The 138,273-nt window shown below is 43.0% G+C and overlaps 1 protein-coding gene and 1 non-coding gene across 2 annotated transcripts; one reads left to right on the plus strand and one right to left on the minus strand.

Moving 5' to 3' along the window:
- Positions 1-34,639: 34,639 nt before the first annotated feature.
- PLEKHF2 (pleckstrin homology and FYVE domain containing 2) lies at positions 34,640-70,934 on the minus strand. Its single transcript, XM_075549468.1, has 2 exons — positions 70,701-70,934; positions 34,640-37,242 (listed from the first exon to the last, which is right to left on the minus strand). The coding sequence occupies exon 2, from the start codon at positions 37,226-37,228 to the stop codon at positions 36,479-36,481; it is 750 nt and encodes a 249-aa protein (XP_075405583.1). The 5' UTR covers positions 37,229-37,242; positions 70,701-70,934; the 3' UTR covers positions 34,640-36,478.
- A 12,944-nt stretch (positions 70,935-83,878) lies between these two features.
- Positions 83,879-84,026, plus strand: LOC142449600 (small nucleolar RNA SNORA57). Its single transcript, XR_012784737.1, has one exon. It is a non-coding gene; the product is annotated as a small nucleolar RNA SNORA57 (small nucleolar RNA).
- Positions 84,027-138,273: the final 54,247 nt, after the last annotated feature.

Raw genomic sequence — 138,273 nt, forward strand, 5'->3', positions numbered from 1 at the left:
GGCCGTCTCATTGAATTCCAGCTCTCACGGGTTTCCTTGTATTGACCCTCTTCAAGCCATTAACTGCAGAGAATGATAGGGAAAGGCTGAGAACGCTGGTAAAGAAAATGGAAGGTGCTAGAAAATTGTCCAGAGTTGTGATCATACAGCACCCATCTTGAACAAGGAGCCTGCACTGGGAGCTTCTTTTGGGAAAACTCTCAGACCATCCCTTTCAGTCAAACGAGTCTATTGTGCATAGTGTGAAATGAAGTTCATGAAAAGTTTCACTGAATGTAAGGGATGAACAAATATTCATTCTCGTAGCCCTGGAAAAGCTAAACAGCTCACATTTAAATCAGCTTTTCCGTCCAACCCTCCATGTTCATGATTGGCTGACCCAGATGATTAGGCACCATACCTAAGCCAAGAGCCATTAGGATTTTTTTTAATATATAGTTCTTTAAGTTGCATGCTCATTTGCTTAAATGAAAGAAAGTTGAGGCATCTTCCACCAAGTTGCTTTTTTTTTTCCTGCCAAACACCAAACAATAACACTGAAAAGGCACAGCTGTCTTTTACAATATCACTGGAAACCATTCAATTTATTCTCCAAGAGAATTGCTTACTAATTTCTGGTTGTTTTTTAAAATGAGGCTATTGAGAGGAAGAGATGAGCCAGTCAGATTGCAGGGTAGCAACAATGAAACATACAACTCTCCTCCAGTTCCTAAATGCTTCCTCCACCACTATCACGATCCCAATTTTACCTTACAAATCTGGCAAGACCAGAGGATGTACACTGGTACCGAGAAGAACTAGAAACACAGGGAATACAGGACAAATTAATCTTTCAGGACCAGTGGTGAGAGTGGCAAAACCAGGAGGGTGGAGGGAAGGTGGGGTAGAAAGGGGGAACCGATTACAGGGATCTGCATATAACCTCCTCCCTTGGTGATGGACAACAGAAAAGTGGGTGAAGGGAGTGGGAAAGATATTACAAAATAATAATAATTTATAAATTATCAAGGTTCATGAGGGAGGGGGATGGCAGGGATGGAGGGGAAAATGAGGAGCTGATACCAAGGGCTCAAGTAGAAAGCAAATGTTTTGAGAACTATGAGGGCAATACATATACAAATGTGCTAGATACAATGGATGTATGGATTGTGATAAGAGTTGTACGAGCCCCCAATAAAATGATTTTTTTAATGAGGCTGTTGTGCATATTCTGACAAGTTTCCTACTTAGCCATTACATTAAAATGGAGAAATTGGAAACAACGGATTCTTATTTTTCTCCTTTTAGTAAATCAATACACAAAACTTATCATAAGATTCTTTGGGAGGCTTGCTCTTGGGGCATTTTTACATCCTAGGTTCAAATTCCACTTCTATTAATTTTTAAAATTCTGGTTGTTTTGGGAGAAGGAACTAAATTATGGTTTCTGCAACTTATATAACTAAACGTGTAGTTAGTTCTCAAGTAAGGCATCAGTATTAGCAACAGTTGAATATGTTACAAGTCCATGTAAACTATTCACCTTACCTCCCTCTTTAATTTGGTTAGAGCTTAATTTAAGAGTTGAATTAGTCAAACTGAGAGTGAGTTTCATGAATTCCTCATGCCTGGTTCTCAAGCTGGCTCCTGCAGGCTCTGTTGATTGGGTGCTCTCAAGCAGAAGGAGCAGGCTGTTGGGGAACTCCAGTTATTCATTCATTACCCTTACTTGGAACTTGTCTGAATGAACTCTGGCTTTATGATTGGGCCGTGTATTCTGCCCACGTCCCTGCCGTGGACACAGCTGCATCTTGGAGGCTGGCTTTGTCTCCCACCCCATTGTTGGGTCCAGGCTTTGTTTCTACCTTGCGAGGCTCTGCGAGAACTTCCTGAAGTAGGATAGATAAGAAAGGGACCAAACGGACACAGTGGCTGTCCTATTACCAGTCCTTCCAATTCCAGTAAGTTCCTGCATTCTAAATGAACAACAAAAGTTTAATAAAAACTGTGCCATACTGACTGGTTACCTTATCCTACTATCCATGGTAAAGAGTCCTTATGATGGATCTGAAATCAAGGAATAAAGGGAAGACTACTTAAAGGGACACATTACACTTGCAGGTATTATGAGTTAAAAAAAAAGTTATAAGGAGCTTTTCCTACTCAAGAAAATTTTCAGTGCACAGACACTATTATTTGCATATACTGGGGGAATGAGATGAAAGTAAAATTAATGGTAAAAATATTCTTTATTCTTTTTTATCATTTTATTAGGGGCTCATACAACTCTTATCACAATCCATACATACATCAATTGTGGAAAGCACATTTGTACATTCATTGCCCTCATCATTCTCAAAACATTTGATCTCCACTTAAGCATCAGCTCCTCATTTTTCCCCCTCCCTCCCCACTCCCACCTCCCTCATGAACCCTTGATAATTTATAAATTTTTATTTTGTTATATCTTGCTCTGTCTGACGTCTCCCTTCACCCACTTTTCTGTTGTCTGTCCCCCAGGGAGGAGGCCACATTTAGATCCTTGTAATTGGTTCCCCCTTTCCAGCCCACCCTCACTCTACTCTCCCAGTATCACCACTCACACCATTGGTCCTGAGGGGATCATCCGCCCTGGCTTCCCTGTGTTTCCAGTTCCCATCTGTACCAGTGTACATACTCTGGTCTAGCCAGACTTGCAAGGTAGGATTCAGATCATGACAGTGGGTGGGTTGGGGTGGGGGAGGAAACATTTAGGAACCAGAGAAAAGTTGTATTTTTCATCATTGCTACATTGCACCCTGACTGGCTCTTCTCCTTCCCAATACCCTTATGTAAGGGGATGTCCAGTGGCCTACAAATGGGCTTTGGGTCTCCACTCCACACTCACCCCTTCTTTCACTATGGTTAGATTTTTTGTTCTAATGATGCCTAATACCTGATCCCTTCGACACCTCATGATCGCACAGGCTGGTGTGCACTTCTTCCATGTGGGCTTTGTTGCTTCTGAGCTAGATGTCCGGTTGTTTACCTTCAAGCCTTTAAGACCCCAGACGCTACATCTTTTGATAGCCAGGCACCATCAGCTTTCTTCGCCACATTTACTTATGCACCCATTTGTCTTCAGAGGTCTTATCAGGGAGGTGAACACACAATGATATGATTTTTTGTTCTTCGATGGCTGATAACTGATCCCTTCGGCACCTCCTGATCACACAAGCTGGTGTACTTCTTCCATATGGGCTTTGTTGCTCTGAGCCAGATGGCCGCTTGTTTACCTTCAAGCCTTTAAGACCCAAGGTGCTTTATCTTTTGATAGCCGGGCACCATCAGTTTTCTTCACCATTTGATTGTTCAACCTCTTTGTCTTCAGCAGTTGTGTTGGGAAGGTGAGCATCATAGAATGCCAGTTTAATAGAAGAAAGTATTCTTGCATTGAGGGAGTACTTGAGTGGAGGCCCAATGTCCTTCTGCTACCTTAATGCTAAACCTATAAATATATGCACATAGATCTATTTCCCCATCCTCATATATAAATATATTTGCATAAGTACATGTCTTTATCTAGACCTCTATAAATGCCCTTTGCCTCCCAGCTCTTTCCTCTATTTACCTTGACTTTCCTCCTGTCCCACTATCATGCTCAGTACCCTCCAGGGTTTCAGCCATTCCTCTTGGTTACATTACCCTTGATCATGCCCAACCAGGCCTCCCACACCCTCCTCACCACCAATTTGGATCACTTGTTGTTCCCTTGTCCCTGGATTTATTAACATCACTACCTTTCCTCCGAGCTCCCCTTCTCCCATGACCCCATGGAACTGTCGGTCCCGTTGTTTTCTCCTCCAATTGTTCATCCAGCCTATCTTTTCTAGACAGACCTGCGGAGATAATAACATACACAAAAATAAGACAGCAAAGCCAAGCAACAATATACAACAAAACAACAACAACAAATCAGTGACAAAAACCAAAACACAACAAGAAAGAAAAGCTTGAAGTTAGTTCAAGGATTGTTTGTTGGCTTTTAGGAATGTTTTCCAGTCCAGTCTGTTGGGGCACCACACCCTGCCCGCAAAGTCCACCTTCAGCATTCCCTGAGAACCTCACTGCTCCATTCCCTGGCTGTTCTATTGCACCCCTTTAGTGTTTTGCCTTGGTGTGGCGGGATCAGATCGGGTGCAATTCCCACATTGTGTCTCTGGTGTTGTCTCCTATAGAGAGTGTCATGACATGAGGGGTGTCATGTCTCATAGTGGGGCTGGCCATGTGGTCCTCTCTGTCGACTGGCTGATCTAATTGGGAACATCATCCTCATGGTCTGGTGGGCCAGGATGTGCTCCACTCTCTCCTCCTCCCCCTTCATCTGCTCCTGTGTGCTCCAATCAGATATGCCCCTCTTCCGGAGCTGCAGATTCAATGCCATCCTTTGAAATAAATTATTCTGAGGGAAGGGGCAGGTGTCCACTTACTAGTTGGGGCTGGGGCTGGCCCCCCAGACCTCTCCACTGGTTCCCTACTCCATACCGGCATGTTGCATTCACATCTTGGAACACTGGGTTGAAGTCTGGTCCCTCTTTCCCTGTGGAGATATAAACAATACCCTCCCCTTGGATGGGTTAGTGCTCTGTGCCCCCGCTACCCATTTCTTTTTTATTATTATTTTTTCCTTTCCTCACCTCCTTTTTAGCTTTCAACCATGTGTATCTCTGTATTTGGTCTGGTCTCTGCCATATTACCTGGTTCTCACCCCAGGAATATTTGTATACCATAGCTTTTTCCCTATGCCCCTTTTGCATTTTTTTTTTTTAAGTTTACCTCAGCAGACTTTGAATTCTTTCCATCTTTAAGCCAATGCCATCTCTTGAGGTCTGTTTTCTCTTTTTTGCCCTCTGGGTGAGGTTGTTCTATGTAGCGGTCTATGCTTGATGAGTGTTGTTCTTCTGCCCATACTGGGTCGGCAAGGATCTTTTGTAGGGCTGGGTTTCTTCTAACGTATTCTTTGAGTTTTTCCTTGTCTGGGAAGACTCTTACTTCTCCATATATCTTGATCGATAATTTGGCTGGGTAGAGTATTCTTGGGTTTGCATTGTTTTCCTTCAGTTTTTGGAATATGTTACTCTACTCTCTCCTCTTCTTCATAGTTTCTGCTGATAGGTCTGAGCATATTCTTATTTTGGAATCTTTATATGTGATTGTTTTTCCCTAGCTGCTCTCTTGATTTTCTCCTTTTCCTCAGAGTTGGATAATTTAACTTTTATGTGCCTTGGTGACGTCTTATTGGGATCTACTCTAGCTGGTATTCTTTCAGCCTCCTGAATGGTTGCCTGATTTTCATTCATTACGCTGGGGAAGCTTTCCTCCAAACATTCTCTCGCTATTGTTGCAGATGACTTCTTTGTTGTGTCTTCCTCCGGTAAGCCACTAATTCTAATGTTGTTCCACTTCATAGCATCAGACATAGCTCTTAAATTTTCTTCAGCTTCTCTGATTATCTTATTAGATTTTTGTTCACGTTTGTTAAAGTCTGCTTGGCTCTCCTCCAAGTCATTGATGCAGTTCTCTGCTTCCTCCAGTCGATTCTTGAGATCTGTGTTTCTGCTACTGGTTTTTTGTTATCTCCTCCCTAAGCTCCTGTATTTCCATTTGGTTTATGGCTTTTACTCCTCTATCCTTTTTTTCTGTATTGTTTCCCTCATATCCTGTATGATTCTAAGTAGCATTCTGAAAATTTCTTTCTGTGGCAGCTCAATGTCTGCTTCTTCTATGCATGTCGTTATGTTCAGGACATCTTCTTCCATTGCCTTTGTTTCTCCCGTTTTTGTTGTTGTTGTTGTTGTTGTTGTTGTTGTTGTTGTTGAGGTCATTGAGGCTGATGGCTGTTTGCGTAGCGTTGTTTTAAAGGAGCCAGGTGCCATTTTCCAGGGAGTCAAAGAGCACTGGCTCTCTCTGGGAGATTTGTAGGAATGCTTCTTTGAACTGCCTATAGCTTATTCTGCTATGGAATTAACCTACCACTTTATCCTATTGTGGCTTCCCTCTGAGGGGAGTGATCCAGAAGGCTGGTGGGTTGCCTGCTTTGGTGTTGTGGAGGTTGGACGGAGGTTCCTGCAGCAGCTTGGAACCTTGAGGAGTGTTGGCCGAGCTACCTTAGGACCCCAGGCACACAGGCAAGAATTCCCCTGTAAGAAGTTGAGCAGAGTATCCCCTTGTGGAGGTCAGCAGGGCTTTCTCTATCCTAGGGCTAGCTACACAGGGTGGAATTCACCTAGCTGGGTGTGGCACAAGTGTAAATGCCCTAGGCTAAGGGGAGTGGTCTGGAGGTTAGCAGTAGAGTGTGAGAGACCAAGAAAGAGACAGAGAGGAGAAAAAAAAATTAAAGCAAGCCCGCTGGCCCTGTGGGGGTACGGGAGTGGGTGGGATATAGTGAAGAGATGGAAACAAACACAACAATGTAGCTGAGTCCCGATCACCACCAGTGGAGCTGCAAGGGTTTAGTCCCTGCCCTGAGGCAGCAGCGGCAAGCTGTGGCTATGTTGAGAAAAAAACCCTGTGCAGCCCTCCAAACCAAGAGGGGGACAGAGAGAAGTGATAGAAACAAGAGCAACAATATAGCTGAACCCTGAACCTTGCCCGTGGAGCTACAAGGGTCCAGTCCCTGCTCCGAGGCAGGTGGTGGCAAACTGTGGTATTGTTGAGACCAAGCCACCCTACAGGCTCCAACTGGTCCCTGCTCCGGCAGAGACAGTGTTGGGGCAAAGGTCAAGCCCCAGCCGGCCTCCACTGAGTTAAGCCAAAAGTCCCCAGCCTGCGGGTGTTCCTACTTATCTTTATGATGCTCCTCCTGCAGTCCAGTAGTGTTGAATTTCCCTCTAAGCAACTCTCCTGGGCTGAATTCTGCCGAGTTCCTCTGGTATGTGTCACTCCATCGCCATCTTCCCAGAAGTCCCCATATATTCTTTATTCTTAAGCACCAACAATTTGCATGTAATCTAATATACAAGCATTCTATTTAAAACCTGAAAATACTGAGAGTTACCATTTAGTAAGCATCTGATATACACTACTCTAGGTGTTCTGGTGGCACAGTGGGTTAAGCATGGAGCCACTAACTGAATGGCCAGCAGTTTGAGCCCACCAGCCACTCCACAGCAGAAAGATGAGGTTTTTCTACTCAGAAAGAGTTACACACTTGGAAAATCACAGAGGCAGATCTACTCTGTCCTATAGGGTTTCTATAAGTTAAAAAGTAACTCTAAATGTCTAATTCTGACCCATATTCTACTCCTGATTAACAAGTTCACACTCGAGTGTGGATACATACAAGAACACCTCTACAGTCTTGACCACATACACCATGCTCAGGCCAGGGAATATGCATTATACAAATATGAAAAACAGTAGGGGCTGGGCTCCTATTTAACTGTAGCCTCAGTTCAAGAACACTTAGTTCTGATAACACGGCCCTGCTCAATACTCACCTTCATGAAATGATCACTGAAGATAAGGGTGCTACAGCAAAGTGAGGTGAAGAAACCAGACAGTGCCCGGCTAACAATCAGAAGTGTCTGAGGTCTTCAAACAAGGAGTCATCTACACAAGGAGTCAACTAAGTCCACACAGAGGCAGCACATCAGTCTGTGTAACTCAAAGAAGACAATTCCAAAATTCAAATATAGGGAAGAGAAAAGTATCAGAGCTAAAATTATGAACACCCAATCTGTGGAAAGTTATGGACAGGGGAAGCCCAAAACCTATCTGCAGAGCATCTGGTCAGACTGAGCCACTGGCAGATCTGCTCAAGCCACAGACAAGTGCCTCCAACAGCCTGGTTGTCAGGCAGAGACCAGTGTAACCTTGAATACGCTGGATCCAACTCAATGCTTGGTTATATAAACTTCCTATAGACCCAGCCTGAGTTGGTTCTGTGTGCAAGTATCTTTTACTTTGTTCCAGGACAGAAATTTCTTCCCTGGCTTTTAAAATGGTGAAGAGGGTCTTTTCTTTCTTACTCATTATTTGTTTGTTGGTCTTTATATTATTATTATTAATTATTATTATATCCTTCCCACCTTATTTCGAATTCAGGGTTTATTTTCTCTTGGGTTTCCCAGTTTGTGACCCACAGGAGGAGTGGATGCATAGTGATAAGAATGGATCCAGGGGATGATAGGGGGTGCAGAAGTGGGAGGTGGGAGTGGGTGGCAGGGAGGGAAAGGGGATTTTGGGAGTGGGAAACGAAGACAGGTGTGGGGAGGGAGCCCTAGAACTGATTGTGACTGCACCATTCATTTTAAAGGCGATTTAACCTTGGTGGGGGGTGGGATGTTCTAAAATTGATATGGTAGGGACTGTACAATTTCCCCTGATATGATTGAATGATTGAACTATTGAAGTATATGCTGTGTAAATTATGTGCCAATAATACTGTTAAAAAATTTGTTTAAAAAGAAATTACAAATAAAGTCCTGAGAAAACTACAAATAATAATAAAAAAAGAAACAAGCAGGCAGAGGGTCTCCTGCTGAGCTGGACTCAGAAGGTGGGCGTACATCTTCTGTTAGAGCAGCGGTTCTCCACCTTCCTCAAGCCACAGCCCTTTCATACAGTTCCTCATGGGGTGGGGACCCCAGCCATCAAATTATTGTGTTGCTGCTTCATCACTGTCATTTTGCTACTGTTATGAATCGTCAAGTAAATATCTGATATGTAGGATCTATTTTCATGGCTACAAATTGACATAATTAAAGCATAGTGATTCATCACAAAAACAATATGTAATTATGTATTGTGAAACATTTATTTCTAATGACAAATCAATGAAATTTTGTCTTGAAGCAAGGTGCAGCCTGGGTCACAGTCTTCACTCCTGGTACTCGTCTATGGGCGTATCTGCATGTAGGTGGACCCGCCTGGAGATGGACTGAGGAGCAGTGTCTCAATTCCTAAGACCATCGGAAATGTGTTTTCCTACGGTCTTAGGTGACCCCTGTGGTCCCCGCCCCCCCCAAAAAAAAACTAAACTAAAAATAGAACTATCCTCAAAAAACAAAACAAAATTCATAAAATCTTTGCAACTCGAGGCTTGATTTTTTTTTTCTTGAATTCTTTCCGTTTAGGATATGCTGAGCTTGATCTTCCTTTAGGGTTTTCTAACTCTAGGTCTTTGTGCATTTCATTGTAACACCTGACTTTATCTTCTTAAGCTGCCCATTGCAATTTTCTATTCAGCTCTTCAACTTCATCATTTCTTCCTTTGCTTTAGCTACTCTATAATTAAGTTTCAGAGTCTCTTCTGACATTCACATTATTCTTTTCTTTCTTTCCTGTATTTTTAACGACCTTTTATTTTCTTCATGACTAATGTTCTTGATGTCTTCCCACAGCTCACTAGGTTTCTGCCATTGGTTTTCAGTACAGCAAATCTATTTTTGAGATGTTCTTGAAATTCAGATGGGATGGAGTCAAGGTCCAGTCTTGACTCTGGTGGACTTGTTTTCATTTTCTTGAGCTTCAGCCTGAATTTGTGTATGAGCAATTGATGGTCAGTTCCAAAGTCAGCCCCTGCCTGCTTTTAGCTGCTGATCTGGAACTTCTACATCATCCGTTCCCACGCAGCAAACCCAAGTCACTGGAGGTCATGCTGACTCATAGTGACTTTATAGGACAGCATAGAACTGCCTCTGAGATTTTACAGGAGTAGAAATCCTCATCTTTCTTCCAAGGTGAGCCGCATGGTTTCAAACAGCTAACCTTGTGGTTAGCAGGCCAAAATATAACCCACTATGGCACCAGGGCACCTCTCTTCCCACCGATGTAGTCCATTTTGTTTCTGTGAATTCCATCTGGAGAAGTCCACATGTATAGTCATCTTTCATTCTGTTGAAAAAAGATATTTATGATGAAATAGTTGAGCTTGCCAAATTCTATCATGCAATCTCCCGCTTTTTCTATCACCAAGGTCATATTTCCAACCACTATTTCTTCCTCTGGTTCCAATTTTTGCTTTCCAATCACCAATAATTAGAAATGCATCTTGATTGCAGATTTGATTAATTTCAGATTGAAGATGTCGGAAGAATCCAATTTTTTCATCACTAGCTTTTGAGCTCTGGTTGCATAGTGGTTACCAGTTAGGCTGCAATCCACAAGATCTGCAGTTCAAAACCACCAGGCTCTCCTTGAGAGTAAAATGGTGCTTTCTACTCTTGTAAAGGTCTACAGTCTTGGGAACCCAGTTCTATCCGGCACTGTAGGGCTGCCATGAGTCAGAATTAACTCATTGGCAGCAGTGAGTTTGTTTTGTTTTGGTTTTGTAGCATTGTGGTTGGTTCATAATGCATTAATTAGAATCATGGTTGTGCTGATTGGATTTTGTTAAATTTGGATAGATGTAATCCTATCACAGACAGCTTGTTCTCCAAGATAGATATTGAAATGTTGGCAACACCATTCCTCTTGATTGCTGCATTCCCAACATAGTAAACCATAGGATTTTCTCATTCAAAATGGCTAATACCAGTCCATTTCCACTCACGAAGGCCTATAATATCCATTTTTATACATTCCATTTCATGTTTTACAATTTCTAATTTTTTCTAGCTCATACTTTGTACATTCTAAGTTTCGATTTTTAATTGCTGTTTGCTGCCATTTCACCTCATTTTAAGTTGTGCCCCATCAGCAGATGAAGAGACCAACAGCTTTCCTTCCCCAGGCTTTCCTCCCTCCCTGTCTTTATGATCCACTCTCTTTTGAGAAGCCAGCTGTTCCTCATTCATATGTGCAGTGCCCTCTGAACCTGAGGGGACATGTAATGCAATGGATAAGTAAAATGTGATACATACGAGAGGGCTTCAAAAAGTTTAGGAAAATTGAATGAAAAGATAATGAAAATTTTCATGAACTTTTTGAAGTCTCCTTGTACATACGACATAATACCATGGAACCATAAAGAACATATTCACAAAACATATTATAACATGTATGAATCTAGAAGACATAATGTTAAGTGAAATAAGTTAAGTAGTATAAGAATGACAATTGTATGGTCCCTCTTATGTAAGAAAACAAGAATTGCCAGGGGAAGAAGCATGGTCTAGATTGTTACTCTTGGTGATGGGTCCAGTAGCACCCTGTGTGTAGTGAGTACGGCATCACCAAAATAAATGATACCACTGAGAAGCAACCGTGAGAAAAAAATGTCTGTCCAAAGAATTTGACATGGGAACAGGTATCAAAAAGTTCATGAAAAAAGTGGAATTAAAAAATAATAACATTTGTTCACTAACTTTTCAAAGTCCCCTCATATGTAAGAGGGCAACAACTCCAACAAAGAACAAAAAGTGAGTCTAGCATCACACAAGGATGCACACAGGCATGTATGTAGACTGGCAGGTACAGATGTATACATATGTGAGAACAGATGTACAAGGAAATACATGTGCAAGATATGTGCAAGCAGGCATCTATAGTCATTGAAGACACAGCTACAGCTACTCCTCAGACATAACCAAGTACCTTCTGAGACTGGTTTTCTGAACTTGAAGGCTTAGGACTCATGAGTCTACTCAGTCAATGAGTGTCAAGAATACAGTTCACAAAGCTCAAGGTCTGCAGCCTAGTCAAGTATTACCTAGGGCATAGGTTCCTGGACTTATCTGGCCTTCCACCTCTCTGGAAATTAAAAACTTTTTTACGGCAGCCCGTAGTCCAGGAAAAAGTATAGATGTCTCTTTGTGCAGCCCCAGTGGATAGTGCCAGCGATTCCCAAGGAGTGGCATTGCCCACTTTGGGAAACACTGATCTAAGGTCTTAAAAGTTTGTGAGTGGCCAATTAAGAAACAACTATAAGTGTCTACTTGACTAGGACAAATGAGTAAAAAGGTTACCAAAATCACAGAGAAACAAGTCTAGGAGGCTGATATTCTACACAGGCCGTCAACTCAACTATCCTAAGTCCAGAAGAACTGGATGGTGCCTGGTGACCCTGGCCGAACAAACTCACCAGGGGTCCAATAGATGATACTGGTTAGAAAGCAAGAGAGAACTCTAACTCATAAACTCATGGCCTGACGCAGTGAACCACCTGAGACCAGAGGTCTCCTTGAGACTCTCACTCTGGTGTTCTCCCAACTGGACCAATAAACAATGTCGTGAGATTTACTTTTAGCAGAAAGGATACTGCCCATAAGATCAGTGTCTGCTAAATATAACATCTGCATGATTCCAAAAGTCAACATGTAATCCAAAGCAAAGATGAGAGACAGAGGGGCAGGAAAAGTGGAGTAATGAACTAGAACAACCAGAACACAATTAATGAAGATGTTGACATATTGTGGAAAATGTAACTCATGTCACAGACCAATTCGTATGAAAATTATCAAACAGGGACCTAATAGACTGTGTAGACTTTCACCACAAACACATTTTTTAATGTTTTCTATTGAGAATTAATAAAAAGTTTCCAGAGCAAAGCATCAATTGTACATCCAGCAATGTATACACATTTTGTTTTAACTCATCCATTGCAAAACACAACAAAATGATATATATATATTTTTTTTAAGTTAGGTTTTTCAAATGTCCACAAAAGAGCAAATGTCCAATTGGGCAGTCACTAGACTAGTAGGCAATTATGAAAGCTCTGGTCAAAGGAAGCTGTCCTACTCCAACTTGATCGTGAAAATGACATAGGACTGGACATTTCATTGTGCTCTACCCAGGTCACCATGAGCCAGCCAATGCAATGGCACCTTCACGACAACCACTGCGCCTTAGGGATGGCGCTCTTAACACCACTTTAGACCAAAGTAATGCTAAAGGCGAGCAAAGCTGTGCTTTAGCAGTACATATAATAAGACTGAACTTCCGACCTACAGAGCATCCTGCTGTTACTGTTATTACGAAAGAATGAAAGGTTTAAGATGTGGAGTTAATAGTAAATCGTTGTGCAGCCACAGAGAAATCTAGAATATATTCAGGATATTTCGACAACCACATGGTCAACAATGCAGAGACTATCTCGTCTAATTAATGGATATCCCTGTGGCCCGTCAGAACTCCAGATTCGAGTTGGTGTTTCTACTGAGAATTTAATTCCGGTACTTTTATTCCTCTCGTCTTCCCTTCTATAGTTGGATTATTTTATTCCTGGGATTTTTAATTAAAGAAGTCAGTGGCTGCGTAAATTTATAATTCAAGAACAATAATGTTGTGTTGAAGCATTGTTCAGTGACGTGACTGCTGCAGCACCAAGAATGTGCATGCATTTGGGTTTTAGGTCATTTCCGGTCTCAGATTAAATTACAAAAGGTCCATTTACAGCTGATACCACCAATTATTAAAATAAAGTAAATCAAGCAGCTGCTGAAACCAAGGACACCAGGTGCTGTGCTGTTAACCCAAATTCACGGCGGCCTCCGTGCGTGCGGCGCAGAATTGAGCCCCATAGGATTGGCTTGCAACACCCAAGGACTCAAAATATTTATTCACATAGGATCCTAAAAAACAACACGTGCCTAAGGAAGAGTGTTCCCCCGGAGCGGTGAAAAATAATCCACGCTCAAAGGAAGTGAGACAAATGGTTTATTCTGAGCAGTTCTTCTATTTGCATATAGGGAGACCGGTCTGAGTAAACAAACAAAACAACCCCAAATGGCTGAAAATGGGCTGTTACAATGAAGCTTATAAAGAGCGGCGGGAAGCCTAGAGCAACCGTTGATGGCTCTTAACAGGATTGCTTGAGCTCTGCCCTTTCTCTTTCTTCTGAGAGCAACTGGCTGACAGTCGCAGGTGCTCTCTGGCCCTCCACCCACCTGCAGCTCCTAACTTGAAATTTCCGTGAAATAGACCTAATTTGGAACAAAAACAACAATCCTCCCAACTGGACCAACCAACAATATCATGATAAATAGAGAAAGAATGAAGTCAATGCTTTCATTTGACCACAATCAACATCTATGGAAGCAGCAATCGATAAACCTAATAGCCTGTTGCATTGAGCAAAGCCGCTGCACAAGCCTTCGTGGGTTCAAGGGCGAAAGCGTCCCTGCTGAGGAGGAAGGTGCCCCTGCTCGCTAGTCACGGTATCTTCCATTGCTTTGTGTGCGGCGAAAGCCGGACAGTGAAGCAGGAAGGCTGGAGAAGAACTGGCGCATTTGAATGATGGGGTCTGCCGGAATTGGTGGACAGAATAATACGCTGTCTTGGAAGTACAGCTAGAAGGCTCCTTCAAAGCAAGGATGGGGAAACTTGGTCTCTCTCACCTACTCTGGACAGGTTATCAAGAGGGAGTGGAGCCAGGAGAAGGACATCGTGCTTGTTAAAGTAGGGGGTTGCTGAAGAACAGGACGACTAATGAGACGGATCGACACAGTGGCTGCAACAACGGACGCAAACATGAGAAGAGTGGGAGGTGGGAGAGGACCGGGCAGTGTTTCACTCTGCTGTACAGGGGGGTCACTATGAGTCAGAACCAACTTGACGGCACCTAACAACAGTTTAGAACAAGAAAGAAAAAAAATAGTTTAAAACACTGGGTAAAAAAAAGTTACTATTTGGTTTCTGGGGTAAGAAAAATCTTGAAATCAAAGTAAGATGTCTATTACTAATTTTTCACTTCACCCATGCCTTAGTACCTATGTCATTATTTAGATGCACTGAGTAGTGAGTGGTCTGTGTCTAAGTCTAGATACCATTGTAATGATTTCGAATCTCCTTTCTTTCCCTCCTCTCCCTCTCTCCCCTATTTCCTTTTTCTCCTCCTCTGTCTCTCTCTCTCTCCTTCTCTGAATGTTACCCTCATTACCTCCCATTACTTCATGTTCTCCTCACCACGCCCCTGCCAGTTCCATAAATGTTCCTGTCCTCTCTGTGGTCTGCATTCAACCCCCCCTCCCCACTAGCTTCCCCTAAGTCTGGCTACGTCACAGCGGTGCTTTGAGTCGAAACTCGTTAGCAGGTGCTGCCAGGTGCCTCATAATGTAGCACCGCCTGACACTTTTTCCACACTCAGTCATGCTAACCTACTTAGTCATTGGTCCTTGGAAGTTAGAAACACCCTCATCCTGTGCCTCTGTCCTTGCCTTCCCTCTGTTAGGAAACCACCTCGCCCTCCCAGAAAATCTCTGCATTCCTCTTCTGCAGCCAGTAAAGGATTTCCGGGATTCATTCTTTTGGAAAACCCTAAGCCAACTGAACTTTGGCCACTGACCCAAATTTGAGCTTTCTCTCATCTTTTTGTCTTTAATTCCCAAAGAGCTCAGAGCGTCCTTGCTAATGCCAAACCTCCAATTGCTCCCTTCTCACTATAACATTTATCGGAATCCCCTAGAATGTCATTCCTCAGGAATATTTCTCTTACCCATGATCCTGTGGCCAATGCTTTCTGCCTCTCCCCTCCCCAGGTTAAATGAACCCTGGATCATCTTGGCAAGGACAGCATCTTCCCCCAGAGATGTCTTTCTCCCTCACCCCACAGACTGAACTTAGGAGATGGGAAGCAATCCTCAAGTACAGATGACAGCTCTTCTACTCATTCACTATTTCCATCTCAAATGCCAACCTCAAGTCATTACTCCTCAATTAATCAACCTTTGGCACCTGGCTCAATCTTTTTTTCCACCTCAAGTCCTATCCCCTCAGTTCTTTATTTCAAAGGACCGTCCTCTCAATCCAGCTTAAGTCATGTCACCTTCCCTTGGCTGGTCCCTGGAATTTATGATGCCCAGAATTGCTCTACCTATGAAATCTTAAACCCAGCAGCCACTCAGATTACAAGTTAACTGCTCTTATTCCAATCACCATGAAAACACAGATTCTTCTAATTCTGAAAGACCTGTAACATCTTCACTCCTCTACTTTTGCCTTTCCTGACACCTCCTTAAACTTTTACTCCCTTCCTTGTGGCCTAGTGGTTATGAGTTGGGCTGGTATCTGCAAGGTGAGCAGTTCGAAACTACTAGCCACTCCATGTGAGAAAGATGGTGCTTTCCACTCCCGTAAAGAGTTACAACCTCAGAAACTCATTGGTGCAGGGTCCCTGTGAGTTAGTATTGACTCGATGGTAGTGATTTGGTTTGGAGTTTCCTTATCAAATGCAATTTCATGATATGTCATATTAATCATTGTTTTCCAAATATCTTCCACTCCGTTGGCATATTCATTGTTCTTCCATTGTATTCATCCAGCAAAATCCTACATTGACTAACCCAACCACCTCCCCTTCTGTGCCCAGATTTCAAAGGGAACTTGAAGAAATGTCCCTTGGGCTCATGACTGGGCTATCGGCTCATGGTCTCCAACTTCAGCCTCAGGGCAGTCTGGCATTCTTTCTAGATTTCCTGGTCATCTTTCTCGGCCAGCTTTCCCGGTAGCCAATTCCAATCTCTCTTCCTCAAAACATCTTCTCTGCTACCTCCTCCACACTCCACCCTTCGGAAGAAAACCTCACTTCCGACTTCCCAAGAAAATATTAGTCATCAGAGGAGAGTTCCAACTTCCTCCACAAATCTGTCTGCCTCTACACTATGTCTTGGCTCCTCCCTTCAAGCTCATTGTCAATTTACTCCTTCCCCAGTGCCCATGCCCACATTTCTGCTGCCTTACCAATGTTAATCCTGAGTTTTCTGCTTTCCATGCACCTCCCCCCTACATTGGTTCCTTCCACCAGCATTTAAACAAGTACAATTGGCTTCCACCTTATTAAAACACAAGCAAACACACTCACCTTCCAGGCTTTCTCTGGCCAGGACCCTCCCTCCCTATCCAAACCCAGTGCAAGGATTGCGCAGAATTGCATTCTCCATACCCCTCAATCACACTTCAGACCCAAGGACGCATCACGCCCCTGAACATCTGACCTTCATGCTGCTCACACGCTCATTTTTCAATGCTCTCTTCCCTTGGGAACACAGCTCTTCCTCCCTGACTGTTCCATGAGGGCTTCTGCTTGGCCCTTCCCCAGCAGGGTGCTTGCAGGCTCTCTTCTGGGCCTCTGAGCCTTCCTTCTCTCCCATAGCCATCTCATTGACTTCTAATTGGATGTCTCTGGCTTTTCACTTCTTTTTCTACACAATAGTCCAAGTCATTTACTCTGCAATTTATTCTCACAAGGAAACTCTATTTTCTTACCTGAAAAGAGGTATAATAATATTGACAAAAGAACGAAGTGAAATTTGCTTTTGATAAATACATATAGCCCATTTACCATGAAATATTTCCAAATCATGAAAACATTTTGAATAGCCATTAAGGGTTAAGCAAGGGGGTGAGAGACTTGTGGACAGTCACAGAATCTACAAGGTACAGACGTTATGAACTCCAACTCTCAGGTGAAGAAATAGAAATTCAGAGAGGTACTATCATCTAGCCAAGTCCATGCTTTCAGTAGGAGGGTTAGAACAGAATGTAATCCTGGTTCTGATCAAAACAAGCCTGTCTCCTTTCCACACTTACTGCCTCTCCAATAGTGGAATATCTAAACCAGTCTAGTTCGATGATTAAATTTTGGCATTGTCAACACAGAATATTAGTTATTTATGAAAAGTAAAAAGTATGTTGAGTCCGTGGGCAGTACAGTTAACACGTTTGGCTACTGACCAAACGCGTGGAGATTCGAGTCTGCCCTGAGCACAGTCAACTTCTAGAACTCAGTCATGGAAAGCCCTGTGCAGCTCCCTTCTACTTCTTTTTAAAATCATTTTATTGGGGGCTCGTACAACTCTTATCACAATCCCTACATCCATCCATTGTGTCAAGCACATTTGTCCATTTGCTGCCCTCATCATTCTCAAAACATTTGCTTTCTGCTTGAGCCCTTGGTATCAGCTCCTCATTTCCCCATCCCTCCCCGCTCCCCCCCTATGAACCCTTGATAATTTACAAATTATTATTTTGTCATATCTTTCCCACTCCCTTCACTCACTTTTCTGTTGTCCATCCCCCAGGGAGGAGGTTATATGTAGATCCCTGTAATCGGTTCCCCCTTTCTACCCTACCTTCCCTCCACCCTCCTGGTATTGCCACTCTTGGCACTGGTCCTGAAGGGATCATCTGTCCTGGATTCCCTGTGTTTCCAGTTCCTATCTGTACCACTGTACATCCTCTGGCCTAGCCAGATTTGTAAGGTCGATTTGGGATCATGATAGTGGGGGGAGGAAGCTAGAGGAACATTGTATGTTCCATCATTGCTACAGCTCCATTCTACTTTGATGCAGTTCACTTGTGAGGTTGCCATGAGTAGCAGTTGACTCCACTGGCAACTCAGGTGATTTTAAAGAATATGCAACTTTTTCAACTGTTAAAGACCTGGAGATTTCCGCCCCCTATAATTGAAATTATGGCTGCCCATTCTTAAAGAGATTAGCCCACACCTGAGTTGTCCTGTTTTTTGAGGTTATCCTTTGAGCACAGTCTTTACCTATGCTGACCTACATCAACCAGTCAGAAATGCCACGCATCCGCTAAAAGCAAATACACGGTCAAAGGCTAGCAGAGAAAACTGAGTAGACGTGCTCTTCTTGAGAAGCAGTGGAAATTAAGTAGACGTTGGCTTGATGCTGAGTAATCTTATTTTTCAACCTGCTTGAGCAAGGATTTGAGTAATCCCAGTAAGACAATAAGGAAACGAATAAGAGATGTTCTTCATGTTTGCTACACCAGATGTTCTCCGTAGACAAACCATGCTACACCTTGCTTGTTCATCCCTAGTTTCCCCCTTCAGATGTGCAATGCTCACGAAAAAGCCTCCCAAGCAAGTCGTCAGGCCAGCTTCTTTAAGGCAGCACAGGGCAGTGGCCTAGGTGCCTTTCCACAGAGAAATCCTTGCCGTGGGCTTGTCCTTTGGGCACTTGGATCACAAGGCAAGGCAAGACCCCCGCCCTGCCCACACCTGCAGAGCAGGCCTGCAAGCAGGAACAGGCGGCCGAGATGTCATGGCGCTCCTGGGCACACTCTCACTTGATGAATTAAACCATCAACAAGCAGCAGGGCTTCATTGAAGCTTCCAGAACTGCTGAAAGGAAGGACATATCTGCAGACTCAGAAGACACCCATCCTTCACCTACAAGAGCATGTTCAGTGGCTGCTTCTCTCAAGTCCAGTTAAACAAACAGGTCATACATTGGGTTGCTAACCCCAAGGTCAGCAGTTTGAACCTACCAGCTGCTCTAAGGGAAAAGATGTGACCTGTTCCCATAAAGATGTAAAGGCCCAGAACCTCAAAGGGGCAGTTCTACTCTGTCCTAGGGGGTCACGCTCAGTTAAAATAGACTCACTCAATGGCAATGCGTTTGAGTTTCTGGACCATATCTCAGGCCTCTGTCCTCACTGGGTCCACAAACTCACCTACCACAGAGACACATACAAAGCTTCTCTGATACAACAGAAATGCTAGACCAGTGGTATGCATGCAGTTCTGCTTGGGACTGGGGTGCTTGGAAAGCAGGGGTCAAAGACAGGACAAGTGCGGCAAAGGCGAGTCAGAAGTGGTCACAGATGAGCTGGGTTTCCTCCAGACTCCTGGCGCCCGGAAGCAACTCTCAATCTTTCCTTTCAAAGTTCACTGTTCTCAGAACTCACAGCGACTTGGAAAGAGCCACATTCTTTAGACACATAAAGTCCCAATTAGTGGCTGTCCTCAGAAGCCAAAGCAGCCAAGTGACATGCTTCAAAGCAACTCCTCTGATGACAGACTAGGACACGGAATGATTTTAAATTAGACTAATCCCTGGCTCAGCTACATTGTGGCTCGCGCCCCAATTATCACCATTGCTAGCGTGTTGGATCTATTCATTCACAAAAGTCTGTCTCTCTTTGTCATTTCACAGCAAGATTAATCTTTCTTCAGTAGTGCCCAAAGGAAAATATTAACAAATCCATTAATTAGAAGATGTGTGTAAATTCAACCCTTGAAACCATAATTGTTTGGAATTCACTAACTGAGTAAGTTCTTGAATCCAATTAAAAATTTCCATGCAGAGTTTAACTTCATCTCTAGGACTAAAAGTTGACTTTAAGTACATTCACCAAGTTGTATATCCTTCATGGTTATCTAGATTCAAAGTTTTTCAATATCCCAAACAAAAATTCTGCACCTCTTAAGTAGTGACTCTCTTTTCCCAGTGTCCTGACACTAATAACTATGGATAAACTTTTGTCTCTTTGCTTTGCTTACTTTAGGTATTTCACATAAAGAGCATCAAGCAATATTTCTTCTTCTGTGTCTTATTTCACTTACCATGTTTCCAAGAATCATCCATGTGAAAGCATGCATCAAAACTTCATTCTCTTTTTGATGGAATAATAGTTGTACATCTATACATGTATATACAACAGATTAAAACACTGCCCAGGCCTGTACCATCCTGACAATGGTGATGTTTGAGCCCATTGTTACATCCACTGTGTCAATCCATTTCACTGAGGAGCTGTCTCTTTTTCACTGCCCTTCAAGATTACTGTCCTTTTCCATAGACTGCTCCTTGATAACATATCTAAAGTGCTTGAGACCATGCCTTCCCAGCCTCATCTTTTTTCAGTAGTTGTATTGACATATAATTCACATATCATACAATTCAATAGTTCAATCACATCAAGAAGCGTTGTACAATCATCACTACAATCAGATTTAAAATAGACGTGATATCTTTTGATAGCTGGACACCATCAGCTTTCTTCACATTTGCTTATTCACCCGCTTTGTCTTCAGCGATTGTGTTGGGAAGGTGAGCATCATAGAATGCCAATTTAATAGAAGAAAGTATTCTTGCATTGAGGGAGTACTTGAGTGGACCCAGCATCACTTCTAAGGAGCTTTCTGGATAAACTTTCTCCATGACATATTTGTTTGTTCTTCTGGAAGTTCATGGTATTTTCAATATTCTTCACCAACACCATAATTCAAATGCATCAATCCTTCTGCAGTCTTCCTTATTCATGGGCCAACTTTCACAAGCTTATGAGGTCATTGAAATACCTTGGCTTGGGTCAAGCGCACCTTAGGTCTCAAAGTGAGGTTTTTCCTTAATGTATTTTAAAGGTGTAACAGATTTACCTAATGTAATATGTCATCTAATTTCTTGGTTTTTCCATGCATGCTGACTGTGGATCCACATAATATAAAATCCTTAAATGTTTAACTATTTCTTCTTTTATCTTGATGTTGTCTTTCGGTCCAGTCGTGAGGATTTTCTTTTTCTGTATGTTGAGTTGTAATCCATACTGAAGGTTGTATTCTTTGATCTTCATCAGTTAAGTGGTTCAAACCTTCATCACTTCCAGCAAGCAAAATTGTGTTATCTTCAATTGCAGGTTGTTAAGTAACCTTCCTCTAACCCTGATGTCAAGCTTTTTCTTCATATACTCCAGCTTCTCAGTTGTTTGCTCAGCACAGACACTGAATAAGCACGCTAAAAGTATACCCTCTTTGATGCACACTTTTCCTGCTTTAAACCACGCAGCATTCTTTTGTTCTGCTCAAACAACTGCCTCTTGATCCATGCACAGGGTCTGCATAAGCACAACAAAGTGTTCTGGAATTCCCATTCTTCACAATGTTATCTCTGTGGCTTATTATCCATACAGGTGATGGCCTTGACATAGTCAATAAAACACAATTAAACACCTTTCTGGTGTTGTCTGCTTCCAGCCCAAATCCATCTGGCGTCAACAACAACCTCAAGACCATGGTTTCCAATCACTGATCTTCCTCTCGGTATTCAACTTTTACATTTCAATCACAGTAATGATCAATGTATCTTGATTTCACATTTGATCAATTTCAGACTAAAGATGTTAGTAGAATCCTTCAATTCCTAGCAGACACATCATTTCAATTTATACAGAATGTTGATGAGAGATGATTTGCTGAGAATAGTAATGAAAATTATTACAGGGTGCAGCTAAATTCCAGCCACTAACAATATGGAATCATTTTCTTCAGGAAGTCACACTTTTGCATGGTGGACAGACATGTATATGAATAGACACAGTCCAATAAACATGCAAGAAATGCATAAATAATGTTCAACAGTAGCTCCATAGAGGCCTGGGGTGGTAGTTACCACATTTGGTGGCTGAAAGGTTAGAGGTTCCAGTCCACCCAGCAGCATCTCAACATAAAAGTTTGGCAATCTACTTAGAGAAAATCAGTCTTTTAAACTCTATGGAATACAGTTCTACTCTGACATGCATGAGGTTACCATGAGTTAGAATCAACTCAACAGTCTCAAGATCTCAACTAACATCGACCCCATCCAGAGGACCACTGAACTAGGACTTACTGTGACAGTAAGAAATGGCCAGTGTTCCCATTTGCTCAAAAGTCCTCAGTGCCCTGAAGTACACATAGGGACTTTCACCATGTTTATAATCTTAGGATCAGAACCATGAACTCCAGAGACAGACTCCCAGACTTCCTGGTTCACATGTTGGTCCTGTGACTTACAAGATGTGAGACTTACCTCAATAGCCCCAAGAAATGGAGTGTTTAATTCTAGTGACATCCAGATTTTTACGTTCCATAGAAGTTGAGGTGACCTACCCTAGCTATTGCTCTAGGATATGTGAACCTTAAGAAAACCAGTTTCCTAAAAGTCATCTTTATGTTAAGCAATGGTCTAGCTTTATCAATAAAAAATGTTTCCCCTTGGGCATTGTGTAGTTCTTCCATAGAATTACCTATGTGGTGGGGGTAGAGAGGGGAAACCAATTATAGGGATCTACATATAACCTCCTTCCTGGGGGGTGGACAACAGAAAAGTGGGTGAAGCAAGACGTCGGACACTTTAAGATATGACTAAATAAAAAAAAATTCTTTTAAAATAAAAAAAAATTTTAAAAAGATATGACAAAATAATAATTTATAAATTATCAAGGGTTCATAAGGGAGGGGAGAGGGGGAAGGGGGGGGGAAAATGAGGAGCTGATACCAGGGGCTTAGGTAGAGAGCAAATGTTTTGAGACTGATGAGGGCAATGAATATACAAATGTGCTTTATACAACTGGATTGTGAAAAGTTGTATGAGCCCACAATGGATTGTGACAAGGGTTGTATGAGCCCCCAATAAAATGATTTTTAAAAAATAATTATCTATGTGTAATGTGGACAACAGAAACTCCAAAGGTCACACTAGAGCTATGTTCTAGGGGAAATCAGTAATCACAATTATCCCCAAAACAATTTCTTGTTCTTCAAAAAAATATTGCATGTCCACAAGTTCATACACAAGCAACAATCTGACCTTGTTTCTATGGCAACGTGAGAAATTGGAGTATATGAATGTAAAAGAGTGGGAGGAGGTAGAGGGAAGTTCATAGCAAGGAGTTCAAGAAGAGAAGGTCTTGAAACTGTGGTAGCAATTGTACAATACTGCTTGATGTGACTGAACTATGGAATTATGATAGTTGTATTAGCTCTCAATAAAATGGTTTTGAGAAAAATTGTAAAAGATTTTTCTTCTTTGGACCATGAGCTTTTAGTTGAAAGTGTTGCCCTAGTTTGCAAATCATGTATTAAATAAACTTTAATATTGCCTTCACATAATTTTTATTTTAACATCAGGTATATTACCTCAGAATTAATGTGAGAATTAATTGATATAATACATGTATTTAGAACAAGCCAGACATACAAAGTACATTCATTGTTAACTATCGTTGTTATAGATGGAATAGCTTTCCTGAGAATAATTTTTTCTTTTTTTTAACAAGTAATATTAAAAAGAAAGTCCTAACTTCTAACTTAAGCAGTGAGATAAATTGAGTCTCCATATGAGAGAGATGGCTAACTTTAATAATCCAAGTAGTCTTGCCCCAAAAACACACAGCACAGCTTTTGAGGTAAGACAAATGCAAATGCAGTCATGGAGTCAATGCCAACTCGTAGTGACCCTTCAGGACAGGGCAGAACTGCCCCTGTGAATTTCTGAGACTGTAACTCTTGATGAGAATAAAAATCCTGTCTTTCTCCCACGGATCTACTGGTGGTTTAGAACTGCTGACCTTGCAGTTAGCAGCCAAAGTGTAACATGTAACCACTACACCACCAGGGCTCCTTTGATGTCAAAGGAAAAGTAAATAGGACCAATCAGACCAGAGACTTGTTAGACTCATAGCTTAGCTCCACAAAAGCAAAGGAACTAGCAGCTAGACACTTTCCTTGGGGGAGGACTCTGTGTTGTTGATAGTTGCCTTCTAGTGTGTCCTGACTCAAGGCAGCCCCAGTATGCTTAGTGCTGCCCCCATCAGATTATTAAGGCTGTGACCTTTTAGTTTCAGGCCTGTCTGACTCAGCCTACAAGCTCCTAAATTGGAAGGGTGTCCTTTTTTTGTTTCAAGATGCGTACTGCCACTATTGTGTTCCTATATATAATTAAGCAGCAATCTGAAATGTTCACTGTATGACAAATACCATGAATTCTTTACCTCTAAAAGGGGGGAGGAGTATCATTCAAAAAATCCTACTAAAACAAATGTTTAGTCATTTATTCAAATTTTTATGGGCAAGCTTCTTTTCTTTTCTTGAAATGTAGAAGGCTCTTTATTTGGTTATAACCAGACTGCAAGAATCTAAAGACAATTCATTTTAAAAAAATCATTTTATTGGGGATTCATATAACTCTTATCACAATCCACACATACAGCAATTGTGTAAAGCACATTTATACATTCGTTGCCCTCATCATTCTCAAAACATTTGGTCTCCCATTACTTTTCTTATATTTTAATACCCTGTACTAAAGGGTTTTTTATAGACTAGCAGCAAGAACAACTAGGTATAAATATAGCATGATTATAAAGTAAGACAAAGACAGTGTCTTAGGTGTGTGGGAGAATTAGTATGGAGGGATTTGATCTCAGCTCTGAAGGAGGGGCAAAAGGCAGGGAGAGAAGGAAGCAAATCCAGGAGCGCAGGACTCACAGACTCCTCTGCCAGAACAGACAGGTGGGACACAGGAATGGAGGTGAGAGAGAAGTTTTCTGGCATATTCAGGGCACAACAGAAACTACTCTGAAACCTAGAGGTAAAGTGAAGTACCGTGAGAAATCAGATTCAGATAAAACTTCACAGATTTTTAAATGCAGTCCAAAAAATAACTTGCAAACATTTAACCTCATCCACACTTTCCAAATACAAACTACCTCTAAATACCTCAATTGGTTTTTTTCTTTCTTAGGTTCTATGTCTTTGAGTTAAGATAATTTGGAAGTCAGACATATTGCCAATTTGCCAAGAGAAAGCTAAATTTAACATTTTTTTTCATTTACATTTTTGTTTGTAAAACCTTAAAAGCTAATTACTAAAATATTGTGAATCATAGAAGCTATTTCTAAACCATCAGATGTAGTGTCAAGTAATCACTGTAAGTTCAATGATATTATCATTGACATTGGAATATGAAGGGGATACCCTCCCCCCCCCCCAAAAAAAAAAAAGGGAAAGAAGGTCCGCTGGGCAGAGCTTTTATAGGACACATTTTTCCCACTAGGCAAGCAGAGCATCCAGCAACACACTCTGAGTTAGTGCACACAGTGGCATCACCTGGGAAGGTGCTCTCTGGTCACAGTGAATTTTTTTTTAAAGCAGCTTTGCTTGAACCTCGATTTTGTGATGGCCAGTTTAAGAGAACATGTTTGTTTTCTTGGTTTGCTTCACAGAATGCACCTGTGAAATTGTTTCCGGCTTGGGGAAAATGCTGCATAAAACTAGTGATGTTGAACACAGCTTACAAGGACAGCACTATGGGAAAAACACAAGTGTATGAGTGGTTTTCTCGTTTCAAAAAAGGTGAAATGTAGATTGATAATAAACCTCATTCTGGATGTCCATCAACTTCCCGAATGGATCAAAATGTCAACAAAATTCATGCACTGTGCTCAAAGACCAACAATAGACCACTGACGAGATGGGGAAGTTGTCTGTACTATCTTAGAGTGAATTTTCATGGAAGTTTGGGAATGAAAAGGGTGGCTGGGGAATTTGTGCCTTGGGTTCTGACCAAACAGGACAGTGTTGAGTGAAAACATGCCATGCTTTGAAAGAACAGCTCCAAAGTGACCCAGACTTTTTTCCAAGGTCATTACTTGTAACAGGACATAGAGCTATTCTTATGACCAAGAAAGCAAACATCAATCAAGCCAGTGGAAGACGCCATTGTCACCTCACACAAAAAAAGCTCATCAAGTAAAATCAAAGATCATGACAATGCTCATTTGTTTTTTTGAATGTGAGGGGAATTGTGCATTTGGAGTTTTTCCACCAGGTCAGACTGTTAATCAAGCTTTCTATTTAGAGGTTCTGAAAAGATTGCTTTACAGTGTGTGGTAAAAAAGGCCTGACTTGTGGCAGACAGGGGTCTCATTTTGCCACCAAGACAATGCACCTGCTTATGCAGCCATCTCAGTGCACCAGTTTTTGGTTTAAAAAAAAACATGCCTCTTCGGATAGGGCAAGATATGACAAAATAACGATGTATAAATTACCAAAAAAAAGAGGACCTGATGCAAAGGGCTTAAGTGGAGAGCAAATGCTTTGAGAATGATTGGGGCAGGGAATGTATGGATGTGCTTTATACAATTGATGTATGTATATGTATGGACTGTGATAAGTTATATGAGCCCCTAATAAAATGTTAAAAAAAAACATGCCTCTCTAGCCCCACATACCTTACTTACCTGACCTCGCTCTGTGCAAGTCTTTTTGGTTCAGCAAGTGCAGTTTCATTGTCATTTAATTCACTTATCATTACCATCCAGTAGTTCAATCACATCAAGAGTTGTACAATTATACCACAATGAGTTTTAGTACACTTTCTTCATTCTTGTACTAGTTATTAGCTCCCCGTCGCCCCTCAATTTCCCCTGCTATACCCTAAGGAATCATTAATCTAGTTACTGTCTTCCAGATTTTCCTAGTTTGCACTTCATATACAGAAAAACATTTAAAAACAAACAATAACAAAATAAAACAAAAATCTCAATGGAAAAGAACATAAAATATTCAAAACTAGAACACACTTAAATGAGTCATGAGGGAGATCAAATGATAAGATGCTAAATTTTGTCCAAACTGCATCTGCAACAATCCACTTTCTAAGAGTGTGGTACTCAGATGACTTTATGTCACTTAGATACTCCTGGCTAAGGGTGAAGTCAAACTTATCAACCAGGTCACAGCCTGATGCTGTGTCCTTGGGGGTGTGGACTTTTTATAAGCAGAGATCCTGTCTCTTCCCGCTCCCTCCTTGCTGGGCACCCTGAGATGCCAGAGCCCTCCCACGTTTACACCGATGTTGGATCCACATGACTCTGCACCCACCAGCCTGTGATCTTTCTGCATTCTGCATCGTTGGATGTGGCTGTGTGAGAGCAATGCATGAGGGTCTCGATTTCTCTACATTCCCACCCCCCCCACACACAGTTACTGTATTCTTTGTATCTTCATAGGCTTATAAAAATTGAATAAAGAAGACTAGTGTCAGACTTATGGACGAGTTGGACAGGCTGGAAGGCTTTATTTAATTACTTCTCGATCTAAAGCTCTTTCTTATACATATGTGTCACTGGATTTGTTTCTCTAGTCAATCCAGCCTAAGATAAAGGGGTTTCCTTTGTTTCATTGACGCTCTACTTCACCAAGCATGATGGCCTTCTCGAGACTTCTCCTTTCTGATAACAAGTCCTTGCTTTAAGGAGCATTCTTGCTGTACTTCTTTCAAGAGAGATTTATACATTCTTCTGATAGATTATGGTGTATTCAATACTCATCAGCACTGTAATTCAGATGAACCATTTCTCATCTTCTTTATTCATTATTCAATATTTATAAGCCTATGAGGATACTAATAAAAATACATAAAATAACAGTGGGGAGGATGTAGAGAAATCGAGACCCTCGTACATTGCTGAGAAGCAAAAGGGTGTAACCATTTTGGAAAAGTTTGGCAATTTTTCTAAAGTTTGACCAAACAGTTAACATGTAACCCAGCAATTTCATTCCTACTATAAACACTATAAATTTAAAACACATCTACATAAACACTTTTATTGCACATGAACGCTCATAAGAGCCTTATTCATAATAGCCCCAAAGTAGAAAACAATCCAAATGTCAACTGATGAAATATTAATTCACAATAAAAAGGAATGGAATGGAGTATGATTTAAATAGCAAATATTTTGTTACAAATATGAATAAATATGGCCTGGCAGGAGCTCTGGTGGCAGTAGTGGGTTACACGTTGGGTTGTTAACCACCAGGTTAGCAGTTCAAAACCACTAGATGCTCTGCAAGAGAAAAATGAGGCTTTCTACTCCTGTAGTTATTTACAGTCTCAGAAACCCACCGGGGCAATTCTGCCCTGTCCTCTAAGGTTACTATGAGTTAGAAACAACTCGATAGCAGGGAGGCTTGTTTTAGATGGCATGGCAGAGGTGCCTCACCTCCTAGAACTCCACAAAGGAAAGAATCGCCCCTTCAACATCAGCGCAAGGCTGAGTGATATGAAGCAGAGGGAAGACATACCTCCTTTCTCCAATCTTGCTACCAGTTCTGACACCAACAGCCCCTCACAGCACTACTGGTTTTGATCATTTGTTGCATTGGCTTAGAGTAAGGTGACCAGATTTTAACATTGGTAAAGCAGGACACCATTGACCGGGGGAGGGGGGAGCTCTTGATTAAAAATTTGGTCTATATGGAGCAACAAAAATTTTCATAGAAAGCAAAAATAGCATTATATTAAAATTTCAACATAAGTATAATTTACAAATATAATACATTTAAAAAATTATGTCTAGTATTTTATTTTTTGGCATATTTCTCATTTGAGTGAATTTTTAGATTACTGTAGTTGTTTAAAAGGTCATGAAATTTTTCACAAGAATTTTCTAAATTATATTTCACACATAAAATGGCTTTCAGAGTCTCAACACGTAATTGTGATTTTTCTGATGTCCACACTTTACCATAGAAAAAAACGCATTCAGTTGCAGCATTAGTTCCTGGTAAGGACAGCGTGTATTCCACAATTTTTAGTGTATTGTATGGAACATGGTTTATTTCAAAATGATGAAATATTTCTAACCATTTGTTCTCTATTATGATTTTTGTTGATGTCCAAGATTTAACCTTTTCCTTATCAATATATATTTTTAATAATGATACCTCATTAAAAAGATCATTTTTGGAATTATTACTATATGGGAAATTTTGAGTAATATGATCAAATGATTTTTGCACATCATTTCAATTTTATTGTTTTAATGTAACCCAATGAAAATCTTCAATATCATTATAATGTGCCATCCACTCTTCTAAATGATCTATGCAGTTACTATGGAATTTTTTAACATGAGTCATGATAGCTGCACGATTTATGGCACCGTGTTCTTCTAGCCGGCTTATACTATTATGGATAGTAAACGGAAGAAAATTATTTTCTAACCGCTCTTGACACTGAAATGTTAATTAACTTCATTTGCTACTTCGATTACCGAAATTTTGTCACCTTCAGTAAGTTTTATAGCATTTTGAAAAAGAGCTACTTGATTGTATACAAACTCTAGCCAAATTTTTGAAGATTCTTTTTAAAAAAAACTCTTCTAAAATTCTAGGACATTTATCCTGTGATAAAAAGTAGGATTTCAAAGGATAGTATATTTTCAAAATTCTTTCGACAGCTGGCAAAAGAGCTAACCAGCACGTTTTACTGTATCCCAAGTATTTTCTGGTATTTGGCTTCCAGTTTCACAAAATTCTTTAAGTATTTCAACACACAAAGTATATAGAAATAAGAACTTATTTTAATAACAATATTTTCCACATCTACGCGCAACAAATCAGCAGCTGCTTGAATGGCATTATGTATTATGTGCGCTGCACAACCAACACTAATGTTTTGATTAAAGTTTTTATTAAAAATATTTGTACTTCTCACTTTTCCTCCAAAATTTGCGTTCGTGTTGTCTGCACAATATGTAATCACTTTATGTTTTAAATTATTTCTTTCCAAAATATTAATGGAACTGAAAATTATTTCAGAAGTTTCACTGAACACAGCAACCAAATCTAAAATTCTAATTTTTATTCGTTCCGAATCAAAAAATCTAATGATTGGAAATAACTTTATATCTTTATGATTAGATGCGTCAGAATATATGGATATAAAATTAATTTTTGTTTAATTCTGAATATGCATATGGGGAAAGCACATTACACACAATTGCCTCGGATTTTGTTCTAGCACAGGCAAAATTTTTTATTAACTTTTTGACAACTTGTGATGTACAGTCCATAGAGCTGAAGGAATGATTGTGATTAATGGCATTAAAAGACAAGTCCTGGTATAAGGCATCATGATATATATATATATATATATATATATATATATATATATATATATATATATATATATATATATATATATATATATATATTACTATAGTGAATGAAGGGGGAAGTGCAGAGTGGAGACCCAAAGCCCATTTGTCAGCCACTGGAGGTCCCCTCACAGAGGGGTTTAGGAGAGGAGATGGGTCAGTCAGGGTGTGATATAGTACCGATGAAGAACACAGCTTTCCCCCAGATCCTGGATGCTTCCTCCCCCCAACTACCATGATCCGAATTCTACCTTGCAGGACTGGATAGGGCAGAGGTTGTACACTGGTACATATGAGGACTGGAGGCACAGGGAATCCAGGGTGGATGATACCTTCAGGACCAGGGCTGTGAGGGGCAATGCTGGGAGAGTGTAGGATGAGTGGGTTGGAAGGGGTAACTGATTACAAGGACCCACATGTGACCTCCTCCCTGGGAGAGGGACGGCAGAGAAGGGAGGGGGAGGGAGACTTCGGATAGGGCAAGATATGACAAAATAACAATGTATAAATTACCAAGGGCTCATGAGGGAGGGGGGAGCGGGGAGGGAGTGGAAAAAAAAAGAGGCCTGATGCAAAGGGCTTAAGTGGAGAGCAAATGCTTTGAGAATGATCAGGACAAGGAATGTACAGATGTGCTTTATACAATTGATGTATGTATATGTATGGATTGTGATGAGTTGTATGAGCCCCTAATAAAACGTAAAAAACAAAAAAAGACAAGTCCTTCTGCTAATGCTAATTTCTTCTCTTTGTCTCCATAAGTTGTTTTCCGAAAAAATTCCTGTAGTTTGGAGGAAGACGCAGCAGTATTTAAATATCTTTTGTTTCTGTGTCTCCAAGTGCTTTGAAATATTCTTCCTGCTGTGAAAAATAGAAAATTCACCGTTACATTTCTCACATTTTACCATGTAATCGCTTTTGGTTTTTTTTTTTTTAATAAAAGGAAATTCACTTCTTAGATCATTGTTCAATTTGCATCCTTTTTTCTTACTCATGTTAAAAATCTAAAAAAATAATTTAAAATTATATTACAATTATATACATATTGCTTAAAACACAGCAAGTACATAATTACATGAACATATTTTATTGTTAGTTTATACATTAATTTGATATAAAGTAACTATTTTAAAAATTACTTTACTTTTAATCCTATATTTCTTTCTAAATAATAATACTAACTTGTATTATTTTTTTCTCTGAATTTGCCGTAACGTAAGTCGTGTCACTTTCAAGGCCGGCGCTAGACTCTCTGCCGCCACTATAAAATATAAATAATACGAGTACTGTCTGATAAATTCAAGAAAATTTATGTATTTATGAAATAAATAACTTACCTAAATTATCTGAATAGCTGATTTGTTGACATCACTTGTTTAACCAGCACTAGCACGCAGTACGATGTGTATTGTCTGAGAGACAGTTACAAAATGTTTTCATCATTGCGAATGCCAAAAAATGCCAATGTTCATTAAGTCCAAACAATGGTGGTCAATTCTGATGAACAATGCAAACTTTGATAAGCAGTTCTTGATAATAAGTTCTCAACAAGTATTTATTATTAAAGTTTAACATTATAAAACTAACAAAAATATAAAACTCATATCCTGGTGAAATAGCCACATGGCCGCCCCAAATTGTATATTCCCTTCTGGTTCTCCTGCCGTTCCCTAGCTTGTCGTGCATTCTTTCCAAAAACCGGGACTTTTTTTTACAACGCTGCGGGAGGGGGCAAATTGTTCGAAATCGGGACTGCCCCGCCAAAAGCGGGACGTCAGGTCACCTTAGCTTAGAGAGGCCCTATAGGGTTTATGAAGCTCTAGATTTCGTGGGAGCAGATAGCCTCTTTCTACCTTGGAATGACTTGTGGGTTTGAACTGCTAACCTCGTCATTAGTAAACACTTACCTGCGAGCAGGTTACATTTTAAGAGACTCAGAAAAGGCTCAGAATACAGTTCTTTGGTTAGGAGAGCCCTTAACCCATGCCCAAAGACAAGCCTCTCCCAGGCCCTGGGCCTCTTGATGCTCATCCCCTTGGGCATCTTGGGCTAGCCCAGCCTAGTGTCATAAACTCTGCCAGTTATGTGTCCAGGGCACTCCACTCAACCAGTAAGCCTCGGACTGAAGACACCCAACTCTTTCACACTGTGGGCCAGCAAGCCTAGCTCCACCGGCAATCCTCTGGGGTACCCCACTCTGCCAGGAAGCCTCTTACCAGAAGATTCTCAGCCTCCTCTCTTCATGGATCGGCAATATCTCGCATCTACCTTGCTCCAGGGGCTGGAAAGCCCACTTTGTTGTCTTGTACCAATCTCCCCTCTGCCACCACCATTTCTCTGCTGCTTTTTTATCTTGTACAGTCTCTAATGTTACAGCTGTCACCTGGGTCTTGGTCCTCAGAACAGAGACCTATCGTTTCTTTGTCATAGTGAACTCCTCAATCCTTGTTCACCTCTGGGATGGCTCAATTTAAGCCCAGCAGGCAGGTAAAATTTGCCAGTCTTCATTAAAATTGCAATATACACCTTATTTGCATGGTCCTATACCCACAAGTGTGTCATGCACCTTATTTGCATTAAAAATAAACTACCAATCCCACTGCTGAACCACAACCACCTCATTTGTCCAAATCCACCCAGTTACTTGGTGGGAATAAGAAAGGTCATATAAAACCAAAACCAATCCTTTGCATCTCAGTATTTGACCACACCAAGATTAAAACAGATTAATGTAAAAAAAAAATAACCACTCATATGTGGTATACCATAGATAAACCTTGAAAATATACTAGGTCAAAGAAGTCAGTCACCAAAGCCCATAGTTTATATGGCTCCATTTCATCCAACGTCTACAACAGGCAAATCTATAGACAGAAGTTGCTCGGTGGTTGTCTAAGGCTTGGTGTGGGAGAAAAGCTAAAGCGATTACCAATGGGTCCAAGGATTCATTTTAGGGTGATAAAAATGTTCTAGAACCAGATGGTGGTGCTTTTACTGCTAAATCACTTACCTGCACGCTGTAAATGGGTGGGTTATAAGGCATGTGTGTTTCATGACAAGACAGCTGTTTAAAATTTGTTATCAAGTGGAACCACAAGCACCCCAGGAATGCTACGCTACTAGGGAAAGGCCTGGGCAGAGGATGATAGACAGGTAAGGGAGGTATCTGTGAACCCTGTACTTTCTGTACATTTGTTGATGAATCTTATACTAAAAAATAAAATCCATTAAGAAAATGTGTAAGACTGCAAGAACCAAGAAAAAGGATTGCTGAGAGAGACATGTGGTGTATGTACACCTGGGGTCCTCAAACTACGGCCCACGGGCTACATCTGGCCCGCTTCATGTCTTTGCCCCGTTTGTTTTTTTCACTTCAAAATAAGATATGTGTGGTGCGCATAGGAATTTGTTCATAGTTTTTTTAAACTACAGTCCGGTCTGAGGGACGGCGAACTGGTCCCCATTTAAAAAGTTTGAGGATCCCTGATGTACAAGCCACTGGATTACACATTTTAAGTTAATGGGTTATGTGAATTTCACCTCAGTGAAAAAAACTGAAACTACATGAACTCCAAAATATCCAGAGGGACGCCGAAACTTGGTATATGAGTTATGTATTTAAAACATGTTCAGTTACTGCCTATATCAAGTACAGTCAGTTTTAGAAAACTTGCTTTGATGTGATAGCCAAGCAAATGTCATTGCTAACCCTTATAGAAATATACATTTAAAAAGCTTGAAACACCCAACACCTGACATAATACTTAATATTGACTGAGTCTGTAATGTAGCTGAAGAACATTAAAATTATAACAATAAACAAGCACAACCTCATGCATTTTCATTCTAGACTTCACTATTTTTACCTCATACTTTATGACCATCTTAAACATTTGATTCTAAGGCATTACTTTTCCTCTGCATCTACAAAATCTTGCTTCCCTTACATTGACAATTACCAATTTGGTTAATGTACTAAGGGTCCAGTACAGTCCAAGGAAATTCAAATTATGACCACCACCAGGAGAACTCAGCATCAAAACCATTTCAGGGTTATATATAAAGATCTTTGGGAGCTTTCAAACACAGACAAAAATGCTGGCAGAGACCCTTTCTTGGATTCCATTTGCATGAAAACTCCATGACAGAAGTGAACTGGTGTTCCCAGCTCTACTACCTTCAAGAGACCAGAGATGTCTGGCAACAGCAGGTGTTGGGTTATGGTGCCACCTTTGCTCATTAAGAGGGATGAGGGGGAAGGATCTGCGAGGAACACCAGGAAGAGACCAAGAGTAAGTTGTAATTTTTTTTTTTTATTGTAAAAACAGAGCCAAGAAAGGTTGACAATGCAAATGTTATCTTGGAACATCTCCCCTTGATTCCTGAATTTGCTAAATTCCTATGTACGCAATTCTGATGTATTCCTATGTATGCACGTCTCCAGGAGCTCATCTCGGATTTCCTGGTCCTCTCCAGATATGTGGATTATTATATGTATGTATTGCTTAGAAATTAAAGGCCATTTGATATTTTAAAAACAAATCCAAAATCTAGTCCTGTGTCTTTCTTTTACATTTCCTATTGGAAAATCTGTCTATCTCAGAAACTTTCAAAATTTCACAGGAAACTAAAATTAGTCCCTTTAACCAAATAGCAAGATATCAAATCCTCCATCACATTATTGACTTAAATCTCTCTTGGCATTTGCAATCTATTCAGATTTGAAGATTAAAAAAAAACCTCTCCAGTTTATAACCAACTGTAGGCTGCTGATTTTTCATATTTGAAAGACTAGTTATTTGCAGCATACAAATGGAGGTTTGATACGATGAATGGACTTTCTACCTAAATGGCTTCCTCAAAAGCAAAGTGTAAAAATGACCACTTCTCAAAGCAATCTAGTCTGACCCAACAAAGCTCCCAATTGAGAAATGGCTACTCTATCTCCATAGCCTGCCAAACAGATTTTAAAAAGATTAAACATGAAATTGCTTTACAAAAATAGACATGTTGTTTGGGACTCTTTTATAAAACTTTACAAAATATAACTTTATATCTGTTAAATTCGAGTTTCACACTGAAATAAACAATACTTCCAGATATAAAATCCAGTCAAATTTAACCCTATAAAAACATTTTCAGCTTTATTTTTACATGTTTCTTCCAAATCTTTCAGCCTATCTTGTGCCCTATTGTAGCATTATTGTGTTCTTAAGATAGTTTATTTTCAAGGGCTTTACAAAAAGATTTCTCATTTTAGAAATAATGTTCAAGTAGATGTGCTTATACCTAAAACTGTTTTACTAAAAGTAGAAACTAAAGAAATAGGACAATTCAGTAATATTTGATCATTTAAAACCAAATTTTAAAAATTACAACCTATTATTAATTTAAAATATAGCTGACAATTATAATTTGGTACCTATAAAATGTAAAAATATAAATCACAACTATTTTGTGGAAAAAATATTTATTTGTACAGAATGAAGGTGCCTCTAAATTTAGTTATTTGTAGCTGTCCAGAAGAAGAGATTCCTAATTACACCCATCCACACTCACTGTATCACTTCAAAGAGCACCAGTATATTTTTAAAACAAACTAAAAAGTGAGACGGTAGTAGGGGGCTTATTTCATGTAACAGTGCTATTATTATAAGGCACCACGGGATATTATGAAAAAGCCAAATAGAAATATTGCGAAGTCATATATTCTTATTACTGGTGTCTTAACTAGAAAGTATGGTTAGGAAAGACCTAGTAATATTATTGTTAATTAGTCATATTATATTCCTTTTTAAAAATCATTCTTTGCTTTTAGTTTTTCCACTTAACAAAAATAAAAATGTAGCACATGATCTGTTAAATAATAAGGATAGCCCAGCCTTCTAAGAAAATAAAAATGAACAAGAAGAAATTTGATGTATTTGCAATAGTCTCTATCCTTGTAGGCCAGCAGGAAGCAGGGAACCTACTTCTAAAGGATATATTGAGGCACCTAGGTCAAAACTTTCTCAGGCAAATTCATGGCTGCAGCAAAACTGGGAGAATGCTCACAATTTTCGTTTCCCCAAAGTTGATTTTTCAGATAGTCACACTCAATTAAATATCTCACAATGTGTCCTTAGTCACTGCTATCATCATCGTCGTCATCATCGGATACATCATTTAAAGGAGACTTCAGTGAGTGACCGTAAGAGTCCGATCTGCTTGGCTGGCACGTAGCCATGTCCCCAGTAGAAAGCAGGTCATAGCAGAAGTCACAAATTCGCACAGGCTTGGAGGACTGGCTGGGAAGAAGAAATCTCTTTTCAGAACAGGGCCCACAGACAACGAAACCACATTTGCGGCAATGGTGACGCCGGTTAACAGGTGTGAACTTCGCTTTCTGACAACGCATGCATACAGTTGCCTCAGAGTCAGGTACCCAGACAGCAGCATGTTCGTTACTGGGTGTCTTCCCACTCTTGGAGAGTAAGTCAGTCACACACTTATTGATATGATTCATCCATTCTGACTTCTCTGTGGCGGTGGCAGCATACACTGCAAAGGATTTGGTTGGTGTCTTGATAAGCCATCCATTCCTTAAGTCTCCTTCATCTTTGATAGAATCAATTGTGACATTTTCCAAGGGAATAATATGCTGTTTGTTATACTTTTTCTTCTGGATGACAATATTGCCATATACAAGGATATCATTAAATAAGAAAAACTGCCTTGCTTTGGGCTTTTTTCTGCACAACTTAGTCAATACACCTTCCCCAATAAGAACCCGTCCAGGTATAGTTAAGGGTTGACCAGCAGCTCCAAAACAGTTTTCCACTATACTTATGCGTCTAGTATTTGCTTCACTGTTTGCCAAGCGATCCACCATCTTTTGTTAATAGCCTTTAGAGAAAAAAAAGAAAAAGGAATTAGCACACAGAAATGGTAAATCCACACAAGAATTGGAAATAGCCCAATTTAATCTCATAAGTCATTAGTTTCACAAAAGCATAAAGTGCCCCCAAGTCTTTCCCACCAAGGTAACATATTAAGAGAGTTGATACCGCCCGTGTTTTATAATCAAAAACACTAGATTCTCTCCATGTAGCCTCACACTACTTTAGATACTTAGAAAAGTATAAGAATTCTTATAAATATAATTTGTCTCTCTAAAATCATACAGTTACATGAAATGCAATTTTCAATATGATTCTGAACAGCAAGGAGTCAAATAATTACACAAGAAACTAAGGGAAATAACTACCATTTTCCAAAAAATATTACTGCCTTGAGCTTCAATCCCATCCCCAGGATTACAGGAAATGTTTCCCCAACATGTCTCTTTGCTTTCAATCTTGCCCCCTAAAAATCATTCTTCGGGTAGTAATCTTTAAAATGCAAATTTCATCCCAGGTATATTCAAAGTGCCCACAACACACCCCTATAGCCACACCCCAAATTAGCACAATACAGGATCTCTAACATAGGAAGCCCATGATTACCTGGTTCTTGCTTATCCCCCAAGCTTCATCACCAATCATTACTAATTTCCATCTTCATGTACCCTACCACTTGTAGTCCCATTCATCTATCCATGTCTTCTCTCATCTGTTGATTTTCATTTTCTATGCCTACCTCTTAACTCATTCATCAAGGCCAGTCCATATCTTCCCCATATTTTCCTTAACTTCCATACTAGGCTAAGCTCTTTCTCTGTGCTCATCATACTCCATGTGTAAGGATTGAAATCTCGCTCCTCAGGTGATATTCATCTCTAAAACAGCAACATTGTTTGGCATAGCGAAAGTGCCCCCAAATGTTGACAATGACAATGACCACAGATTTAATCTGAGTTGGATATCCTGTCTCCATCCTAATAACCCAGTTCTAAGGAGCCCTAGTGGTGGCCACGGTTAAGCATTCGGCTGCTAATCTAAAGGCTGAACTCACTCAGCAGCAGCTCCACAGGAGCTGGTCATCATTCCCACCAAATTACAGCCTAGAAAACCCTTTGGGCCATTGTACCTGGTCACAGGAGGCAGCAAACCAACGCAGCAGCACCTGACAACCACTACCTAACACTATCCGACTCAACCAGGTCAAAGAACAACGTTTGAGAACAGGGGTTGAAACACCAACAGCAAAATCAGAGTTTAAATATTCAGTTCGCAAAGTGAGGTTGCAACCCTGCTTGGTCTCCATTATGCAGCACACTCCAATTCTAGTTCCCCCTGCCCCCTGGGTGCATATCAGGGACTTCCCACAAAGGTGGGCCGGCTTCAGCAGGCCTGAAAGTGGTTCCCAAGCAGGGCGCTTAACTACGATGCTTTCTCTTTCTGATTTGGGCTAATCTGCAAGCCAATTAAGTCTACTGTTCTATATACATGACAAGAAAGGGAAAGAAAAACCATGAATACCAATTATAAGTAGTTTAACGTCATAATTAAAGAAATGTTTCACAGTAAAAAAAAAGAAACGCTTCATTAAAACATTAGGATTTATAGATATCAGATTAACAAAAAAATTAATTTCCTAAAATGCAGTGTTAGGGATGGCATAGGAAAATAAACACTCTCATACACTGCAGGAAATTCGTGTACACACTGGTCCTGGTATTTATAAAAAAAAAAAAGTCACACAAATGAATAAGTATATGTACAAGGATAGTCAATATAGCTGTTTTTAATAGTGGTAAAAACCCACATGTCCACCAAGAGGGAGTGATTAAATAGATTATGAGATGTCTGCAATATTACACTGGATATCAGTTAAGAATGAAAGATCTACATATAGTAATATAGGGAAATGCTCAAAATATTTAAATGGGGAAAAGCATTATATATCACGGATACCACTTTTGTTTCAGTAGATACACCCTACGTAATCAAATCGATGATGCTACGAATTTTGTAACACCTTTATTTTAAGTGCTAAACAGAAAGAAAAAACTGCTGTCTATTAAACCATGGCATACTTTTGATTATAAGACCTCCCAATTTCAGAGCTTTAAAATAGAAAGGGAAAACTGTCCACCTTTAGAATTAATGGAGTATGTGACAAAAGCATCGACACGTGTAAAAATTTTGAAAGCACACAGGAGAAAACCAACTTAGAAAATGACATAACATTCTATCAACAATGGTTCTCTCTGAGAAGTGAGATTAAGGATGATTTTTCACACTTCATAATCAAACTTTCACAAGTATTTATTCTGCCAGGTACATGTAAGGAAAATATAAACAATATAGGCAAAATCCTTGTTTTCAAACCTTACATGCCAGTTGAGGAGGAAGGAGAAAGAAACAAAAAGAAAATCACAAACTAGGTAGAAATGCAAAACTAGGTTTAAAATATGTATGTTAAAATACATATATTCAAAACAGATCAACAGTTATGCAGACTAGGTCAGGGAAACTCAAAACATTGCCATCAAGTCAATTCTGACTCACAGTTGCCTAGAGGAGAGTCTAGTAGACCTGTCTGTGTGGGTTTCCAGACTGCAACTCTTTACAGGGGCAGAAAGCCTCATCTTTCTCCCAGGGAGCAGCTGGTGGTTTCGAAATACTGATCTTGCAGTTAGCAATCCAATTCAGCCCACTACGTCACCAGGGCTCCTGATGGTCAGGGAAGGCTTTTAAAGTGGTGTGTTACTTCAAATCAGAGACGCTATGTGAGAGGTGAGGGGTGAAGGACAGCGAATATTCTAAACAAAAGGAATCACTGCAAAGCCAAGTGGACCTGGTCCTTTTAGATAACAAAGTATTGATCACCACATGAATAAACTGATTTCTATCCATTTGGATATATAGCTATTAATCAGTTCACATACAATGCAAATAGGCTGCCATCTATTGCTATCACTACAATTAATACTACCATAAATATGTAAAGTGTTTTTCACATTTATCTTCTGGTTTTCTGTGACTCACCCTCCTGTGAATTAAGTACTAGAGAAGTTCACTATTACCCAAAGATAAATCTAGTAAGTATACTTGAAAGCTAAAATATGAGCTGAAAGAGAAACTAAGGCACAGAAAGTGAGACATAACTTGTAATTAACTCTATTAACTGGCTGAGTACTTTGTATGCATTATATTATTTCCTATTCACAGCTTTGTAATATGTTCACTTTAACTATTAGCTCCATTAATGAATGGGTAAACAGACACAGAGAGGTAAGCCACTTGCCCAAGCCTGTCTCAAAAACAGAACTGAGGCAAAAATCTGTGATTTCTGAATGCTACAATATGGAGGAACCCTATAACATGGTTGTTCTAATATGGTACCAAAACACTGAGTATATCCCACCTGAAGTTAGAAACCATCTCAAGAAAATGTTTGATGCACTGAACATTAATGACCCCAAACCAGAAGTTATAGGAAGATATCAAGAGCATCATAAATGAAGAAAACAAAGGTCATTAAAAAGACAATAAAGAATTTGGAAAGTCCAAAATAGATGTCAGAAGATTTGAGCCTAGAGTAGATAAAATGTTGGATGGAAAGAATATGCAGATTCACTGTACCAAAAAGAGCTGGTCAATATTCAACTATTAGAAGACTGTATCTATCACATGATCAAGAATGATGCTATTGTTAGATCTCTTGGGGGACAGATATACCTCGGTCCTTGGCTCCGCATGAGAAAGAATTCACACAGAAGTCTCGTTTGTGATCCAAGTGAGTTTATAGAGAACAGTAGCAGCTCCAGGTACTACAGTAAATGGAATACAAGCCAGAGTCTGTCGCACAGTTGTGGGACTGTGGCCTGGCCGCTCCAGACCACAGCCAACTGTGCTGCATTGCATAGCAGCTGCTGGGAGAGAGAGAGCCAGAGCAAAACCTCCGACCTTTTCAGGGGCCCAGTTGGGAGGTGTGGTCGACAATACTGGTTGACCCCATTGGCTGAATCAAATTTACCTGAACTAGGTGGGTCAATCCAGGTGTAACACCCAAGCTTGAATCTGAGCATGTGTAATGGACACCCTAGTGCCTGTGCTAGCTGCCAAGTATCAAAGGAAGAAGTCCAAGCTGCACTACAGGTACTGGCAAATACTCAGCTCCAGAACTTGATAGAATAGCAACTGAAATGTTTCAACAAACTGATGAAGCATGGAAGCACTCACCTGGTCTATGCTAAGAGGTCTGGAAGACTGTTATCTAGCCAACCAATTGAAAGAGATCCTTATCTGTGCCCATTCCAGAGAAAGATGTTCCATCTACATGAGTAAACTAACAATATTAATATAACATGCAAGTACAATTTGCTAAAGGTAATTTTAAAAGTTAACAGTAGTATGTCGACAGAAAGCTACCAGAAATCCAAGTCAGATTCAGACAAAGATGTAGAGAAAAGGTCATCAACGCTAACATCAACAGATCTTGGGTGAACCCAGAAAATACCAGAGATGTTTTATTGATTCGTCAAAAACATTCTACTCTGGGAATCCAGGACAGACAATCCCTTCAGGACCAGTGCTGAGAGTGGCAATACTGGTAGGGTGGGGAGAGGGTGGGTTGGAAAGGGGAAACTGATTACAAGAATCTACATATAAACTCCTCCCTGGGGGATGAACAACAGAAAAGTGGGTGATAGGAGACATTGGACAGTGTAAGACATGACAAAATAATTTCTAAATTATCAAGGATTCATGAGGGCGGGGGGTGCATGAGAGAGGGGGAAAATGAGGAGCTGATGCCAAGGGCTCAAGTAGAAAGCAAATATTTTGAGGATGATGTGGCAACAAATGTACAAATGTGCTTGACACAATGGATGTATGTATGAATTGTGATACAATAAAATGATTTTTAAAATTCTACTCTTTGGATCCTAACAAACTATGGATATCATTGCAAACATTGAGGAATTCCAGAACACTCAATTGTGTTGTACAAGTACAAATGGCAGTTATTCAAACATAACAATGGGACACTGAATGGTCTAAAATCAGGAAAGGTGTGTGCCAGGGTTATGCCATCTGCATATGCAGGTTGTTAATGAGACTTCCGCTGATTTTAATGCTGCATTCTTCTTTATATAGTCCAGCTTCTGGGATTATTTGATCAGTACACAGCTTGAGTAAGTGTGATGAAAGGATACAACCCTGGCACACCCTATCTTGGTAGTATCATAAATTTGTTCTTTTTTTCCCCCTTTTTTTTCCTTCTTTTTTTTCTTTTTCTTTTCTTTTTCTTCTTTTTTTTCTCTTTTTTTTCTTTTTCTTCTTTTTTTCTTCTTTTCTTTTTCTTTTTTTCTTTTTCTTTTTTTTCTTTCCTTTTTTTCTTCTTTTTTTTCTTTTCTTTTTTTTTTCTCTTCTTTTTTTTCTCTTTCTCTTTTTCTTTTTTTTTCTTTCCTTTCTTTTTTTTCTAAAAAAAAAGAGAGAAAAAAAGAAAAAAAGAAAGAGAAAAAAAGAAGAAAAAAAAAGAAAAAGAAGAAAAAAAAGAAGAAAAAAAGAAAAAGAAGAAAAAGAAAAAAAGAAGGAAAAAAAATTTGTTCTTATAAGAATGAGGAGGTCCTTTCCGGCGCTGACGACCGCTCGGCGATCATGCCTCTTGCAAAGGATCTCCTTCACCCCTCTCCCGAAGAGGAGAAGAGAAAACACAAGAAGAAGCGCCTGGTGCAGAGCCCCAATTCCTACTTCATGGAGGATGTCAAATGCCCAGGTTGCTATAAAATAACCACGGTCTTCAGCCATGCACAAACAGTTTTGTGTGTTGGCTGCTCTACTGTCCTCTGTCAGCCTACAGGAGGAAAAGCAAGGCTCACAGAAGGATGCTCCTTCAGACAGAAGCAGCACTAAAAGGCCCTGAGTTGAGATAAGTGGGAAGCCATTCTAATAAACCCATTTTGGATTAAAAAAAAAGAGAATGAGGAGGAGTAAGCGGGGGGGGGGGGGGGGGGAACAACTATGGGGGCACAGAAAGACCTTAAGACAAGAAAAAACAGTACTTTTAATTTAATGTTTTATTTATAGGCTACCTCATGAGGGTATTTTCTAAAGTGTTTACTACCCACATGTACATCTGATTGAAAATGCTAAGACTCAGTATTGTGTATGAGTGTTTTATATAAGTCCTATTAATGCATTCATTTCTTTTGCTTTCCATAGTCTATCAATCTATAACATGACACATTTGATATAAGGGCAGTTAAAGTAAATATAAACTTATAGGTCTTTTCCTTTATGACTGTGTTCCACTAAGTTGTCCTATCTAGTTATCATATGTACCTTTTTATAATCTATGTTTCACAATGTAAATTCCACATTTAATTATTTTTATCTACCTCAAACTTACTGTAGTGTATCCCTCAAAAAGGAGTCCTGGGGAATTATGGGTTGTGCAGTTCAAAACCACCTCTGGAGCAAAAGGAGGCTTGCAGTCTCCATAAGGATTTAGTCCAGAAGCCCCTGGGCAGGGCTTCCCTGTTCTATAGGCTTGTTACAAATTGAAAGCAACTACCAGTTGCAGAGTTTTGACCCCTCAAAAAACGTCCCTTTTTCTTTACAAATATTTGCATTCTAAAAGAGCTTAATTACTCTTTAATAACAAATTGCAGTGTGACCTCAGGGAAGCAATTTTAACATCTCCAAACTTCAGTTTCCTCACATGTAAATGGGAATAATAAGAGCAGCTACACAGTGTAAGGTAGCAAAAGTTCTGCAAGTAGTGGGTGATGGGAAACAGAGAACAGTGTAAAATATGAAAATAAAAATATTTCTAAATTATCAAGGGTTCATGAGGGTAAGGGGGGGGAGGGAGGGGAGAAAAGGGGGAGCTGACACCAAGGACTCAAGTAGAAAGAAAATGTTTTGGAAATAATGATGGCAACCTATGTACAAATGTGCTGGACACAATGGATGTATGTATGTATGAATTGTGATGAGTTGTAGGAGCACCCAAGAAAACAATTTAAAGAGACAGAGCTGTAAGAGTGCCCAATAAAATGAAAATAAAAATGATACAATTTTTTTAAAGCTCTGCAAGTAGTCAATAAGTGGTAGCTCTTCTTAACAGCAAGAATCATCTAATCAACTGATTTATGACACTTATAAAACGTTATATATTCTAAGATCTAATTCTGGATTATTCCACCCAATCCATTAACCTGTTCCATAACTCTGGGTCAGCACCAATGCAATTAGTGGGAATAATCTATTCTGCATTACTTAATTCTCTCAAAAACATTTTATTCCTTACTTATTTGTACAGATGAGCTCCACTTAGAACAGTAATTCTCAACCTTCCACCTTCACATTGGAACTATCCGGGTGTTTTAACATTTAGGATACCAGAAGGATAGATTTAAAAAAATGTTTAAGCATCCCAATTTACTCTCTAGATCCAATTTTATTTTATTCCCGGTGTACTAGAGCTTAAATTCTGAGCATCTCTTTGTGTTAGGTAACAGGACAGATCCATGCCTGAAGGCCCATAGAAGAGAGAGAAGGTGGAAGAAAATCGGGCAAGTCTTAGCCAACCATAAAGACTACTGGGCATTGGGCCCATTCAAGACTGAGCCAGGTGGTCAGTACACCTGGGTGGCCCAAAGTAGGCCCAGGTGGGCTTAATTCAGCCAATGAGGTCAACCAATACCTTCGATCCTGTGTCCCATCCAGAGGCCTCAAATACTTACACCGTGGGGCAGCTGGCCCCGTTTTTTCTTCACCCATCTGGCCTGCGCCTGCTCGCTTGGCTGTGCTGTGGTCTCTCTGGTCACAGGCTACCACGTGTGGGTGTACAGTCCCATGAGGTTGCCTGTGTTCAGGGGTGAGCCCCAGAGCAGTTTACACACGGTTTGGCACACTTCCCTAAAATAGCGTGTACTCTTTTGAGACTGTACAACCTGAAACAACTTCTGTCCTTTATAAAAACGCACCTGCATCACAAACCAGGCTTTGCGGGAATTCTTTCTCATGTGAAGCCAAGAAATGAGGTATTTCCCACCCGAGAAATCTTAATATTTGCAAAAGGCTATGAATGACAATGAAAACTCAAAGTTTATTTGCAGAGTCCTTACATGAGCCTCAACTGAATTCCTTCTGACCAAGGACTAGGGATATGAAGTCTGGTCCACTGGCAGAATGCTTTGGAAAGTGGGTTACTTCCACTTCCCCAGCCAGCTCAGGGAGGGGCAGTCTCCCTTAGGGGCTTGCCCGGGTGTGTCCTTGATGGAGATCACTGCGGCGGTCATGAGTCATGCCCTGCTGATTCCCTTAATCAGAAGACCCAGAACTAATATTATAAGCTCCTCTAACAAAGCAGGTGTCCCAATCATGGTTCATTTCCTGCTTCTACAGTCTCACCTGTGACTGTGATGTATTGATCTGCCACCAATCATGCTTTCGTGACAGTTTAAGGGTATATCTCAGCAAACCCTTGAACGACATTATGGCCTCATATTAAGTCTCCCTCATGTTTTTCTGGTCTTTGTCCTTATACCTTAAAACACCAGTCCCAAAGAGCCATAGCCCTTTCTCCAGGAAAGGGCTTCAAAATAATTTGTGGAAATTTTTCATTATTTTTCTTTTTTTAAATCATTTTATTGGGGCTTATACAACTCTTATCACAATCCACACATACATCAATTGTGTAAAGCACACTTATACATTCATTGCCCTCATCATTCTCAAAACACTCACTTTCTGCTTGCCATTATTTTTCAATTCCACTTTTTACAAACTTTCTGAACTCTTCTGACATTTTAGCCATTTTATAACTTGTTGAAATGGCAGATGTTATGCTACATGAACAGGCTTCAAAAAAGTTCACGGGAAATTCCATTATCTTTCAATTCCATTTTTTCCCACAAACTTTTTGGAGCTCCCTCATATTTGAGAATAAACACATAGTTTTTTTTTAAGTTTTAATAGAGTAAATTTATGTTTCTCTGATATTGAATGCATATATATATATACACACACACAAAATAGGCAGCATCCTTGAAAACAATGAACTGTTCATCATCTGTCATGCACGATTCTATATCTCCATTTTTGTCTTTCAGAACACAGCTCACCAATTCGAGTTTGAATAAAATGAGATGCTGTTTTTTAATCTACCACAACCTGAGAGGTCTTTTGCAAAATCAAATTCCCATCATTGGTAGTGTAATGTTACTGTTTATTTGCACCCATCTTGTGATTCTTCTACTAGTTCTGAAATACGTTCCTCTTTGTCATTAAAGAAATAAAATGAAAAAAATCTTAATTGTGTTAAATGAAAATTTGAAACAAACAAAAAGAATCTTTAAACTGCTATATCTTCTTGGAAGACGATGCAATACTTTGGGCATTGCAATTAGAAAACAGAAAGACGATGCAACAGAAACGGTGCATTCCACCACGCTTCAGCTTTCTAGAGCAGCTGTTCTCAACCTGGGGGGCACGACCCCATTGGGGGGGATCAAGCAACCCTTTCACAGGGGTCACCGATTCATAATAGCAGCAAGATTAGTCATGAAGTAGCAATAAAAATAATTTTATGGTTGAGGGGGTCACCACAACATGGGGAATTGTATTGAAAGGTGGCAACATTAGGAAGGTTAGAAGCACTGTTCTAGACGATTCCATCTTTCTTCAATTTTTGCCATAACTGGGGACATTTATGAGCAGTGATTAAACAATTCCTAAGATAATGAAATAGCAAAGTATATTGAAAACTATTTTTCAAGATATATGAAGAGCAACATCCTATAATGAATCTTGTATCTATAAATGTCCAGTGAACAACAATTTAAAAATGTCCAATGAACATAAATAAATGATCGTTACAGGTAAGAGTGTTCTTTTATTTTTAAAGTAAGTAAAATTTCTGTGCATAAAGGTCACGAAATATCACAATTAAAATTTACTCGCCTCTTTTATACACCAATGAAAACATTATGTAATCAAAGATTTCATTTTATGTTCTCTCCTCTACAGACACAGGCAAGAACTGAATTAGAATTTCCAACCTCCACTCTTGTCTTTGGGTAGCATCTTGTTTTGAAAACAACATGCTCTTTAGTGGGGTGTCTACCACCTGTTAAAAATGTAATACTAGAAGAGGCAAAACAAAAGAAAAGAAAACAAAACACTTCTTTTAAGAATGACACAGTATACAATTTACAATTGAAAAGAGAGTCCAACTCTCATAGAATAATAACTATGGCCCACTTCTGCCGACAGAAAATCAATACTTCTGATCTCTCCCTTGTAGGTGAGTTTAAAGTGAAAAGTCACCTGTTGCTTCTTACACATACACACGATATCTAATATCAATGAGCTTCAGTACTCAACTGTGTAGCACGTGGACAAAGCAGCTATGGGACAGAGATCTGTACACTAATCTCCACTCAGGCACTAAATAAAACTAAAGAAATTATAGTGCTACCTTGGTTGTCAAGCAGTTCCAAGAGCAAACTTTCCACCACTTTAACAGGAAAGTTTGAAGAAGAAAAAATCTGCTTGATGTTCACAAATTTGCTCAACAGTTGAACCGAAAATCCAACTCGAAAAAATCTGTATGAACTGAGAGTAATGCAGTGCACACAAGGGTAATGCTTCAGTCTATGTTCCGCCCTTGCTCAGACAACATATAATGCATTACAACATTCCTCACTGTGTGTGGGTTTGGGTTTTTTTGCTTTATTTGTGTAAAATATCATATCCAAAGAAAATTATTGCTATATCAGCAGTAAAACTAAGAGAAAAATCATGAGAACCACAATAGAGTTAACAAAAGAAATCCTTGCAAACTTTTAATCAGGTCACCACTTGTCTGATTTGGGGGCTGAATACAGCATGGCTAAAGTGACATTTCCAAAATTTTTGGAAGGGAAACAAGATTAAAGCAGCTAATGAAGCGAAAGGTTTGAAACTGCTAACCAGGAAGCAAAGAACCCAGACCATCAAAGAGGTTGGCAAGTGACTGTTCATTTGGATAAATCAAACAACCTGATGGTGATAACATGTCTGAGTGTGATATGTGAGAAGGCTAAAAGTCTAGTAATTTAAAGTTCTGGTTAAATGAACTTACAAGTATAATTTTGGGGCCTCACAACCAATTATGTGGTTTTCCATGATTTCTTATGGGGAAAATGTGTTTAGTTCTCAAACGTTTCAGGGTTCTAACACGAATTTGGAATGAGTTATTGCTCTAAAAAGTTGAACGCTTGAACAAAATAAATTGTAAAGTCCTTTCCTTTAAAATGAGTCTTCACAACCTCCCTCACTGACCCATAGCCCTATGGGGACAACACTGAGACATAGTGTAGAAACTGCGCCCGATCTGACCCCACCACACCGAGGCAAAACACTACAGGCGTAAAACAGAATACCAAGGGGAGCAGAGCAAGGAAGTCCTGAAGGAGTACCAAAAATAGACTTTGGGGCCAGGGCGTGGCACCCCTCAAACTTGACTGGAAAACACTCCTAAAGGTCAACAAACAGACCCTTGAACTATTTACAGGCTTTTTTGGGGGGTCACTTTTTTTGTTGTTGTGCTTTCTTTTGTGGCTTTGTTTTGTTCTGTCTTGTTTTTGTACATATTACTATCTCTGTAGGTCTATCTAGATAAGATAGGTGGGACAAACAATCTGGAGGAGAAAACAATGGGACTGACAGTTCAGAGGGACACAGGAGAAGGGGAGGAGGCAGGAGAAAGGAAGTGGTTGTTAAACCCAGGGACAGGGGACAAGTGATCTAAAATTGATGGCAAGGAGGGTGGAGGGTGTAGGAGGGCTGGTAGAGCAGTGGTTCTCAACCTTCCGAATGCCACAACCCTTTAATACAGTTCCTTCATGTTGTCTTTACCCCCAACCATACAATTATTTTCACTGCTACTTCATAACTGTCATTTTGCTACTGCTTTGAATCAGACTACCCCTGTGAAAGGGTCATTCCACCCCCAAAGGGGTTGAGACCCACAGGTCAAGAACTGCTGTGGTAGGGATTGATCCAGGGCAATGTAACCGAGAGGAATTACTGAAACCCAAATGAAGGCTGAGCATGATAGTGAGACAAGATGAAAGTAAAAGAAAATAGAGGAAAGAACTAGGAGGCAAAAGGGCAATAAGAGATCTAAATACAGGCATGTAAATATATTTATATATGATGATGGGGAAATAGATCTACGTGCATATATTTATAGATTTAGTATTAAGGTAGCAGAAGGACATTGAGCTTCTACTCAAGTACTCCCTCAATGCAAGAACACTTTGTTCCATTAAACTGGCATTCCATAATGCTCACCTTCCCTACACGATTGCTGAAGGCAAGTGGGTGCATAAGCAAATGTACTCAAGAAAGCGGAAAGGTGCCCAGCTATAAAAAGCTATAGCACCTGGGGTCTTAAAGGCTTGAACATAAACAAGCGGCCACCTAGCTGAGCAGCCCACATGGAAGCACACCAGCCTGTGTGATCTTGAGGTGTCGATGGGATCAGGTATTAGGCATCAAAGACCCAGAACAAAAAAATCATATCATTGTGAATGAGGGGGAGTGCGGAGTGGAGACCCAAAGCCCATCTGTAGGCAATTGGACATCCTCTTACAGAAGGGTTGCAGGGAGGAGACGAGCCAGTCAGGGTACAGTATAGCACCGATGAAACATACAACTTTCCTCTAGTTCTTTAATGATTCCTCCACCCCACCTCCCCACTAAATCCAGCTAGACAAGAGCATGTACATGGGTACAGATAAGAGCTGGAAACACAGGGAATCCAGGACAGATAAACCCTTTGGGGCCAATATTGAGAGTAGCAATACCAGGAGGGGAAGGGGAAGATGGGGTGATAAAGGGGGAACCAATCACCATGATCTACATATAATCCTCTCTCAGGGGGACAGACAACAGAAAAATGGGTAAAGGGAGACATCGGTCAGTGTAAAGTATGAAAAAAATAATAATTTATAAAATTATCAAGGGTTCATGAGGGAGGGGAGGGGAAAAAGTGAGAAGCTGACACCAAGGGCTCAAGTACAAAGCAAATGTTTTGTGAAAGATGATAGCAACAAATGTACAAATGTGCTTGACACAATGGATGGATGGATTGTGAAGAGTTGTATGAGCCCCCAATAAAATGATTAGGAATAAATATTTACTAAATTTAAAAAAAGATTGAGAGCTATTACAGAAATAGGGCATCCAGAAAATGACAAAGGCAAAGGCAGAAAGGAAGTATCCATGCTATGTATGTAAAAGTTGAAGATTTTAGAAAATTGAAACAGAAGAACTGCCACACTGGAAGCAACAAATAATCAGAAAGCAGGGCAAAAGAGAAGCTCATGGACTTGAAGCTCTAAGTCAATTCCTCTAGACTTTTAAGTTACTCCACACAAGGCAAGATTAACATTCTTGAACAAGAGCTGTGATCAAGTAGCCCCCCACCTAGTCACAAATCCCAGCTAATTGCAATAATTTCAAAATCTTTAACCTGATACTCAAAACCTTTTACAATCAAGCCCCAACATGTCCCAGTCTATCTTTCCAGTTTTGCTTCTTTCTATGTTTCCTTCTCTAAAAGTCAAACCTGACTACTAGAATATGCTCTGGGTATCCTTCCCCACCTCTGAACTTAACATGTCCCTCTCTTGCTTACTTTTTTTTTTTTTAACTTTTATTGGGGGCTCTCACATCCCTTATCACAATCCATACATTCCTCCACTATGTCAACCACATTTGCACATATGCCGCCACCATCATTTTCAAAGCATTCTCTTCCCACTTGAGCCCCTGATATCAGCTAAATCATGTCAGCCCTTCAAGATGCAGTTCAACAGCCTTGTCAGCTTCTCCTTCAAATTCCCATACCTTTATTTGTACCACCCTTAAACATTTACATTCTATTATCTTTCAAAAGTATGTGCGTGCCTACTTATTCCCAACAGATCTGGAAGTTCCAGACAAGATGTTCTTAAGAGATCCCCCCAAAAAGCTTCAAATACAAACATCAAAATGCACTGAATTGAATATGATAAACAGAAGTGGCAGCAGCTTCTTGACCTGGCATCTGATGAAAACCAAGACTTCATTTTCTGACAGCTATTAATTTTCACAGAAAACCAGTACCACACCCTACACAAAAAACTGATCGCTTCATAGGCCCACGGATTTCAAATTTGCAAGCAAATGTACTGAATCATTTACTATAGTATCTAATTATAAATTTTAAGTGTGGAGCATGGCACATCCTGTTTTTGAGGGGAAATACATATATGCATAAAAGAACTATTTCTTCTCTTGCCAGAATGCACAGCTGTTTGGTTAACAAGTGAAAATGATGATGTATGCATATTTTCACCATCAACAAAATACAGATAAAAAGCTGCATCGATTCAAAAAGTATTTGTGGAGGGCAGCTGTACCATGAAAAGAGCAGTGAAGAAAGCACTGTGTAACATTCAAAAAATAAAGTTAGTAAAGTTCAATGAAAACACAACTGTGGAATGGATCATACCACCATATCTGTAACAAATTTTCATTCAAAATAATTACAATATGCCCACTGTATTAAGGATTTCTGCTTGATGTTACAGGTTAAAAATAAATAACGGAACAAAGGTGTAAATTAAGATTATGTACCACAAAGGAGACCTAGTGGAGTAGTGGGTTATACCATGGAATGCTAAATACAAGGTCAGCAATTTGGATCCACTAGCTGCAAGAAAATGATAAACAGCTTCAAAAAACCACAAGGATTTTATTCCACTCTGCCCTACAGGGTGTTATGAATCAGAATTGACTTGACAGCAGTGTGTTTGGGACCCCAACATTCTAATACAAAAACATGTGCCATTAAAACTATTAACAAAGTGGGAAGGAAGGGTAAAGGAGTGAGGGCATGACACTGGGAATATACCATTAAAACACTTGAGACAGCATCTGAATAAGAACTTCAAAAGGGAAAAAGGTAGGCCAAGGACAATGTTATGCGGAACCTGTACACAGATCAAGAGGTAGTTGGGCAAACAAGGGAATACTGTACGTTTTAATCAGGAAAGGTGTGTGTCAGGGTTGCATCCTCTCACTATACTTATTCAGTCTGTGTGCAGAGCAAATCACCAGAGAAGCTGGATTCTATGAAGAAGGATGTGGCAACAGGATTGGAGGAAGGCTTAACAACCTGCGGTGTGCAGATGACACAATCTTCCTTGCTGACAGTGAGTACTTGTAGCACTTGCTGATGACCAAGGACTGCAGTCTGCAGTATGGTTTACAACCCAATGTAAAGAAGACCAAAATCCTCACAAGTGGACCAGTAGATAAATCAGGACAAATAGAGAAAAAGTTGAAGTTGTCGAGGATTTTGTCTTGCTTGAGTCCACAATCCATGCTCATGGAAGCAGCAGTCAAGAGATCAAGAGATGCACAGCATTAAGTAAATCTGCTACACAAGAGAGATTTCGTTAGAGTACTGAAAAGCAAGGATTTTACTCTGAGGACCAAGGCATAGTAACTTGCAACTGCCTCCTTTGCATATGAAAGTTGGTCACTGAATAAGGAAGACTGATGGATTTGAACTGTGGTGCAGGAGAAGAATATTGAAAGTACAAATTTGTCTTGGAAGAAGTATGGCCAGAGTGCTCCTTATAGACAAGGATGGCAAGACTTCGTCTTACATACTTTGGACATGTTGCTAGGAAAAAAACAGTCCCTGGAGAAGCACATCAAGTTTGGTGGAGGGGCACTGAAAAAGGGAAAGCCCTCAGGGAGATGGACAGACACAGTGGCGGCAACAATGGGCTCAAGCACAGGAACGGTTGTGAGGCTGGCACGAGACTGGGCAGTGCTTTGTTCTGTTGTACACAAGGGTCGCTGTGGGTCAGAACTGACTGTGCTACAGTGAGTGTGTGTACGAAGAGTCAAATCATGCAGTTGCAGCACAGGCGTGCAGAGTTAGAAGAGGAAAAACAAAAACTCACTGCCATCGAGTCAATTCCAACTCTTAGCCACCTCATAGGACAGGAGGTCCAGAGTTGCCCCTGCGGGTCTCTGAGACTGCAATTCTTTACAGGAGTAGAAAGCTCCACCTTTCTCTCTCTCGAGGAGGAGCAGCTAGCGCAGTGGTTTTCAACCTGTGGGTCTCGACCTCTTTGGGGCTCAAACGACCGTTTCACAGGGGTCGCCTGATTCATAACAGTAGCAAAATTAATTATGAAGTAGCAAAGAAAATAATTTTATGGTTGGAGGGTCACCACAACATGAGGAACTCTATTAAAAAGTCATAACATTCAGAAAGTTGAGAACCACTTAGAAAAGAGGGGAAAATAACACAGATCTGACGGGTTCCTGAGACTTCCTTCTGGTGTTTTTGTAAACACTGGCCTGGTTTAACCTGATTTTTTTTTCCTCTAAGATAACTGTGGAAATAGAGTAAAGATAAACTGGAGAAGGGAGAGACTGAAAATAGGCCACCAGTTGAGAAGTGATTCCCAAGCCGAGGGCACAGCTGATGCGAACCTGAAGCTGACCACAGGCGGAGAAAGGACAAGTCAGAGTCAGGGTTGCCATGTACTCCAAAACTCACGGTCCTGGAGTCGATTCCAACTCATGGCAGCCCTCCAGGGCAGAGTATAACTGCCCCTGGGGGCTCCAAGACGAACTCTTTAAGGAAGGAGAAAACCTCATCTTTTTACTGCCATGTACAAGGGCAGTGTGTTCTTTAATGTGACTCTTTTTGCCAGTCTCTAACTCCCACCAAACAACCTTTCCCTGCATGCCTCTGGGTAAGAAGGTGGGGAAAGCACTGGTAGAATTCCCAGCTGAGTAATTGTTAACAGAGCCACCTTGCTGAGTACAAAATGAGCCCTCTCAAAATGAGTCTTACTACCAGCCATCAGTCAGGAATGGAGTCCGTCCTCTGGTCGGACCGAACGCAAGATCACTGTGGCTGAGCTGTGTGGATCCAGAAGACAGCTTTGACATTTCAGAGGTGGCGGCGCAGCAGTGGCAGAACCAAGGCACAGCATGAGACATCAAGTAAAGTTGAGTGTTTTGGGGCTGGAGGCTGCTTGTGAAGTGGACTGACTGCCTCTGAGCACTTCACTGGGAAGCTGCGCTTGCTGGTGCACAGGCGTGGAGTTGAGGGCCTTCAGGTTGAGGCCTGTTGGTGTGGGCGCCTCTAGGAATTTAACTGTGGAAATTTGGTTCGCTGACTCCCAGAGCTTGAGCTGATTTCCTTTGCGTTAAGGTTGAGCTTACAGCAGAGTGGCGTGCCTTTTGAACATTTATTAGCAACCCTGAGAGAATTTTTTAACATGTCCCGAGTAAACAACTGCATCCTGAATATTTTCACATGCATTTTAACTTGCTAACTTCCTTGATGTTAGATACCATTCAGTTCTAACCCAAGCAACCCCACACATTACAGAGAGAAACACTATGACACGGCCCTGCACCATTCTCATAACTTGTCTTCCATGCCTGAGCCCATGGTCGCAGCCATCGTGTCAGTCCTTCCTGTTTCGCTGCCCCTCCACTTTACCAAGCATGATGTTCTTCATGATCGTTTCTCCTGACAATATGTCCAAAGTATGTAGGATGAAGTCTTGCTATACTTGCTTCTAAGGAACACTCTGAGCTCACTTCTTCCAAGACTAGAGTTGTTTTCCTTTTAGCAGTCCATGGTACTCTCAAAATTCTTCTCTAGCACCCCAATCCAAATTCATCTATTCTTTCTCAGTCGTCCTTATTCGATGTCCAACTTTCCCAGGCATATGATGCAGTGGAGAATATACCACGGTGTGGGACAGGCACACCCTAGTCCTCGAAGTGACATTCTTGTTCTTCAATACTCTAAAGAGGTCTTGTGCAGCAGACTGACCTAAGACAATGCATCTTTTGATCTCTTGGCTGCTGCTTCCATGAGCAGATTGTGGATCCACGTAAGACAAAATATTGAATGATGGAGGAAGCATCGAGAAGATGGAAAGAATAAAGAGTCATTATATCAGAAAGAACTAACAGTCCACCATTTCAGGACGTAGCATATAAGCAAGAACTAATGGTGATAAAGGAAGAAGTTAGAACTGCATTGAAGGCATTCGCCCAAAGCAAGGCTCCAGGAATTGACGAATACCCACTGAAATGTTTCCGAAAGCTGGAGAAGCACTGGAAGCACTCAGACTCACACTCACTCTTCTTGCCAGGAAACGTGTAAGACAGCTAGCCAGCCAACTGACTGAAAGACTCCCCATCTGTGCCCCTTCCAAGGAAAGGAGAGCTAACAGAGTGCTCAAACTACAGGACGATGTCACTGATATCACACACAGGTACAATTTTGCTTAAGATCGTCCAACAACGGCTACCTTCATTCATAAACCCCTTAATCATGAATACTGTCTGCAAGTTCTGTGTGGTCACTACAATGAATTACTGAATTCAGTAGCTGAAAAAAGTAGAGACTGTTCTGTGTGACAGAATGCACCATGACTAACTGGATGTTGAAAAGTAAACATTGAAAATAAATCCCCCCCAAAAAATATTTTTTTAACAATTTATTGGGGCTCATACAATTCTTATCACAGTTCATACATATACATACATCAATTGTATAAAGCACATCTGTACAGTCTTTGCCCTAATCATTTTTTTCTCCTCTTTTCTTTTTTTACATTTTATTAGGGACTCATACAACTCTTATCACAATCCATACATATATATACATCAATTGTATAAAGCACATCCATACATTCCCTGCCCCAATCATTCTCAAGGCATTTGCTCTCCACTTAAGCACCTTGCATCAGGTCCTCTTTTTTTTTTCCCCTCTCCCCAAAAAATAATTTTTTAAAAGGAAAAATAAATACAATAATTTCCCAGCAATTAAATTCTAAGTAGGATGGATACTAGAATAATCATTAATAATTTCCAATGAATTTCAAGTAGCCAAGTACTTACTATTTATTTTGGTGTATTAATATCATTCCAGATTTTGCAGACTTAAAAAAACAACAAAAAACCCCAGATTCTTATTATATGTGCTGTTTATAATCCTTTATTAACTAAAATGTCTAAACAATTTTTTACATTCAATATTAATCTATGTTCTCTCAAAACATTTCAGTATTTGTCAATTTGTCAATTGCTCTATGCAATGCAATACTGAAATATATGAGTCTAAATGAATAAACCTCATTGATAGGGACAACTATATTCAAGCTTATATACACATTAGAGTATGTTCCTATAGGAAAGAGGAGGATGGGAGTAACTGACAAATAAGGGGAAAATAATTTTTAAAATTTGGGTGGTAAACTATGAACTGAGAAATGTATTGACTCAAATTCATGAAATCCAGGTATACAACAGCAGAGGGGACACATCCAAGCACATTTTTAATTTTTCTATTTTTAAGTGATGACGGGAGCCCTGGTAGCAAAGAGGTTACGTACTGAGCTACAATCTGAAAGGTCAGGAGTTCAAATCCACCAGCTGCTCCACAGAAGGAAGACGGGGCTTTCTACTCCTGTTAATAGTTACAGTCTCAGAAACTCCCAGGGGCAGGCCTACCCCATCCTATAGGGTCACTATGAGTCGGTATCACCTGGATGGCAGTGAAATTTTTAAGTGATGACAGTTGAGTTGAGGACCAAAGAAGGGAGTTGGTGATGTTTTGACTAGAAATGTGAACTGAGCCATTAAGCAAAAATGGTCCAAACTATTTGAGGGGTGGGCACCAGGGAAAGAAGGCAACACAGAAATAGTTCAAGGAGAGTGGATGGTTGAGGCCAGGGTCGAGGAGGCAGGGCCAGAAAAAGGTATAGTGGTAGACAGGTGTCTGGTAAAATAGGGAGAAACCAAGTTGCAAAAGAAGAATAACCATCAGTCAGGAGAGTTTATACTTTATTACGTAGGCAATGAGAAGGCAACCAGTTTTTACAGTGCAAAGTACCCAGGGTAGGTTGAAACGGTATGGAGAAGCAAGATTGAAGGCAAAGAAACCAACCAGCTGAATACTGCAATCATCTCTAAGGGAAAAGCAACAAAAGCAGAACCACAATAATTAGCTGCAGAAATGAAAGGGGAGGATGGAATTGAAGATTTCTGAGGTACAGCAGATGGGATTTAGGACCTAACTAGATATGCAGATGAAGAGTGAGGGTTAAATGACGTTAAAAGTTTAAGCATAAGCCATTGGGAAGATGTTTTGAGAGGAAGAAACTCATTTGGAACCTAATTATCAATATAATTATCTTGAGCACAAGACAAAACTCAGTCAGCCAGACTGAAATGCCAAGATAAACAGAGTGCTCTAGGGCAGTGAGTTTTGGTAGTCATCCACCTATAGATATTTCAGTGCTGTGCTGAAGAAAAAGGGGCAAGAAAACTACACTTTGGAGTCAACTAGTTTTGGAAACAGTGGGAGAAACAACAGTAAAGACAGAATAGGCAGCAAAAAAGACACAAAACAACTTTTCAAAGAAGAAATAAATAACCTGCCAAAAGGTCACAAGTAATAAGCAGTGGAACATATACTCAAACCAAGGGCCAATGGGAATGTATACACAAACCAAGGTATTGTAAAAAGCAATGACCTCTAACTCGGCATTTTAATTTATTTACACTGGAGAAATAAATCGTGTTGAGGGGAGTGGATGCTGCACATAAAAAGATAGTATCTTTGGCATTAATTGTAATGGTGGAAAACAAAACCTAAATTTCTAACCATAAAAAATTAAAATATGTACACTGAAAAAAATCAAATATCATAAAAGAAAATATTTAGAAATTTAAAATTAAAATGTAAACTTCAATATTAGGGAAGATAAAGAAAAATATTTGCAATATATTATGAACCAATAGTCTTAATACATAGGAAGCTTCAAAAAAATGTGTGGAAGAATTCCATTATCTTTTACTTTTAATTCCTTTTTTCTCCCCCCGAGAAGTTTCTGATGTCCCTTATATAGAGGGCTCCTCAAATCATAAGAAAAAGGAAATTACCCCAAAAGAAAAATGAGAAGACACAAACGACAATTTCCAAAAGAGCAGGTAAAAATGACCAATGAATATATAAATGCTAGATATTATTCACCTCTCAAGATGTAGGCAAAAAGGACACTCATGTTCTAGAGAACTTTTTAAAATACCATTTTGGCAACAAAAGAGTTTCAGAGGGCACCAATAACTACTTCTAAAAATATGTAACAAAATATAATTACATCGATGTGCAAAGTTATTCACATAAAGATGTTCGTTGTAGATGTCTGTATTATTGAAACACCAGAATCCTGGTTAATTATAGTATCTCTATACAATTTTGTTGTTGTTGTTTTGGGGGGGAAAGGGGAACTGTCAAGGGCTAGAGTCCTAGACTGTTTTTGAGAGAACATAGATTAATATTGAATGTAAAAAATTGTTTAGACGTTTTAGTAAATAAAGGATTACAAACAGGACATATAAGAATCTGGGGTTTTTTTTGTTGTTTTTTTTAAGTCTGCAAAATCTAGAATGATATTAACACACCAAAATTTGAGTACTGATTATCTGATATTTTGATACTGTCTAATATCTTATATATTAAAATATTATCACCCTAATTCCCAAAGATAATCAGTGCAAAAAGCTGGGCACGTTATAATTATTTTATAATAAACACAGGAGGAAAAAACCCTCTCAATTAAGAACAAAATGCAGAGGAATACAAATCAAACCACAATGTGAACTGTACAGGTGATGGAGCCCTGGTAGCACAGTCAGTCAGGCACCGGTCAGAATTCCGCTCCAGGACAGCTTACAGCCTCTTGAAATTCCAGGGAGCAGCTCTACTCTGCCCTATGGGATCACGAAGAACCAAAATTGACTCGTCGGCAGTGGGTTCAGTTTGGAGTGATAGATACACTGAATAAAAGTACGCAAAACTGTTTGGTTTGTTTCCCCAACTGTTCTTTAATTAAAACAAGTAGAAATAATTAAGGGTAGTTTCAATTCTGAAAACAGAGAAAAAACTGAAGCAAAGAACATAGCTTTTACACCATAAAGCCTAATCATTCAGAACAGTGGTTCTCAACCTTCCTAGTGCTGCAACCCTTTAATACAGATCTTCACGTTGTGGTGACCCCCAACCATAACATTATTTTTGTTGCCACTTCATAAATGTAATTTTGCTACCGTTATGAATTGGGCGACCCTTGTGAAAGGGTCATTTGACCCTCCAACGTGGGTTGCGACCCACAGCAGTTCTAAAGCGCTGATTTAGGAGGAGAAATTTTTTTTTTTTTTTAGGAGGAGAAATTTTAGTAGGAAGCAAAGTGAACTGCTAAGAATCAAGTGGTTCAGGACCAGAGCATAGTGAAAAAGCAATATTGAAACTGAGTCAAATTTGGAGAAAGGTATTAAGAGCAACTAGTATATGGGACACAAATAACACTCACTGTGCTGTAACTTGAGGGGAGCAGAATTCTAATTGGGTAGGGGCAGACGTAGAAAAAGTTAACAGTGGTGATTATTTACAAATTGAGAACTAACTAGTTGTACACAGCAAAGGTTAAAAGTTAAGGAGAGAGGGACCATGTGGTATTACCAAAAAAAGCCCCAAACAAACATTTCATTGCCATCCTGTCAGTCCTGACCCACAGCAACCCTACAGGAGAGGGTAGAAATGCCCTTGCGGGTTTCCAAGACTGTGCCTGTCTACAGCACTAGTGGTGGAATGGATTACACATTGGGCTGCTAACCACAAGGTCAACAGTTTGAAACCACCAGCAACTCCTCAGGTGAAAGACTGATGGTGCTTTCCACCCCAGTAAACAGTTGCATGTGGTTCTTAGTGACTTCATAAAGCATGAACTGTTGGGATGGATAAAGACGGGTAAAATGACAAAAGATGACAAACTGTCAATGATGTAGTGGAGGTAACAATGAAGGTAAAAAGCTGGTTCATCGGTGTGATGGAAGATAAATACCCACAGGCCTGTGAATCACCATCTCTGACGAGAGCCTTTAAGACTTAAAGTAGTTCTTCATGATGACATCTGCTAATAACATGGACAGATATGGTAGTACCCAACTCACAGTGACCCTATAAGGCAGAACAGAACTGGTCCTGTGGGTTTCCAAGACTGTAAATCTTTACGGGAGTAAAAAGCCTCATCTTTCTCCCGCACTCTGAGCAAATGGTGGTTTCAAACTGCCGACGGGGTGTTTACTAGCCTAATGTATAATCCACTACACCAGTGGTTTTCAACCTTCCTAGCGCCGGGGCCCTTTAATACAGTTCCTCATGTGTGGTGACCCTCAAACATAAAGTTATTTTCCTTGCTACTTCATCACTGTCATTTTGCTAGTTATGAATCGGGCAACCCCTGTGAAAGGGTTGTTCGACCCCAAAGGGGTCGGCCCCCCAGGTTGAGAAGCGCTGCACTACACCAAGGCTCCTCTAGGAGTAGGACTGGAATTCATTGCAGTGAGGTTTTTGTTGGTTGATATTATGGTACAAGGAAGCACAGTGGTCAATAGTTAGAACGCACAGGCCGCCCTTGGGACAAAGATGAGGCTTTCTGCTCCCATCAAGATTTCTAGCTTCCAAAAGCCACAGGGCGCAGTTCTACTGTGTCCTGTAGGATCCAGGTGCCTATGAATCAGAATGGACTTCGTGGAAATGTGTTTGGTTTGGATTGTTTAGCCTCACCTAAATGCACGGTAATCAGTTTGAACCCATCAGTCACTGCAAAGGAGAAAGATGAGGCTGGTCTATTCCTGCAAAGATTTCAACTTTATATTTAAACTCTTAGAAACTTAAAAGACCAGTTCTACTTTGTCCTATAGGGTCACATGATGAGTCGAAACGGACTCTAGGGTAGTGGATTGGTTTATGTGTAGGCTGTTGATACAGAACAGAGGGCCCTTCTAGAAGGCCCCTAGAAGTCTGTGAATTACATGCCAACCTAGTCTTTCTGGCCTGATATGACAGAACTAATCTCTATGCCCTTCACTTCCCTCACCTGAAAATAATCGGGAATTAAAAGATAATGGAATTTTCCCATGAACGTTTTACAATAACCTCATACATCCTTTCTAGTCTGACAGGAATTTAGCAGATATTTTATCTCTCTGCACTTCATTAAGTAACAAAAGGAAGAGACCAAGGAAAATATGGAGAACTGAAGAAAACTGAAGGCTCACCATCCTTATTGCACATCAGAAGCATGGGTGCTACAAACAAACAAAACCCCACAAAACTACATCTGCACCAACCCCAAATCCAGTATACTTTGACTGTATGCTCTGGGACACAGTCCAGACACCAGTATTTTTAAAAAGCTCCTCAGGAAATTCTTCTGTATGGCTAAGGTTAAAACCATACTTGTTATTTCTAAAGGTCACGTCCCTTTTTCCTATGATTCAAACCATGCAGGAGGCCTCACACTTCTCAATCTCAGAACCTACAATTCGGCCACAGTAATCAAACCAGCACTCTATGAGTACAACGACCACAGACCGACACTGGAACAGAATTGAGCACCCATAGTAAATGCATCCAGCCATAGACGGGAAGCTGAGCCACCAATGGGTCAAAACAAAAGATGCTGGCAAGACTTGATCTTTATTTGAAGAGAAATAAAAACAGGATCCTTATCTTTCACAACACACACCAAAAAAACCAAAAACTGAAAATGGGGTCAAAGACTTAAATGTTCAGCCTAAAACTCTGATGTTCCTGGAAGATAATAACATAGAGAGATAAAGCTGGCAGGGAGGGAGTGTCACGATTTATGGCACAGATAAACCATTAAACATAACAAAAAATATGCAAACAGTACAAGATAAACTAGGTAACTGGAACCTCTGAAAAATTATTTATGTTTATCAAAACACTCAACCAAGATGAAAAGAGAACCTGCATACAGAAAAAAAATTACAACAAACCTGCTAAGGGTCTAAATCTCTAAAACATACAGAAAATATCAACTTAACAAGAAAAATCAAACATTTCCATTAAAAAGAAAAAAGGGGGTGTGGAGGAGACAAGAATAAACATTTTACCAAAGAAGACACACAAGTGGCTAACAAACACATGAAGAGATGCTCATACTCAGAAGCCACTGGAGAGATGGGAATTCAAAACATCAATGAGATATCACCACACCCAGGCAAAATTGGCACTGACCCCCCCCCCAAAAAAAAATCCAGAAAACAACAAATGCTGTCGGTGATGCTGGGAGGTTGGAACTCTTACACACCACTGGTGGAGTTGTAAAAATGGTAAGGTAGGTAGGTACTTCCTTAAAAAGTTAGAAACAGAACTATCTTCTGATCCCGCAATCTCCTTCTAGATAAGCATCCTACAGAAGTTCAGGGCAATGGCACGAATGGATATATGCACGTTCACGGCAGCAATGCTAGGAAAAGGTGGAAACCGTCTTAAGTGTCCATCAACATATGAATGGATAAACAAAATGTGATACACAGATAAAATGGATTACAACACAAGGATAAAAACTAATGATGAATCAAAAAATATAACACGCAGGACATTATGCTGTAGGAATAAGTCAATCACAAAATAGCAAATATCATACAATACTACTTTTATATAAAAAAATTCAAGAATAGGTTTATGCACAGAAAGCACTGAAAGGTTATCAGGGAAGTGAGGGGGAATCAAGTGAGAAACACTTACTAGACAGTGGAAACATGTTAACTCTGGTAAGTGAAGAGCAATACACAATGCAGAGGATGTCAGCACATGGTCACCAAAGTAAATGACAGTCCCTCGGACACCCACAGGACAGTTCTACTCTGTCCTATCAGGTCACTCTGAGTCTGAGTTGACTTCCCAGCAGGGAAGTGATGGCCACCAGTGGATGGCTGCAGCCAAGTTCTCCCTATAACACAGCTGTCTTAGTCTCCAAAACAACAACAAAGGCCCAATCGAAACATTGGCTTCTGCAGAAATCTGTGGGTCAGTGAATTCAAGACAGAGAGGTCCGTTCATAGTAACAGGGTTTTTTTGGAGATTCCAAAGGTTTTCTTGATAGATTTCCTTCAAGGACACCGAGCAATCACGGAAGCTTATTAGGAAGAAGTTTAAAGAAAAACTACATTAGTGATAAAAAGGCCAAAAAAGTTGCACCCAGTCATTTTTTTCATCACAACAATAATGTACTTATTTTTCAAGGATAACAAGGGGTGCTCTATATGAATTTCAATGGGAAATCTTACCCATCAACCCCAAAGCCCCAATATTTTCCTTTTGGCTTCTTTTTGTTCCTAAAAGCCAAAGAATATTTCAAAGGAACATGATTTAAATCCCTCAAGGATGCCAAACTGTCATGGAAATTGAAGAGCACAGAATTATTTAGGGAAGAGTTAGAGAACTAGAAACGCTGCTTTCAGAAGTATATACACCTAGATGGAGGGCATATTAAAAAATAGTAGCTTTGCAATTTTTCCCTGTTTTTTTCAAACAATTTTATGGCATTAATTCACATATAATCCAATTTTTCAATCATATTAAAGGGAACTGTACAATCATCACTGCAAAACAAATTTTAGAACATATTCTTTCTTGTACTCATTATTAGTTTCCCACTCCCCAACCTCCCCTGCTATTGCCCCAAGAAACCATTAATGCAATTACTGTCTTTTTGCCCATCCTGGATTTCATACACAGAAGAACATACCAAAAAAAACAACAATACGAAAGTAAAACAGAAAAACGCCAATCTAAGCCAGTGGTTCTCAACCTTCCTAATGCCACAACCCTTTCATACAGCTCCTCATGTTGTGGTGACCCCAACCATAACATTATTTTCATTGCTACTTCATAAATGTAATTTTGCTAATGTTATGAATCTTAATATAAATATGATATGCAGGATGTATTTTTCATTGTTACAAACTGAACATAATTAAAGCAGTGATTCATCACAAAAATATGTAATTAAATACTGTGAAATATTTATTTCTAATGACAAACAAATGGAATTTTGTCTTGAAGCATGGTGTAGCATGGGTAACAGTCTTCACACAGGGTATTTACTGTAAGTGGGCGTCTGTGCATGTGAGTGGACCCACCCGGAGACAGAGGAGTTGTGTCTCGGTTCCAAAGACCATCGGAAATATGTGTTTTTCGTTGGTCTTTGGCAACCCCTGTGAAAGGGCTGTTTGGCCCCCAGAGGAGCTGCAACCCACAGATTGAGAACTGCTGATCTAAAAGAAACCAAATCGTGATGCAAATGAACTACTGAATTGTACATGATTATGCCAATAAAACTTTTAAAAATGAGGGCAATGAATGTGCTTTACACAACTGATGTACGTATGGATTGTGTTAAGAGTTGCTTGAGCCCCTAATAAAATGATTAAAAATAAAAACTTTTAAAAAAATCAAAGACTACGACAAATTTTAAATGAGTCAAAAGGTAGGTCAAATATAAGATGTTAAATTTCAACCCAATTGCATCTGCAATAATCCACTTTCCAATGCACGCTGCAGGATAGCAAGCTTATTCACATCCCTGGTTTTTGGCAAGAGGGGATTCCCCACAGAGACTTAATCTACAGTGTATTTCCCCTTCACTTTTTTTTTATCTGAAACAACTTTAAGCAGGGTTAAAGGGGAGATCAAATGATAAGATATTACATTTTAACCTAACTACATCTGCCATAATGGACTTTACAATGCTCTCTGTCTGATAACAAGGCTGTTCACATACCTGACTATGGTCAGAGGCTTAATCCATGTTCTGACCCTGTAAATGGATTCTGGACCGTTATCCTTAGCCTTCTGCGAACCAGGTATTCACAATTTACGTAGCTTTACATGTTAATATATCTGTTTAATAAAGGTTTCTAGGATTTTGTAGCAATACTTCGTTTTACCCTCAAGTAGTGCACATCTACATTTTCCATCTCTGGGACGTAGCGGGAAGCTGCTGACCCATGTTTAGTGTGTGCGCTTCTGAGGTGAGGCTCTACTAATTGCACGAATGTGAAGAAACGGGCTTTGCCACGCCAACCCCAGCACCAGAGAATCCTGAGGACTATAAATGTCTTACTATTTCCAACCTGCCGCTACCCACCCCCCCCCCACACACACAAAAATAAACCACTGCCATCCCAGAAACCCTGTAAAACAAAGTAAAATTGCCTCTGTGGGGTTTCTGAGGCTAGACATCTGTCTTTGACATTAGGAGCCCAACACATAACCCACTATGCCACCAGTCCTCCTAACTGTATCAAAAGTCCACATTAACTTTTTAAAGTTTTTCATTTCATTCAGAATGCATTCCATTACTGAAAATGCATAGTTTTGACCCCAAAAAAATTCAAAACAAAATAATTTGGTCTAGGTTAACCTGAAACTGAAGTCAATTCTAGAGGTCACCTTTCAGACAAATAATGGATTGTCCTGTAAAATAAATAATAGTATCTATGAGGAATGTATTCTTTAGAACAATCAACCACATGAGACCAAGTGGGCAGCATCTGCAAAGATGAGAAAGCAAGGCTGGACCGATGGAAATGGGGAAGGCGGGGTGAAACAGGGGAGGAATGCCGACAACACATGTTGCTGGGAATAGTAACCAATGTCAACCAAATAACCAGTGTATATATTGTTGAATGGGAAACTAATGTAAGACATAAGCTCTCATCTAAAACCATAAAATGTTTTTAAAAGATTATCTAATGCTATAATAATTTCTCGCCACCAATTGTTGAAATGACATTGAATATCATGTACCAGGCACTACTACAAACACACAATAATGTGAGGTAAATACTGGGCTACCTGTGAGACCCAGAACTCAACAGGACTGCCTTGTTTATTTTTAATATTTTGTTGTGATTTAGATAAAAGTTTACAGAGCAAATTAGTTTTCCATTCAACAACTCATACACATTTGTTTTCAGACACTGACTGCAATCCCCACAACATGACAGCAATCTTCACACTACCCCATTTCCCGTGGCCTTTCTCCCCACCCCCACCTGCCTTCTAAACTGGTCAGGTGCTGCCCTTTTGCTCTTATCCGGCTGGTTGTGCTACGGAGAGTTACTGGTCACTCTATTGGCCTGTCTGTTGTTCAGCTGAAAGCGGAGCCATGGGGTGAGTTCAGTTCCAGGACTGAAGTGTCTAAGAACCAGTCTGTGGAGTTCCACCAGTGTCTATCAGATCAGTCTTAATGACTGTGAAGTTTAGTCTACATTCTCCCACTCTCCAGCCCAAAACTCCTACTGTGATGCTTTTCAGAGCAGTCAGCAGTGGCAGCCAGGCACCATCTAGTTTCTCTGATCTCTGTCAGGGAGGCTGTAGCTTCTGGGAGCCACTTGTTCCCATGATTTTCTTCACTCTGCTCTGGTCAAGAATAGACAAGGACTGCCTTGTTTTTTCAGGTCTCACCACTTTTCTACTTTTCACAGGGTGAAGTCTTACCACTTTTCTAACACTCATCTTAGTGAAAATTATTTGTTTTCCTTCTCTGACAAGTTTTTCCTTTACAAAGGTGCCAGCTTTCACAGGTTTTTATACCTACTTCTCACTTATAGACATCTCTTTATACAACATTTTGCATTTATGGCCATAGTGGGTGTGTATATATTTATTTATATTTCTGTAAAGTACTATGCCACTATTTTGCAAATTAACAACATAAATCTGGCAGTGACAAATGGTAAAGTGCAAGCTAAGAGTAACAATGGCAGTTATGGTTAGCATTACATGTCACCTTGGGCCAATGTTTGTCAGTGGTTTGCCATTACATAATGATGAAATCTCCTACATTTTGTGACCTAATACAGTCAGCCTCCATTGTTGCTGATTTTTTAATAATAACCTGCTCTTGGGAACCTACCCATATCAATGTATGAAGAGTGGGTGTACTGGATTTCTGCATTTATTTCACAAATGAGTCCTTGGAAGCTCAGAGAAGTGACTTGTCAAAGGGTCACTAACTGTTGAGAAACAAGGTCAGTATTCAAAGTTTGTTTTGTTCGAATCAATCCTACATGCAACTTGCTTTCTTTCCAGACATTCAAAGAACTACCTGATTGCCTTCAATTCTCCACCCCATGACCTCCCCAAACTGAGCACAACAGTTTGAGGTTTCTGGACTGACCAGGTCAATGGATAACATAAATAAGCAGAGAATTAACCTCAAATTCTACAGCAACAGAATACTTTCACCTCAAGAAATTTTATATCTTAAAACATCAATCTGAAAACATCTCTATTTTTTATTGAGTCAGGCTACAATGTACATTGTTATCAAACACACAGCTAGTGGACAAAGCAGACTCTCAAAAAATAAGTTTAGCAAAAGAAGAGCAGTCATTTTATATGCTTTTCACTAAAACAAAAATCTAACATGATTCTGACACAATGATTGACAGATCCATAATGAGATCTGCTCAAACAAAAAGCTTAAATGTATAAACATGGCCATCAGAATTTTCAGGCATTAACTCTAGATGTGTATCCAATGCAAACAATTCAATTGCACTTTAAAATTATGACCACCTTCTGTTACCTTTGGTTTCTATCCCATGCATTAGTGATTATCCTTCAGTCTATTATCTTCCTCAGAAATTATATAAACACTCATGTTCTGTATCCCCAGGCCAAAATCCATTAAGTTACCATACCAATTCTGAAGGGTGGTGTGGCAGTTACATAATCTCCTGTCAACTTGCAACGGGGTGGAGTCCAGCCTGTCAATCAGGTCCCAGTTTGATGACCTCATTTGGAGGTACCATGGATAAAAATAGCTCAGCAGAGGCCAGACCCACACATGCTCTCTGCTCTCTCCCTGAAAGACATTCCTGTTGACAAGCCACATGGAGTTATGCTAAAGGGAGCCAGACAGAGCCTTGGGGCTTGAGGAGCCACGTGGAGGGAGACCCATGCCAGCACTAAGATGCTTGCACCACCACTTGATCCACAAGACTTTCCACCCACTGGCCTGTATCTTCCAGCACCGAGTCATTGCATGTGTGTGTCTGAAGAGGAATTTCCTGACTGGAATTGGAAATATGGGCCAATAAGGACTTGTGGACTGGACTGGGATGTTTTCTTAATATACAATTATTCCTTTATATAAAGCTCTTTCTTATACACGAGTGTCCTGGATTTCTCTAGTCAACCCAGACTTACACAGGTGGAGAGGAGAGACTAGCAGATCTACTAACAGATTCAAGGAAGTTCATGTTGTATTAAGGAAAAGACTACCGAGATCTAAGTATTCAAACCAACTGACACTGAGTCAATTCTGATTCATTATAACCCTATACTATCATAGTCAAGAAAATGTCAATAACAAAACTCATGGAAAACACTTGCAAGGAATAAATATATGTGTACTCATCCATTCAAATCTTTCCTGAGCATCTGCAATGTTCACCACAAGCTAGGGACGGAGAGGCAATTTACATCCTGCTGTTATGAAGGGATGGATCATCACAGATCAATGTCATATTTGGGAGATACTATAGGACAGCAGTTCTCAACATGTGGATCACAACCCCTTTGGGGGTCGAATGACCCTTTCACAGGGGTGGCCCGATTCATAACAGTAGCAAAATGACAGTGATGAAGTAGCAACGAAAATACTAGTATGGTTGGAGGGTCACCACACATGAGGAACTCTATTAAAGAGTCGTGGCATGAGGAAGGTTGAGAACCACTGCTCTAGGAGAGGGAAGGGTAGTAGGGAAGAAAAGGGTGAAAAGGGCTTCAAAGAGCACAGGTGTGTATTTTTAGAAGGAAAAGTTTCAGTATATCAACTCTCTAGAAAGTGTTTATTAAGATGGAGCAGTGACCACGGAGGAAATGGACAGAGGGTGTTTCACAAGAATAAATCATGTCTCCTACAGAGTTAAACTACAATAAACATCAGAAGGCTTCAGCTGTTACCCTTTTAGCTAAGTCACTGCATAGGTCTTTATTTCGTAGGATTATTGTCAAGGGCATGTAAAATACACATCAAACAAGTCAGCATGCAGATGATCATTTCCAGTACCTATCTAGAACCACTACATTTTTCATGCACACAAGTAAGTGTTATGATAACGAAGCACATTTTTTGAAGAACTAAGGAAATTAGCAATCACATACAAGCTATAAAGAGTAAGTGGTGAAATCTTTTAATCATCATCTAACATAACTTTAAAGCTAAGACTGCTTTGTAAAAAATAATAATTTATACTCATTTGTTAGGAACCTCATTTTAGCTGAACCATTTCTATTGAAGTCTTAGTACATCAGTTTTATTTTTTAAGGAGCTTACATAAGCTTTCCAAATAAGTTAACTTAATACCATTCACCTCCAGTGCTGTAAGGTCCCAAAGAGATTACAAATAAAAGCCTTTGTTAATACAGAATTAACCTGCAGACCCCAGGAGCGACCAGAGGACAGAAAGGGTGTGGGGGGGGGAGGTAAATGCTCAACACATGATAGACTTTAAGAAACCAAAGGGGGGGATGGGTGGACTTTGAAATGTCAAGATCACTTCACCTAATTCTTAAGAGAACAACACATGCCTGTAAGACTCTCAATAAACGTTTGTGTCTAAGTCTTTCTTTAACGAAGTCTCCTCAGTAACTGTACTAAAACACAACAAAGGAGCATTTATCAACTTAACGTACTTTGGGAGTCTGTGAATTACAGAGGAGGGCTTGCTTGTCTGTAACCTTAACTCGTTTGCATCGCACACTCTCCCAAGTTATTTCTATCGGGTACTAAGAGCACACGTGTGTACTCAAGCCACCAGGGCCGCGAGCTCTCGGCCTTCACTCATCATCATCGTAAGGAAAAACAAATACGGCAAAAGACCATAAAACTTTAAAAGACTCGCGTGTAAGGAGCACCGCTTCCATAGGAGTATAGCTCCTGCGGTGCCATTTCCTCCCCCACTCGGTCCCGTCAAAATACGTTGTTCGTACAACGTCCCTGATCCCCAAGCCCTGCAAACTTGGGGCAGCAAGAGGAGAGGTGCATAATGCCACGGGCTCGCGCTACGACCCTAGTCCGAAAGCCGCACAACTTCTCGGTCCCGCCAAGCCCTGGACCGGACGCTCCCGGGACCCGCCCGAGGGTCCCCAGCGCCGTCCACCCGCAGGCAGGGCAGGCACCGCCCGGACCCTCCCGCGACCCCCGAGCTCCGCGGCGGCGGCCGACCGGCGAGCGTCGCTGGCTCCCAGCGCCGGGGAGACGGCGGCTCAGCTGCCCGCGGCCCCCGCCCCGCCACGGGCCGGCCCGGGAGCGCCCGGTTTCCCTCAGCCCCCAACATGGCGTCGGCCGCCGCCGCCCGCGACGACGACACCTCCCCGCGCCACCGACGGCCCCGGGACCGCGGAAGGAAGCTCCCGGAAAGTTTCGCTTCTCCCCTCCCAGCGTGCCCTCAGCCGGCCGGGCGACACCGCCGGCCTTCACCTACCCGGCCGGGCGCGGGCGGCGGCGCGGGTGCGAGTCCTCCTCGGGCCGGTGCTCCACGCGCACTCGGTCCGCTCCCGGTCCGGGCCTCCGCGGTGTGCGCTGCCAGCGGCCCCGTGCAGCCGGCGAGATCTGGACGCGGCGGGCGGCCGCTCGCCCGTGGCTTCCCCGCCCCTCCAGTCGAACCCGACCACGGCCGCCGGGACTGGTCGCTCCCCTGCGCGGGCGCGGGCGCGCCCCCACCCACACGCCGGGCGCCAGCGCGCGGGCACGAGCACACCCCACCCCGCCCTTTCTCGCCAGTGCCTTCGCCCCGCCCTTCCCGCCGCGCGAGTGCGCGTGCGCGCCGCGCCGGAGGGGCGTGGCCAACGGCGCAGGCCGCGCCCCCTAGACGTCCCGGGAGAGGAAGGTGTTTCTTCGCGCCAGTTCGGGACGCGCCCACCGTGGAGCGACCCTGGCACCGGCAAACCCATAAAATCAACTCTTCAGCGTTCCACGAAGTTCTTGAGGAAGCTGAAAGAACGAGGGGGAAGCTAGGACTCCGGAACACGCCTCCTCAGAGAACGGAACTTTCCTCAGCTAGGACAAGGAAAGCTTTGGGGACGACGTTCAGCACCGCGATCCTGCTGTCAGCTTCCATTTGCTTTCTCTGGAAATCTTCCCCTCTTTTGCGACCGAGGGAGCTGCGTCGAAAACACACGTACCCCGCGCTGGGCTAATGAACGCCTGACTTTATTCCCAATTCAGAACTCTCGTTATGAGGTGCCATCGAGTCGGTTCCGACTCAAAATGACTAGTACACCGGGTCCTGCGCCACCCTCACAAGGGTTCTTGTTTGAGCCCATTGTCTCAGCCACTGTGTCGATGCATCCCCATCTTTTTTGTCTCTGCTCCTCGCCTTCACCAAGTGTGATGTCCCTTCTCAGGGATGGCTCTCTCCTGACATGTCTGCAGTACACGTGAGGAGGTCCTTGCCTCTAAGGAGCTCTCTGGCTTCCCAGACAGATTTGCTTGCTCACTTGGCAGTCCATGGTACTGCCTCCCTCAGACCTCATCAACGGACCTTGCACCAGGAAAGTGTAATAGTAGTCTATCAGGTTAAACTCCCTGCCACCGAGTTGATTCCGACTCCTAGCTACGCCATAGGATGAGCTAGAACTGCCCACTGTGGGTTTCCAAGGTGGTAAATCTTTTCCGGAGCAGAAAGCCTCATCTTTTCCCCAAGAGCAGCTGGTGGGTTTGAACCTTCCAATGCATAACCCGCTCTGCCACCAGAGCTCCTTATTCATTTATACCACAGCCACTGTTTGCTAAAGCACGCTAGTGGCGCTTGGAGAGGGAGCAAAGAAAGACTTGTACCTTTGAACGGGAGTATTTTGTGAAAGCATAGGCCTTTTAGAAAGTATGTTCGCAGGCTATTAACCTATTATTCTTTTGTGCAGGGGATATCCCTGAGGCAGAGGCAACTCGATGGCCACCGGCAAGAACAGGAAAGCAATGGGGACAGAAACCAGTGGGGCACATCCAATAATCCTTTAGTTCCTTCAGTTGTAAAATGGAGTTCATAAAGGTATCTACTCCATAATGTCATTACGAAGATGGAATCTGTTAAGCATAATACATGGCATGTGGTATGCTCTATATAAATGCTAAATAAAGAAAAATTACCATTTACAGCGTCTGTGTGTCTAAATATGTATTAGAAGGTACCTAATACATTATAAAACACACAAAAAAGAAAATAAAAAATGATTAGTTAAAGCATTGCTATAGGTATCTGCACCCAGGGGTGGGGGAGAGGAGAGCCTTCAAAAATGGTGTGAAAAGATAATTCAATGATTCCATGAACATTTTGAAGCTTCCAACAAATATGCATGTGTATGTTTCCTGGCATTCTGCATATTCTGTACCAAAATTTAGAGACCATTCATTTAGAGCAGTTCCGTCAAATATGATAGCCACTAACCATGGGTTGCTATGCAAATGCACATTTATTTAAATTTTCAGTTATATAATCATGCTGCGTGCAATAGCTACCTGGCTTCATTGACTTAGTGCAGATGCAGAATACTCCATGACTGTAGAAAGTTCAATTTGATACCATGGATGACAAAACTGAGAGAGCAAGGGATTCAAAGTCACAGAAAGGCAGCAGGCTCAACTCCAGGCTCAGAGCTGTAACTATGGGACTTTGTTCAAATCCATGGCTCAAGACCTCTCTCTGAGCTTCACACTTCAGTGCTAAGATAAAAATAGGACCTACATCACAGACTATTGTGCAGAGGAAATGAGATCTGAGTGTAAAATGTCTGGCAGAGAGCCTAATACATAGAGGAACTTGAAAACATTACATTTGAATGTAAACTAACCCAATTCCAAAAATACATTATTCTTGATTCTATGGGTAAGTTTTTCAAGGACATGGGTTTTTGAGGGTTGGTTTGTTTTTGGTTTTTTTTTAAGATGAGTTTGGGTTAAACTTTTAGTTGAACACAGCATTCACGTGAACATGGCAAACTTGGATTTTAATTATTCCTTGATTTCTTTGTCTCCTCTACCTTTAGAGGAACCGAGGTGGTGCATCAGGTAAGCATTAGCGTGCCAACCCCGAAGTCAGAAGTTCGAACCCACCAGCTGCTCCACAGGAGAAAGATGAATAGGCTATCCTCTCTCATAAAGAGATACAGCTCTAGAACTCCGATAGAGGGCTAGTAAAAGTGCTGGAATCGACTCAATCTCAATGGGCTTAGGTTTGGGTGCACCCACAGACCCCGGTCTTCTTCCAGGACTATCCATTTTACTAAAATGTCACTGCTCCCCACAAATCTGATGAGCTCTTGTCGTCTCATCTCCTTTTTCATCTGAGTCTCTCCAAACACATCATCTGATTGCTTCTCTTCCCTTGTGGGGGGAGGTCAGATGATCACAGACATCCTCCCAGAGGGCAATCAATTGCCAGACTGAAATAGGCCCCACTCCCTGCTGTTAAAGACAAGGTATCCCTGCAGTCATCTATTTGATTCCAGTAGGTGGGATTTACACCCTACTGATAATGGTTCCCATGGAGATCTAGAGAATAGGTCAAAGTTGAGCTGCCATCCTAAACCTAGGATCTGCCCATCTTGTCACATGTATAACCCCAATCCCTCCTCTTCCTATTGTGTGTATGTCCCTAGACAACCCCCTCTCATTACTGTATTACCTATAGCAAAGCCCCTTCCTGTGACGTATGTCCTCACCTGTAACTAGGAGGCTTGCACGTCCCCAGAGAATATAAAAAGCCTGGGCTAGCATTAAATATCTCTCTCTCCCTCAACATGGACCATCAGGCAGGGCTGAGGTGAGCATGCTACCATGAATCGTGTCTGACTCCATTTATTTCAATACTTCACTTCTGTCTCTCATGCTCTCTGTAACTTTACTATGCTCTTTACTTATTATCGCTACACAATTGTGCCTACCGGACCCGTAATGATGTGTTAGGAGCTGGCTTCCCCTGACATTGCCTTCTTTCCCCCTCCACACAGGGATCAAACAAGAATGTGTCATTTCCCGGCCCAAACTCTTTAATGGCTCCCAACAACACAACCAACCCCAAAGCAATCTGCAAATCTGTATTTACTGTAAATTTTTCTGTCAGGTTTCAGTGAAGTGCTTTGCTCTTTAAAAAAGGTCTTCCTCCAGCTAGACTAGCAAAGAAGAGTGAAGAAAATCAAACACTCATGGAAATAATTACTGCAAAAGATGAAAAGACATGGTGAACCACATGAGAGAACCAGATTACTATCAAGTGCCCGGATGGTCATGGTTACAGGCCCTGGAACAGAGTAGAAAAATAAAAGTAAAACAAAATTAGAAATCATCAAAACAGACTTATTGGCCTGTAGAGACTACTGGCACCCCTGAGACTATGGGCCTTTCAAAACTCAAACTCACTGCCGTCAAGTCGATTCCAACTCATAGTGACCCTATAGGACAGGATAGAACTGTCCCTGTGGGTGTCTGTGACTGTGAATCTTTACAGGAGTAGAAAACCTCATCTTCCTCACAAGGAGCAGTTTTGAGCTGCTGACCTTGTGATTAGTAGCCCAGTGCAAAACCCACTCACCTACCATGGTCCTTAGAGACACCCTTTTTTCTTTATATTTACATATGGGACATGCCTTTATTTAGACTTCTATAAATGCCCTTTGCCTCTAAGCTATTCCCTCTATTTCCCTTGACTTTCCACTTGTCCCAATATCATGCTCAGCCTTCATTTGGGTTACAGTAATTCCTTTTTGTTACATTACCCTGGATCATTCCCTACCAAGCCTCCTACACCCCCCTCACCTCCGATTTGGATCTTTTTTTTTAACGCTTTATTAGGGGCTCAGACAACTCTTATCAAAATCCATACATACATCAATTGGGTAAAGCACATCTGTACGTTCATTGCCCTCATCATTTTCAAAGTATTTGCTCTCCACTTAAGCCCTTGGCATCAGGTCCTCTTTTATGCCCCTCCGTCCCCGCTCCCCCTCCTTCATGAGCCCTTGATAATTTATAAATTATTATTTTGTCATATCTTGCCCTGTCCGACATCTCCCTTCACCCACTTTTCTGTTGTCCGTCCCCCAGGGAGGAGGTCACATGTAGATCCTTATAATTGTTTCCCTCTTTCCAACCCACTCTCTCTCTACCCTCCCAGTATCACCACTCACATCCCTGGTCCTGAAGGTATCATCCACCCTGGATTCCCTGTGCCTCCAGCTCCTATCTGCACCAGTGTGCATCCTCTGGTCTAGCCAGACTTGCAAGGTAGAATTCAGATCATGATAGTGGGGTGGGGAGGAAGCATTTAGGAACTAGAGGAAAGTTGTATTCTTCATAGGTGCTACATCACACTCTGATTGACTCATCTCCTCCCCTAGGCCCCTCTGCAAGGGAATCTCCAGTGGCCAACAAATGGGCATTGGGTCTCCACTCTGCATTTCCCCCTTCATTCACTATGGTAAGATTATTTTTGTTCTGATGATGCCTTATACCTGATCTCTTCGGCACCTCGTGATCACACAGGCTGGTGTGCTTCTACTATGTGGGCTTTGTTGCTTCTGAGCTAGATGGCTGCTTGTTTACCTTTAAGCCTTTAAGACCACAGACGCTATATCTTTTGATAGCTGGGCACCATCAGCTTCCTTCACCACACTTGCTTATGCACCCGTTTGTCCTCAGCGATCATATCATGGAGGTGTGTACCCAAAGATATGATTTCTTTATTCTTTGATGCCTGATAACTGATCCCTTCGGAACCTCGTGATCACACAGGCTGGTATGTTCTTCCATGCGGGCTTTGCTGCTTCTGAGCGAGATGGCTGCTTGTTTATCTCCAAGCCTTTAAGACCCCACATGCTATCTCTTTTGATAGCCGGGCACCATCAGCTTTTTTCATCATATTTGCTTATTCACCCGCTTTGTCTTCGGCGGTTGGAGACACCCTTTAAACCTTGTGTAGTTACCTAATCTGGTGTCCATTTGAGGATTAAGAGTGTAAGGGTGGAGTCTAGCCTATCAATCCAGAGATAGCCAATGAGACCTCTGTGTGAGCATGGCCTTCTGAGAATTTTGGGAATTGCTGCTTTTCCTCCTTGGAGGCGGGAGACACTTCTCTCTCTCCTCACTCCCTGCAAAACATCCCTGAGGAGAAGTCACATGGACCTACCTCTGGAGTCAGAGAAGCCACATATAGAGTATAGAGCCCTGCCAATGCTGAGATGTTTACCAGGCCACTGGATCCAGAAGACTTCCAACCCACTGGCCTGTAAACTTCCTGCATTGGGTGTCATTGCATGTGTTCCATGAGCTTGAAGAAGACTTTATAGATTGGTATTGGACATATGGACTAATATTGGATTTGTGGACTTGATTTGGACTGGGCTGGGATGTTATCTCAATATTCAATTTCTATTGTACACAAAACCTCTTTTTTTAAATTAAATACTTTTATTGGGAGCGCTTACATCTCTTATCACAATCCATACAATCACCCATTGTGTCAAGCACATTTGTACATATGCTGCTGTCATCATTTTCAAAGCATTGTCTTTCTATTTGAGCCCTTTATATCAGCTCGATTTTCCCCCTCCCCCCCACCCACCCTCCTTCATGAACCCTTGATAAATTATTGATTTTTTTTTCATATCTTACATCATCCTCTGTTGTCCTTCACCCACTTTTCTGTTGTTCGTCCCCCTGGTAGGTAGTTATATGTTGATCCTTGTGATCAATTCCCCCTTTCTCCCCGCACCTTTCCTTTATTCTCCTGGTATCTCTATTCTCATTGTTGGCCCTGAGCGGTTTATCTATCCTAGATTCCCTTTGTTCAGGCTCTTATCTGTAGCAATGTGCATATATTGGTCTAATCCAATTTGTAAGGTAGAATTGAGGTCATGATAGTGGGGAGAAGGAAGCATTAAGGAACTACAGTGTAGCATTGGTGCTACACTGCATCCTGATTGGCTCATCTCTTCCTTGTGACCCTTCTGTGAGGAGATGTCCAATTGTCTATAGATGGGCTTTGGATCTCTACTCCATGTCCCCCAACCCCCATTCACATTGGATATGAGTTTGTTCTGGGTCTTAGATGCCTGATACCTAATCCCATAGACATCTCATGATCATATAGGCTGGTGTGCTTCTTCTATGTGGGCTTTGTTGCTTCTCAGCTAGATGACCACTTGTTTATCTTCAATCCTTTAAGATCCCAGATGCTATATCTTTTGATTGCCAGGAACCATCAATTTTCTTCACCACATTTGCTTACGCACCCATTTTGTCTTCTGTGATATTGTCAGGAAGGTAAGCATCACAGAATGCCGGATTATTAAAACAAAGTGTTCTTGTGTTCAGGGAGTACTTGAGTGGAGGCCCAATGTCCATCTGAAACCTTAATTCTTAACATATAGATATAAGTACATAGATCCATTCCCTTCTCCTGATATATAACTATATTTACATGTGTACATGCTTGTATTTAGACCTCTATACATGTCCTTTGCCTCCTGGTTCATTCCTCTATTTCCTTTTACTTTCCTCTTGTCCCACCATGTTCAGCCTTCATTCGGGTTTAGTAATTCCTCGCTACCACATTGCCCTTGATTAAGCCCCACTAGGCATCCTATGTCCTTCTCGCCATTGATTTTAGTTCATTTGTTGTTCCCTTGTCCCTGGGAACACCCCCACTCCTTCCTTTCTCCCACCTCCCCTTCTCCTGTATCCCCCCTCCCCTCACCCACCCCGGAAGAACCATTGGTCCCATTCTTTTCATCTCCAAATTTTTTATCCTCCCTATCTTATTTACATAGACATGCAGAGACATTAATAAGTGCAAGAAACAGGTAAAGTCAAACAAAACAACAAAGGAAGTCAAAACCAACAAATTAACAACGACAAAAAGAGAGCCACTGACAAAAATGGAAAAGCCTATAAATAGTTCCAGCATGACTTCCTCCAGTTCTTCCGATGTGGCAATGTGCTTCCTGTGTCCATTGCTGCTTTTTAGCGATGCATAGTACTCCATTGTATGTATGTACCACAGCTTTTTGATCCATTCATCCGTTGATGGAAATTTGGGTTCTTTCCAACTCCTTGCAATTGTGAACTGTGCCACAAAGAATATTGGAGCACAGATGTCGGGCTGTGGTTTGATTCTTGCCTCTTCTGGGTATATGCCCAGTAGGGGGATTGCTGGGTCATATGGTAGCTCAATTTCCACCTGTTTTAGATACCGCCAAATTGATTTCCATAATGGCTGTACATACCTACAGGTCCACCAGCAGTGGATGAGAGTTCCAACACAGCCCCTGCAACACTTGTTACTTTCTGAATTGGGCTATCTTTGAGGGTGTTAGGTGGTATCTCATGGTTGTTTTAATTTGCATTTCTCTTATGGCTAATGATCAGGAACTTTTTTTCATATGTTTATTGACCATTGAGATTGCTGCCCCTGTGAAACTTTTGTTCAGGTTCCTTGCCCACCTCCTCAGTGGGCAGTTAGTGTTTTTTCCTTATTGTAAGCTTGCAAAATATTGTAGATTTTAGTAATAAGGCCTTTGTCTGATGCGTCATTGCTAACGATGTTTTCCCCGTCTGTGGGCTCTCCTATGACTCTCTTGGTGGTTCTTTCTATGTACACAGGTGTTCTAACTTCAGCATATCCCACTTGTCAAAAACTCATCCTTCCCCAGACAAATACCGTTGATGTCTCTTCTTTGCCTGATGTTGTTAGTTAGGACCTCCAGTAAGATGTTAAATAGGAGTGGGGACAAGTGACATCCTTGTCTGATCCCTTTTTCAGTGAAATTGTTTTCATTTTTCTCCATTGATTACCCCATTGGCTGTTGGTTTTTCATATATAGCTTGTATAATATTGAGGAATTTTCCTTTCATTCCTATCATCTTGAGTGTTTTAAACAGGAATGCATGTTAGATGTTGTTAAATGCTTTTTCTGCACTATCAATATTATCATGTGGTTCTTATAATTTTTCATGCCAATGTGGTGAATAATATTAATGGTCTTTCATATGTTGAACCATCCCTGCATCCCCGGTATGAATCTAACTTGGTGAATTATTTGTTTTATATGCTTTTGTATTCCATTGGCCAGTATTTTATTAAAGATTTTTGCATTAATGTTCTTAGGGATATTGGTCTGTAGTTCTCAATTCTTGTGGGATCTTTGCCTTCTTTAGGTATCAGAGTTATCATAGAAAGAGTTTGAGAGTTTTCCATCTTTTTCATGTTCTGGAAGAGTTTGTGTAGGATTGATGTCCATTGTTCCCTGAATGCTTGATAGACTTCTGTGAAGCCATCTGACCCAGGGGATTTTTTTGTTGGCAATTCCTTGATAACCTTGTCTATTTCTTCTATTGCTATGGGTCTGTTGAGATTCTTGATGTCCATCTGGGATAATCTAGGGAGGGATCATTTTTCCAAATATTTTTCCATGTCTTCCAAGTTGTTGAATTCATTAGAGTACTGGCCTTCATAGTACTGTGGAATTATCCTTTTGACTTCATTAGGGTCCGTTGTAATGTCCCCTGCTTCTTCCCTCATCCTTGCTATTGAAATTTGTTCCTTCCATTCTTTGGTTAGGTTTGCCAGTGGCCTATCAGTTCTGTTGATCCTGTCAAAGAACGAAGTTTTAGCTGCATTAATCTTTTTCATAGTTTTCCCTCACCTAGATCTCAGCCCTGATTTTTATTTCTTTTCTTTTGCTATTAGTAGGATTGTCCTGTTGACTCTGTTCTAATTGGTGTAAGTTTTGTGCCAGAATATCAACCACAGTCTCTCTTCCTTTTTCATGTGTGCATGTATTGCTATCAGCCTTCCTTTGATAAATGCCTTTGTTGTGTCCCATGTCCCAGCATGTGGTCTATCTTCAAGTATGTGCTGTCTGGGCTTGAAAAGAATGTGAATTTTTTGCATTTGTGTGGAAAGCTCTGAAAATATCTGTCAGATGAAGTCACTCAATTGTGCTGTTTAGATCTGTAGCCTTCTTGTTAAGTTTCTTTCCCTGTGATCTGTCTTTTTCAGAGAGTGTAAACCCCTTTCTTACACACATATATGTGTTTATGAATTTGTTTCTCTAGTCTATCTGGACTAACACAAACCTGGAACTGAGTTATATACCAGGGATCACCTTTCAGCCAAACAATAGGCCTAAAAGAGAACATTAACACCCATAAGGAATGTACTTCGCAGCACAATCAACCAAATGAGACTGAATGGACAGCACATGCCCCAAAACCAACATTCACAAGGCAGGAAGCGACAGGAAAGGATGATGGGAATGGGGATCAAGTGGGGGAAGTGGGAAGAGTACTGTTACCCTGGGGGGACTGCGATAGCATGTAACAAAATGTGCATAAATTGTTAAATGGGAAACTAATGTGCTGCTCTGTAAACTGGCATGCAAACCACAATTTAAAAAATAAAACAGACCTTATTTGAAAAGTCTATTACAATAATTTTCCAGCAGATGGAAATGTTTTACGGGTGAATGTCTTTTTCTAATTTACCCATAGGTGCCATATGGGTTAGGAGGACTGCACTGCTGTTCTCTCACTCGAACAAAATGCTAACTCACCACCCGTCCTGTAAAGTCCCAGCAAGATCCAGCCCTTGCCATGTCACGACGTGAAGTTCTGTCATTTTAAAAATACATCGAGCTCTTTCTGTGATAGGACCTTGTCTCCCCTCTACCTAGGCAGCCATAAGCTCCCCCTTCCTACCCTTTACATAATTGTGGCTTCTTGTCACCTTACAAGCCTGAAAGAGGTTCTCCACTATGCCTGTGTAGATGCTCCTATTAGTCTAGGTCACTGCTCTCGGTTTATTTCCTTAACAGTACTGTGGCTCTCCCTACAAACTGTAGGTGTCATAAGGGCAGGGATACCTACTTTCTATCTCCAGGCCCTAGCGTAGTGCCCAGAACACAAGTGTTTACCAGACTGTCCATGGTCAACCTTAAGGGGTCAACTGGCAAGTAATCCATTGGGATCATGGAGGAAGTCTGTCCTAGGATACAGATCACAAACAGGGAATCAAGAATAGAGATGGGGAATGAAATGAGACTTTGAATTTCATTAAGTCTTATCTAGAACCTGAATCCATTCTAGACTTCTTAGATGAGATGAGAAATTATCTCCATATATTTAAATTAGTTGGGTTCTGTTGATTCTGACCAAAAAAAAAAAACCCTCTTAAGCAATAATACTGACACTGTGATTTCTGCTGCATAGAGTCACTTTCAGTTCTCTAAATCGCCTGTTCTTTCACTTCAAAATCTGATTAAAACAGGATCCAAGATGCATTGCGCGTTGTCACCAGAAAAGGCACGATCAGGGCCCCAAAGGGGGCTTTTGTCATGGCCAAGGAACAAAATCACCATCTGCAAGATCTCAGAAACATTTCTGAAATTGAGAGCATACCAGAGGTTCCCGCTGTTTTGAAGTGCCATTCCTTTAGCCTTGACTGTAGACATCTGTGATGTCAAGGCATCTGCCCGGACAAAGGACTGGGGGTGGCTCTCATACTCCAAGATCCAAGCTTCTAAATCAGCTGAGCGAGCTGGTTGGGCTCCATTGAGAAGAGACCTTGACCCATGTCAGGCCCTCATATGAGGACAGAGAAACCCTATTGAGACAAAGCTATATTGTACTTCCTAATGTGGTCATATGAATGCGGAAGTGTGTTTCTCCACCCATGAGCAGCTCCAAGCAGCATGGCGTTTCAAAGGTAACAAAAAGAGGGGAACTGAAGAAACCTGTTTCCACCAGAAGAACACAATCCTTCCTTCCCTTCCTGTTATAATACTCTCATCTTCTTACCACAGTTGAACAGTTAGAGAAGTAATCAAGAAAATGATGCTATAACTCTCACTTAAAATTTTTTATTATTAATTGAGAGTTAATGCATATGTCATATTATTCCATAGCTCAATTGTGTCGAGCAGTGTTGTACAATCGCTGCCACAATCAGTTTCCAAATATTCTTTCCTTCCTGGACTCCTTGACATGTCTCCCTTTTACCCTCTCCCCCGACCCCTGCCTGCCACCCTCTACGCCACCGCCGCCCAAACCCTTATTCTACTTGCTGTCCCTCTAGGTTCATCAGTCCTTTAACTTTGTATTTATTTTTATTTTTTTATCTTCTTTTTTTTAAGTCATTTTTATTGGGGGCTCGTACAACTCTTACCACAATCCACACATCCATCCATTGTGTCAAGCACATTTGTACATTTGTTGCTATCATCATTCTCAAAACGTTTGCTTTCTACTTGAGCCCTTGGCATCAGCTCATCATTTTCCCCCTCCCTCCTCACTCTCCCCTCCCCCATGAACCCTTGATAATTTATAAATTATTATTTTGTCATATCTTACACAGTCTGACATCTTCCTTCACCCACTTTTCTGTTGTCCATCCCCCAGGGAGGAGGTTATATGTAGATCCTTGTAATCGGTTCCCCCTTTCTACCCCACCTTTCCTCCACCCTCCCGGTATCGCCACTCTCACCACTGGTCCTAAAGGGATCATCTGTCCTGGATTCCCTGTGTTTCCAGTTCCTATCTGTACCAGTGCACTTCCGCTGGTCTAGCTGCTTTGATAAGGTAGAATTGGGATCATGATAGTGGGGGAGGAAGAAGCATTTAATAACTAGAGGAAAGTTGTATGTTTCATCATTGCTACACTGCACCCTGACTGGCTCACCTCCTTGTGAACCTTTTTATTGTGAATTAGGTGGTTTATGAGACCATCAATCTTATATTCAATGATTCATTCATATTTTGTTTCAATTTATACATTGCAACCTCCTAAATGAACCATCCCTTATCCCACTTCCTCCCTGTGTCTCTTATTCCTGCTCCTCCTTCTTCCCTAATTTACTGAAATTTGTCCCTGGGTAATACTACCCTCTGGATCTTGAATGGTTCATTACTCTAACCCAGGAGTGAAATCAGTTCCTGGTCTAAAGATGACTAAAGGCCACCAATTGTGGTCTTCTCATTCTTATTCTCCTCCTCCTTCTCCTTCTTCTTCCTCTCCCTCTTCTTCCTCTTTTTCTAATTCTTCAAGAGACAGAACAATTATGATATCATACACGGGGCAAGCACAGGACAACTCTGGAGACTTTTCATGCAGATGAGAGAGGCCACCAGCACGAGGTCGTAATGGTGCTGAGGGTTCACTGCGATCCCTAACTTTAAAAGGACATGGCTGGTCAAAGTAAGCTGCCATCTGAACATGGTTGGTGGCAGATTAATATAACACACTTACCAGTGCGACTCCTTGACAACTTTTAAAAATTGCTAAGACCTTGTAGAAACAGTGGAGCAAGCATGGTTTGTCGTTTTCCCCATTTCACACATTCATCTTTTCTTCAGTCATTGCAGTCTTTCCCCATCACTGCCGCACCACACCCTACCGGCCTTTCCTTTCCTAAAGGAGACTCTTCAGCTCATTGCACACTGACAAATACACAAACTGAAGTGATGCAGATGAACTTTGAAAAAACATTATGATGTGCTTTATACAATTGATGTATGTATATGTATGGATTGTGATAGAGTTGTATGAGCCCCAATAAAATGTAAAAAAATTATATTTTAAAAAAGAACAACATTATGAAAAAAACTTTGGCTCCTCCTTTTCTTGGTGGGGGCTGGGCTTACAGTCTGGGTCCCCATTATGTATGGAGGCAGAGGGAGTAGATTCTGGTCCCCTCCGCGTCATGTCTTCGGTGCCAGTGGCTACCCATCGCTGGTCCTATCCTCAAACGCCGGGACAATGACGCAGGGTAAAAAAAAAGAAAGAAAGAAAGAAAAATGGGGTATATAATTCACACATCAGCAAATAAACTTTTAGACCTCAGTAGGCTGATAAAGCAGAGCCATTCAAAATACAAAAGGGTTTTTAAAGAAGTCACCACTTGCCAAGATGGGCACACAATCTGTAAAGCCCTTGAGCTGCAAGATGGAGAGATGCTTTTGCTTATTGCAAATCTCGGAAGAGTGTTTGCATTCACTCGAGCAAGGTCAGCTGGGTAAGTCACCATAGAGTCCGCCAAGAAAGCCAGAACTGTCTTGGTTGCTATTTTGCTGTCATGGGAAATAAAGTGTTGGAAAAGAACATCCTCATCACTTGCACACACTGAGCGAAAGGATGAAATTATAGCGCAGAGGTAGAAAATACATACAGAAAATCAGCAAGATGACTCATAAGTACAGTACCGAAAATAGCTCAGCTTTTGTACATGGTGTGACAGATCTGCCAACAACTAATGAAAGTATTCAAATGTAATAGAATAATGATAGAGTGAGATTAGCTTTATTTAAACGTTCCTGTAAAGCACACCTACTTATGTAGTACCCGAAAATGCCACCGACTTTCAGCAAAGCGAGCTGTCAGCCTGTGGTGGAGGGAAGGCAGGAAGGTCCTACCTACTGACACATTGCACAGCATCGGGCCTCCTGGCTTTGCTGCGGCCCCTTCACAGTCTGCTTCCCTGCCAGGGAGTTGATGGGGCGGTCAGTCCTTACGCTCCGGCCCACACCGCTGGCCGAGGCCGAGGGAGGTACGGGGGTTCCTCTGCCTCACACAGCTTTGGGACATTTTGCTTTCAAGTCAAACCCCATTTGCGCTCAGGTTTCACTTCTCTCCTTTAAGGCTAGAGCTGCAGGCTGGCTTGTGGGGCCATTGTTGCCGCAAGGCTCGCGGAGAGCCCAGGTGCACTCAGAAGAGCCGCCACCTGAGGTCTTCCCTTCCAAAGCACACTGCCGGGGCAAAAGATATGGAGGATGTGATTGGTTGCAGAATAAAATGTAAACGTTCATTTCATCTTGACTCTCTATAAGAGATGCGTTGAATAAGCACAGGTGTGTCCTATCTGTATGATGTACAATGAAAACGCCTTTCCAGAAGACGAAGGTAGCCTGGTTAATATACTGACAGCCACTGCTTGGGAAATAAAAGCATTTCATGTGATAAGAGAAACCTGTTTGCTAAGTAGTTTTTGTTTATTGAGGTTTTCATTCATTGTTCCTGGTAAAGAGTTTGAGCACATTACATTATGTCATTTTTGTTTTGTGGTTTTGTAACATCATGGTTGTACTATGACAGTGTTGTTTTTTTAAATAAGCATTCATTTAAAAAGAAGGAACAAGACATTTTATGTTTTGCTCTAAGATCGTCGATGAAGATTCAGCTATTCTGCACTGTTAATTCATCCTAAAATAAATTATGTTACTTCCTTTCATTATAAGTTAATTCTCTCTGTCCTTCATTTTGAAATATATATTTTTAATTTCCATTTCTGAAGTCCCTCAGACTGGAGGATTCATCTTGCTAAGTGTCCCTTACCCCACAGAAAGATGGTTTTCTCTCAGCATTTCCTCACCCACTGCACCCAGAGCACAGAGGATAGCCAGGTCATCTGACTTCCAGTCATTACTAGGCTGCTTTCTGGCTCTCTGGGTGACCTGGGGTCACATCACTAAACCTCTTTAAGCCTGTTTCCTCACCCCAAGGGTTGTGATAAAGTTTCATAGAGACGTTCCATTTAGCAAAGTTCCCGGTACCAAGAATCTTCTTGTCAATACCTGGTTGTCACAGTCCATTCCCTAAAGAGTTCACGCCTGGCCCAGCAGGGGACCTCATGGACTTGGTTCCTTCTCCACAGTCCATGTCCATTCTGATTGGTGGGCTCCCCTGGCCACCCGGTGGCTGAAAGATCCAAAGCCGGCTGTCCTGTGTGTGCTGGATGCAAACTCACAGAGAGAGAGAGAGAGAGAGAGAGAGAGAGAGAGAGAGAGAGAGAGAGAGAGAGAGAGAGAGAGAGAGGTGTACTTAAGGGACCATCAAAGCAAGGGAGGGGTGTATTGTCTGAATTAGTGTCCACTAGGTTACGTCTATCGTTTCTCATGTCTATTGAAGTAGCTACACAGGAACTCACAGACAAAAATCATGATTAAAAGGCTTAATAAGGAAGTAACAAACTGTAATGCTGGTGAGAAAATGCGCTCGGTGGCTATTTCATAAGACGGTACAAAGTTTCAGATCTGCTAATAAATGCCCAGAGGAGCATAACGTTCTGCCATAAGCCTCATCCTAGAGGTATTCAGCACAAATGCTGAGGGTCAGCCGACCCAGGTCCCTGAATTAAGTGCCCAGAGGCACCCAACTCCAGGAAACCTCAGCCAAAGCACTCAGCTCCACTTCAGTGGATCAGCAGGTCCAACTTTCCCAGGGAAGTGCCCAGAGGCACCCTCCTCTGTCATCCCCACTTGCTCCTTGGGTTGGGGAGTTACTCTGGTCCATTCTCTGGCGTGGCTCTGCTGCTGCTCCTCTGATGGTGTGCCTGTCATCTGGATCCACGATGCTCACTGAGCAAGGATCTCAGGTTGAGAGGCTTCGCCACTCCTGGCTCTTGCTAGTAATGCAATCCTTCCTCCTGGTTCTCAGAGGATGTATTCTATACACAGAAGGATGACACTCCAGGGAATCTTCTTTGCCATTACTTGTAGGAGAATCCTACCGGTATTTTCCCACACCTTCTTAGCAGACTCATGCAGGAAAGGTCATTTGTTGAGAGTTAGAGACGCTGGCTGGAAGAGTCACATTAAATAATTCACTGGCCCTGCAGGGTGAAACCAGAATCAGGAGCAAGGAGAGATGGGAGGGAACCAGGAGGAGAAGGGGCTATTAGGTCTGCAATGGGCTCTGACCAATGAAGAAGGGTAAGGAAATTTCTGTGTCTCCTTCCTATGGCTGCCACACTCAAATACAACAAACCAGGGGTCCTGAAAACAAGAGGAGTGTGTGTTGGCCCCCAAAAGTTAGAGATCAAGACGGCAGCAGCGTCCCAATGCCACCAAAGACTCTAAGAGAGAATCCTTACTCATCTCACAGCTTCTTGTGGCCGATGCAGTTGCTTAGCCTGTGACAGAATCGCTCCAATCTCTGCTTCAGTCTTCACACGGCCTTCTCTCCTCTATGACTCTCCATGGCTCAAATTCATCTTGGTTTGTTCCTTCTAAGACCCCCTGGCATTGGATTTAGGGCCCCCTCTAAATCCAGGATAATCTCGTAGAAAACACAAACCACACTCACTGCCGTTGTGTCTATACCGACTCGTCACAGCCCTACAGGACAGGGTAGAACTGACCTTGTGAGGCTCTGAGACTGTATCTGTTGATGGGACTAGAAAGTCCTGTCTTTTTCCCGAGGAGCAGCTGGTGGTTTCAGGACATTAGCTTTTGGGGAGCCCTTCTCAACCAACTATAATTGCGTACAAAAACCAAAGGCCTTTACGCAGAGAAATGAACCCTGGTAATGCAGCTGATGGAACTGCTAGCCACAAGGTTCAAGGGAGAAAGAGGAGGCTCTCTACTCCCGCACAGAGTCGCAGCCTTGGAAACGCAGAGGCAGTTCTCTTCTTCCATATAAGGTCTCTGTAAGTTGGAATCCACTCATCGGCAGTGAGCTTTCACACGCAGGAGACACTTGGTAGACACTGTGGCTAGTATGTGTATGGCTTGCATCGGATGGATTGCGAAGGTCACTGTGTAACGTTGAAGAGTACAAGCTGAGTGCAGGATGCATGCAGTCTGCTTGGCCTTCCCACAAAGCTAAGCTTCGAGGCGTGAAAGGAATCGAGAGGCTGGGTCAAGCATCATTTGTGATCACTTGGAAAACCCTTCCAGGACCCTAGACTCTACACATCACCAGCCAATTATTTTCTCTTGAAACTTCCTTTGTATCCTAAAATTAGACAGTAATAGATGCAAATGGGTTAGACAAGAAGACTCATACTGTTTAATACCCTCTTTGCAAAAGAAGTATTTTTTCAAATCAAGTCCAATCTGGAAGTTGCTCTTTCTGCCAGAAGGTGTCAGGCCCAGAAACCTCCTTCATTACCCCAGATACAGCTAAAAATTGGAAGCCTTGGGTACTCAGAAAAGCAGAACAAGAGAGCTATGCCTCCCCCAGAAAGACTGTGCACCTTCTCAGGCTAATATGCAGCTGGAAGGCAGCAATTGGAGGAAAGTAAACTTGCATAGAAGAAGTGATGGACAGGATTTTGCTTCTACAATGCCCAAATACAAGAGTTTCAGGTGTAGAACCTGAGAATCCTCATAAATGATTTTTAAAAAAATAAAAAACAAACAAGCACCTCACTGCTATTGAGTTGATTCCAACTCATAGAACCCCTGTAGGACAGGGTAGAACTGCCCCTGTGGGCTTCCAAGACTGTTAACTCTGCACACGGCTACACTGTTAACTCTTAAACTGCTGCTGTTAACTCTCTACAGGAACAGAAACTCCTGTCATCCTTCTCTCGCAGAAAGGCTGGCGTTTTCAAGCTGCTGCTTTTTATGGTTAGCAGCCCAACAAATCACCGTCACACCACCTGGGCTCCGGGATAATTGATGCTAGAGAGCTTGAAATAAAAGGGGGAAGTTGTTTAATGTATTGATGTATTGAGTCCCTACTAAATGCTTACTTGCTGCCATCTAGTCAACTGTGACCCACAGCCTCCCTGTAGGGCAGAATAGAACAGCTCCCTAGAGTGTCTGAGACTGCAAACATTTATGGGAACAGAAGGTCTCTCTTTTCGCCCAGAGAGTGGCTGGCAGGTTCAAACTGCTGACTTTGTGGTTAGCTGCCCAATGTGTCACCCACTATGCCACTAAGGCTCCTGCCCTTCTATGTACCAGGTACTTAATATTGAGGAAAAAACAGTAGACTGGTATTGTAGTTACGTAATCTGGTGTCAATTGGGGACTTGAGAGGATGAAGAGTGTGGGGTGGAGTTTAGTCTGTCAATCGGATCATAGCCAATGAGGCCTCTGTGTGGGCGTGGACTTCTACGAATTCTGAGAATTCCTGGATTTCCTTCTTGGAGGTGGAAGACAGACGCTCTCTCTCTCTCTCAGTTCACTCCCTTGGAGACTCTACTGACATGACTCACTCCCTTGGAGACACTACTGACAAGGCACATGCCCTGGGAACTGGAGAAGCCGCATGGATGCAACCTATCCTGATGCAACCAGAGCTCTGGAGCCGGAGAAGCCATGTAGAGACCCCTGCCAGTGCTGCGATGCTTACAATGCTACTGAATTCCCAAGACTTCCAAGCCACTGGCCTGTGATCTTCCTGTATTTGGTATCATTGCATGTGTTTCATGAGTCTGAAGAGGACTTTATAGATTGGTATCAGACATATGGGCTAATATTGGACTTATGGACTTGATTTGGGTTGGGATGTTTTCTCAATATTCAATTGCTCTTGTATATAAACCTCTTTCTCGTATACATATGAGTGTCTATGAATTTGTTTCTTTAGTCTACTCGGGCTAGCACAACTGGTTAGCTCAATGTCCCTAATCTTGTACAGTTCATGTTTTAGTAAGAAGACAAACAATAGACAAATAAGCAAGATTATTCTGATAGCTAAACCAAACCCACGGCCATCCATTCTAAATCATAGGGACCCTATAGAACAGAGCAGAACTTCCCCATAGGGTTTGCAAAGCTGTAAATCTTTACAGAAGTAGACTGCCTCATCTTTCTCTCTTGGAGCAGGTGGTTGATTCATTTATCCACCACGCCACCAGGGCTCCTTAACAATAGAACAGTGATCCGAAATAAAAGGCGTGGGTGGGGGAAGAACGGGACTACTTTAGAGAGTCAAGGAAGCCTCTCTGAGGAAATGATACTTGCCAGATGTTTGGATACCACAAGCAAACCAGTGATGCACACAGTCTGGGGGTGGAGAATTCTGAGCAGAAGAAACAGCTAGAGCAAAGGCCCTGGGGTGGAGGGTCATTGTCAGAGTCAGAACTGCCTCACATGATCCATTCCAGAGGTCATGTCCAGATAACCTATTGATAACCTATTGATTAACACCACCCCCTAAAATAATGAGGTGCATACACTGTGGATTACAAGATCAATCATTATGCTAGAATAAAGACCAATCATGATACAAGAATGAAGGCCAATGGGAAAGCAGGATAGAGGCTGAAGCAAGCCATTGGGGTCTTGCCGCCTGACTCCTATAAAGTTCAATGTCATACCCACAGACGTGCTTGACTTCCTCACATCAGGAGGTGATTTGATGGTTGTGATTGAAGCATACTTTGCTTATTAAATCTTTGCTCTGCTTACTGTTTTGTTTTGGGGTTTTTTTGTGCTGTCTTGCCTGAAGGTCTTGTGGTGATGGCAAACCAATCAAGAAAAACTTGTTAGCTTTTCTCTGAGGAAGAAAAGCTGGGCAACATCAGCTTCCACACGTAACAAGCATGACGTGTTTGAGATTTGTCCGTGGAGAAGCATCCATAAAAGCGGATGATCCAAACCCACTAGCAACTCTGTGGAAGAAAATAACCTGGCAATCTGATTCCCTGAAGATTACAGCCTAGGGAAGCTATGATATCGTTCTATTCTGTTTGATGATGTCACTAGGAGTCAGAATCTAGCCAATGGCACACAACAATGACGTAGGTCTGGTACAAATGGTCACAGTCTTGACTCTGAACCAGGGAACGCTGGTGGCATCGTGGTTACAAGTTGGGCTGCAGTTTGACCACCAGGTCAGCAGTTTGAAACTACTAGTTGCTCCAAGGGAGAACGACAGGGCTTTCTACTCCCCAGGAGAGTTACATTCTCAGAAATCCTCAGGGGCAGTTCTACCATGTCCTACAGGGTCCCTGTGCATTGGAATTGACCCAATGGCAGTGAGGTTTTGTGCTAAAGTTTAGCAGTTTGAGACCCATCCAGGGATGCCTGGCAATCTGCTTCCAAAAAGTCAAACAAAACAAACTCACTGCCATCGAGTCGATTCTGACTCATGCTGCCCCTACAGGGCAGAGTAGAACCGGCCCTGGGGCTCTCTGAGACGGAAACTCTTCACAGGAGTAGAAAGGCCTCTTCTTTCACCAAAAGGTCGTAGCCTTGAAAATCCTAAGTCCACTCCTGGGTCATCTCAGCCATTAGCTACTCAACAATGACAACTACTTTGGTTTGGGTTTGGTTTTGCTAGTGGGTACAGAAAGTTGTGCCTGGAAGGCGTGGGATCATGAAGCAGTAAAGACAAAAGCAAGAGCTGACAAGCCAGAGAGGAATCGCTGAAGGGCCTTCCAGGCCACTCTGAGCAACACCGGGCAAGGTGAGAAACAGGAAGCGTTTGCCAGATGTACAGGTTTGTTTTTAAAATACGAACCTTCCAAACTTCAGGAAAAATGTTCATAAAAAAGAAAAAAACCAAACTCAATGCCATCAAGTCAATGCTGACTCATAGTGACCCTCTAGGACACAGGTAGTACTGGGGGTTTCCCAGACTGTACCTCTTAACTGGAATAGAAAGCTGGACCACAGAGGGGCTAAGGCAGCAGTTCTCAACCTGTGGATTGTGACCCCTTTGGGGTTCAAATGACCCTTTCACAGGGGTCGCCCAATTCATAACAGTAGCAAAATTACAGCGATGAAGTAGCAATGAAAATAATGTTATGGTTGGGGGGTCAGCACCACATGGGGAACTGTATGAAAGGGTCACGGCCTGAGGAAGGTTGAGAACCCCTGGGCTAAGGGTTTCAAACTGCAGACCTTTCCGTTGACAGCCCAATCAGTAACCACTACACGACCAGGGCTCCCTCCCACATCTTAATTAACTTACATATGCTCTAGATATATAGGTACTTTGGATGAACAAGATTGTGCGCTCTCTTCAATCAACATTAATAAAACACTCCCAGGTATCAACAAGGTCGACATTGTTGGATTTTCCCATAGTTTGATGGCACTTCTTCCTGTTGCTCAGGAGCTCTCTCGTTATTTTTGAATTGGCTCCAGGGTCTTTTTTCCACGTTATGTTTCAATAAGGTGTCAGGGAAATGTGCTTCAGCAGGGTAAGAGGGTTACCATCTCTCCAAATTCTCATCAGCATTTATTGTCTGGTTAGGCATTGGACTGCTAAGGTCAGCAGTTCAAAACTTCCCAGCCACTCTGAGGAAGAAAGTCAGGGTTTTCTAGCCCAAAGAGAGTTATAGTCTTGGAAACTCAGTAGAGCCGTTCTACCTTGCCCCATAGGGTCACCGTGAGCTTCGTAGACTCAGTGGCAGTGTGTTTTTGTTTATTAATAAGAGATAGATGATTTCTCACTGTTGTTTCGATTTGCATCTCCTCCCTAACTGCCTAATGAAGGGCCACTGGTGGGACAGGAGAGTAAGGCTTGGGCTCCTAAGCACCAGTCTCTACAAGGGAGAACATTGAGGCTGCTCCCATAAAGATTCAGTCTCAGGAGACTAACGAAGTCCTCCTCTGTCCTATAGGGGCACTCTGAGACTGGATTGGCTCAAAGGCCATGGGAATGATTAATGATCTTGATCATGTTTTTAGGCATTTGTTGGCTACCTCATTGTCTCTTTAGCTGAAGTATCTGTTCAGTTCTCTGTCAATTTGTAAATTGGACTATTTGTCTTTTAGTTGTTGAGGTGTTGTGGTAGTTACACAATTTCATGTCAACTTAATAAAAGAATGAAGGGTGGAGGTTAGCCTATCAATCAGGTCACAGCCTAAAGTTGTCTCCTTGGAGGCACAGCCTAATCATGAGGCTTCTGGGAACTCCTTCTCTCCTCTCTGGAGGTAGCACACACTCTCTCTGCCTTGGCCTTCCTGTTGACAAGCCACACAGAGCCGTGCTGATGGCAGCCAGAGCCCTAGCGATGCTTCCACTGCCATTGGATCCACAAGACTTTCCACCCACCTGTGGAAAGTGCAGCCTGTGACCTTCCTGCATTCGGCATCATTGCATGTGCTGCATGAGTCTAAAGAGGAATTTATGGACTAGTATCAGACATATGGGCTAATATTAGAATTATGGACTTGATCTGGACACTGCTGGTATAGTTTATTGTTGCATAATTTCTTCTTCATATAAAGTTCTCTCTTACATATATATGAATGTCAATGAATTTGTTTCTCTAGACAACCCGGTCTCATACAAGTGCTGACATGTTTTAGGAGCATTAGAGATTAGCCCCTGTCTAATACATCATTGCCCAATTTTCCCCCAGTTTGTTGGTTCTCTTGTTTACTCCTTTGGTGAAATCTATTTTGTTACTATTTGGGGGGGGGGGCGGGTGTCAGCTCTTTGACTTACTAATTTCTTCCATGTGCCCTGGCTACACTCTGATCAAGAGCAAGCTCTGGCGTCTCTCCGGACATCCACTTCGGTCTTTTCTTCCCTCCTGTCTTTTCAATGCATCATGTTCTCGAAGTCCTCCCACAGCTCATCGGGGCTTCTGTCATCAGTGTCCAATGAGCCAAATACATTCTTGAGATGTCCTCCACCTATCTCTGGAGACACAGCCACAGTCAGTCATTATGGAGCTCCGTTCTGCTCTGACAGATGAGGAGTCACCAGGGGTGGCCCGTGGAACACCTGGCATCTGTGTGCCAAGTGGGGAAGAAGGTAGGTGCCCGGTCCCCAGAGGGCACCACTGGCCAATCTCTTGTACACAAGGAGCTAAAGGAGAGGGGACCTGGCATAGGTGACTTGGATACTTAAGTGGGGCCTACAGGTCACTGTCCCTGTATTAGGAAAGTAGGCTTCAGAGAGAAACCCGAGGTAGACAGAGCCTGTGAGTGAAGAAGGAGAGGGGGTGGGGAGAGGGAGGAGGCCACCGACAGAGAGGACACTGTACCTCACACCCCCAGCGAGCACTGAACCTGACCCTGGAGTCGGCCAAGTGACCAGCTGCCACTCGACCTGTGCGCAACACTCTGCAGTCACCAGCTTGACATTCATCACAATTCACCAGAAACAAAGACAAACCCCGGTGGCCCTCACGGAGGTTCCGAGTCAGATAGGCCCGATGGGGCAGGGCCGGATTGTGCCATAGGGTTTCGGGACTGCCAATCTTCACCGAATCAGCCAGCCGCTTCTTTCTTCCACAGAGCAGGTGGGGGTTCGAACCATCAGTGACCCAACCCTTAACCCCACGCACTCATTCATCTCCAGTCAAGGGCAGCCTCCTCTCTCCACACCAGTGTCAGAGCCCAGGCCCAGGGCTTCAGGGAGCAGGAGGAGTAAGCGGCAACCATGACCTTGGTGGCAGGGTGGTGGGGCATGGCCCTGGGCAAGTGGGACACAGGCTGTTCAAGCAGATCAAGGGCCTCTTCTGTGTGGTTTCCCCAGGCAGCAAGGTCACAGGGCTGCCCAAGTATAGGTCAGTGTGAGTGCCAGGCAGTGAAACGCCAGGGTCCCTGGATGTCAACCCAAACATCCCTTCTGGGATCCGACATCGTCCGGGGGGATCCCACCTGTGTCTGCATAGAATGGTGTTCCCCAGAGTCCTCAGGGGCTGGCTTTGGGAAGGGAGATTCCCAGGTCTTTCTTCTGTGGCCCCTCTGGGTTTGCTGCCATCTGCTGTTCTCCAAAGCGGAGCTGCTGTAGAGTCATCCTGGTCACAGAAACCACTGTGTGGGACAGGAATCTCACCCTGCCACTGAGCTCTGCATCACCCAGGGCACCCTGGGACAAGCCCAGCCTCCACTTGCCCGTCTGCACAGTGAGCATAGCTCATCAGCCCCTGAGAGACCATGGGAGAAGGCCCCGAAAATTGGAGGGCCTCCCCTCCTTCCTCAATGCTCTGTTTCCAGGGTCAAGTGCTGTCTCTGGAGTGACCACAAATGTGGGGACCCTGTGCCTGTCGCACAAGGGGCTTTCAATCAAAGGTGGTGAGGAGGGCACGGCGGGCATATGCTGCTGGACTGCCACCTTGGACCTGCCCAGCACTCTGGGGAAATTGTTGCATCCGTATTCTTTTATCTGCTACCCCTACAGTCTTTAGAGTTCTACTTAGCAGTAAAGCTATCACCAGCGACACAGCAATGAAGCTGCTAACTGGATGGTTGGTGGTTCGAGTCTACCAGCTGCTGCACAGGAGAAAGACATGACAATCCTCTGCAAAGATTTACAATCTTGCAATTATTATTAGGAATCAACAGGAAGAAAGTAGATTTTTTGTTTGGTTTTACTTCTTACTAGCAAATCCCTGTGCTCTATTCTCGGGTGATAGCTAACAATTCTTTAGATTAAAATTTCCCTGGCTAAATGATCCCAAATTCCCCTGGTGGTAGGAAGGCTTGCAGTGGAGACCCTGGGTGACACAAAACCAGCACTTGATTACGAACTCAAAGGTGGGCAGTTCAAGCCCACCCAGAGGCACCTCAAAAGAAAGACCGAGTTTCTGAAGGCCACAGCCTCAAGAATCCCCTGGAGCAGCTTCCTTCTGCACATGTGGGGTCACCAGGAGTCAGATTTGAGTAGGCAGCAGCTAACAACAACAGTATCCTCAAGGTTAGTGGTTCAAAGCCCCCGGGGGCACCAAGGAAGCCTGGTCAGGTGATGTTTCCAGAAAGCTAACAGTCAAGAAAATCCCACGGGGTCCTTGTATCCGGCAACACCAGGCGCTGGCGTCCACTGGATGGCCACAGGCTTTGTTTGAGGTTGGGTTTTGTTGCTGTTGTTCAATGATCAAGTTCTTTCCCTTTCCTGGCAGGACTCTGAGTGGCACAGATGGTGAGTGAGACCAGGCCCTGATGGCATTGGCTGAGCCCAGATCAGACTGGGCCAAATGCTTTTGCTTTTTCCCTCTGGGCGTTCAGTCTGTAAGTCAGTACTACTTGCCACCCACCCACCCCTTCCCCTCCAGCTTCTTATCTGAGCCCTTTTTGTCTCCCATTAGCAAGTTGAAGGGTCCCAGTTACAACAGTTTCAAAGGGGGGATGAACAAATAAGGAGCAAGGATCTCTTAAGAGGCAGCATGAGGAACTATGTAACTATTTGAATTTGATGTTTCCTGTGAATGATATGATCAACATGTAACGTGTCATCTGATGATCACAGTAGAGCATTCGCACAGACACCAAAATATCTCAGTTCGTCACCACAGCATGAGCAAGCACTTTCCAAGCAACTCGTTGCTCAAACAGGGAATGCGTTGCCTTGTCCAGGGAGCTCCCTGTCCCACTTGGCCAGGGAAACCAGATCTGCAGGGGGAGAGACCATTGTCTGGGTAGGAATCACAACTGCCTCCCAACCCTAAGATTCTATGAAGCCCGGGGAAATGCCTGAGCCCAAATCCTATTAGTAGCTCCTGTTAAGAGAAAACCACACAAGGACACCATTGTGAATTAGTGACTCACTTGGGAACTTTGGGTCCTGCCAGATGTTATCATCAGATGCAAAGAAAATGGACTAAGTCCCCAGAGACAGAGTGTGTTTAAATAAGGCTCTTTTTTTTTTTTTGGCCTGCTAAGAATACAATATATTGCATGAAAAGCAGGAAAGCAATGATCATAAATAAAATCATTCTGAAAACAAGCACATTAAGCACTTGGTTTTCCTTTGGCTTCAGCATATTTACCTGACTCAAAGATTGCTTAAATGAGTAGGTAAATGAAGAGTGCCCTGAGATCCGGGGTAAGCCACGGAACAGAACCTGAATGCTGGGAAGCAGCCAGCACCTGCTCCTATTCCTGCTTCTTCCAGGGACCTTGCAGGGAAGGACAAGAGGAAGAAAGAGGACTTGATTTTGCTGAGCCTTGGTTTGTCCGTCTTGCACCCACATCACAGAGCATGCGAAGGTTAACCAGGAAACGCCTCCACAGGCGCATAGAGAGCAATGTGCCTGTTCTTTGCCATACTAGATATTTTGATCAGAGCCTTTAGGAGATCTTTGGATATGCATTCTAGTGAAAGTCGTGTTATTTAACCAATAGTTCACAAAACTCTCTGAGTGCATTTAACTTTAAAACTGTCCAACCTGGAATTCACTAGATTTAGAATACAGGGTAAATAAATTAAGAACATAGAAAGCAAAACAAAGCCTATCAAAAAAAAATTCCGTGTAGTCAAACCAAAATCCACTTAAGTCACCAAGCCGGTTCTCATAGCGGTGCTGTGTGCGAGAAAGGGACGCCTGTGGCCCCTGACGATCGTAGCCCTGTTTGAGCCCACTGAGGCAGCCACCAGGACGACCCATTGCCCTGGCAAGTCTTCCTCTTCCTTTATCACTAACCCTCCACTTTGGCAAACACGGTGCCCTTTTCCGGGAGGGACGGCTCTTCCGATAGCATGTCCAAAGTACACGAGAGGAAGTCTTGCCGTCCTTCCTTCTAAGTAGCGTTCTAGCTGTTCTTCCTCCGAGAAGGACTTGTTTCTTCTTCTGGCAATGTATGTAGGGTACCTGGACTAGTCTTCCACCCACGCCATCGTTGCAGGGCAACGATTCTTCTTTGGTCGTCCTTTTCCACTGTGAGTTTTTACGTGCATTTAAGGTCAGTGAAATTAGCAGGGCTTGGGTCAGGTGCACTTTAGTCCTCAATGTTAACAGCCTTGCCCTTCAACACTGGACAGAAGTCTCATGCAGATTTGCCCAGTGCATTAAGTAGTTTGATTTCTTGACTGCCACTTCCATGAGCATTGATTGTGGATCCAATCAAAATGAAATCCTTGACAACTTCAGTCTTTTGAACGTGCATCCCGATGTCTTCTCTTGGTTGTGAGAGGTGGCAGGCTCTCTACTCTGGGTTGCAAAGCTGACTGAAGGTTGCAAACCTTGATCCTCATCAGCAAGCGCTTCAAACTCTCTTGGCGTTTTTAACAAGGAAGGTTGTGTCTTCTGCATGTTGAAAGTAGTTCAGAAGCCTTCTTCCGATCTTGATCCCTCATTCTTCTTTATGTAGTCCAGCTTCTTGGATTATTTACTCAGCAAACAAATTAAATACATATGGTCAAACTGCATAAGTATGGTAAAATTGAGTAAGACAAAAGTCTCAGCTTTCTGCTGAGCTGGTGGGTTTGAACCACCAACCTTAAGGTTAGCAGGCCAACACTTACTCGACAGTGCTGGCGGGACTCCTTATGTAGCCAAAGGCCTAATTGATTCAAGAAGTCAGAGGCAACCTGGCATCTGGCATCACTTGGTGCAATACTGTACACCAAACAGTTCAGCAAATCAGGTCATTTCCTTCAAGCCATCAAAACTCAGCCACAGCTCCGTCCGAATTTTTATGGACTAGAACTCGCTTTCAGGTTTAATCACTTGCTTGGTCCTTCTATTTACTATCGTTCTATTTATTTTTTGGCACGCAGATCACATCCTGAGGAGGAAATCCCTTTAAAATCTAATTCTTACGGCTACCCTCATCTCAGGGGCACTTTGTGACTGTCTGGTGATTCGTCACAAACCGTGGGCAAGGGCAGGGACTGATTAGAAGCCGGGAAGGCTAGCCCCCAGATTGAGTCTTTTGCAAAGTGGTTTCCCTAATTGGCTAAAACCCATTTCAAGATCAGATAGACTTATCCATCCTCAACCTACTCCAAAGCTGCGTGTGTGCTTCGGATCGTTATCTGAAGCGTGAGACACACTAGAGCTGAGCTGCCCCTCCTTGGAAAGGGCTTGGGGAACGCGCGTGTGCAGATGCTCGCCTCGGGCCCAGCCAACTGAAAAAGCATGGGAGGAAGCATCTAGCAGCCACACCTCAACCAATGTCAAGGTGAACAATGTTCTAGTCACATGCACATGCCGTATTATAGGAAATGCTTTTAGGGGCGAGGAGGAGGAGGAGCGCACATGAATGCCGTCACAGAGAAATGGATGGTGGCTACGCCTCCAGCAAAGCCCCAGGAAAGGCTTAGGCTCTGTAACCCCAAGTGGAGCGATCAGAAATAGAGAACATTCCAGAGGCCCTCCTGATCAGGACAGAGAAAGAACTAGGCACCATATACAGTCAACCTCTCCTGTAAACCGCAGCGGGTCCGGGCACAGTGGAAGTGGAGGGTAGAGAATGTCAAGCAAGCGGCGATGAGAGCAGCCATTGTTGTTGGCTGGTCTGAAGGCCGTCTGGCGTAGTGGGCGATACACTGAGCCGCTACCCCCAGGGCAGTGGTTTGAACCCACTGGCAGATCCATGGGAGCAAGGTAAGGCCGTCTGCTCCCGCAATGATTCAAAGTCTCAGAACCCAAAGGAGACAGTTCTACTCTGCCCTCACGGTCACTATGGGCAGGAATTGTCTCCATGGCAGGGAGTTTGGTTTGCTTCTGGTAGTCAGAAGCCCGGAAGACCTGGTGGTGGCTAGATGCAGCCCCTAGGAACACACCCCACAAGGGAAGTCCACTTCAAAGGAAATGGATTTCGTCAGTGCATGTGAGGCCCTGACAGCACTGGAAATACGAAGAGAGGTCTCAATTGTACGAAATACGCCGGAGGATGGAACTTGCTGAAGTCTCCCATTCCTGGAAGCACAAGATAGAAGCACTGCCTTGCTTTAATATCGTTTGAGACATAATGAAGTAAGGTTGCATCTTCTAAGATCCCATAGTTTCTTATAGTGCATGGTCTTACAGAAAGGCTATTGGGAAATGAGGTCCTAGGAGAAAAATAGAATTTTAGAACTTATGGATTCTGACTCAGCCCTGCCACAGCTCTGGTTTGGCTTCTTCCTTTTGCTGGGGCTCTTCCATCCCAAGGAAGAGCAGGGCCAGGTGCTCAGAACCAGCCCAACCAGAACCCTGTCCTACAGACTCCTGATACCACCCAGAACTCACCGCAATACTTTAACAAAGGAAGGGAGGGTTCCTGGGGAAAGATGGGAGACTGGTGGCATCGTGGTTATGAGTTGGGCTGCTAACCCCAAGATCAGCAGTTCGAAAGCGCCAGCCACTCCATGGGAGAAACTAAAGTTTTCCATTCCCATAAGGATTTAGAGTCTCAGAAACCCAAGCAGGCAGCTCTGTCCTAAGAGTTGCTATGATTCTGACTTGACTTGATAGCTGTGAGTTCGGTTCTGGCTTGGAGAAAAGAGTGGAAGCAAATAATCAAGTCTCTGTATTGCTGCCCCGAGAGTCCAGAGGGAGGAGATTTTTCTCTTTCCTAATTTTTAAGTCACAAATGAATGTCTTGCTTTTAGGTTTGTTTTAGATTAAAAACTAGACTTTTTAGAGCATTTATTCCAAGTCTGGGACAAACAAGATATAGAATGACCCCATTGTCCTGGAGCAACAGGGGAAGGAGAGTCAGGAAGAGGAGGGGCAAACGGCACGGATGGTGATTGCCATCAGACCAGAACTGGGTGGTGCCTGACTAAAATGACTGAACATTTTGGTCAAAGATTCCATATACGAATCCTAATCAAAATGAGGAAAATGCAGAACAGGATTTCAAATTTCAGGGACTAGACAGCCTGTCTGAAACAATGAAAGCTGGGTGAACCGCTGGAAGATTCTTTAAACCTTAAGTCAAAATAGCTGCAAACTCTTATGTGTGAAGAAATGGCACATGGGCCTACACTGGCCTTGTCTGGCTACACAAAGGAAGGAGAACCCAGCTCCTCAGCAGCCCAGGGCCCATCACCACAAGGCAGAGGCCAGCCTCTTTGTCCCTACTCTGACATCAACCATCCCTCGCATGACACTCTGCTTCTCTGCTGGGCTTGAAAATCTATCACAGTGACTACACCGAACTCCTCAGACAGCTCCTCCGAAATCTCTCTTTGGTCCTCAGACTCTTAAACAGGCAACCTCTTGGCCTCTGCCTTGCTTGGGCAAGTGTCACAAAGCTCCTTCAGCCCCGGTAAACGCACAGAGGACGCTTGCTACTCTGCAAGCCAGCACCCTGCCCCAAAGCACTCAGCTGTAGTTGCTGCGGCCTGGCAAGCCTGCGGCTCTGCCTCATGGTCTCAGTACTGAGGCCTCTGCTGCCTCCACCAGCTCAGGCAATGGTTTCGCACATGATGCTCTGGTGGCTCTTCATCCTTGATAGTTGTGGGATTCCTCGTTCTTTTGCGGAGATAGCTCTCTTTACACACGATGGGATGGCAAAACACATCAGTCCCCAAGCTGGCGTCCCTGTGCCTTATCTTAACACTCAGGCCCAGGCAGCTGGTGGGAGCTACAAAGACGGGGAAGGAGGAGTTATTTTACTTCAATGTGTAAGTGTGCACATGCACAATTTTTACCTGTGCTAAGTACATACTTAACAAAACATTTTCTGTCTCAACACTTTTTAAAAATCTTTTTATTGGGCTCATACAACTCTTATCACAATCTGTACATACATCAATTGAGCAAAGCACCCTTATACATTCGTTGCACTCGTCATTCTCATAATTCACCTTCCACTTGGGTTCCTTGAATCAGCTTGGTTTCCCTTTTTTCCCCCAACCCTCCTCCCTCCCCGATCCCACCCCTGGTCCCTTGATAGTTTATAAATAATTATTACATCTTATCTTGCACTCCCCGGTGTCTCCCCTCACCCACCTCCCCATTGCCCATCTCCCAGAGAGGAGGTTACACATAGATCTCCAAGATCGGTTTACATATCCAATTCAGTGATCATGCATATAACAGAATCTATTGCAAAATTATACTAGCAAAATTAATGGCATAGGAATAAAGTATCAATTGAAAAGAGCAATATACAAAAGAAAATAATATCCTTTCTATTTCAGATACAAGTAATAGAGTCTAATAAAAAGGACTAGAAGCAAATACAATAAAAAATCAGAAGTTGTTACTTCAGACTGGTTTTTTTAATTTTCCTCTTACTGTTTTTGTATTTTCCAAATTTTATACAATAAACCTTCTTAATGTAAAAATAAATTTAAACACCTCTCTTCAAATTCCAGTTTGTACCATTCCTTAAATCATCAGCCTACTTTTCATGTTTCTGTTTCCCAAGTCGGGCTATCAAGGCTTCCTTCTCCTTTGAACTCTTGTTTCTCAATAAGATTTCACAGAATTAGGAAGCACCATCTACCCCAATTCTTTGGAGAGAGCTCAATTCCACTCGCACGCTTGTAAAAGCCAACATTTCAGTCCAACGCTGCGGTCACTGTGTGCACCTGTAAGGTTTTCCCATTTCCCCACTGGCCATTGTCTGCACTTCCTCCCCTCTCTTCCTCTGATGGTGTAAGAAGCTGTGCCAACGGGCAGGTCAGTGGTTTCACCTCTTTCACCATTGCAGTCGACTCATTGCCTCACCGCTCAGCGCTCTTTACATCTCAGTTCAGCTCTGAACACTCAGACACAGCAGGAGGAGCTTCTTTGGTGATGTGTAACTGGGGTTTGGGTAGCCGTTGACAGAGCAAATTCGTTTCCCATTCAACACAACATCTTGTGTTGTGTCATGAGTGACAATTTCCTGAGTGTGATAGCACTCTCCCCACTTCCTCCCTGGGTTCCTCCCTTCCCTTCAGCCCGCCTGCCCTAGTCCTTTGTGCCTTGCAAACTTTGGTCCTGGAAATGCTGCCCCTAGAAGCAAGAGGGATGGGCCGTTCTGAGGTCCACATGCCTCATGTGTGTGATGGACTTTTCAGCCTATTGCTCGGCTGAAAGGTGATCTCTGGGTGTGAGTTTTTTGCATGTTTGAAGGTTGTCTGAGGACCATCGTGTCGGGGGTTCCACCAACTTCCATCAGGCCAGTTGGTCTGGTCTGTCTTATGATCTTGAGCTTTGGTCTCCTATTTTCTCCCACTCTGTCCAGGCCCTTCTATGGTGACGCCCCGATGGAAGCAATTGGTCGGAGTAGCTACTTAGTTCTTGTCTCGGGCTAGTGGAGGCTGCGGTGCACATGGCCCGTTAGTCCTTTGGACCACTTGTTTTCTGGATGGTTGATTTTCTTCCCCCTCCTCGCGCTGCTTGGGAAGGGCGAGCATCTGCTCATAGCTAGCTGCTCACAAACTGTAGGGACGCAAGTCGGGATTCACCAGTGCCGGGATCGAACATACCTGCATGTCCACAGAGACAATGGTTTTCTAGAGGTGGACTTATTTTTCAATGGAAGAACATGAATCGGAGGGAACAGAAGAAACTCCAGATCAGAATGTCACCACTAAAACACGCCGCTCTGAAAGGAAACCCTTTGCCAACAAGTGCGGCCCTAGGTTTGCTGGACTGTCATCTTTAGGGAAGCGGATGCCTCGCCTGTCTCCCGTGGCGCTGCTGAGTCTGAACCGCCAAACTTCAGGCTAACAGCAGAGCGCCAATGCTTCCCACCATGCCCTGACTTTGCTAAATATAGAGCTAGTGGGTGGTGATACACTGAGCCCATTGATTTCATACAGCATTGATCTTATGGTGCACCTCAAGCAGTATACTGTGGGCTTATGCATATTGCCTCAGTTCATCCTGAGCACAATCTGTGCTCTGGATGGCACTCCCCCCCACAGTGATGGAGAAACTTCCTCAGAGGGGTGAGCTCAGTTGCCAAAATGACCCAGACAAAGGCAGGATTTATTACCAGACAACACAATTTTCTACATAGAAGTACCCAAATAGCCTAGAGGGAGTTGGCAGAGCAACGAGTGCACTCAGCAGGGTCACAGGATAGAAGGCCAATGGACAACTTTTGCCCACTCAACGCTTTGCACATGGAGACATCTTGACAGCAACCACAGTAGGGGCTGGGCAACACTCTCCTGGATCGGTGTGACTTTACCTTAACTGGAAACTGACACTCAGTCCTCCGTAAGCAATGCCTTCCTCCCCGCATCTCCACCCTGGACTTCTGGGGTTGTTTATATGTGAGAGCATACTTTGAGATTGACATATTTCACTCAGCATAATATCAAGCGCCATCTATTTGTCACATATATCAATATTTAATTTCTCCTACGGATTGAGCAGTGTTCCATTATATATATGTGTGTGTTATACGATGCTTTATCTAGTTGTCAGCTAACAGACATTGTTTCCACCTCTGGCTACTGTGAAGAGGGCCCAAATGTTCATCAGTGAGCGCGTCTCTGTTGACATCTCTGCATGCGTACATTCTTTCACGTCTCTTGGTGCATAGGTAGAAGTGCTGAACCATGGAGTCATTGCTCTGCATCCAGTGTTTGAGGCCCCGCCACACTGCTGTCCACAGGGCGGCCCACTGCGCATTCCCACCAGCAATGGAGAATAGCGCCAATTTCCTTACAGCCTTGTTTTCTCATCTTAGTCGTTCCAATGGAAAGGAATTGGTATCTTGTATAGTTTTTTCTTTCTTTTCTTTTTAAACAATTTTGCTGGCATATAATTCACATATCATACAATTCAATGGTTCACTCGCATCAAGAAGAGTTATGCAATTACCACCAAATCAATTTTAGAACATCTTCTTCACTCTTGTCATTGTGCTTTGACTGCCTTTTGCTTATGGGTATCTTTTCCTGTGCCCGGTGGTCACTTGAATAGTCCTTTTGGTGAATTGTCTAATTAATTCCTTTGCCCATATTATGATTAGATTGATATTAGTCATCAGATTCTTATCAGAAATATGACTTCCAAAGATGATTTCCTAGACAGTGGCTTGCCTTTTCTCTTTTTAAATAAAGACTTGATAGACAAAGTTTTTCATTTTTATGGGTCTCATTAATTTTGCCATTCGCTGTTTGTGCTTTTGTTATCAGATCGGCCCCTGGTGAAAGCTGTGCTTGACAGCTTTGCCTTTGCATATTCATTTAAGGATTTTACGGTTTTTGATTGTACAATTAGGCCCTTAGCACATATTAATCTTACTTTGTGTATGGTATGAAACATTGATCATTTTTTTCATTTTTCTACATATAGAAATTGTGGTGGTTTCATAAACTGTTGTCAGTTTGAGAGGATTTCGAGTGAAGGGGTGGAATTTAACCTGTCAATCAGGGGGCAACTTGATGACCTCATCTGGAGGCACTAAGGAGATAAATAGCTCACTGGAGGCAGGATGCAGGCTCGCTCCATGGGAGACATTGCAGCTGACAAGGCACATGGAGCCATGCTAGTGCCCTGAGCTGGAGAAGCCACATGGAGACCCCTGCCAGTGCTGAGATGCTTACAATGTCACTGGATCCACAAGACCTCCCACCCGCTGGCCTGTGATCGTCCTGCATTCGGGGTCATTGCATGTGTTGCGTGAGTCTGAAGAGGGATTTATATATTGATATAGGACAAAAAGGGTAATATCGGATTTATGTACTTGATCTGGACTGGGCTGGGATGTTTTCTCAATATTCAATTGCTCTTGTATATAAAGCTTTTGCTTATACACATATGAATATCTGTGAATTTGTTTCTCTAGTAAACCTATACTAGCACATAATCTAAGACCCTTTCCCCCATATGATGAACTTAGCATCCTTGTTAAAAATCAGTTGGCCACAGATGTGTAGGTTTATTCCTGGACTTTCAATTCCAGGCCATTGGTCTAGACTTCTAATTCTATTCTATTCCATTGGTCTACATGTCTAGTCTTATGCCAGCACCAGGCTGTTTTGGTTACTGTAGCTGGGAAATATATTTTTTTTAATCAAGAAGTATGAGTCTTTTCATTTCTTCGCTTTCAACACTGCTGTACTATTCAGGGCCATTTGCCATCCCATATAAAGTGGAGGGCTGGTTTTTCCATTCTCCTAAAGAAGACTGTTGGACTTTTTATCAGGGTTGCATCGCCCCTATAGAGTGGTTTGAGTTGTACTGACATCTTAACAGTATTAAGTCTTCAGGAGTTCAAACCCACTAACTGCTACTTGGCAAAGAAAGGTGAGTTTAGGCTCCCGCACAGCTTCCCGGCCTCAGAGATTCCAGGCAGCAGCTCTCCCCTGCCCTGTAAGGTCACTATAAGTTGGGGTTAACTTTATTTGCTTTTATTATAATAATCGATAGACGTGGAACATCTTTTCATTCATTTAAGTCTTTTCAAACCTCTTTCGGCAGGGTTTTATAATGTTCATGATACAAATCCTTCATATCCTTGGTTAAATTTCTTTCTAGCTATTTTATTGTCTTAAATACTACTGCAAAAAGAAATTGTTTCCATAATCTGTTACCAGATTTTTCAGTGCTGGTATATAGACACCCAGCCAATCTTTGTTTGTTTTCCTGGTACCCTGCAACCGTGCCTTTGTCTTGTTTTCATCGTGGTACAAAAAGTCAGTCTTAGAGGAACTACAACCAGAACATTCCTTAAAGGGGAAGATGGTGAGACTTTGACTTGTTTACATTGGACATCATTGAGAAAGGCCAATGGCTAGACAAGGACATCGTGCTTGGTAAGACAGAGGGCCAGCAAAAACTGGGGAAACCCTTAATGAGACAAACATACAGCAGTCACGACAACGACCTCAGACATGTCAACAATCACGAAGATGGTGAAAGTCAGAGAACGTCTCCCTCTGTTGTGTTTAAGGTCACCGTGAGTCTGTGCAAACTCAACAGCAGCTGACAGCGTCGAGAAGAATGCAGAGCTGGTCTTCTAACCATGCAAGTGTATCATTCAATATTAATTGATATTCACCAGGCGGGGCAACCGTTACTACGATCTATTTCCAAAACTTTCTCACCACCCCACTCAGGTCTTCTATGCCCAGTAAGCAATACCTCTCTATTGCCTGTTTCCCCAAGGTCTGGCAGCCACTGGTCAGCATTCCAATCTGTGTGTTTGTCGAGTTTAGATATTTCATATGAGGGGATCAAATGTTGTTGGCCCTTTTGTCTCAGACTTAAATATTTGGAAAGAGGATCGATGTTTATAGGCTATTAAAAGAAAAACACTGACAACAAGATCAATCCCAACTTAGAGCAACCTTACAGGACCGGGTAGAACTGCTTCTTGGGGTTTCCGAAGCTGGGACTCTTTCCATGAGCAGAAAGTCTTCTTTCTCTGAAGGAGAGCAATTGAAGAAACTTTGGTCTTGACTTAGAAATGGACTACAGACCCTGATGTTTGTCCGCTCACGTGTGTGACCTCCAGAGTCCGAAATGCTAACGCACCACCATCAAATCATGCCCAGTTTATCTGAAAATCGGAGATATGTGAAGGACAAACTCTGCTCTAACTGTATGTTCTGTGAATCACTCTTCCATCAGTCCAGCTCTGTGGAAGGTCTAGATTTCACAAAACAGGATGCCGGAGTCTTGATCTCTCGGACAAACAAGTGACTAAAACAACAAAGGCTTGTCCGGGACTGACCGAGTGCAAGTGAGCTCAACCTGAGAAAGTAGAAAGCAGGAATACCTGTACCAGACTGGAGGGATACAGACAGAACAGCTGAAAAGGGAACAGAAAACAGTGTTTCACCCAAAATCCATCTGCAGGGTCCACACAAGGATTAAGCCCCCAGTGAATCCCTTGCGATCAGAGTGGAGAGATGCGGACAGCCTTGCGTCAGAGAGAGGGAGCACTGTAAAGTTGGGTCTGGCAGATGTAGTTAGGTTTAAATGCAATAGCTTATCATTGGATCTCCCATTTGACCCATTTAAAGGGGTTTCAGGTTTTATATTTAAATGAAGGGAAAATATTGTTACATATGTTAAGCCCCTGGTAAATCCCCTGTGACCGCAGACCAGGGATGTGAACAGTCTTGCTATCATACAGAATGCTTTGGGCAATGGATTGGAGCAGATGCAGTTAGGTTAAAATGTAACACCTTATCATTTCACCCCCCTTTTGATCCATTTTAAATTTGTTCTAGTTTTTAATAGTTTCTGCTTTCTTTTCCATTGAGGTTTACACCTGTTCTACTTTGTTGTTATTAGTTTGGGGGAGTAGGGGATTTTTTAAACGTTTTGCTGTATATGAAACTCAGGATAGGTAGGTTTATAGAGACAGTGACTGGCTTAAAGGTTCTTTGAGGGTACACAAGGGGCAGCTGGGGAGAAAGTGGGGAACGGAGAAGGACCCATGAGTACAAGAAAAAAGAAAAGGGTCTAAAATTGATCATGTGGTAATTGTACAACTCTTCATGTGACTGGACTATTCAATTCGGTGACAAGTGAATTACAAACCAAGAAAACATTTTTGCTTTGCTTTATTTCTTGTAAAGAAGAAGAAAGAAAACACTGGTTCTCCCAAAATTGTTAAAATGCCAATTTGATGGGCAAGCTCATTGCTATTGACTTTCTTCCCCAAGGGCTATCCTAATGGTGAGTTCCACTCTCTCACAACAGCACCCAATCACTGTCAGTCCAGCTTCTAATCCTGTCTCTGCAACCAATCCAGAAGGGGTCCCCTTCCCCTTAGAGCAGTGCTTCTCAAGCTTCCTCAGGCTGCGACCCTTCCATACAGTTCCTCATGTGGTGGTGACCCCCCAACCATTCAGTTATTGTTGTTGTTACTTCATAACTGTCATGTTGCTACTTTTAGGAATCTTAATGTAAATATCTGATATGCAGGATGTATTTTCATTGTTATAAATTGAACATAAAGCACAGTGATTAATCACAAAACAATATGTAATTATATATTGTGAAATATTTATTTCTAGTGAGAAATAAATGAAAATTTGTCTTGATGCATGGTGTAACATGGGTAACAGTCTTCATGCAGAGTCCTTGTAGGTGGGCGTATCTGCATGTGGGCATGTTTCCATGTGGACATATCTGTATGTGGACATACCTGCCTGGAGACGGAGAGAGGAGCTGTCTCGGTTCCTAAGACCATCGGAAATATTTTTTCCGATGGTCTTAGGTGACCCCTGTGAAAGGGTCATTTGACACCCCCAAAGGGGTCACGACCCACAGGTTGAGAACCACTGGGCTAGTCGGTTCTCACTCACAGTGACCTTATGTACACCAGAAGCATACTCTGCACCCTCCTGCACCATCTTCCCAAGTGTTCTTCGTTTGAGCCCTTGGTGTCAATCTACCTTGTTGAGAGTTTTCCTTTCTTTTGTTGCCCCTCTACCCAACTTGATGGCCTTTCCAGGGACTCATTGCTCTGGACTACACATCCAAAGTACATGAGTCGAAGTCTTACCATTCTTGCTTCTAAGGAGCATTCTGCCCGTACTTCTTCCAAGCCAGATTGGTTTGTCTTTTGGTAGTCTTTGATGCTCACAATATTCTTCTCTGGGATCATAATTCAAAGACATCCATTCTTTTGTTTTCTATTGTCAATGTCCAATTTTCACAAACATATGAGACTATTGAAAATACCATGGCTCGGGGAGATAGATGAGTCAGTCAGGGTGCAGTGTAGCAATGATTAAACATACAACTTTCCTCTAGTTCCTAAATGCTTCCTCCCTCACCCCACTATCATGATCCCAATTCTACCTTACAAATCTGGCTAGACCAGAGGATGTACACTGGTACAGATAGGAAGTGGAAACACAGGGAATCCAGGACAGATGATCCCTTCAGGACCAGTGGTGAGAGTGGCGATACTGGGAGGGTAGAGAGAAGGTGGAGTAGAGAGGGGGAACCGAATACAAGGATCTACATAAAACCTCCTCCTGGGGGACGGACAACAGAGAAGTGGGTGAAGGGAGACTTTGGACAGTGTAAGATATGACAAAATAATAATAATTTGTAAATTATCAAGAGTTCATGAAGGAGGGGGAGTGGGGAGGGAGGGGAAAATGAGGAGGTGATGCCAAGGGCTCAAGTAGAAAGCAACTGTTTTGAGAATGATAATGGCAACAGATGTACCAATGTGCTTGACACAATGGATGGATGTATAGATTGTGATAAGAGGTATATGAGCGCCCCATAAAATGATTTTTAAATAAATAAAATTTAAAACACACACATATAAAAAAAGAAAATACCATGGCTTGGGTCGGGCCCACCTTAGTCTTCAAAGTAACATCTTTTCAACACTTGAAGGAGATCTTGTGCAGCAGATTTGCCCAGTGCAGTATGTTGTTAGATCTCTCGATGCCGCTTCCATGAACACTGATTGAGGATTCAACCAGGATGAAATTCTTGACAACTTCAGTCTTTTGTCCACTGATCACCATGTTACCTATTGGTTCAGCTGTGAGGATTTTGGTTTTCTGTACATTAAGTTGGAATCCATACTAGAGACTGTAATCCTGGGCTGTGTTAAAGACAAATATTCTTTCATTGCCCCTTGCCTGCTCCTTTCTGTCCCCTCCTCACTTCTTCCCAACCCCAAAACATACCCACCCCCATGGTATGTTTCCCATGCATTGTAAACCCCCAGCATCCTCTCTGCCACTTCAGTAGCCCGTTTCACTTCCTAATTTGTATTTCCACAAAGTGATCTAAAGTTTCAGCTTCACCAGTCAACGTTGGATCATTTCCAGTCAAATAAAGCACTTTTCTCAAAGATTTCCTTTGAAACTCCCCTCTGATGGCTCAGTGGTAGACCTCTCACCTTCCACGTAGGAGATGTGGGTGTTTGTTGGGTTCTCAAGACAAACAAAATGAGTGACTCTTGTATGTGTTGCTTATATCAAGAAATGGCTTACCCCATTGTAGAAATAGGTAAGTTCAGGCCAGTTCAAGTCAAATTTCTCCTGATTCATGGAAGGTGATGAACCTGAAGCAGGACCACGGTTGACGAAGCAGAGAGAAGAGGAGGCACAGGCTGGTGGATGCAGAGGTCTGAAGGCGACCGAGTGAATCCACCATTGGCTGATAGTTCCCGAGATTGGCAGGTAACAAGAAACAGGGGATCAAGAAACCAGACCCAAGATGCAACTCCAATAGAAGGCAAAGGACCAAAGAAGATCCAACCTTGCTCGGTCTCTCTCTTACACAAAAAGGATTACAACCCCAAGGAGGTGTCATCAGGCTGTGATGCAATTGAGCTCCACCCCTCCTTTACCAACGACTGTCCAGTTGACCCAATCCTTGCCCTTCACAAGGTGGGTTTGATTTCAGGCCAATCCACCTCATGCACAACCACCACCAGGCCGTCAGGACGGAGCTTGTGTGCTGCTATGAGGTTGAACAGGTCTCAGCAGAGCTTCCAGACTAAGAAAGACCTGGGCTTCCACTTCCCAGCATCGGCCAGTGAAAACCTATGGGTCACAGCATTTCAACTGCATGGTGCGCAGGAAGGCACAGAGTTGCTGTGTGTTGAGGCAGACTCGGCCTGCACATCGGAGAATAAAGCGGAGAAGGGAAACGTATCCTCCAACCAGCTTCCTTTTCTACTAGACTTTAAATTCAGAGCACTAGATTTGCAGCAGCTGTGGTGTATGGTGGGAGCCCTAAATCCACCTTGGGGCTCCACATAATTTTAACCTCAGCTGAGTCTTTTCTATTGATCGGCAATGTAGAAAGCTTTACCCTTCAGCACAGTGTTTGTCAGCACCCCCCAGGACAGCCCTGGGCGGGGCAGTCTCACCCTCAGGAACTGAAGGTGCCCGTGATGGAACTGTTGGTCACGAGTCATACCCCGACCAAGGTGGGTCAAGGGCCCTGGACCAACCTTGTCGGCTTTTCTTATCTGCACTAGTATACGATCCCAATCATGGGCCCCGTTCCCACTGCTGTCGTCCTGCCTCCAACTGTGATGGATTGTCCTGCCACCAGTTAGGATGCTGCGATCATCTCCTCTGTGTCCCATGTCCTACTTACCAAGCTGTGTGATTGTCACTCCTTGGACAAGATTTATTGTGCCAACCTGGCCGATAAACGCATGTGGGGTTAATTGAAGGGCGAGTCTCGCCTTTCTTTTTCTTGGGTCTCTTGCTCTCTGATTGTTGGACCAGGGTGTAGCTGCCTAAGCCACTTCCCTGTTTCAGCTGGCAAGGCTCACTTCCTGCGAGACATCCCTGAGGAGAAGCCACATGGACCTACCCTGATGTAGCCCTTTGTCCTGGAGCAGCCATGGGGAGACCCCTGCCAGTGCTGAGATGCTTACACCCTCACTAGTTTGGCTTTCGTCCTGCAGTCAGTGTCATTGCATGTGTTTTGTGAGATGGAGGAGGACTTGGTAGATTGGTGTCAGACATATGGGCCAATGTTGGACTTATGGGTTTGGACAGCACTGGGTTGGGATGCTTTCTGAATGCACACTTACCCTTTATAGAAAACTCCCTCTTTTATCCTTATGAGTTTCTGTGGGTTTGTTTTCCTAGCTTACCCAGACTAACACAGGCTCCGTCATCCACGTAATGTGTTTTAGTTTTATCTCAGTCCTGTCTAAGAGTTCAAAAGCAGGTCTCTATGGATAATATTTGAATTTGGGGTCTATTTTTCTCTGAAAACACTTTCCTCATTTCATAAACAGTATTCTCCCCTCCACAATTCAAATCTCCACCTATCCTCTTGTAACTTAGTGCGTCAGCATATTAGAGTGGAGTGGAGGGAAGGAATAATTTGCCCCAGAAGTTTCTGGTAAGCCTTTTCCAGCTGGCTCACTTCCTCAAGCCCAGAAACACCGTTCACAAAGTGAACTAGGATGCCCCATGACTGGCAATGGCGTTCCTCCTCCACATGAGCCAAAAGTCATATCTTGAGTTGGGTCAAGGTTAGAGTTTGCTACCTGGAAGTTATTTGTCCTTGCCCAGGTCATGTGGCATCAGTTGAGTCTTGATAAGCTTCTCTGTCTTCTGTACTTTGGGGTGAGAGCTTAGGCATTCGAACAAATATTATGCTTAATTGCTTCCCAATAAGAGAGTTCACAATTTATATTTTAATATTGAACCCCATTTATTGTAGGGTTCCCCTGTTATTTCCTACAGGTTAGGTACATCTCTGGTGCCCAGAGGGTCTCCTGAGTCACTTCCAAGCTGCTGATCCGAACATCCTCCCTCTCCTCGTGTAGCCTGGGACAGTGCGCCAGGCATCCCTTCAAATCAGTGGGAGGGGAAATCCAAACCAAACTCACTGCCATCAAATCGATTCTGACTCGTAGCGACCCTATAGGACAGGGTAGACCTGCTCCTGTGGGTTTTGGAGACCGTAACTCTTTACAGGAGTAGACAGCCAAGTGTTTCTCTCACAGAGCAGCTAGTAGTTTCAAACTACTGACCTCGAGGTTCTCAGCCCAACTCGTAACCACTACACCACTGAGGCACCTCAGTAGGTGGGTAGTCCTTGTTAAAGATTTCAGATCACACCTGCATCTACCCAGATAACCAGTTGTGGAGAAAACTCCATCGCTGCCCCTCTCTGTGCCAAGCTCTCTTCCTCAGGGAATCCTGCATTTCTTTTCCACTGAAGTAAGTCAGACAGGGCCTGCTACTTCAGTATTATATTGCTAATTATTTAATTCATGTTCGGGACTCCCTTTCTCCTTCTGTGTGGTGCTTTTTATGTTCTGCCTTTATTTACCATTACTTCCATCTCCGGGGGAGGGGTGGGGACCTGCACACTCAGGTGGTAACCAAAAGTCAGCAGGTTTGAGTCCAATCCACAGCGCTGGTGGCTGACTTCCGGCTGCTGCTCTGTCACACCGGAGGTTGCCATGAGTGGAGATCAACCAGTGGGAACTGGTCATACTCTTAGCTCAAGCTCTATATTTTTGCCTTTCCTGGAGTCTTGAGATTCCTACAATGCACCATTTACTCTTATTATACAGCACCTTTCTCCTAGTAATTCCCTACTAAAGAAGTCCCATTTCCCTGGCCAATTTGCATATTGAAGATAGATGCGTGTCTGTCTCCCCTCCCTCTTTTCCGTCTGACGCACTGCCACTGAATCCGTTCATAGAGACTTTGTAGGTTCCCAAACTTATTTGGCCTACTGCCCCTTCTCAAAGAAAAAAACTTAAAAGTTACTCAGTACTCCTTTGCAGTAAAAATTTGCATAGCCCACAATCTAGGATAAAGTGTAGGTATCTGCTTTTATAGCCCCCCTATATTGTTCCAGTGGCCCCCCCCCCCCAAGGAATGCTCTCGCCCACTTTGGGAAACACTGCTCTAAATCTTTACAGGGACAGAGGTCTCATCCTTTTCCCTCGGAGGGGCCACTGGGTTTGAACCTCTGACCTTCTAGTTAGTAGTCCCATGCTTATCCCACACTGCCACCAGGGCTCCTTCTCCCTCTCTAGGGGCTTGAAGCTAAGTTGAGTGGTGGCCCCCTTTCTCAAAGAGCTCTCCCACTGCACCTCTTATTCATCACTTGACATTGCACAAGTCATCTGTCCCTCTCTCAAAACATACCTCGACAGGTGGAAGTCTAGCTTCTTTCTATGCACCTGAGACTCTTCTCCAAAGCCTCCCCATTCCCTGCCCACCTCCTCCCTGCTGCATCCATTGGGACATATGAAAATTACGCAGTTGCTTCTCTGCTCTTTTCTTTGTTGTGCCCTGAAAGCCTGCAGTTTTGCCTGTCTCATTTATGATGTCACATTCTCGGGCGGTTTTCCCAGCTGTCTGCTAAAAGCAGACAGTCAGCAACAAGAGGAAACCCACCAATAAGAGGATCGACACGGCAGTTGCAGCATGGGCTCAAATATAGCCGTGGTCGAGAGGCTGCCGCAGGACCCGGCAGGGTTTTGTTCTGTTGGGCACAAGTTGCTCAGAGTCAGAGCCCACTCATAGGCATCTAACAACCACACGACCACCACCTGGTCACTGTCACTGTGAGCCTTTCTTCAGGTTGCCTCTCTCATCTACACCTTTCCCATGCACACCTTCTTCATTGACATCAGAATTCTGAGTCGCACCTTTGTGTCCACCACTGTCTCTAAATTCAATGATCTAACCTGCAGTTAGCCCTGAATTTCCCTATGACAGAATTTTGATTCCACACTAATCACCCTCAGTCCAAATCCCAAGTAGGTCAACAGCCTTGTTCAGGGCTATTTAATACGTCATGGGACCTTTAAAAGCAAATAGCAAAGTCTCCTATATCCTTACATTGCAGAAATGGGATCCAAAATAAATTCAATGTCTCTGTCGATCTGCAATTTCATTAGAACATTAGCTCCTACAAGTCTGAATTACAGAAAACATGTTGCGTTCACTGCGTTTGTTCAATTGAATCCATAACCACCGTGCCCACTGGCTGCTTCTCACCGGCTAGCTCTTCTAACCTCTGCCCAGAAGGTCCCTGGCTGGGGTGGCAGGGGGCGGAGGAAGTAGCATTAGCTAATGACTTTATTATTACACATCCTCTCGTTAAGGGGCTCTGTTAATGCTCTTCCCTCGCTCTCCAACACCTGCTCAGGGCCTTGGTGGTCAAGCAGTCTGCCATCTGCTGCTAGCCTATGGGTTGCTGGTTCAAACTCCCCCATCACCAGAAGACAGCCCTGATGATCCGCCTGCTGCTGTAACGATCCCGGCCAAGAAAACACCGTGGAGCAGCTCCGCTCGCTAACACATATGGTCACAGCGAGTGAGGCCAACCCCAGGCAGCTAACAACAGCAGTGTTTGTTTGCACCTGACAGGTGACAGGACAATCACCCCCTAGGAGACAGAGTCAAGAGAAGGGGAGGAAGACATGGACTGTGCATGTCTGAGTTGAATGCTTCCAGCCACCACCACCACCACCACAAAACCCACTGCCAGACATTCCACTTTCCCTCGTTGTCGTTCTGTGCTGTCGGGTCTAGTCTGACTCACGGCCACCTCATGGACAACTAACCCAACACGTCCTCATAATGCTTCTTAGGCCGAGCCCGTTGGTGGTGCCACCTTGTCAATCATCCTGTTTGAGGACCTTCCTCCTGGTCACTGCCCTTCTACTTCGCCGGCACAATGGGACTGGTCTCTCCTGACAACGTGTCCAAAGCACTCCAGACAGTCTCGCCCGTCCTTGCCTCTAAGGAGCATTCTGGTTGGACTTCTTCCGAGACAGAGTGGTTTATTCTGTTGGCGGGCCATGGTACTTGCAATGTTCTCCTCCAGCCTGGCAATTCAAAGACATCATTTCTTCTTCTGTCTTCCTGACCCAGGTGCCACGCCCACCTTAGTCTTCAAAGCAACACCCTGCTTTTCAACACTCCTCCGCAGGCAGCAGAGTTGACCTCCCAGGGCCCTGCACAGGGTTTGAGAATGTAGATCTAGACTAGAGCAGAAAGCCTCACCGTTAAGTGCGGCGCTTCCAAGCTTGCGGTGAGCAGCCCAACACGAAGGCTGCGACACCACCAGGGCTCCTGAGGTAGCAAGAATTCCTTCCCTCTGTACACGGGCATTTTTGTGGGAGCCCTGCTGCACTATGGGTTAGGGGGTTGGGCTGTTAACCACAGGGAGGTGGCTCCGTGGGAGAAAGCTGAGGCTGTCTGCTTCATGGAGACACACATCCGTGTGAGTCGTCATCTTGATGGCATTAGGTGGCATTTGGAACGTGAACCTCGACATATAACGTGCTCAATATGCCGTAAGGCGTTAATACAAGGCAGCTCGTTTGACATGCTGGCAGACTTCGATTAAAGCCTTGTGGGAAGATTGTCGGTTTGGCTGTGATTCCCAGCTACCCACAGGGCCTGGTGGCCTTATTCTCTTAACAAAGCAGGGATGCAAGCGGTGACCAGCCCTTTGACCCCAAGGAAGAATGAAGGCAAGCAGAACACCCAAGATCAGGCCACCAAGCCTGTGTCCCAGGCTCTGGCCTGAGGCTGGAAGACCCTCAGGACTGACTCTTCCTCAAGCCCCACTTTCTCCCACAATTAAGCATGTCGGGATTTGTGTGTGTCTAATAGAGGTCACAGGTCCCTTTGAATTTTTTAATGAGTGCTCGGTTTCCCATAGTGGCCCCCAAACCAGACGCAAAACTCACTGCCATCCGTCAATGCCGACTCACGGCGTTCGCGTGAGACTGGGTTGAATCTCCTAGGTGAGGTTCTGGTGAGACTGAGTCGAATCTCCCAGGTGAGGTTCCAGGACTGTGACACGTCACGGACGCAGAAAGCCCCGCCGAGAGGCTGGCGTTTCAAACTGCTGCCTGTGCTTTGCAGCCCAGCACGGAACCGGAACCCGAACCGCTAGGCTGCCAGGGCTCCTACCGTGGTCTCCGGAACCGAAACGGGGCAGAAGCCTGTGCGCTATCCAGCCCTCTGAAGGGAATGAGGCTTGCCCCTGCTTTCTGTTGTTTCTCCCCTCCCACCTGCACGAAGCGGGTAGGGTGGCTGGGCTCAGGCGCACGTGTTGCTAGTGTGCACGCCCAGGTCGACCTTCGCCTGCCCCCAGATGACCTTGGTCTGCGCATGTGCAGCTTTGGAACTTCCCCTCGCAAGGACTCTGCAGCTTCATGGGCTCAGCCTGCCACAGCGTTCTGCCACGAAGTGGCTGGTTGGGAATTTCACGAATGTTGATATTCATCTAAAAGTGCACATGGATGTCTTATTCATCAAAACCGCTCACTCCGCTCAGTGATTTGAATCAGTTTTTGTTTTTAATAATTTTATTGGGGGCTTGTACAACTCTTATCACAATCCATCCATCCATCCATTGCATGTCAAGCACATTTGTACATTTGTTGCCCTCATCATTCTCAAAACATTTGCTTTCTACCTGAGCCCTTGGTATCAGCTCATTTCCCCCCTCCCTCCTCGATCCCTCTTCCCTCATGAACCCTTGATAATTTATACATTATTATTATTTTGTCATATCTTACACTATCTCCCTTCACCCACTTTTCTGTTGTCTGTCCCCCAGGGAGCAGGTTATATGTAGATCCCTGTAATTAGCTCCACTCTCCTGGTATTGAATCATTTTTCACAAAGCACCCAATCCTCGGAAGTCTGAGAACCCCCAGTGATGGCTGCCCTCAGAGCCGACAAGCAAACGCACACCTTGTGGGATGGTCTGGAAAATTGTGAATTGTGTAGAAACACTGCCTCTTTCTGGTCAAAGGTTGATTTGCCTAATGAAGTAACCTTTGGTAGCAAGACAATTAGAGATCTCATGAACAAATCAACCTCTTTTATGACTTCTTGGAAAGGTGAGTCCTCAAGGTTAGAGCCTGGAGGGAGGGTAGAGTTTCTGGGAGACTTTGCTTTAAGTGACTTTTTCATTGTTTTGATTGTTTGTCCTGCTAAGACTGTCATTGATTTGTGTTTGTCTCAGATTCTCAGAGTGATTAACCAAAACCCACTAGATTTACTTATGCAATAAGAGATGTCTCAGCTGGTGGAGAGGTAGGGGCGCAGCTGATTTTAGGCAAGCCTGGAACCAGGAAATCCAGTTCTACAAAACTCTGTGACGTCTTCCTGCTCTCAGACTAGCCGCCTACACAGCAGTCAGCTCCACAGGAGCTACATCCTAAGGTCCATCAAAAGGGAAAGGGGACCCTCCTCACCAGAACCAACTAGAAAGTCCTAGGAAAACACTGCTTGGTCATTTACCCACCCCTGCCCCCATCACTGTGGCCAGGAATAATGAGGTCAAGTCCACAAGTGGTGCTTATGGATGGCCTGGGGAAGACAGTCCTCCTTCAAATAGAAAGCTGCTAATCTAGGGAGTGAAAATTAAAAAGTAATCAATAAAATAAAAGGTAATAAGAAACAATAAATAAGTAATAATGAAATTAAAAGCAGCAAAATATCTGTTTGGGAGTTTCAAAGACATTGCTTCCATGTCTAAGCATTTTGAAGCTCATTGGGAAGCTGATTAGGCCCAATAATCTAAGTTGTCCTAGACTGTCCCAGTTTCATTTCATTTTGTTCCCAATGCAGATCATTGTTAAGCATACATGTACCATACATGTGATTTATTGTGGTACAATTTTATACAATCTCATATGAATGAATGAATGAATTCACAATCCTGAAATGTGTGTCCCCTTTTAAGTCTCGAGTCTGTCTGTGTTCTAAAAAACCTGGCGTGTTGCTCGATTGCAGAGCACATTAGAGAAATGAGCCGGGATCTCGGGACCTTTCTTCCTTACCTTGAATATTTGAGCTCTGACATTTGTCTGTTGGGTCACTTAAATGAGACCCAGCAGCCTGGGGTTCTGTTTGTCCACTATCTAGGCCTAAAGTGTTGCTGACCTACCAACAAGCAGTGAAGAGTTTGCTTGCTTAACAATCGGGAAAGAATGTGTTCCATGTTTGACTCTATTGAAGTCGAGGCCCAATTTTCTGGCTTCATGGTCATCCTTCTTTGAATAAGGCTCACTTGAAATTGTCATGGAAGGAGTTTGGATTTGCGAAGCTTTTATCAAGATTCTCCTCTTACCTTCAACTAAACATGAGGTCCTTAATCTAATAGCTCGCTCAGAGCTGCCACCTGGATGGTGGCAGGTGGGGTGGCTGGAAGGAGGACACTAAAGGCAAGAAAAACTAGAGAAAGCCCAAGGGTCAGATTAGGAGGTAGCACTGAGAGTTAGAGTCTGAGAAACACTGAGAGAAGACTGCATTGACCTTGATGTCTAAGTGGATAGACAGACAGAAGGCAGGGCGGTGTTGGAGATGGCCAAATTGCTTAGTCTGAAACGCAGGCAGAGGAAATGCTCTGCCACTAATAGAAATGGGAAGCTGGCCCGTTGCTCACAGACTTGTACGGTGTCAGGTACACAGTCCATTGGAAATGGCCAGGCTAGTTTTCATCAACAGCCAGGAAAGGAAGCACCGAGGGAGGAGCTCTAGCCAAAGGTCAACCAGGTTCCCAGCAGCTGACCATAGTTGGAGGTCAGGGCATACAAGAGGAGTCACACCAGGTAATCATGAAGAGGACCCTCCCATGTATACTACACTTGTCTACAGGCTTGAAAATGCTGAGATCAGCCCACCAAAAGATCTCTATTTCTTTTCCCGCTTTTTAAAAAAATCTCTTTTGCAGAAATTTTAAAATTAAAAAACCAGAACAGCATGAAGAACTCCCATGCTTCCATCATCCAGCTTCAGCAATGGTCAAATCCTGCTCCTCCCGCGCTTCTCCCAAGCTTTGACTTCAGAGCACACTTCCCTCAGCAAACCTTCCCCATACACATGTCAACATGGAGCTCTACAGGTAAAGACTCATTTTTTCCTCCCAAGAAATGACTGGGAAGGTCAAACCTCTCTCCATGTGTCCTCTTCATAGGGATGTCTCGCATGGAGTGAGCCCAGAGAAGTGTCTCTGCCTTCAAAGAGGAAATACAGGAATTCCCAGAATCCTCAGGGGAAGGCCATGCCCACACAGAGGCCTCATTGGCTATACAATGATTGACAGGCTAGACTACACCCCTTCACTAGTAATCCTCTAAAAATGACAAGATTCTTTTTTTTTTTTAAACAATTTATTGGGGCTCATACAATTCTTATCACAGTTCATACATATACATACATTAATTGTATAAAGCACATCGACAAGATTCTTTAACTACCACAGAGCGCTCCAGTGGAAGAACCCTGTTGCTTTTGAGTTGATTTCAACTACTATTGCCCTCAAGCACAGAGCAGAGCTGCCCCGGGGGGGTCTCCCAGGCTGGAATCTCCATGGAATCTCTCTCCTGTGGGGTGTCAGCTGGGTTCAAACCAGCAAGCCTTCAGTTAGTGGCCAGGCTGTGAATTACTGCACCACCAGCCACCTGTCAACTACCTAACAATTAGCCATTTCTTATATTGTCAAATATAAAGTGGCGTTCCAACTTCCATTTTTATAGTTCATTGGAATCATGATTTAAACTAGGACCTCAAATTGTGATTGATAGACTAAATCTTTCTAGATCTATGACTTTCCCCTTCCTTCCTTTGTCCTTCCCACCATTTCACGCTCTCCTTTTCATTGAATAGATTTTTTTTAATTTGGGTAAATATATAAAAAGGAGAGGGAAGAGAGAATATACTTTGTTGCTATCGAGACTTGTCTAGTCGATTCCACCTCATAGCGACACTGCACTACAGCAGGAAGCACCGCCGCTCGTGTGCGAGTCTCACGGTCACTGTCGGGTCAGAGTCCATTGCTGCAGCCACTGTGTCCATCCACCCTGGCGAGCATCTTCCTCTCCTTAGGGGACCTCCCACGTCACTGAGTAAGATGTCCTTCTCCAGGGACCAGACGTTCCCTTTTCCATGTCCAAAGTACAGGAAATAAGGTTTCAGCAAAAACGTACTTGCACGTGATATTAATGATATTGCTTGATCATTTCCATATTTTGTTTAATTGCCTTTCTTAGGAATATGCACAAATATTGATCTGTTCCAGTCAATTGGCCAGGTAGTTGTTGGCAAAGTTTCTCAGCATAGACCAGTGAGTGCTTCCAGCACTGCATCTGTGTGTCGACAATCAGTCCCTGCAGCCTTGCTCTCTGCCAATGTGTTCGGTGCAGTTTTTCCCTTCAATGCCATCAATTTGTGACCACATGGCTGAACATAGAACAATTAGTTTTATACAGTGCTACTCTCATCTTGTTCTGAGGCTCCCTGAATCATTACATATTTTGCCTGTTGAACCCTTCAATAGTTCAACTCAAGGTTTGAGTTTTGTCTTCAGTTTGTTCCATTTGAGAAATGCTGGGTGTTTTCTTCTCTTTTGGTTTTTTAATTCCAGGTCTTTCCACATTTCACTATCATACTTTATTCTGCCTTCTTGGGTTTCCCATGAAAGTTTTCTGTGCAGCTCTTTTATGTGATCATTTCTCCTGTTTGCTGTTGTGTCTCTGTGTTCTAAAATAAGCCTCAGAATTTCTTTCGACATTTTATGCTTTATTTCTTGTCTTTTAAAATAACCTTTTGCTCTCTTCATGTATGATGTCATTTATGCCATCAGACAACTCATCTGGTCTTCAGCCATTACTGTTCTGTCTGGTGTCTTGGATCTAATCTGAGATGGTCTCCAAACCAGGTGGTCCCTGCTGAAGGTACCACTCGTCTCTCGACTTACCTTCCTTTAGCGTCAACATAAATTGCATATGACAAATGGACTGCTCTGCAGTCAGCCCTTGGTCTCGTCTGACTGATGTTATTGAACTTCTCCATCATCTCTCTCCACTGATGTAGTCAATTTGATTCCTGTGTATTACATCAGGTGTCATTGAAAAAGGGTATTTGAACAAAAGGAGCGGTTAATCTTGCAAAATTCTACCCTGATCTGTCAGCATCATTTCTAGCACCAAGGCCTCTTTTTCCACCTACTCATCTTTCTTCTCTGTTTCCAATTTTTGCTTACCAATAACAATTATTTTTAATCATTTTATTAGGGGCTCATATAATTCTTATCCCAATCCATAATACATCAATTGTGTAAAGCACATCTGTACATTCATTGTCCTCATCATTCTCAAAATATTTGCTCTCCACGTAAGCCCCTGGCCTCAGGTCCTCATTTCCCCCTCCCTCTCCACAATTAATTATTGATTCATCTTGATTGCAATAGACGAGAGCTACAGGAAAGGGAGGTGGGAACCCAGCCATCACTGCCATCGAGTAGATTAGGACTAATCGTGACTCTACAGGGTGGGGCAGAACTGCCCCTGCCATTTCCAAGACTGCAATCTTTATGGGAGTGGAAAGCCTCATCTTCCTCCTGTAGAACAGCTGGTAGTTTCGAACTGTTGACTTTGTGGCTACAATTTAATGCACAACCCACTAAAAAAAAGTCAAAAAACCCAACCCTCAAACTCACTACAAGACGTCAATTCTGACTCATAGTGACCCTATAGGATAGTGTAGAACTGCCCCTGTGGGTTCCCAAGACTGTCTTTTTTAAAAATATGACTTAGTTTATTTTTTTTAACTCTGTATATAAAAAAAGTAAAAGTACTGTGTTAACTGATTCCCAGTACAAAGAGTCATCTTCAAGGAATGCGAGTACTTGAGTTCTTGTGTTTATCACATGGAAGAAAAGTGCAGAGGAGAAATAGAATGAACACAAATGCTCCTAGTTACTCTATAAATTACATTTAAACTTGGGTTTTTTATTTTAAGAAAAACTAGGCTTGGAGTACTAACAATGTTTTCAATTCAAACAGTGTTTTATAAATACGGGTTAGGTAATTGCTACATAGAGCATTACCTGAATTATTAACTCGGTCTTTGGAAATAAAACGACAAGACAAATACAAACGCAATGCCATCCTTGTACACACTCTCCGTACTGGTTCTGTTCAAGTGTGAGATGACGTACATGTTCGGGGAAGGTAGAAGAACAAGATGGAGGGGAAGAGAGGAAAAGGGAGAGAGAGGAAGAGAAGATGATGGGGTGGGGGTGGGGGGTGAAGGGAGAAGAGGGAACATTCGCTTTTGACGTCAACAGACCAAATATGATCTGTAAGTTCATGCAACGGTTTTGACGTGCTTCTGGAGGTCAGTGCCATCAACCTCTTATCTGGCAACAAAACGAAAGAGGAACAGACGTTGTGAAGGCTCGTAACTGCATGCAGAAAACCATCAGTGTGATGAGTCCTTCATGCAGGTTTCCCATGGATACAAATTCACATTTAGATACATGCCCCTGTGTACAGCTGAATGCCCGGCAACAATTTATATGTCAAAACACACAAGCAGCCAACAACACGTCTCAAGAGCCGTCCTTTAAATATTCCCTAGGGCAGACAGCCAAGTCTTTCTTCCTATCCCCTGGCATAGCCCACGACTCCCCCGAAACTCCAAACATAGCCAGAGGGAGGCATGGGACACCAGCCCCCACAATCGAATGGGTCCAGGGACCAGTTGTGGAATTGAGGGGTCAAACTAAAGAGACATCAGACAAGATGAGGCATGCCAGTGCTCACCCCTGGGACCACCATGACTTTAGGAGCCAGGTACACGCAGAGAGCGAATATATTTCCAACCAAGGCTGATATACACCCAGGGGGTGGAGGGTGCAAGCCCCTATTTACAGGTAACTGTAAGATCTCTCTCTCCGGGCTAGATTTACACCTCGGTCCTTGGCTCTGCCCGAGAAAGAATTCATGCCGAAGCCTGACTCGTGATCGAAGTGAATTTAATGAGAGTTAAAAGAAGCTTCAGGTTTTATGTGGCACCCACAGGATTCCTTCCGACCATGCAGCCTGGTAGAGACTGCTCAGGGTCATGCAAAGATCTCTCTCCCAAGTTTTCCTCCGAAAAAGACTATCTCAAGTTCTTTCTCACGTTCTCTGTTTCTCTCTCCCCCTGGCTCCTGCCTTTTCAAGGATTGCAGGGGGAGGCGTGGTGGACGACTCCAGATCGACCCACTCCAGATCGACCCCATTGGCTGAATTGCAATCACCTGGCCCAGGTGGGCTGATCCAGCTTTAACGCCCACCAGCGGGAAAACCTAGGTCTTTGTTCTCTCGTTCTTGGCTCTCCTGGGCATGCTTCAATGGACATCCCATCCCTGCCTATCTGCCTAACAGTAACCATATACATAACAGAGGGGACTGTGCCCTCACCCTAAAGGTCCCCAGTACATAGGAGGAGGTAGGGGAAGTGGCTGTCCTCAGAGCCTAGAGAGCAATAGCACCTGTCTGCTCCTCTAGTTAAAGCTGCAGGCTGGGTAGCAATCAGCCATGGCTTGTATGAGGTAACTTTGAGGTGGCACTATTATGGGAGGATATAGTGGGGAACAATATTAATTATGAGAATGTGACTGGGTCTCACCTCCAACTCACAAGGGTGAAGGCCTCGCTCCATCCCAGAAACCCAGCCCGCCAGGCTTCTGGGAACAAAGGAATCCTCTCTTCCCATTCTCTGCTTCCCACAGGGAGGGAGAGAGCGCCCAGGGCGATCTCTAAATCCTGCCCCCCAATTGCAATGGCCAGGGGCGATCTCCAGATGTGCCTCCTTTGCCCTTCACCCCCATTCGCCAGCTGTGCCCACAGAAAGTCCCCACTCCCCACCTCCTGCCACCGCCTTGGTGTGGTGGCTTCTCGTGAAGTGCCCGTGGTCCCCCAGCGCCCTGTCTCTGGACCTCTGAGGGCGAAGGGTGGGAGGACGGAGCTTTCTTGGGTGACAGTGACCAATAAGGGGCAGGCGAAGAAAGACAGCAGGAAGGAGGCGGGCGGCGCAGGCCGGAATGCGAGCTCCGGCCGACTGTTTCCTGGAGGGCTCCCGGGGGAGGGGGGCGCCGCCTCGATGGCACCCGAGAAACCACACGGTGCCCCCCGCCCCGGGGAGAGAAGGGCGCCGGCCCGCCCGCCGGGCACCGGAGACCGCGCCCTTCCAAACGCCCCGGCCCCGCTTCCTCGGGGGCGGCCGTGCCCGCGTTGGCAGAGCTCCCACAGCGGCATGCCCTCGCCCTTGTCCGCCCCCCGGCCCGCCTTGGCCCGCCCGGCCGCCTGTGTCCGCCTGGTCCTCGGCGCGTGACCCCGGCAGCAGGACGGCACGCTGCCCACTCGGCCGCCGCGCTGGGGCCCGCGCCTGCGGCTGCCGGTGCTGCTCCAGACCTCCGTGTGGGACGCGGCGATCCTGGTTGGTGAAGAGCTTTCCCTCTCCACTCTGGGCCTTCTCTGCTCCAAAGAACCCCACACCAAACTCGGTGGCGCTCTGGGGTGTATTGATTACGAGTCGAGCTAACCGAAGGTGAGCAGTTCGGACCCCCTCGCCGCTCCACGGGAGAAAGACAGGGCTCTCTACTCCTGTGAAGATGTCCAGTCTCAGAAACGCACAGGAGCAGTCTGCTCTGTCTATTGGCTGGTTGTGGGTCGCCATCGACTCGATGGCAATGAGTTGGGGCGGGGGGGGGGGTGGTGTGGTGGTGTTGTTGTTAACTGAAGTGGAGAGCTTCCTCTGTCTTCAGCTGAGCAGCTTCTGGTTTCGAACTGCTGACCTTGTGGGGTGGCAGCCCAATGTAATCACTACATCCCGGGGCTGGTGTACCGCGTTGTGCTGCCTGTTCATGGATTTGCAGTCACCCTTGTTCTGAGCCGGCTATGACATAACGTTTGGACTCTTAGCCAGCCTCGCGGGGATAGAAAAACCAGGGCCTGCACCAACATGTGCGGGTGAAAGCCATACTGAGGAGTGCAGTCTGATTTTCATCCGCCCCTGCTCCAAGTCCTCCTTGCTTTCAGCAAGCAAGGCTGTGTCATCTGCATGCTACAGGTTGTTAATGACCCCTTCCTTACTCCCACCAAACAGCACAGGAGAGAGAAAAAAATCTGGGTAATAAATCTTAAATCAAATCCTTTCACTCTTAAACAAGATGGAAAAATAACACTTTAAATGTTTATATATCAATATTGGCTTCTACTGGGGCTGTTTTATACAAATAAAAAATTTCTAATGAAACTTATTTTATTTGCATGGGACTCCTCTTGATTGCGTCTTACCTGCTGCTTCGACTAACACCTTTCAGGTGGGGGACCAACCCGAGAGAAGGGAGGTACTCTCGTCAAGCAAACCAGTTATGAAAATCTTGGTTTACAAGCTTGTTTTCTGTATCTTGTAAAATGTGGGTACCAGCCCCCACAATTGAATGGGTCCAAGTGCCGCTTGTAGAATTGAGGGGGTCAAATTAAAGAGACATCAGACAAGATAAGGCATGCCAGTGCTCACCCCTGGGACCACCATGACTTTAGGAGCCAGGTACACGCAGAGAGCAAATATATTTCCAACCAAGGCTGATATACACCCAGGGGTGGAGGGTGCAAGCCCCCTAATTACTGGTAACCACCTAAATAACCAAGGGGGCTGTGCCCTCACCCTAAAGGTCCCCCAGTACATAGGAGGAGGATCCTAACACCAGTGCTCAGGGTAGGTAGGGGGAGTGGCTGTCCTCAGAGCCTAGAGAGCAATAGCACCTGTCTGCTCCTCTAGTTAAAGCTGCAGGCTGGGTAGCAATCAGCCACAGGCTTATAAGAGGTAACTTTGAGGTAGCACTATTATGGGAGGATATAGTGGGGAACAATATTAATTATGAGAATGTGATTGGGTCTCACCTCCAACTCACAAGGGTGAAGGCCTCCCTCCACCCCAGAAACCCAGCCCGCCAGGCTTCTTAATCTGTGAGAATAAAGGATTCATCCGTGCACACTCTCTTCCTGTTCTCTGCTTCCCACAGTGAAAGACTGGCCCAAACATGGTGCTACTCGACGCGCCTTCATTTAAACCTTACTTCTTTTCCCATTAAATGACCGATACTATTTACATTCCACATTTACAGGTCATCTCTACCTCCCAGTGTGGTGTCTTTGGTTCAAAGGGAATAAAACCACAGGAACAAAGCGTCACGTAAATTTTAATAGTGATATAGCAAACCCAAAACTAACCCTCCCACCCTCGAGCCGACTCTGGGCCATAACAACCCTATACAGGGTTTCTGAGGCTGTACGTCTTTTACTGGAACAGAAAGGCTCACCTTTCCCCATGGTGCAGCTGGTGGGCTTGAATCACCAACCTTGCAGTTAGGAGTCCAGTGCTTACCCAAGAGCGGATCACTTTTCAATAAGTAATTTGTTTTATCCTGGAAATGAGGGAGCGGGGGTGAGGCATGGGAGGAATCCAAATTGGGGAGTTTGCATCAAGATGGAAAAGATTTTAAAATAAAGACATACAGATGTTGAAATCGGAGAAAAACATGAAGGACGAGCCAAATAGGTTTTTAAAAAAAAATTTTTTTTCTTTTAAAAAAGGAAGAAAAATTACCGAGAAAATAACAAGAAAATGCCCTTTGCCCCAGATCCCATTTCTGAGTCCTGGACATTCCAGACAACTGCAGAACCAACTCTGGCCTCTGGGCGGCCTGTAGACTGCCCAGTACTTGGCACAGGAGAATGGCCTTTTAGCAAAAGCAACCAGCCGGTGGAGCAACCCCTACAGCAATGTCCTTTCTTCTCCCCATCCTCCTGTCTTTTCCAGTAACCTCCCAGGAGCCGAAGGCCCATTGGAGCCGCGTGGAGGAGGAGCTGTAATCGTAGCTCGTCCTCCGGCAGGAGCCCAGTAGGCATCCATCTCGGATGGCTCCTGTGCCATCGGCCCAGATGAGCAGGTCCTTTAAAACCCATTTGCCCCGAACGCCACCCTAGCTTGTTTGCCTCTGCCAGCCAGGCAGCACAACGTCTGGTTGTGGTTTTTCTCCTGTAAATTGTATTATTGTTGAGAATATACATTAGCAAAAGAAATACTAATTCAACTGTTTTTACATGTACAATTTAGTGATATTGATTACATTTTTCGAGCTGTGCCTTTCTTTTCTGAGTTGTTCCTCTCTCGTTAACATAAACACACTGTCCCCTAAAACTCTTTCTTTTGAGTTGTAGTTGTCAATTGCATCCTATACATTTTTTAAAAGAGCTCAAGATAGACGTTTGTTTTTTTTAAAAAAAACTTGTTATTGTTCAGGTTTAAAAAGATTCCAGGGGAAATAGTTGGGGGAAAGTTTAAAGTGTATCTCATGGCAACCATTTCCGGGGTTCATCCATCCTCCATATCTCCAGGAAGCCTGGAGACTGCTTTGAATCTCCCCCTTCTCCATCAGGATTTCTACATGGAATCTTTGATGGAATGTTCAGTAACTGTAGCTGGACACTCTCCAGTTTTTCGGGTCTCAAGGCAATGGAGACATGTTCCTGGAGGCAACTGGGCGCACATTTCATATCCTCTTATTTCCCTTTCTTCCTGTTGCTCAAGATGAATAGAGACCACTTGTCGGGGCTTGGATAGTCTCAAGCTTTTAAAGAGTCCAATGTATTATGCAGCAAAGTTGGCGGTAGAACAGAAACACGAAGGGTCTTATTAGGTTCAATTAACTGGGACATTCCCTGAGGTTATGACCCCAAACCTTCAAATCAAGGAATCAAATCCCCTGAGACGTTTGGTTGTACATAAGCAGCCTCGGCAGCCACATTTTAGGGGCTAAAAGTTTAGGGCCTCTGTTCATCTATTACTCATTCTCTCTCTCTTCTCCTTCTTCCATTCCTATGTATGTGCATGTTAGGTACATTAAAATGACCTGGTTTGACATTTCTACCCACCAGATGATAGAGTGGGAGCATGCAAATAGGTAGAGGACACTAATGAGGGGATTGGTCAGTTTGCCACTCTGCTGGGTAAGAAGCAAACCAACCCAGAAGCAGGATCGGAGAATCCAATGACCATCATGAAAGAAAACCCACCAGAGAGCACCTGTGCACTTCCTGTGTGAAGTGGCTGCGGCGGCGGCGGCAGCAGCAGCCCTGGAGGCAGCAGCCTGAGACTATGAGATGGAGCAGCAGAGTCAGGGCCCAGGTGGCCACAAAATAACTAGTAAAGCTAAGCGCCTTCCTGGGAGACTGGTTTACAGTGGGGTGCCCTTGGAGCATTTATCAGCGCCAAAGGAGCTTTGTGATACTTGACCGTGCAGGATAGAGGCATGGCATCATGTAGTCGAGAGCCTGAGGACCAGCGATGACTGTGGTCATGACTGGGAAGAGGTGCTATGGATAAATGGATTGTATCCTTCATATTTTTGGATCTTAACTTGTGACCTGTTAACTCACCTAACACCCCCCATAACCGTGAATATTGTCTGAGTTCTGTGTGGCCGCTGCAGACGATTGAACTCAGGAGAGAATTGGAAGGCATAGTAGGTGTCTGGATAGAGGAAGTTGGAGGGGAAAAGCATGCCTGACCTCTGCCTCATAGGAAGCATCCTTAGACAGATAGGAAGTTGGATTCTCCATAATGAAGCCAAAGGAGGTCAGACATGGCCACTGTGGCAGTTACATAACCTCCTGTTAACTTGAATGAAGGGGTGGAATCTAGCCTGTCAATCCGGTCATAGCCAATGAGGCCTCTATTTGGGCATGGCCTTCTCTTGAGAATTCTGGGAACCCCCGTCTTCCTCGCGGGAGGCAGGATACATACTCTCTGCTACACATTCCTGTTGACCAGTCACATGGAGCCATGCTGATGGCAGCCAGAGGCCTGGAGATGCATCTGCTGCCATTGGATCCACAAGACTTTCCAGCCACTGGCCTGTGATCTTCCTGCATTCGGCATCATTGCATGTGTTGCATGAGTCTGAAGAGGAATTTATAGATTGGTATTGGACATATGGGCTATTATACTTATGGAGTTGATCTGGACTGGGCTGGGATGTTTTCTTAATACACAATTACTCTTTGATATTCTCTCTTACACATATATGAGTGTCAGTGAATTTGCTTCTCTAGTCTACCTGGACTAACACAGCCCTCAGATCATTTCCTCCCTCTTTCCCCAGCCTCCGTATGTCTTATTCTGTCTCTCTTCCACACAGACACAAATATCAAGGATAATGTTGGCATCAACCTTGGAGAACTAGGTCCTGAGATCTCGTATATGAGGCAGGCTGCACACGATATCAATTCATATAGAACAATGGCATAACTAAAAAAGTACTTTCCGTTAACTCAGGTCACATACTGCTACAATGTGAACGGATCCATTTCCACAGAATGCAGTAGCTTGAGTGGGGAAAATAGTTCCCACTAGCAATAGCTCCATCCACACGAATTTAAGAATATTTAACAGGAAGGCTCCTTGGTCAAGCCCTGGGCCGACCATGCCACTTGTCCTGTTTAATATGGTCCGCATCTGAGCTAACGTATTAGAAAACTGGCCAGTCAACAACTGAAGATTCCTGTCCCAAACTAAGGTTAACAACAAAATAGATGACCAGAAGCAATTAGACGTATGTCATGTGTTAAGGTTCTGCTCAGAGACAAAGAAAACTTGCAGTGTTCTATCCAGGCCTCTGGTTTATCCTCCACTCTTTGTCCGTGAGTTTGTGAGGACATGTAATTCAGGAAGCTCGACATTTGGTATTTCATGTACCAGCGGGGTCAATCATGGGGATAGGTCTCACAGAACTTCTGGATGAAATGAAGGGAGAAACAGTCTACTTCTGAAAACCTGAAGAGCCACTGGAAACCTAATGAAGAGCCACTGAAAGAACACTGGAAACCTAATGAAGAGCTACTGAAAGAACACTGGAAAGTTAATGAAGAGCCACTGAAAGAACACTGGAAACCTAATGAAGAGCCACTGAAAGAACACTGGAAACCTAATGAAGAGCCACTGAAAGAACACTGGAAACCTAATGAAGAGCCACTGAAAGAACACTGGAAACTTAACGAAGAGCCACTGAAAGAACACTGGAAACCTAACGAAGAGCCACTGAAAGAACACTGGAAACCTAACGAAGAGCCACTGAAAGAACACTGGAAACCTAACGAAGAGCCACTGAAAGAACACTGGAAACCTAATGAAGAGCCACTGAAAGAACACTGGAAACTGAATGAAGAGCCCCTGAAAGAACACTGGAAACTTAATGAAGAGCCACTGAAAGAACACTGGAAACCTAATGAAGAGCCACTGAAAGAACACTGGAAACCTAACGAAGAGCCACTGAAAGAACACTGGAAACCTAACGAAGAGCCACTGAAAGAACACTGGAAACTTAACGAAGAGCCACTGAAAGAACACTGGAAACTTAACGAAGAGCCACTGAAAGAACACTGGAAACCTAACGAAGAGCCACTGAAAGAACACTGGAAACTTAACGAAGAGCCACTGAAAGAACACTGGAAACCTAACGAAGAGCCACTGAAAGAACACTGGAAACTTAACGAAGAGCCACTGAAAGAACACTGGAAACTTAACGAAGAGCCACTGAAAGAACACTGGAAACTTAACGAAGAGCCACTGAAAGAACACTGGAAACCTAACGAAGAGCCACTGAAAGAACACTGGAAACCTAACGAAGAGCCACTGAAAGAACACTGGAAACCTAACGAAGAGCCACTGAAAGAACACTGGAAACCTAATGAAGAGCCACTGAAAGAACACTGGAAACCTAACGAAGAGCCACTGAAAGAACACTGGAAACCTAACGAAGAGCCACTGAAAGAACACTGGAAACCTAACGAAGAGCCACTGAAAGAACACTGGAAACCTAACGAAGAGCCACTGAAAGAACACTGGAAACCTAATGAAGAGCCACTGAAAGAACACTGGAAACCTAACGAAGAGCCACTGAAAGAACACTGGAAACTTAATGAAGAGCCACTGAAAGAACACTGGAAACCTAATGAAGAGCCACTGAAAGAACACTGGAAACCTAATGAAGAGCCACTGAAAGAACACTGGAAACCTAATGAAGAGCCACTGAAAGAACACTGGAAACTTAATGAAGAGCCACTGAAAGAACACTGGAAACCTAATGAAGAGCCACTGAAAGAACACTGGAAACTTAATGAAGAGCCACTGAAAGAACACTGGAAACCTAATGAAGAGCCACTGAAAGAACACTGGAAACCTAACGAAGAGCCACTGAAAGAACACTGGAAACCTAATGAAGAGCCACTGAAAGAACACTGGAAACCTAACGAAGAGCCACTGAAAGAACACTGGAAACCTAATGAAGAGCCACTGAAAGAACACTGGAAACCTAACGAAGAGCCACTGAAAGAACACTGGAAACCTAATGAAGAGCCACTGAAAGAACACTGGAAACCTAACGAAGAGCCACTGAAAGAACACTGGAAACCTAACGAAGAGCCACTGAAAGAACACTGGAAACCTAACGAAGAGCCACTGAAAGAACACTGGAAACCTAACGAAGAGCCACTGAAAGAACACTGGAAACCTAATGAAGAGCCACTGAAAGAACACTGGAAACCTAACGAAGAGCCACTGAAAGAACACTGGAAACCTAATGAAGAGCCACTGAAAGAACACTGGAAACCTAACGAAGAGCCACTGAAAGAACACTGGAAACCTAATGAAGAGCCACTGAAAGAACACTGGAAACCTAACGAAGAGCCACTGAAAGAACACTGGAAACCTAATGAAGAGCCACTGAAAGAACACTGGAAACCTAACGAAGAGCCACTGAAAGAACACTGGAAACCTAACGAAGAGCCACTGAAAGAACACTGGAAACCTAACGAAGAGCCACTGAAAGAACACTGGAAACCTAACGAAGAGCCACTGAAAGAACACTGGAAACCTAACGAAGAGCCACTGAAAGAACACTGGAAACCTAACGAAGAGCCACTGAAAGAACACTGGAAACCTAACGAAGAGCCACTGAAAGAACACTGGAAACCTAATGAAGAGCCACTGAAAGAACACTCGAAACTTAACGAAGAGCCACTGAAAGAACACTGGAAACCTAATGAAGAGCCACTGAAAGAACACTGGAAACCTAACGAAGAGCCACTGAAAGAACACTGGAAACCTAATGAAGAGCCACTGAAAGAACACTGGAAACCTAACGAAGAGCCACTGAAAGAACACTGGAAACCTAATGAAGAGCCACTGAAAGAACACTGGAAACCTAATGAAGAGCCACTGAAAGAACACTGGAAACCTAATGAAGAGCCACTGAAAGAACACTGGAAACCTAATGAAGAGCCACTGAAAGAACACTGGAAACCTAATGAAGAGCGGTGTAACATGGTCTGACAGTGCCAGCAGGAATCAGGCTGGAAGGAGCTCAAGGTACATCAGAGATGCTGCCTCCTCACAAGAGTTGACCTTAATGATGCAGAGCAATGTTCCCAAAGTGGGTGAGTGCGCCCCCTGGGGGGTGCTGGAATGTCCAGGCACACTGCTAAAGCAGATACCTACACGTTATTCTGAATTATGGACCATAGTACAAAAGTTTTACATTGCTAGGAGTTTAGTATTTTCTAAAAAGGGCCAAGTAAGTTTAAGAACCTATGATGCAGATCAAAGCAAAGGGCTAGGGGCTTTCATTTACTGACGTGGCACCAGTCAGACTCAGAAGAGCTGCATCCATTAGTGATCCGAATGTAGAACGTAAGAAGTATGAATCTAGCGAAACTGTAAGACATCAAAACTAAAATGAGAGCAAGCTAATATCCTACTCATTAGTGAGCTGAAATGGACTGGCATTGGCCATTTTGAATCGGAAAATCGTGTTTCATCATACCTGGAATGACACCACATTTATTGTCAAAGAGAACATTTCAAGATCTGTCTGAAAGTATAATGCTCTCTCTGATAGGATAAGAACCCTATACCTTGTGGTGTTATATAATTGTCAATTTGACAGGATTAAGGGTGAAGGGGTGGAGTCCACCCAGTCAATCAGGTGATAGCCAATGAGGCCTGTGTGGGCATGGCTTTCTCCTGGGGATTTTGGGAATTCCTGTATTCCTCCTTGGAGGTGGGAGCCTCTCTCTCCTCACTCCCTGAGAGACATCCCTGAGGCATGAAGCAGGCCTAATGCAGTGCTGAGAGCTGGAGAAATCACGTGGAGACCTCTTGTCAATGCTGAGATGCTTACAATGTCACTGATCCACAAGACTTCCCAACCACTGGCCTGTGACCTCTCTGCATTCAGCATCATTGCATGTGTTTCATGAGTCTGAAGAGGGCTTGAGAGATTGGTAGCGGGCATATGGGCTAATTTCGGGCTAATGGACTTGATCTGGACTGGGCTGGGCTATTTTCTCAATATCTGATTGCTCTTGTTTATAAACCTCTTTCTAACATATGTTTATGAATTTGTTTCTCTAGTCTACCCATACTAACACACACCTACAAGGATAACCAATCAGCAATCAAATTCATACACCAACCATTAAAGCCAATGATGGAGTTGAAGAATTCTACCAGTTTCTTCCTTTTGAAATTGCTCAAACATGCCCTCAGGAAGCATTGATAATTATGGGAGATTGGAATGTGAAAGCTGTAAACAGAGAGGAAGGATCAATAATTGGAAAATAGGCCCTTGGTGATAGAAAATGATGTGATAAATTGCAGGATAGAATTCTCCAGTATCACCATTTTGCTCATTGCAAATTTATTTTTCAACAACTTAAAGTGTACCCCACCAGATGATATCAAGTAGACTCTATCTGTGGGAAGAGGCAATGGAGAAGTTAGTTCATTATCACGAGCCAAAATGAGACCTCAGGCTGACTGTGGAACAGATCATCAATTGCTCATATTTAAGTTCAGGTTGAAGCTAAAGAAAATGAAAACAAGTCTACAAGAGCCAAAATATGACCCTGAATATATCTCATCTGAAATTAGAGACCATCTCAATAGATTTGGTGCATTGGACACTAATGACCATAAACCAGATGAGCTGTCTGGTCTTTATGAATGATGACGAACAAGGACTGGAGGCTCACTAATAAGCTGTGATATGCAGGCATTGCAGTTTTGGTTGCTAAAAGTAAAGAGACTTGAAGCACTTGCTGATGAAGATCAAAGAATACAACCTTCGAGATGGATATTTCAATATACAGAAAACAAAACCCTTTAACTGACCCAGCAGACAGCATCATGGTAAGTGAAGATTGACATGGTCAAGGAAGTCATTTTACTTGGATCCACAATGCCCATGCAAACAGCAGGCAGGAAACCAAGCGACACATTGCATTGGGCAAACCTGCTGCAAAAGCCTTGTCATTTGTGCCATGACGTCCCTCTGAGAACTAAAGTGCACTTGGCCCCAGCCATGGTACTTCCAATTGCCTGGGAGGTATGTCGAACACGGACAATTAATAAAAGCAGAGAAATGATGCACTTGAACGATGGTCTTGGTAAAGAATAGTTAAATGACCATAGACTGCCAAAAGGACACTCAAGGCTTAGTGGGCAGACTGCTCCTTACGAGGCTCCTGTGGCTATGTCATCAATAGCGGTCAGTCCTAAGAGAAGAACATCAGACTTGAAGGAGTAGGGGACAAGGAGAATGACCCTCAACAAGATGGATTAATACAGTGGGTACAACAGGCCCAAACATGGACAATTATGAAGGTGCGATATTTCATGCTGCTGTGCACAGGCCACGAGTCAGAATGGACTAGATGGCACCTAACAGGTGTTTGCCAGAACCACATGACGAGGAGTGCATCCTCCTTCTTCAGCTGTCTTTTTACCATTTGAGAAGGGGCAAAAATAGTAAGAGTGAAAAGAAATGCCATGCTTTTTTTATTCTAGTGAAAGACAGAGAAAAAGGTGAAAGGACTAAAATTTGAATGATGCTATAAAATACTTCATTGCAGGCAAACACAGCAATTAAGAAAAAAGTGATGAATGATTTATAAAAAAATTACAAGTGACGACTCACTTGTCTTTTATTAATAAAAGAAAACATTCCCTAAATTGAAATATCCTCTAAAATATATCCTCTTGGCCTGTTTTGTAATCTGATGTAATTAGCCTCCAATTCCAATCGGGATGTTGTAAATCCTAGCCTCGTTATGTTAATAGGGTTATTAGTACAGGGTGGGCCTTGAGTCACAGCCTTACCACTGCAACACATGCTCCCCCCCCCCCCCCCCCGCATAAGCCACACCTTTTTTCTTACAGGAGATAAAAGGAGAGAGATGTCAGCAGCATAGGGACCAAGAAAGACCAATGCAACCTTTCTTACTAGGGCTTCTGGGCTTAGGATCTCCTAAGCCTGGAAGATCGATGCCATGACACATGGAGATCTTCAAGCAATGTCAGGGCCACAGAAGCTGAAAGGAGACAGACTTTCCTCCAGACTAGAAAGCAAGGGTTCTGGAATTTTTTTTTTTCAATTTCCATATAATCTTTAATAATTAACCATGGGAAATAGAATTTTTATTCTTAGAATTGGTAATGCTTCATCCAAGCCAGCATCTACATGGAAAAGTCTGATTATGCTTAAAATAATTCAAATTCCTATTATTAAGTGCAGTTTTTTCATTCTGCAGTTGGAATTATAGCTCTTCAGTGTATAATTTTTAAAAAATCTTTTTATTGGGGCTCATAGGGTTCTGGAATTTATTGCTTGAATTTGAACTTGTAGCCTCAACTGTGAGAGAATAATTTGTTAGTCATGTACCGTATGTATTCATGTATAAGCCGAGTTTTTTTTAGCACATTTTAAGGCAGGTTTTGTAATAAACTCAGGTGTCTCAGCTGATATTCGGGTTGGCTTATACTCGAGTATATAGGGTATGTGTCACAGCTAAGACAAGAAAGTTCATGTTTATTCATGTTTTTCATTGTTTGATAAATATACCCATATTCCCCATCTACCATGTGCTTTCTCTCTGGAAGGGTACTAATCTCTAATGAATAGTTTAACAATTACCCTAGAAAGAAATATTCGTTTAAGAGAAAAGTATGCTGTCCAAATTACTTTCATGTATTCTCAGTTACTCCAACTCTTTTCCCCTCCTTCCAACCGTTCCTCAGTCGTTCCTCCAACTCCTTCCCCACACCCTTTCCAGTGCTGGTGTCATTGCTCCATGTTCCTTACTTGTACAAACAGTAGGAATACGGCTTTGTTTTCATAGCTGTCTGCAAAATATTTACAGCTTGGTGGATCTTTCTGGGCAGGGCAACTAGGCCAGCACTTCCCTGGCCTATTTCTATGAGCTCAAACAAATCCAAGGTCACTTGAGGACTTGTTAAAGTGGATCAAAAATAAGCTCCCAAGTCTTTGATCCTAACTCATAATGTTTCACTGGGCCGAGGATGTGGCCTCTTTACTCACAGATGTCCTAAGAACTCTGGATAATACATTCTGTTCTTTTCACTGGAGGAAATTAAAGCCAAACACTTAAGAGCCTTGACACGTGCCAACCCTTCTGCCCCCCAGCCTTTGTACAGACTGCTGTCAGTCAGGACCTCTCCCCAGTCAGGGCCCTGTGCCGCGTCCTGGCTCCTGCCCAGCCTTCCTGACATGGCTCACATGCCACCTCCCCTGGGAAACGTCCTTTGACCACCCCGGCTCTTGAGTGTCCCTCCTATAAACCCACTGACCGGCACTTACTGTCCATTTCAACTGTCCACCGACTTCTCTTGCTCACCTTATTTGAAGCTGGAATATGCTTGGTAATGACTTTTTTTCTTTTAACCTAATTTGTAGCTAAAATTTGTGGTTAAGACTTTTTCCTTTAAACAGTTGTGCCCTTGAGCTTTTAAACTTGGCGTTTTAAATATTTTAGTTTCAAGAATAGTTAAAACGTGGGCTTTGGCACTGGGCGGATGCGGGTTTGACCTCAAGCTCGGGCACGCCTTGCGGTGTCTGGAGCAGACTTTTCAGCCCAAGACTAGAGTCTGGTTTACTGTGAAGACAAAGCACCCGAGTGTGCAGTCCAGCGCCCTCAAATCAGTGCTCAATCACTGTTAATGCTCATTTTCTTTCTCCGGAATAATTTTATTAAATACCAGAAGGAAAGAATACTGTGAACTGATTGGGAACTACTTCAAACTTATTTTCTATTGATATTTATATCATATATGCATATTGTAGAAAAATGGAATTAGAAGGTAGAATTTGCTCACAAAAAATGTGAACCCCCCTTTTAGGTACCTTTACTTCAATCTGTAATTTATATATGCTATCTACTGCTCACACTAATTCAGTATAAAACACGTCTTAAATGGTTTGAAAATCTGAGACTCCTTAAAAATACTAATAAAAGGGAGATTTAGAAACGGAAAAAGAATGTTGACGCCCTCTAGGGAGTTATCTTTTTTTTTGGGTGGGGGGTGGGGGAGCAGTTACCTTTAAGCCAGGAAAATTCTGAAG

This window comes from Tenrec ecaudatus, chromosome 5, assembly GCF_050624435.1.
Source record: "Tenrec ecaudatus isolate mTenEca1 chromosome 5, mTenEca1.hap1, whole genome shotgun sequence".
Lineage (NCBI taxonomy): Eukaryota > Metazoa > Chordata > Mammalia > Afrosoricida > Tenrecidae > Tenrec > Tenrec ecaudatus.

Bases quoted from the DNA above. Each gene is read 5' to 3' on its own strand.
- PLEKHF2 (XM_075549468.1), bottom strand. From the start codon at position 37,228: ATGGTGGATCGCTTGGCAAACAGTGAAGCAAATACTAGACGCATAAGT.